At 41.5% G+C, this 114540-nt stretch overlaps 9 protein-coding genes and 1 long non-coding RNA gene across 13 annotated transcripts in view; 2 read left to right on the plus strand and 8 right to left on the minus strand.

Annotated features, from left to right (window-relative positions):
* Positions 1-1627, minus strand: part of LOC118564997 (serine protease inhibitor 2.1-like) — a 2345-nt gene extending 718 nt beyond the window's left edge. The window contains exons 1-4 of the mRNA XM_036144513.1: positions 1522-1627; positions 390-1020; positions 232-302; positions 1-139 (exon numbers count right to left, since the gene is read on the minus strand). The exon at positions 1-139 is cut by the window's left edge and continues 55 nt beyond it. Of these exons, the coding sequence (XP_036000406.1) occupies positions 1-139; positions 232-302; positions 390-1017 (838 nt within the window). The 5' untranslated portion in view covers positions 1018-1020; positions 1522-1627. The remainder of the gene's footprint in view (positions 140-231; positions 303-389; positions 1021-1521) is intronic.
* An 8346-nt stretch (positions 1628-9973) lies between these two features.
* On the minus strand, positions 9974-13032 carry LOC118565009 (dual specificity protein phosphatase 26-like). Its single transcript, XM_036144520.1, has 4 exons — positions 13015-13032; positions 12299-12407; positions 10519-10730; positions 9974-10425 (listed from the first exon to the last, which is right to left on the minus strand). Exons 2-4 carry the CDS (start codon positions 12340-12342, stop codon positions 10229-10231), a joined length of 453 nt encoding a protein of 150 aa, XP_036000413.1. The 5' UTR covers positions 12343-12407; positions 13015-13032; the 3' UTR covers positions 9974-10228.
* An 852-nt stretch (positions 13033-13884) lies between these two features.
* Positions 13885-16219, minus strand: LOC118564996 (serine protease inhibitor 2.1-like). The gene is made up of 6 exons (XM_036144512.1): positions 16121-16219; positions 14988-15618; positions 14830-14900; positions 14544-14737; positions 14322-14463; positions 13885-14232 (listed from the first exon to the last, which is right to left on the minus strand). The coding sequence occupies exons 2-6, from the start codon at positions 15613-15615 to the stop codon at positions 14038-14040; spliced, it is 1230 nt and encodes a 409-aa protein (XP_036000405.1). The 5' UTR covers positions 15616-15618; positions 16121-16219; the 3' UTR covers positions 13885-14037.
* Positions 16220-28181: 11962 nt separating this feature from the next.
* LOC118564995 (serine protease inhibitor 2.1-like) lies at positions 28182-30526 on the minus strand. Its single transcript, XM_036144511.1, has 6 exons — positions 30420-30526; positions 29290-29920; positions 29132-29202; positions 28846-29039; positions 28618-28765; positions 28182-28529 (listed from the first exon to the last, which is right to left on the minus strand). Exons 2-6 carry the CDS (start codon positions 29912-29914, stop codon positions 28335-28337), a joined length of 1233 nt encoding a protein of 410 aa, XP_036000404.1. The 5' UTR covers positions 29915-29920; positions 30420-30526; the 3' UTR covers positions 28182-28334.
* A 15257-nt stretch (positions 30527-45783) lies between these two features.
* Positions 45784-47851, minus strand: LOC118564994 (serine protease inhibitor A3M-like). Its single transcript, XM_036144510.1, has 6 exons — positions 47724-47851; positions 46779-47415; positions 46631-46701; positions 46348-46541; positions 46117-46264; positions 45784-46034 (listed from the first exon to the last, which is right to left on the minus strand). The coding sequence occupies exons 2-6, from the start codon at positions 47407-47409 to the stop codon at positions 45843-45845; spliced, it is 1236 nt and encodes a 411-aa protein (XP_036000403.1). The 5' UTR covers positions 47410-47415; positions 47724-47851; the 3' UTR covers positions 45784-45842.
* Positions 47852-49140: 1289 nt separating this feature from the next.
* LOC118565006 (dual specificity protein phosphatase 26-like) lies at positions 49141-53491 on the minus strand. The gene is made up of 3 exons (XM_036144517.1): positions 52855-53491; positions 49674-49885; positions 49141-49580 (listed from the first exon to the last, which is right to left on the minus strand). Exons 1-3 carry the CDS (start codon positions 53031-53033, stop codon positions 49384-49386), a joined length of 588 nt encoding a protein of 195 aa, XP_036000410.1. The 5' UTR covers positions 53034-53491; the 3' UTR covers positions 49141-49383.
* A 349-nt stretch (positions 53492-53840) lies between these two features.
* On the minus strand, positions 53841-58431 carry bag4 (BCL2 associated athanogene 4). Its single transcript, XM_012854768.3, has 5 exons — positions 58142-58431; positions 57579-57698; positions 57166-57384; positions 56263-56532; positions 53841-55224 (listed from the first exon to the last, which is right to left on the minus strand). Exons 1-5 carry the CDS (start codon positions 58217-58219, stop codon positions 54781-54783), a joined length of 1131 nt encoding a protein of 376 aa, XP_012710222.1. The 5' UTR covers positions 58220-58431; the 3' UTR covers positions 53841-54780.
* A 4538-nt stretch (positions 58432-62969) lies between these two features.
* Positions 62970-67479, plus strand: lsm1 (LSM1, U6 small nuclear RNA associated). Its single transcript, XM_012854767.3, has 4 exons — positions 62970-63156; positions 63284-63352; positions 63495-63610; positions 66920-67479. The coding sequence occupies exons 1-4, from the start codon at positions 63111-63113 to the stop codon at positions 67088-67090; spliced, it is 402 nt and encodes a 133-aa protein (XP_012710221.1). The 5' UTR covers positions 62970-63110; the 3' UTR covers positions 67091-67479.
* A 4412-nt stretch (positions 67480-71891) lies between these two features.
* grk5l (G protein-coupled receptor kinase 5 like) lies at positions 71892-109857 on the plus strand. Of its 2 annotated transcripts, none has more exons than XM_012854765.3 (16): positions 71892-72414; positions 94804-94899; positions 94993-95105; positions 102903-102980; positions 103300-103397; positions 103545-103637; positions 106007-106070; positions 106358-106498; positions 106581-106771; positions 106883-106920; positions 107915-108004; positions 108603-108811; positions 108901-109038; positions 109150-109287; positions 109375-109506; positions 109605-109857. In XM_012854765.3, the coding sequence occupies exons 1-16, from the start codon at positions 72363-72365 to the stop codon at positions 109686-109688; spliced, it is 1755 nt and encodes a 584-aa protein (XP_012710219.1). In that variant the 5' UTR covers positions 71892-72362; the 3' UTR covers positions 109689-109857. The 2 variants fall into 2 exon arrangements, with proteins under 2 accessions (XP_012710219.1, XP_012710220.1); XM_012854766.3 differs by having other exon boundaries at positions 109375-109502.
* On the minus strand, positions 80836-85201 carry LOC105919450. Of its 3 annotated transcripts, none has more exons than XR_002427244.2 (4): positions 85046-85201; positions 81771-81799; positions 81548-81656; positions 80836-81194 (listed from the first exon to the last, which is right to left on the minus strand). It is a non-coding gene; the product is annotated as an uncharacterized LOC105919450 (long non-coding RNA). The 3 variants fall into 3 exon arrangements; XR_001165304.3 differs by having other exon boundaries at positions 81746-81799; XR_004932114.1 differs by having other exon boundaries at positions 81548-81799.
* Positions 109858-114540: the final 4683 nt, after the last annotated feature.

Raw genomic sequence — 114540 nt, forward strand, 5'->3', positions numbered from 1 at the left:
CCAGCACTGCCATATTGTCAGGTAGGAGCAGCAGCATGGAGTATGAGTTGTTGAAAGGCAGGTGGAGGACTGTTGTGTTGATGGCCTGGTCATCATAAGTATTAACATCTTCTTCCATTGTCATCATCTGGACTTGAACCTGGAGAATGAAAGATGGACAGTTAGTTGGTTGGAAAATAAATACAAGATGTCTCATATCTGCTTTGCCTGTTTGGATGTATGACTTTGAACCTCATTGCTTTCGTCCACTCTGAACCTGCCCTCAAAGGTGTACCGAGGATCAAACGGAGTTTCCCATTTACCTGTTCGAGTGAAGACAATCATGTCACCTGAAAAAAATGACTTCACAGTGAAAGAGGAGAGAGATCTCATCGCATGAGACCATTTACCTTTGTAGTAGATGTAGCTGAGGAGATACATGACTGTTCTTGGATCCAGGCTTTCTACCAGCTTGTCTATCTTCCCATTAGTCTTACCCGATACATACTGATTGATGGTATCGGCGCTCTCTGTGGTTTTGACAAAGTCCACATTGAAGCCCTCGGCAGAATAGGACTGCTTCAGGACATCCAGGAACTCAGGGTTTGCCTTGAAGCTGTTGTTCATGAACACGGCGGTGCCTTGGCTGAGGTCCTCATGAGATGCTTTGTTTGCAAGGAGTGTACGAAAGGCCTGGTCTACATCTGTCTGAGCCAGCTGGGAGCTGTTGAAGCCCATCCCTCTGAAAAGCTGCTGGTGAGTCTCCCCCCGGGCCCCCACCATCAGAGCAGCCAAGGCAGCGGAGACGCTAACCGGAGAGAAGAAGATGTTTTTGCCCTCGGAGGATGCATGATCCGCCAACTTCGTGTACAGACGGAATGCAAACTCTTTGTTTGCCGAGGTCACCAGCGACATTTTGTTGTCACTGCCATCTCCAGCGGGGCCTTGGGCCTCCTCGCCGTGCCCTATGTGATGATGGCTTCTTCCTACACAGACCACTGCTGATAAGATCCAGAGAGCCAGGGGTGCATGCATCATGAACTGAAACAAAGGGTTAAAATTGCTGTTTGTTTTGCTTACACAATATGTGCTGTTGGACATAGACCTGGTAAAATCTTAAAACCTACTAATTTGGTTCTACAGGTTCTAGATTAATAGCCTATACAAGTCTTTGTTTGCTCCATAAAAATATATTAGTTTTCCATATAGATAGCCATCTTGATTAAAGTGATTCATTTATTTTCTTCATGTGTCAGATCTGACAAAATTTCACACAATATATAATAAACGGAAAAGCTAAAAACTCAAACTCTTTAAGATCATTTGTACATTTCCTTTGTGACACTTTATGGCATGGATAAATACTAAAAAACAGGCTTTTTTCCCCCCACCATCTCAAAGCAATTGTTTCATTGTAGAGCTGGATTTTAAATGAAAAAGCTAACATGTTCTTAAACTCCACTCATGTTCTGGAAAAACATTTCAACATATACTTTAAACACGAAGAGCATTTGTTTTCTATAAAATGTGTGAACCACTTACCTTTTCCTGGCTGCAACTCAGTTTTCCCTCTTACTACAGGCTGGAGGGGAAAGAGCCTCTGTTTATAGCAACGATCAGGTGAACTTTGATTTTGTTTATTCTCTTTCCAAACTTCTTATTTGTTCTACATTTCAGCTGTGTAACAGTGGACTAGTTGCTACCAATCATGGCATTGCAGTTTGGAAAGGTTTCAATAAAAGCACAAAAAAACAACAAGTGAACAATGCACATTTTACCATATTTTATGGTACAATATAAAATCTCTTAATGCTTATTTGTACCAATGATTGTTAAGGGTTCTTATGAAAATCATGTATCCCTAAAACATTTTGGTTTCGTCCACTTTGACATATATCACAATTCAGATGTTTATACAAAATTATATTTTTTTGCTAGAAAACATGTTGAAATAAGTTGGAAAAATACTTGAATGTCAGGGTTTTTTAAAAAAAAAAATAGTCTTTGGACTGTGGTTAAACTTAAAAAAAACAGTTTAATTGCTCAATTGCGTAACTTTTTTGTTTAACTATTTCCAATTAAATAAGATAAATTGATATTTCTTGAAAAAAATTCTCACAGTTTTACACTTCTTAAAGGGGACATATATTTTTCAGTTCTTCCTTTTCACATTGAAATCATTCATGTGTGGCCTGTATAAAATTGGAACTGCTATGCTTGAAATATTGTAGATGTAGAGAAAAAAAATTGAGCTAATCTAATTTAATGTTCTAAACATAGCTGGGTCTAAAGTACTTTTAAATACAAACTGATAACATTTAAATTTCTCCTTAAACTCCAATAAATATACTAGTCTGTCAATAACAGATCCCCCCATCATCGTTCCTCAGCAGCCATGTGCAGGAGCCATGCACGGGGCCTGGAAGAGACCATGAGCTGAATCTCTCTTCAGCTCTCACTTCTCAGGAGACTGCTACTTTGGCCTCAGATGGGAGGGGAGGGGGGCTCCCACCCTAGCTCTACAGCAGCTCTCTCAGATCACCTTCCTTACTGCTGAGACAAAGGGGAAGGCCTGGACCATGAAGCCCTGGTCGGGCCTGACCGACGCACATCCAGCATCTGGAGAGAACCTCTCATCACCCAGGGAACATGTCCGGGCAAATACAGAGCTAAGTTTGCTGTCTTAACCTCATCACCGGTAGCAGGAGCAAATATCCTGCCTGCCAAAACAGCCTTGTTGTATTTCTCCTCAGCTGGTTCCAGGCAACGCAGAGCTGAAAGCCGGCACAGGAGCAACTTCCCCATGCCGAGGAGAAATTGGCTTAAATCGGACTGCAACGGAGTCAAAGACTGTCTCTAGAACATCAGGTCTCCGACCCCGACTATGTGGTGCTGCAGAGCAAAGGGCTACCGCTAGCCAACAACTTTCCTCCTTCAACGCACCTTCCGTGAATGGCCAAACTGAACAGAACGGAGACGAGACAAAGGACAGGTTTGGGCAGCGAGCTGAGGGTGAAGTGTTAAAGATTGGGTTTACCGGCCTGCTGTTACATGTCTATTGAAAACCCAAAACTACCCCAGTTCGGGATTTGGCCGCAAGTGAGAAGACATAATCAAGGGGTAAAACAGTTTAAATGCATATTTAATTCATAGAAATTAAATATGGAGACAGAGTTTACATTACCAATCAAGATGATTTCACCGCGCGGTCGAGAAGTCTGTCTGAAGAAAGTTTTGGACAAAGACTCTTTTTATCAACTTTAAAACTCAACCTGCTCGCTCAAGGGGAGGAGGACTGACCCCCTCTCCTTCTGACCACCCCCTCGGGGCAATAAAACACCCTGTTATTCTACCCAGAAACAGAGAGGGGAGACACCCCCACTAAGATATATTTTTTAATTCTCAACAGAAGTTAAAAGGTTTATTGGGAAATGTTTTGTAAATTGTTGGACACATGGTGTTTAGAACAAAAGGGCTAACCGGTAGCTCGCGCTAGCCAAACTGCTATTAGCCTTGCTAACATCCGGTTTTGGACATTTCAAAAAGAGTCCATTTTAAAGCATAAAGCGTAACTGTTCTGCTCCGCCATCCTTCGATGGTGCTATGAGCCTTATCCCCGCATTACTATCGAATATTAATGTTGGTAAAGGGCAATTATGATAACTTTATGTTGCAACCTCTTAGCCACCGACTTGCTACCGCGACCCCTAGCGCCCGGAGGTAGAATTGCATAAACAAAGGCAAGCAATTCTGAATTAAAAGATTTTACAGGACAAACCGGTGTTTATGCCGAAAAGTGCATCCCTGCCGAGATATGCATCCCCTGTCGCGGGAGCGCGCCTCGCTCTGTACAGCTGAATATCGACAAAGAAAACGGATTAAAATGTGCGCAACGGAGTTACTTGTTCTTATATTAGTGATATCAAAACGTTTGAATATACCTCTTGTGTGAAAAAAACGGTGTTTATTTGGCAGATTCGTTTACAAAAGTACGGGTGTAATGAACACCATTAAATCTAAAGTTTTTATCTGAGGTACGGCTGATTTATTTGTTGTGGTCTCTTGTCATTCACATACAACAATAAACCGTGAGAGCCGACGTACGTTTTGAAACTGCAAAGCCTTGTCTTAAACGAAAGATCAGACTGCTTCTACAGTAAACAGCACAGCGTTCATAGACCAGTGTGATGCATTCGCGACTGTCAGAAAGCTATGTTGCATTCAGGGGCATGGGACATTTCAAACTTACAAGGAAAGAGGCATAAAACGGAAAAGAACTTAACTCATACAATAATGTATTTTTCCAGAAAATAGCGTGACCTTTCTAACAATACTGAATGCTCTATACTTGTATTTATGATATTGTTTTTGATTATGCACATCTGCTAGCTTTTTATTCTGAAAATTCTATAATATTACAGCAGCAAATTATCAAAGTTCTTCAAAAGCCTGTTTAAAAGTTCCAAATGGGGCTGCAGATCATACAGCAACAATTGCCCTGTCATTGTTTTAACAGGCAGAATTTGCATTTGCTGACATTTATCCTTTAACTAAAGATGGATATACAGTAATAAAGTCATACAAGTGCCAAACCCTCATAGATAGCAGGGGGTGCGTTTTTTGGCAAATGGCTACCGAAAAATGCACCCCCTTGGTATTTAATCTAAAAATTGTCCCAGGATCATGAAATTCATACTGGTAGCTCAGAACACACGTGTAAACATGTTGGAAATGTTAAATCAGCTGCAAGTGTAAATTTAAGTAAAATAGCAGGGGGGTGCGTTTTTTGGCAAAGGGCTGCCGGAAAATGCACCCCCTATGTTTTCAATCTAAAAATTGTCCCTTACTCATGAAATCCATACGGATAGCTCAGAACAAACGAGTAAACATGTTGGAAATGTTAAATCAGCTACAAGTGTAAATTTAAGTAAAATAGCAGGGGGGTGCGTTTTTTGGCAAAGGGCTGCCGAAAAATGCACCCCCTTGGTATTTAATCTAAAAATTGTCCCTTACTCATGAAATTCATACGGATAGCTCAGAACACATGTGTAAACATGTTGGAAATGTTAAATCAGCAATAAGTGTATATTTAGGTAAAATAGCAGGGGGGTGCGTTTTTTGGCAAATGGCTGCCGAAAAATGCAACCCCTATGTTTTTAATCTAAAAATGGTCCCACACACATGAAATTCTCTAAGGTCACTTGTGGAGTACCACAGGGTTCAGTCCTTGGACCAATTCTCTTTACTATATATATGCTTCCGGTTGGCAAAATTATCAGACAGCATGGGATAAATTTTCACTGTTATGCTGATGACACTCAGCTATATTTATCTATAAATCCTGATGAATCCAATCAGTTACTTCGACTGCAGGCATGTCTTGATGACATCAAAAGCTGGATGACTTAAAAAATTTTGCACTTAAATTCTGACAAGACAGAAGTTGTAATCTTTGGACCAGAGTCCTCAAAAAATAAACCTCTTAATCAATCACTTAATCTGGATGGCATTATCTTGGCCTCTGGTAATAAAGTGAAAAATCTTGGTGTTATTTTTGACCAAGACATGTCATTTAAATCCCATATTAAACAGGCTTCCAGAGTTGCCTTTTTTCACCTCTGGAATATCGCCAAAATTAGAAATATTCTGTCCAGGAGCGATGCTGAAAAACTGGTCCATGCATTTGTTACTTCAAGGCTGGACTATTGTAATTCTTTACAACCAGGAAGTCCACAAAATGCAGTTCAAAGCCTTCAGCTGATCCAAAATGCTGCAGCAAGAGTTCTGATGAAAATCAACAAGCAGGATCATATTTCTCTTATTTTAGCTTCCCTTCATTGGCTTCCTGTTAAGTCAAGAATAGAATTTAAAATTCTTCTTCTAACGTATAAAGCCCTTAATAATCAAGCTCCGTCATATATCAGAGCTCTGATTACCCCGTATGTTTCTAACAGAGCACTTTGCTCTGAGACTGCATGGGAGGCAGATCCTTTAGCTATCAGCAGAGCGGTTCTAGACAGGGGCCAACAGGGGCCAGGGCCCCTGTAGAACTGTTCCTGGCCTCTGTTGTGGCCCCTGTAATAAAGACATGATATTAAATTTCTTAGGATGATAAATGCTGACAAAGATACCGAGACTGACTGGTCATTTGGATCAGTTTTATTTTTTACGTTTATGGTTTTACCCAACAATAAAATAACAAAATAATTACAAAATAAATATAAAAAATAACAATAATTAAAAAAATTAGCTGTTTCACATTAAGCTCCTGCCGTATTGATAAAAGCTCAGGGGTCTGCAACCTGCAGTTCCAGAGTCACAATTGCCTTATTGGTTTACTTAATATATTAAACGATGAAACGTTGACCTGTTTAGGCTTTTATTCCCAATCTTTTGTTCTGTGCCCCTGTGAAAAAACACTGGCTCCACCCTGGCCCCCCTGCTAAATTTGATCTAGAACCACCACTGGCTATCAGGCTCCTCTCCTGTGGAACCAACTCCCAGTTTTGGTCCGTGAGGCAGACACCCTGTCTACTTTTAAGACTAATCTTAAAACTTTCTTTTTTGACAAAGCTTATAGTTAGAGTGGCTCATGTTACCCTGAGCTATCTCTGTAGTTGTGCTGCTATAGGCTTAGGCTACTGGAGGACATCAGGGCCTATTTTTCTCACTCTACTGATTTCTACTGTTCTCCAGTTTTGCATTGCATTTAAATAACTGTTGTCATTTCCTCTTATAACTTTTTGTTCTCTCTCCTGGTGTGACGTTCTGTTAACTGTGACATCATCCAGAGAAGACAGAACACCCGCTATTACTATCTAATGTAGAAAAGATTACTGGACCAATGTGTGCTTCTGTGCTTTTTTGTCTCTCTTGTTGTGTCTCTGCTCTTTCTTCTGTAACCCCCAGTTGGTCGAGGCAGATGACCGTTCATACTGAGCCCGGTTCTGCTGGAGGTTTTCCTTCCCGCTAATGGGTGGTTTTTCTTCCCACTGTCGCTTCATGCTTGCTGAGTGTGAGGGATTGCTGCAAAGCCATAGACAACACACACGACTCTCCCTGTAGCGCTACGCTTCTCCAGGACTGAATGCTGCTTGTCGGGACTTTGAATCAATCAACTGGTTCCCTTATATAGGAGATTTTTGACCAATCTGTATAATATGATTAATTTTAACTTTGTAAAGTGCCTCGAGATGACATGTTTCATGAATTGGCGCTATATAAATAAAATTGAATTGAATTGAACATATGTGTAAACATGTAGGAAATGTTAAATCACCTGCAAGTGTATATATAAGTAAAATACCAAGGAGTTGCATTTTCCGGCAGCCCTTTGCCAAAAAACGCACCCCCCTGCAATTTTACTTAAATATACACTTGCAGCTGATTTAACATTTCCAACATGTTTACACATGTGTTCTGAGTTATCCGTATAAATTTCCTGATTCTGGGAAAATTTTTAGATTGAAAACATAGGGGGTGCATTTTCCGGCAGCCCTTTGCCAAAAAACGCACCCCCCTGCTATTTTACTTAAATTTACACTTGTAGCTGATTTAACATTTCCAACATGTTTACACGTGTGTTCTGAGCTACCAGTATGAATTTCATGTGTGAGGGACAAATTTTAGATTGAAAACATAGGGGGTGCATTTTCCGGCAGCCCTTCGCACCCCCCTGCTATTTTACTTAAATTTACACTTGCAGCTGATTTAATATTTCCAACATGTTTACAGCCAAGGCAGCAGAAACACTAACTGGAGAGAACATGCTGTTCTCCCCTTTAGAGGCAGCATGACCTGCCAACTTCCTGTACAGGCGGAAGGCAAACTCTTTGTTCGCCCAGATCACCGGGGAGATTCTGTCGTCGCCGTCGCCATCTGCGAGGGCATCTTGGTCTTCCTCAGCATGATCTGGCTGTTGTTGGCTTCGCTCTGCACAGATCACTGTTGAGAATATCAAAAGAACCACAGGTGGGGCCAACATGGGGACCTAAGAAAAAGGGTTACAAGTGTCTATTTTCACTGAGGTGAACTGTAAAATTTCCTGAAATTCAGGTTTTTAAAAAAAAAAAAAAAAAACTGTCATGTTTGGCTTTAAGTGTTTGGCCCACATGCAGAATTAAACTGGGAGGCAGAGATCAGATTTCTTGATTTTATTGTTGGAGGTGAAGGGGATGACGCTCGAGGCGGACGAGGGCACAACGGATCGGGATCCGAGATAACTGAAAGGGACCACTGAGGAAACGACCTGGGAGACGTAAGCTTACCACCCGGACGCGGCAACCGGACAGAGGGAGGGCAGTTAGGACTCAGCTTGTTGGTGACAGCTTGTTGGTGACAGGTGATCCAGACACCGGGGGGCGTAGGCAGAGGGAGGTCTGAGCAGTGCCGCCGATCCAGAGATCCGGGACAGCAGAGGAAACCAGACAGGCTCGAGGTAGGTGGTGAACTTAGGAGGATGACTCGGTATGAGAGTAATGCTCGGGAGGATCTTTCAGAGGAGACGCGAGCACGCAGGAGGGGACCTGGGAGACACAAAGGGTAACAGTTAGCGCGACGGAGAATATCTTGAGAAGAGAATAATGGCCTGAAGTCATACATCGACTTATAACACTCTGGCGTTCATCTGCTGTCCGCACGCCGTTCTTAAAGCGTGGCGAGATGCTGCTGAACCAATCCCTGGTGTGCGCGCCCCGCCCACCAGTCAACCAAAAACACCTGAGGAGAAAGCAGAGGCAGAGCCAGCAAGCAGCATGGCTCTGCTGACTGAGTCCTGACACACACAAAAAGTGACTGTTCTAGTTGGGGGGGGGGGGGGGGGAGCTTGGTTTAAGAGAGATTTCTGTGCAATATACATATTCAATCCTATCCTCTATCTTTAGAGGATAGTTAAGGCCTCGAAAATACTAGATTACGACATTGTAGGAACTAATTAGCTGCTCAATTGTATAATATCATGAAATGATGGCTCATAAAAAAAGTATCACTCATCTGCAAAAAAAATATCCTATGGAGCAAATTCACTTTGCTATGGAGAATTAAATCCATCCTTAATAAAATTGAACAAAAGGTATATATATCATATAACATACCATAAAAATATAATAATTGTCGGAATCAGTGCTACCACTTTAATCAAAAGTTAAACAATTAGTCTAGATTCTTGCCGGCTCATGTCTCTTAGCCCATCCATCATCTTCTCTGTCTGCCTCTCTTCCTGCCCAAGCATTGAGCGCGCAGACGTCACCCTGTTGTGTTGTCATCCGGTGTATAATTTGGTACACATATGGGGAAGATTATCATATTAAAGGACAAAAAAGAAGGTCTATCCTTTCAAACCTTTTGGTTTAAGTCTCAAAACAAATCTATCAGAATAGGCTTGAAAAAGCCGATGTCAAACTCAAAATTTAAGCATGTACTATTAAAGTCTAAGCACAAACTGGTTCTCTTTGTTTGAAAGATTTATTTTTCATTTGCAGAAAAAAGATTCCCCCTATTAGGAATGTAAATCAGGCATACATTTATACAACCACAAGGGGATCTGTAGTGTTTTTGTTTCATTGCTACCCTTGCACATTGTCAGCGATTCGCCTCAGAGTTCTGGAGAAAACCTAAATGCTAAATTTGCTCTCAGATTCCCCAGTTCACTTTTTTATATCCAAACAAATCTGTAAAAATATTGTTTATAAATTAGGTGTTTATATGCTATTTTAGTCCAAGACATTGCCTATAAAACTGAAAATAATATATTGGCATTTCCTCTGTGACGAAGTGGCGACCTCTCTGGGGTGGACCCTGCCTCTCGCCCAGTGGCCGCTGAAAATAGCCACCAGCCCACCGTGACCCTGCAGGGATATGCGGGTATAGAAAATGGATGGATATCAGCATTTACCATTTTCAATTTTTTCCAAATTCTGAATTCAGTTTTGTTTTTCTTTTGGAGAACATCGACAGAAACGGATCAACCAACAAACACACATCACTTCTGATGAAATATTGACAGCTTGTCTTTATGTTACAGACGTGGGTTGTTACAGAACTTAAAAAGCCTACATATGTAATCACAATGGGTTTCTAAGTTTTCAAAGCTTGTACCTCAGAATATACATATGTAAATAAAATACAAAGGTGTCAATTTATGAACAATAAAAACAATATTGAAAGTCAAAAACATTAAGTCAAAAACAAGAAATAAAACGATTTGAGATGACTGGACTATAATGCTCCTGAGGTCATGGTTTCTCTTGGTTTAGTCATGTTTTCCAAAGAGCTGCTTATACAGTTTGATGAGCTGTCGGAGGAAACCTCGATTTGGGATCACGCCCCGATTGTCCTTCACAGCACAAATAGCCTCTACCAGGGTGAGCTTGTGCTTCAGCATCAGGTAGGCCAGCACCAGGGTGGCAGAGCGGCTGACTCCCACATGACAATGCACCAGAACTTTGCCTGAAAAGCAAAGAGAAATGTGAGATTCAGTCCATTCGTCTGAAACTGACTGCAATGGTTAGGATTTTTTTTTTAACTCTCTGGCAATCTTACCTCCTCTGCTCAGGCCTCTGTGGATAAAATCTGCTGCAGCCTGAAAGTTGATGCTCATGTCATAGCTGCAGGAATCATGTGCCTCTATGCCCATGTAGGTGATGTTCATTCCCTCATATATGTCTGGCTGCCCTCCTCTCCTACTCTGAGCTGCATTCAGGATGTGAGTCAAGCAGTGCTTGGATAGATCAGCCAGGTTTTCTGCACCCTGTCTGAAAATAACAAAAATAAAGCACTTTATATTAACATTTTATAGCTACAGTTCCTTCCATATATGGGGCCATACCATTTGGAAAAGTTTTAGAATTTTTCATGTTACAACTTAAAATTTTGTCTGTATGTAGTGACTCTTCCTGCACTCACACCAGACTCGGTTCACTACTTGTGAAGCTCCCCAAATCGCTTACATGGATTGTGCTTGACAATACTGTTGAGGTAGTGGTTATCCCTGTTGCTGGTGCACTATATTCTTCCACTCAACTTTCTCTGAATACGCTTGGACATAGAACTCTGAACAACCATCTTCTTTATCAATGACCTTTTGTGGACAGGTGGTCACCCGTCTAATCAGCAGTCTCCCCATTGAATGTTTATCATACTGACTGTTGAGGACAATCTTAGTTAATATCTTAGTTGGGGTTGCTGAGGAATGCAGAGTGTTGACTGTCTCTCCCTGTTGTTGGATAGAATAACACATGAAGTTTTATGACAGGTGGGGGAGAAGTCTAGAAGAGTCCCTTTGTTTGAACAGATGGGCCCAACCACCCTCCTCCTGAGCTTAGCTGGAGGAACACTAAGTTTATGAAAAGGATGTCTTGGCAAAACTTACTTTAGACAAAAGCTGCAGTACCAAGGGAATGGACGTAGACGCACTGGTAATGTAAACTTTTGTCTCTTGGAATTCCAATAAATTAAATATGCATATTACAATGTTTTACCTCTGATCAATGTATGACTCATTTATTGTCAAATCTTAAACCAGGGTAACAATGGGCCTTCAGTAGCGAAGCAGGATTAGGCCAGTAATAACTATATTAACATGACCCAGACTGGGAGACCATTTAGATCAGGGGTCACCAACAGTTTTGAAACTGAGAGCTACTTCCTTGGTACTGTGTTGAACGAAGGGGTTCCTGTACTGATCTTTAAACTGGAAGAGTCAGAGCTCACCTTAACATTGTGTAAAATTAATATTTTCCATGCGTTTGTCATTTTTAAATCTATATAAATGCAAGTATGATTAAAAAGTGAAATAGAGTAAAATAACATTTTAGATGCAGCTCACTGGTGGGTGATGCTATTTTTCTAAACAGGCCTGATGGCGCCACGCAGGGTTCTTGGGGGCTGACCCCTGATTTAGAGTAATGGTCTCAAACTCCAGTCCAGGAGGTCTTGTGTCCTCCAACCTTTGGACACATCTCTGCTTCAACACACCTGATTCCAACATCAGCTCAATAGTTGCATGCTAGTGAGGTAGTTTAGCCATTTGATTCAGGTGTGTAGGGCAAGGGACACATCTAATGGTTGCAGGACACCGGCCCTCAAGGACTTGAGTTTGAGACCACTTACATAAAGGCTTAAAATATTTCACTCTGTTATCAATCTTTGTAATAGACAACTTTCACTTTCTGGAATGAGTGACCAAAATGTATTTTTTTTTTTACTTTTCGCAGCATTCGTGTATATATATTTTTAGAACGTGTCCGTGCAAAGCATGTATACTTTTGCAAATGATGTACGTATTTTCAAATGCACCATAAATTAAGCATTAAAAACTTACAGAGTGACTGCCTGGTATGTAAACCATCTGAGGCACGCCTTCATGGCCTGGTGTCATTGGAAACCACTGCTGATAAGATCCAGAGAGCCAGGGGTGCTTGCATCATGAACTGAAACAAAGGGTTAAAAGTGCTATTTGTTTTGCTTACACAATATGTGCTGTTGGACATAGACCTGGTAAAATCTTAAAACCTACTAATTTGGTTGTACAGGTTCTAGATTAATATACAAGTCTTTGTTTGCTCCATAAAAATATATCAGTTTTCTATATAGATAGCCGTCTTTATTAATATATAGCTTCTGTATATATATCTATTCTATCTTATTTTATTTTGTCTGCACCATCGACACCAAGTCAAATTCCTTGTAAGTGCAAACCTGCTTGGCAATAAACTTGATTCTGATTACAGTAATTTATTTTCTTCATGTGTCAGATCTGCACATTTCACACAAAATATAACAAACGGAAAAGCTAAAAACTCTCTCTCTTTAAGATCATTTGTACATTTCCTTTGTGACACTTTATGGCATGGATAAATACTAAAAAAAATTGCTTTTTTTCCACCATCTCAAAGCAATTGTGTCATTGTAGAGCTGGATTTTAAATGAAAAATCTAACGTGTTATTAAAGCTCTACTTATGTTCTAGAAAAACATTTCAACATATACTTTAAACACAAAGAGCATTTGTTTTCTATAAAATGTGTGAACCACTTACATTTTCCTGGCTGCAACTCAGTTTTCCCTCTTACTACAGGCTGGAGGGGAAAGAGCCTCTGTTTATATCAACGATCAGATGAACTTTGATTTTTTTTTATTCTCTTTCCAAACTTCTTATTTGTTCTACATTTCAGCTGTGTAACAGTGGACTAGTTGCTACCAATCATGGTATTGCAGTTTGGAAAGGATTCAATAAAAGCCCAAAAAAACAATACTGCACAATACCTTATTTTAAATGGTATAATATAAAATCTCTTAATATATGAATTCAACCAAAGGTTGAATAAAACTAAACAAAGTTAAATTTCAGTGGATTTTGGTGAGTTTTAGCACTTTGTGCTTTTTTATTGTAAATCAAAGTTTCAGTAGCTGTTGCAAAATTTAACGGCAGGTGAAAAATTTGCATGGATTAGCTACTGCACACTGCTATGCAAGTATACTTTTGGTACATGCCATATTAGACATTACACCACAAGTTTTTTGTGCACACCAGCAGCCTCAGGTATAACCTTACTGAAAAGGGTGCACTTTGTTTTATCATGCACTTCGCTTGCTCATTTTTTTAATCAAGGTCGTACTTTTCCCTTTTTAAATAAAACCAACACATTAAATAATAAAACCTTTTAGAGACTTAGGAGAGCTAAGGCAGGGAGTCTTCATCAGAAAGCAAGGGAAAAGGAAACTGGACCAAAAAGCCGGTCCTTTTACATAACCTACACTAAAACGATCACTAAATAAACTTTGCCTGAAAAAGGGTTTGCCTTGCAAGTCCAGGTAAACGTACACTGTTGAGTTTTTCTGTTGTAAATTTCCCAGTGATCACTATTTATCAAATCTTTTTTAATTCAATCAGACGTCATGCAGACAGTTTGGCTTTGTGTTGCATTTAGGACATTTCTTTATTCAGGAGCAGCAAATACAAATGTTAAGGCATCTCATCTGTGTATGCAGTGAGAACAATACACCACACAAAGTATTTTCTTTGTATTAGTCTGTACTAACAAAGATGGGATCTCTTCCCTCAGAGGTTTGGGTTGACAATCTTGCCTATGAAGAGAATGTTTTCTGGAACTCGCTCAGTGATGATCACCATGAAAGGACGGTTGAACCACAACTGTGGGACATTGCTGGAGGATTGTATTACTATGCCGATACCAGTGGCTGCTGCAGCTGTGGCTCCGGCCTCATCGACGTCCAGTGTGGCTTGGTGCACCACCTTTACAGCACAATCAAAGCAGAGCGGGTCAAACATGTCAAAAGAACATGAGCAAAGACATTTTTTCTTCTCATTTGCTGCCTTTTTACCTTAGAGACAAACAGGCAGTCTGCAATGCCGCTCAGATTTGCACGATCCCCAAACATGTCTGCCATTCCCATTCCAGTCAGCACATCATTCAGCTTGTAGGAGGTCTTGATGGAAAACTTGGGAACAAATATCTTGTACGTCCTAAAAATATTTAAAAAAAAATTTCAGGCACTGATCAATCATGACTTGGGGAATAGGTACTTAATGTAGAATTTCTTTACTCTGACTTCATCCACTTCAACCATTTAGTAACATGTGCGGGGGAGATATTGCGCTCCAGCACTGCCATATTGTCAGGTAAGAGCAGCAGCATGGAGTGTAAGTTGTTGAAAGGCAGATGGAGGACTGTTGTGTTGATGGCCTGGTCATTACAAGTTTTAACATCTTCTTCCATTCTCATCATCTGGACTTGAACCTGGAGAATGAAAGATGGACAGTTAGTTGGTTGGAAAATAAATACAAGATGTCACATATCTGCTCCGCCTGTTTGGATGTATGACTTTGAACCTCATTGCTTTCGTCCACTCTGAACCTGCCCTCAAAGGTGTACCGAGGATCAAACGGAGTTTCCCATTTACCTGTTCGAGTGAAAACAATCATGTCACCTGAAAAAAATGACTTCACAGTGAAAGAGGAGAGAGATCTCATCGCATGAGACCGTTTACCTTTGTAGTAGATGTAGCTGAGGAGATACATGACTGTGCTTGGATCGAGGCTTTCTACCAGCTTGTCTATCTTCCCGTTAGTCTTACCCGATACATACTGATTGATGGTATCGGCGCTCTCTGTGGTTTTGACAAAGTCCACATTGAAGCCCTCGGCAGAATAGGACTGCCTTAGGACATCCAGGAACTCAGGGTTTGCCTTGAAGCTGTTGTTCATGAACACGGCGGTGCCTTGGCTGAGGTCCTCATGAGATGCTTTGTTTGCAAGGAGTGTACGAAAGGCCTGGTCTACATCTGTCTGAGCCAGCTGGGAGCTGTTGAAGCCCATCCCTCTGAAAAGCTGCTGGTGAGTCTCCCCCTGGGCCCCCACCATCAGAGCAGCCAAGGCAGCGGAGACGCTAACCGGAGAGAAGAAGATGTTTTTGCCCTCTGAGGATGCATGATCCGCCAACTTTGTGTACAGACGGAATGCAAACTCTTTGTTTGCCGAGGTCACCAGCGACATTTTGTTGTCACTGCCATCTCCAGCGGGGCCTTGGGCCTCCTCACCGTGCCCTATGTGATGATGGCTTCTTCCTACACAGACCACTGCTGATAAGATCCAGAGAGCCAGGGGTGCATGCATCATGAACTGAAACAAAGGGTCAAAAGTGCTATTTGTTTTGCTTACACAATATGTGTTGTTGCACATAGACCTGGTGAAATCTCAAAACCTACTAATTTGGTTCTACAGGTTCTAGATTAATAGCCTATACAAGTCTTTGTTTGCTCCATAAAAATATATTAGTTTTCCATATAGATAGCCATCTTGATTAAAGTGATTCATTTATTTTCTTCATGTGTCAGATCTGACAAAATTTCACACAATATATAATAAACGGAAAAGCTAAAAACTCAAACTCTTTAAGATCATTTGTACATTTCCTTTGTGACACTTTATGGCATGGATAAATACTAAAAAAACAGGCTTTTTCCCCCCCACCATCTCAAAGCAATTGTTTCATTGTAGAGCTGGATTTTAAATGAAAAAGCTAACATGTTCTTAAACTCCACTCATGTTCTGGAAAAACATTTCAACATATACTTTAAACACGAAGAGCATTTGTTTTCTATAAAATGTGTGAACCACTTACCTTTCTCTGGCTGCAACTCAGTTGACTACAGGCTGGAGGGGAAAGAGCCTCTGTTTATATCAACGATCAGGTGAACTTTGATTTTGTTTATTCTCTTTCCAAACTTCTTATTTGTTCTACATTTCAGCTGTGTAACAGTGGACTAGTTGCTACCAATCATGGTATTGCAGTTTGGAAAGGATTCAATAAAAGCCCAAAAAAACAAGAAAAAGTTAATATCACTGCACAATACCTTATTTTAAATGGTATAATATAAAATCTCTTAATGCTTATTTGTACCTTTGATTGTTAAGGGTTCTTATGAAAATCATGTATCCCTAAAACATTTTGGTTTCATCCACTTTGACACTTATCACAATTCAGATGTTTATATAAAATAATATTTTTTTTGTTAGAAAACATATTGAAATAACATGGAAAATACTTGAATGTCAGTTTAAAAAAAAATAGTGTTTGGACTGTGGTTAAGCTTAAAAAACAGTTTAATTGCTTAATTGCTTAACTTTTTTTAACTATTTCCAGTTAAATAAGATAAGTTAAGATTTCTTGAAAAATTAATTCTCAAAATATTACACATGTTAAAGGGAACATATGCTTCTCAGTTCTTCCTTTTCACATTGAAATCATTCATGTGTGGCCTATATAAAATTGGAACTGGTATACTTGAAATATTGTAGATGTAGAGAAAAAAAGCTATTAAAATGTGACTAATCTAATTTAATGTTCTAAACATAGCTGGGTCTAAAGTACTTTTAAATGACATTTAAATTTCTCATTATACTCCAATAAATATACTAGTCTATCAATAATAGTCCCCCCATCATTTTACCAAAAGAAGATGTGAGAGCCATTGACCTATGATTTCCTGCTAAATTATGATCTTTTCCAGGTTTACAAATTTGAACAATAATTTCTTCCTTCAATTTGTTATGTGTTGTAGTGTTGCTCTAATAGTGTAAAATCTTTTTTCAACAGATCTCAAGGGCAGCGCCTGGGGACCCCGTGTAAAGCGGGGTCCCCAGGCGCTCAGTGTATGTGATGGACGGTCCCCAGTGTATGTGATGGACGGTTGTACTGAAACTGAATTTTCGATTGTAATGCAAATTGCAGTTGAGTAATAAAAATGTATTGATTGATTGATTGATTGATTGATTTGACATTTTAAAAGTTCTAAGCCCCCCCTTAACATGAGAAAATCGTTGTTATTAAATGCTGTAGCGCACATATTCCCTAGTTACTGGGGGGAAATAGGGAGTACCAATATGGCAGCTGGTGGCTTCAAAGCAACTCGTTCTAACAGCGGGTGATTAGCACTCCAGTGTATAATATAGCTCAGTGCCCTTTCCCCACCAAGGCACCCCCAAACAATTGATACATTCCCTATCATTGTTTAAATCAATACAACTCAGCACTATATCTGAATATGGAGCAATGCCAATTGAAATACAAACAGCATGAAAGTACACAATGCCAAAACTCCATCAGAAAAAGACTGAAGTAGCTATTGCTTCCCCCTCTTCAGTTGGTCTCTTCTTGTGCCAATCCTCCAACAGGAAGGCCTAATTTCCAGGAAGTGTGGTAACACCTCCTCCTGCAACACATCAGGTAAATTCACTAAAATAAAATACACAAGATAAATGAAAAACAATTACAAACAAACTGAATGACCACGATGTTATAGTAAATAATCATTAGAAATGCAAAACATAAACAAACCCGCTATAGTATATATTTGCAAACTAAAGACTAAATACAATATGGCTAAATCAAAAAACCAGAATGTTACCAAATGTATATAAACAGACAAATGGTGTTCTCACCCACTTTGTCACATGGAGCATGAATGACAGCAGTGACTCTATCCTGATCTGGTTGAAGACCTTCTTTTGAAATGGTGTGACCCAGGTAGTTTAGTGAAGGTTGGCTGAATTTGCATTTATGCATGTTTAGTTTGAGTCCAGCATCCGTCAAGGCTTGAAGCACTCTCCGTAGATTTTCACCGTGTTCTCTTTGTGTAGAGCCATAGCAGATGACGTCATCCAGGTAAGCTTGTACACCTGGCAAACCTTTAAGGATGATTGACATAATTTTCTGAAATGCTGATGGGGCAGAAGCTAAGCCAAAAGGAACTCTGCAAAAACGAAAAAGTCCATCATGAGTGATAAATGCTGTAATATCACAACTTTCAGGAATCAGAGGCATTTGGTGGTAGGCAGAGGCTAAATCAATCGTGGAAAACACAGTTGCCCCACGTAGATTTGAGAACAGTTCATCCATGTGTGGTAATGGATGGCAATCAGCAACAATGACTTTATTTGGCTCCCTTAAATCAACACACATGCGTGGCTTGCCCCCATCTCTTCTTTGAGTCACGACTATGGGAGAAACCCAAGGAGAAGCATCAATACGTTCAATGATGCCCTTATCCTGAAGATCTTTGAGCTCCTCTGAGACAGCTTGTCTTACTGAAAATGGAAGTCTCCTGAGTTTTTGATGCACTGGAACAGCATTTGGCTGTATATGTACTTTGTGTGTGAAGTTTTTAGCATAGCCAACTTCCTGAACTGACACTTCTGGGACATGTTCTGATACAGTCTCTGATACAGCAGTTTAAACTGCAGGGGCAGGAGGAGTACTAGTAGTAACCACTTTCCGTCCTTCAAGTTTCATTTGTAATGCCTGAAACAAATCTAAGCCAAGAAGAGCAGCGCCTGACTCAACAACAACAACAAGAGTGCCCTTAGCAGAATGACTATCATGAGAAATGGTAGCTTTTAAGCAACCTTTTACGGAAATTTTCTCTTCTGCATAAGTAACAAGAGCAAATGTAGGTTCCGTTAACACACATTCTGAAAAGCAGGTGCGGTAAATGTTCTCCGGGATAATAGACACCGATGAGCCTGTATTCACAATCAGCTCAACATCTTTGCATCGGCCATTAACAGTGACTTGAACTGTGCAGAGGATCTTGTCTTGTACTGCATTGTTCATGTAAAGAACTGTGGGCTCATTAATGACGACTTCACGTACCTCCTTTTGATTCGAACGGCACACTCGTGAAAAATGTCCCACTTTCCCACACTTGTTACATGTCATTTTAGCAGCAGGGCATGAAGGTTTGTTAGCAAGGTGATTGAAAGATCCACAGCGGAAGCAGGAACGGTTACCAGCAGCTTTAGCCATAGCAGGAGCAGGATCCGGTGGCTTCTTCTTCGTGTCCCAGCGGCGGCTTGGCTTTGGTTGCCTTTGTACGGCCCTCACTGGAGCAGAAGCGGCAGCAGCAGTAGCATCAGAAAGGACGTTGGCATCTCTCAATCCACTTTCAATTTGCAACACCAATGTAGTAGCTTTAGCAAGTGTTAAGTCCGGTTCAAGTAATAATCTGTCTCTTATGCGAGTGTTAGCAACACGCTCAATCAGTTGATCACGTAGCATTTGTTCCTCCATGTTCCCAAAATCACATGTAGCAGCCAACTCCCGTAAAGAAGCTAAGAATTGGTTTACCGTCTCATCTGGTCTCTGTGCTTGTTGTCGAAACTTGTGACGTTCAGCAATGATGTTCACCTACGGCACAAAATGTGCTTGTAGGGCAGCAATAGCAGTAGCATACGTGTTTCCAGTGTTCGGCATGGTGTAGAAAAGCCTTTGTCCCTCCTTACCCAGGGCATGAAGTAGAACTGCGCGCTTTCTGGCATCAGACCAGCCATCTCCCGTTGCAGCTATCACCAACATGTAGTAATCAAACATTTTTTGCCATGTTGGAAATGGTATTGCTGGTTCCCCTGGGCATGGCATGAATGGAGCAGGTAAAGGCACAGAATTAGATATCCTCTTCGCCAATGTTGTAGTGTTGCTCTAATAGTGTAAAATAAGCAGTCTCAAACGCAATGGCGTACCGCGAGCGAGCTATTTTTAGAAACGAAACGATGACGTCACATCACGTGGTACGCAGTAGGGCAAGCTTGCATAGTTCGCCGCTGTGTCGCTGTAAAAGAGACGTGCGTTACCCTTGGTTTTACTCGGTAAATGACTGCTTTTTCCAAATCTAAGACCATGGTTTTTAAACATTGTTGCTATGGAACGTGCAACAGCGACTCGAGGTACGCTGATCGGCCGCATATGAAGGATGTTTTCTTCAAGACTGCCAAGGAGAAATGTGTGCGCTGGGTTCACCGGTGCGGTCAGCCTACACAACAGTTCAACCCGGAAAAAGTTACCAAATTCACGTACATATGTAGCAAGCATTTTGTTGGAGGAAAGGGCCCAACCGAAGAACATCCTGACCCAATTCCAGCGACATCAAGTAGTGAACAGGTTAGAGTATTTTGGTGGCCGACATGTTAATGAAGCGCCTGCTACCATGATAGCATATAGGCTATCATGGCAGCAGGCGCTAACTTGATACCCTGCTACCAGGATAGCTTACTCAAAAACATTTCAAATAAGACAAACATTAAACATCGATTCCTGGACGGTGATTACAAACAAAAAAACGGCCGACGACGCCATGACCGCCGCGCAGGAAAAAAAAAAAAAAAACAAAGCTTACCGTTCGATCATCTCGGCCCGTTTTTCCGTTTTTTTTTTTAAGCCCTCGACACTCAAGCCATCGTTTGAGCTGAAGGTTGGTGTGTTCTTTGACAGTGCGACCAGTAATCCGTGTGCCTGGGACATCGTTTTGGGAAAGTTTAACGGCTGCAAAGTCAGTCATATCGCTGTTTCTGTTGTGCGTGTAATAGCTGGTTGCTACGGGCGTTTTCTACCTGTATGCCCTACCTAAGCGGCAAAAGGGGCGTTGCTCTTGAGTCGGTGACGTCACGTGCGCGGTACGCCATTCAGTCCTCTCTCTTTACTTTATCGTCACTTCTTCCTCTTGTCACACATACAGCATAGCTTTCTCACATACATATACAGAGCTCCCCCTACTGTCCTTTTTGTGCAATAACAGAACATAATGGCAATTTTCCTTTCTTTTATAGCCTGCCTTGTTATACAAGTCTAAATATATTTTCTGCAGAGTGACTTCCTCCACAGTTACAACATTTTACAGGATTACTTCCACATTAACCATAAAGATGTTCACTCCCATATCTACCACAACTTTGGTTTGCCCTTGTGTGGCCATATCTTGGACACTTGTAGCATCTGAAAGGCAACTGCTCAGGGAGTATTTATCTTTAAAAAATAAAAATGCTACCCGTTTTTTCTCTATTCCTGAAAGCCCATAGTTGTTTAATGCCAGCAACTTCTCATTTTATTACTTTCTGAAACTCGTCAGCTCTTTCACCCGCAGGAATCCCTAAAGTCACTCCTCAAAATCACTTTTTAGATATACACACAGCACATTTCCCCAGTTTTAATCTCCTTATATTGCTAATGGAACATTTTAGAGTTGATCTTGATGTTTTAGTCTTTACCTTTAGAAACCTGAGTGTCCCAGCTCCATCTTATATTACCAACCTTTTACAACAATATTCCTTTGTCGTAGTTTGAGATTTTCCAGTTAAAGGCTATTAATGCTTCCACAAACTAATTTCAGGACCAGAGAGGATCGGTCTCTTAGAGCTGTGGCCCGTATGCTGCATGCGGAGCCCTTATCTTGTTATGATTCGGACTGAAGACCCAGATACAACCAGAACACAACAGAAAATTACTTAAAAAGATTTATTGTAGAAACTCTGCAGGTATTCGGGATCGGGGAAACCAGAGCCTCTGGAGGGGAGAGAACAGGTTAGTGGCTGTGATGGATGATTCAGTTCAGATTGAAAGTTCAGATTGAAAGCCACTAACCTTCTCTTATATCCTGGTGGGGTGTCTCAGATCCTGAAACTTTGGGTGGTAGAGAGTGGCATTTCACTGGGGCTTGGCAGATATTCGTGGTCAGAGAGGGTCCAGGGTCAGAGCCGGGTGATCAGAAATCCAGAGAATCCAAAACTGAATCCAGGAGCAAAGTCAGGGCACAGAAACAGGTCTAAGATCCAGACGGCACAAAAAAAAAACAGGTCCGACAGGGGCTAGGCAGGCTCAAAAAATCAGGAGGCAAAAACAGGTCAGGATCAGGAAAACAGACAGAGGAAAATGCTGGATGCTTACTAACCAAGGCTTTCAGACAATCTGGCGCTGTCAACTAGTCAGAGGCTTGCTTAAGAAGGCTGGCAAACAGGTGGGGGGAATAAGTGGTAAATGGACTGAGCAGAGGCAGCACAGGAGGGCCAAATGAACAATCAGAGCAGGAGGGAGAGGGAAATGAAATCACAAAACACTAGTTGACAGGCCATAAACATAACAGTACCCCTCCCTCAAGGCCCGGCTCCTGACGGACCTCTAGATTGATCAGGGTGCAGACGATGGAATCCCTGATGAGGGACTTGTCAATAATGAACCTAGCAGGAATCCAAGACCGTTCCTCCGGTCCATATCCTTCCCAATCCACCAGGTAGTGGAACCCACGACCCCTCCTCCTAGAACGGAGGGTACGTCGTACGGTGTAGATAGGTTCCCCATCAAGGAACCGGGTGGGTGGAGGGGGCTCGGAGGAGGGCTCGAAACGAGACCCAACATAGGGCTTGACCCGGGACACATGGAAAGTGGGATGGATCTTCATGGAATGAGGCAACTGTAACCGGAGGGCCACTGGGTTCACCACTTTAGAAATGGGAAAGGGGCCAACAAAACGGGGTGCCATATTACGACACTCCACTCGGAGTGGGAGGTCCTTAGTGGACAGCCAGACTCTTTGACCAACTTGATAAACAGGGGCCGGGACACGACGGCGGTTGGCTGTTCTGGACTGTACCTCTGACATCCTGATTAAGGCCCGTCTAGCTTTCCTCCAGACCCGTTGGCACCTCAAGGCAGCAGCGTGGGCAGAAGGCACCATAGCCTCCCTCTCCTGGATCGAGAACAGTGGTGGCTGGAAACCATAAACAACATAGAACGGTGAGAGGCCAGTGGTACTTGAGGGAAGAGAATTCATTGCGTGTTCAACCCACGACAGACTGTGGGACCACTTGGATGGGTCCAACCCGCACAGGACACGGATCTTGGTCTCCATCTCCTGGTTTGCCCTTTCAGTTTGACCATCAGTTTGTGGGTGGAAGCCGGAGGACAGGCTGATGGAGACACCCAGAACTCTCTCCAGAAACGAGAGACAAACTGGGGACCTCGATCAGACACAATATCGGAGGGGAGCCCATGTAACCGGAACACCTCCCTGGCCAAGATCTCTCCCATCTCCTTGGCCGAGGGGAGCTTCTTCAGGGGGATGAGATGGACCATCTTAGAGAACCTGTCAATAACAGTAAGAATGACAGAAAATCCATTGGAGGGAGGCAACCCAGTAACAAAATCCATAGAGAGATGGGACCAAGGACGTGGCGAGATAGGGAGTGGCCGCAACAGTCCAGAAGGGGAACGGCGAGACGGCTTAGCCTGGCAACACAGAGTGCAGGATGAGACAAAGTCCTTGACATCTTTGATCAGAGATGGCCACCAGAACTGCGCTTGAACCAATTTCAGAGTCTTGACGATACCAGGATGACAAAATAGACGGGAGTTGTGGCAAAACTTGATCACCTTGGCTACTAGGTTCTCAGGAACAAAGAGTCGACCCCTGGGACATGACTCAGGGGTAGGAAGACTTCGGTTGGCATCTCTAACCTCCCTCTCCAATTCCAGTCTGGTGGCTGCTAGTCGCACTGACTCAGGAAGAATAAATTCCTTGGTACCACTGACCTCTGATCCAGAACTCTCCTCAATCCTGGAAAGTGCATCTGGTTTTATGTTCTTCGTCCCTGGTCTGTAAGATAAGGAAAAATTGAAACGGCCAAAAAATAAAGCCCACCTAGCTTGTCTGGGATTTAGCCGTTTAGCAGATTTCAGGTATTCCAAGTTTTTATGGTCAGTCCAGACAATGAACGTTCCTTGGCCCCCTCCAACCAGTGCCGACACTCCTCAAGGGCCAGTTTTATGGCTAGTAGTTCCCGGTCCCCCACATCATAATTGCGTTCAGCGCAGGACAAAGATCTGGAGAAATAAGCACAGGGGTGAAGCCGATTGTCAGAAGCACGTTGGCTAAGAACGGCTCCTACCCCAGTGCTTGATGCATCAACTTATACAATGAACTGTCTTTGAGGATCAGGGGACCGGAGAACTGGGGCTGAAGAAAACAGAGCCTTGAGATGAGAGAAAGCCTTCTCAGCCTGCTCGTTCCAGGAGAACCTGACCTTAACAGACGTCAGAGCATGGAGAGGAGCAGCAATCTTGCTGTAGTCACGAATAAAACGGCGGTAAAAATTGGCAAAACCAAGGAACCTTTGCAACTGTTTGCTGTTTCTGGATGGCCTACTCCTTCAGATCGCAGAGACCTTGGCAGGGTCCATTATGACTTTGCCTGGAGAGATAATGAAACCAAGAAAGGCAGTGCGAGTTGTGTGAAACTCACACTTCTCAGCCTTCACAAACAAATGATTCTGGAGAAGGCGAAGGAGAACCGCCCTGACATGGTGATGGTGTGACTCCAAGTCTGGTGAATAAATGAGAATATCATCCAGGTATACATAAACAAATTGTCCCACCATGTCACGAAGGACATCATTAACTAAGGCCTGGAAGACCGCCGGGGCATTAGCTAAGCCAAAAGGCATGACAAGGTATTCATAATGACCAGTGGGAGTGTTAAATGCGGTCTTCCACTCATCTCCTTCTCGAATACGGACAAGATGGTAGGCATTTCTCAGATCTAGTTTTGTAAAAATCTTAGCATCTTGAATCTGATCAAATGCAGTGTCCATTAAGGGAAGAGGATACCGGTTCTTGACTGTAATTTCGTTAAGACCCCGATAATCTATGCATGGTCTTAAAGAACCGTCCTTCTTGCCCACAAAGAAGAAACCAGCTCCAGCAGGGGAGGAGGAGGGCCGGATAATACCTGCCTTAAGTGACTCCTCTACATAGTTCTTCATGGCCTGGTGTTCAGGGGCGGACAAAGAATAGAGGCGCCCCCTAGGGGGGGATGTTCCAGGTAATAAATCAATGGCACAATCATAGGGCCTGTGGAGAGGGAGAGCAGTGGCTCGAGACTTATTGAAAACCTCCTTTAAATCATGGTAGACTAGGGGAACCTTGGAAAGATCAGGATAGGTCTCTTCAATCTGATTACTGGGAGTGGAGAGGGTAAAAGCTGATGACAAACATGAGGCAGAACAAGAACTTGACCAGCCTAGAATCTCCTTGGCCCTCCAGTCAATATGGGGGTTGTGCTTACGTAGCCATGAAGCTCCCAAAATGACAGGAATGGAAGGAGACTGAATAACTAAGGAGATCTCCTCCTTGTGGTTACCCCCTAGAGCTAGGCCGATGTTCTCTGTTATCTGATGTGACTGATTGAGGTGGTGCCCATCCAGGGCCAAAATATTCTGGGATGCAGGAGCAGGAATGAGTCTGATGTTATGTCTCTTGGCAAAAGACTCATCCATAAACTCTGTGTCGGCTCCAGAGTCAATGAACACGGAGACCTGATGAGAGGCAGAGGAGACTAAAAGGTTAGCAGGGAACATCAGGGTGTTTGAGGAGCTTGAGGACCGGCTTTGACTCAGTAGAACCTCCTCCCCTTCTACTGAGCTTGATCCTTTGAACGGACACCCCACGGCTCTGTGACCCGTTCCTCCACAGTAGAAACAGATTATGCTGCTTTCTACGAATGCGTTCTTCTGCTGATAGCCTCAGTCTACCAAACTGCATGGGTTCGGGTTCACTGGTAGGAGGAGATGAGACAGTTTTAAACTGGGTGTCTGGTTTGGCTCCTGTGGAAAAAATAACTTGCCTCCCCTTATAACTTCTCGCTCTCCTTCTTTCAGAAAGACGCAAGTCAATATGAGCAGCCAAATCCTCCAACTCTTTCAAAGATCTTGGGAAATCTCGAGTAGCAAGCTCATCCTTAATGTCCTCATTTAAACCATGCCAAAATACATCCATTAGTGCTTCATGGTTCCAGGAACTATCAGCTGCCAGAAGATGAAAATCAATGATGTATGCCGTGACTGACCTGGACCCCTGTTGGAGTGAGAGTAAACCTCTGGCGGCTTCTCTGGCTGGGAGAACAGGATCAAATACTCTGATGAGCTCCTTAGCAAAAACAGAATAGGAAAAGGTGCAAGGGGAATCATTCTGCCACTCTGCTGTGCCCCACTGCTTGGCTTTGCCTGAGAGAAGAGAAATTACATAAGCCACTTTTGACCGATCTGTGGGAAACGATGAGGGCTGGAGTTCAAAATGAATTTCACACTGAGTGAGAAAAGCTCTGCACTGATCAGCGTCTCCCCTGAAAACCTCTGGAGGACACAAACTTGGCTCTCTTGTGGTAGCTACTGGAATTGCAGGAGAGCTAACAGGCTGTGGAGAAGCCTGGGTATGACTGGGACTAGACATGTTGCGCAATAAGGAAATTATTTCAGTCATACCTGCATTGAGCCGAGCAATAGAGTCATCTACACCGGCTCGCCACTGTTGTGCTGGTGTTGGGTCCATTATGGCCAGATTGTACTGTTATGATTCGGACTGAGGACCCAGATACAACCAGAACACAACAGAAAATTACTTAAAAAGATTTATTGTAGAAACTCTGCAGGTATTCGGGATCGGGGAAACCAGAGCCTCTGGAGGGGAGAGAACAGGTTAGTGGCTCTGATAGATGATTCAGTTCAGATTGAAAGTTCAGATTGAAAGCCACTAACCTTCTCTTATATCCTGGTGGGGTGTCTCAGATCCTGAAACTCTGGGTGGTAGAGAGTGGCATCTTACTGGGGCTCGGCAGATATTCGTGGTCAGAGAAGGTCCAGGGTCAGAGCCGGGTGATCAGAAATCCAGAGAATCCAAAACTGAATCCAGGAGCAAAGTCAGGGCACAGAAACAGGTCTAAGATCCAGACGGCACAAAAAAAACAGGTCCGACAGGGGCTAGGCAGGCTCAAAAAATCAGGAGGCAAAAACAGGTCAGGATCAGGAAAACAGACAGAGGAAAATGCTGGATGCTTACTAACCAAGGCTTTCAGACAATCTGGCGCTGTCAACTAGTCAGAGGCTTGCTTAAGAAGGCTGGCAAACAGGTGGGGGGAATAAGTGGTAATTGGACTGAGCAGAGGCAGCACAGGAGGGCCAAATGAACAATCAGAGCAGGAGGGAGAGGAAAATGAAATCACAAAACACTAGTTGACAGGCCATAAACATAACATATCTTTACACTGTCTTAACTCTGTTCATTCATTTAAGAAGCAGCTGAAGACCCTTTTGTTCTGTTGGGCTTTTATCTCATTTTTAACTAGTTTTATGCTATGTTGCATTTCTGTTGTTTTAGGTTTTCATCTTTTATTTTGTGTTTTATGTCTATTGTGCAGCACTTTGTTGTTTTTATCCTGTGAAAAGTGCTACATAAATAAAGTTTACTTACTTTCTTACATACATATGTATGTAAATCAGTATACCCAGAAGGCTACAACTTCAACTTTTTTTTTCAGTGGATTTTGGTGAGTTTTAGCACTTTGTGCTGTTTTATTGTAAATCAAAGTTTCTGTAGCTGTTGCAAAATTTAACGGCAGGTGAAAAATTTGCATGGATTAGCTACTGCACACTGCTATGCAAGTATACTTTTGGTACATGCCATATTAGACATTACACCACAAGTTTTTTGTGCACACCAGCAGCCTCAGGTATAACCTTACTGAAAAGGGTGCACTTTGTTTTATCATGCACTTCGCTTGCTCATTTTTTTAATCAAAGTCGTACTTTTCCCTTTTTAAATAAAACCAACACATGAAACAATAAAACCTTTTAGAGAATTAGGAGAGCTAAGGCAGGGAGTCTTTATCAGAAAGCAAGGGAAAAGTTAACTGGACCAAAAAGCCGGTCCTTTTACATAACCTACACTAAAACGATTGCTAAATAAACTTTTGCCTGAAAAAGGGTTTGCCAGGTAAACGTACACTGTTGAGTTTTTCTGTTGTAAATTTCCCAGTGATCACTATTTATCAAATCTTTTTTAATTCAATCAGACGTCATGCAGACAGTTTGGCTTTGTGTTGCATTTAGGACATTTCTTTATTCAGGAGCAGCAAATACAAATGTTAAGGCATCTCATCTGTGTATGCAGTGAGAACAATACACCACACAAAGTATTTTCTTTGTATTAGTCTGTACTAACAAAGATGGGATCTCTTCCCTCAGAGGTTTGGGTTGACAATCTTGCCAATGAAGAGAATGTTTTCTGGAACTCGCTCAGTGATGATCACCATGAAAGGACGGTTGAATCTCAACTCTGGGATGTGGCGGTAGGAAAGTAGCGTTATGCCGATACCGGTGGCTGCTGCAGCTGTGGCTCCGGCCTCATCGACGTCCAGTGTGGCTTGGTGCACCACCTTTACAGCACAATCAAAGCAGAGCGGGTCAAACATGTCAACAGAACACGAGCAAAGACATTTTTTCCCTCATTTACTGCCTTTTTACCTCAGAGACAGCCAGTTTCTGGCCGTCTGCAATGCCGCTCAGATTTGCACGATCCCCAAACATGTCTGCCATTCCCATTCCAGTCAGCACATCATTCAGCTTGTAGGAGGTCTTGATGGAAAACTTGGGAACAAATATCTTGTACGTTCTAAAAATATTTAAAAAAAAATTTCAGGCACTGATCAATCATGACTTGGGGAATAGGTACTTAATGTAGAATTTCTTTACCCTGACTTCATCCACTTCAACCATTTAGTAACATGTGCGGGGGAGATATTGCGCTCCAGCACTGCCATATCATCAGGTAGGAGCAGCAGCATGGAGTATGAGTTGTTGAAAGGCAGGTGGAGGACTGTTGTGTTTATGGCCTGGTCATTATAAGTTTTAACATCTTCTTCCATTCTCATCATCTGGACTTGAACCTGGAGAATGAAAGATGGACAATTAGTTGGTTGGAAAATAAATACAAGATGTCACATATCTGCTTCGCCTGTTTGGATGTATGACTTTGAACCTCATTGCTTTCGTCCACTCTGAACCTGTCCTCAAAGGTCTCCTGAGGATCAAACGGAGTTTCCCATTTACCTGTTCGAGTGAAGACAATCATGTCACCTGAAAAAAATTACTTCACAGTGAAAGAGGAGAGAGATCTCATTGCATGAGACCATTTACCTTTGTAGTAGATGTAGCTGAGGAGATACATGACTGTGCTTGGATCCAGGCTTTCTACCAGCTTGTCTATCTTCCCGTTAGTCTTACCCGATACATACTGATTGATGGTATCGGCGCTCTCTGTGGTTTTGACAAAGTCCACATTGAAGCCCTCGGCAGAATAGGACTGCTTCAGGACATCCAGGAACTCAGGGTTTGCCTTGAAGCGGTTGTCTACGAACACAGCAGTGCCTTGGCTGAGGTCCTCATGAGATGCTTTGTTTCCAAGGAGTGTACGAAAGGCCTGGTCTACATCTGTCTGAGCCAGCTGGGAGCTGCTGAAGCCCATCCCTCTGAAAAGCTGTTGGTGAGTCTCCCCCCGGGCCCCCACCATCAGAGCAGCCAAGGCAGCGGAGACGCTAACCGGAGAGAAGAAGATGTTTTTGCCCTCGGAGGATGCATGATCCGCCAACTTTGTGTACAGACGGAATGCAAACTCTTTGTTTGCCGAGGTCACCAGCGACATTTTGTTGTCACTGCCATCTCCAGCGGGGCCTTGGGCCTCCTCACCGTGCCCTATGTGATGATGGCTTCTTCCTACACAGACCACTGCTGATAAGATCCAGAGAACCAGGGGTGCATGCATCGTGAACTGAAACAAAGGGTCAAAAGTGCTATTTGTTTTGCTTACACAATATGTGTTGTTGCACATAGACCCGGTGAAATCTCAAAACCTACTAAGTTGGTTCTACAGGTTCTAGATTAATAGCCTATACAAGTCTTTGTTTGCTCCATAAAAATATATTAGTTTTCCATATAGATAGCCATCTTGATTAAAGTGATTCATTTATTTTCTTCATGTGTCAGATCTGACAAAATTTCACACAATATATAATAAACGGAAAAGCTAAAAACTCAAACTCTTTAAGATCATTTGTACATTTCCTTTGTGACACTTTATGGCATGGATAAATACTAAAAAACAGGCTCTTTTTCCCACCATCTCAAAGCAATTGTTTCATTGTAGAGCTGGATTTTAAATGAAAAAGCTAACATGTTCTTAAACTCCACTCATGTTCTGGAAAAACATTTCAACATATACTTTAAACACAAAGAGCATTTGTTTTCTGTAAAATGTGTAAACCACTTACCTTTTCCTGGCTACAACTCAGTTTTCCCTCTGACTACAGGCTGGAGGGGAAAGAGCCTCTGTTTATATCAACGATCAGGTGAACTTTGATTTTGTTTATTCTCTTTCCAAACTTCTTATTTGTTCTACATTTCAGCTGTGTAACAGTGGACCAGTCGCTACCAATCATGGCATTGCAGTTTGGAAAGGTTTCAATAAAAGCACAAAAAACAACAAGTGAACAATGCACATTTTAACATATTTTATGGTACAATATAAAATCTCTTAATGCTTATTTGTACCAATGATTGTTAAGGGTTGTTATGAAAATCATGTATCCCTAAAACATTTTGGTTTTGTCCACTTTGACATATATCACAATTCAGATGTTTATACAAAATTATATTTTTTTGCTAGAAAACATGTTGGAATAAGATGGAAAAATACTTGAATGTCAGTTTTTAAAAAAAAAAAAATAGTCTTTGGACTGTGGTTAAACTTAAAAAACAGTTTAATTGCTCAATTGCGTAACTTTTTTGTTTAACTATTTCCAATTAAATAAGATAAATTAATATTTCTTGAAAACAATTCTCACAGTTTTACACTTCTTAAAGGGGACATATATTTTTCAGTTCTTCCTTTTCACATTGAAATCATTCATGTGTGGCCTGTATAAAATTGGAACTGCTATGCTTGAAATATTGTAGATGTAGAGAAAAAAATTGAGCTAATCTAATTTAATGTTCTAAACATAGCTGGGTCTAAAGTACTTTTAAATACAAACTGATAACATTTAAATTTCTCCTTAAACTCCAATAAATATACTAGTCTGTCAATAACAGATCCCCCCCATCATCGTTCCTCAGCAGCCATGTGCAGGAGCCATGCACGGGGCCTGGAAGAGACCATGAGCTGAATCTCTCTTCAGCTCTCACTTCTCAGGAGACTGCTACTTTGGCCTCAGATGGGAGGGGAGGGGGGCTCCCACCCTAGCTCTACAGCAGCTCTCTCAGATCACCTTCCTTACTGCTGAGACAAAGGGGAAGGCCTGGACCATAAAGCCCGGGTCGGGCCTGACCGACGCACATCCAGCATCTGGAGAGAACCTCTCATCACCCGGGGAACATGTCCAGGCAAATACAGAGCTAAGTTTGCTGTCTTAACCTCATCACCGGTAGCAGGAGCAAATATCCTGCCTGCCAAAACAGCCTTGTTGTATTTCTCCTCAGCTGGTTCCAGGCAACGCAGAGCTGAAAGCCGGCACAGGAGCAACTTCCCCATGCCGAGGAGAAATCGGCTTAAATCGGACTGCAACGGAGTCAAAGACTGTCTCTAGAACATCAGGTCTCCGACCCCGGCTATGTGGTGCTGCAGAGCCAAGGGCTACAGCTAGCCAACAACTTTCCTCCTTCAACGCACCTTCCGTGAATGGCCAAACTGAACAGAACGGAGACGAGACAAAGGACAGGTTTGGGCAGCGAGCTGAGGGTGAAGTGTTAAAGATTGGGTTTACCGGCCTGCTGTTACATGTCTATTGAAAACCCAAAACTACCCCAGTTCGGGATTTGGCCGCAAGTGAGAAGACATTAATCAAGAGGTAAAACAGTTTAAATGCATATTTAATTCATAAAAATTAAATATGGAGACAGAGTTTACATTACCAATCAAGATGATTTCACCGCGCGGTCGAGAAGTCTGTCTGAAGAAAGTTTTGGACAAAGACTCTTTTTATCAACTTTAAAACTCAACCTGCTCGCTCAAGGGGAGGAGGACTGACCCCCTCTCCTTCTGACCACCCCCTCGGGGCAATAAAACACCCTGTTATTCTACCCAGAAACAGAGAGGGGAGACACCGCCACTAAGATATATTTTTTAATTCTCAACAGAAGTTAAAAGGTTTATTGGGAAATGTTTTGTAAATTGTTGGACACATGGTGTTTAGAACAAAAGGGCTAACCGGTAGCTCGCGCTAGCCAAACTGCTATTAGCCTTGCTAACATCCGGTTTTGGACATTTCAAAAGGAGTCCATTTTAAAGCATAAAGCGTAACTGTTCTGCTCCGCCATCCTTCGATGGTGCTATGAGCCTTATCCCCGCATTACTATCGAATATCAATGTTGGTAAAGGGCAATTTTGATAACTTTATGTTGCAACCTCTTAGCCACCGACTTGCTACCGCGACCCCTAGCGCCCGGAGGTAGAATTGCATAAACAAAGGCAAGCAATTCTGAATTAAATGATTTTACAGGACAAACTGGTCCTCAGAATATTATTTCATAAAATAATGTTCTGGTTAACTTGTGCTTTGCATTGTGAATGGGTTGAAACGCATGTCAAATGTTGTTCTGAATTAGTTAAGCTAATTTAACCACGATTCACATTGTTTAAGGTGAACTTTGGTTCTTTAACTTAAACAAGTATTATTTCATCAAATAATGTTTTGTTTAACTTGGGCTTTGCATTGTGAATGGATTGAAATACATGCCAAATGTTTTTAACTCCATTCCAGGCTTTTGGAATCAGATCTGCAGTGAACCAGGATTCACTAAAGTATTCTGATGAGGATCAACTACTTTGTTTTGTCTTTTGTTCTTTTTTTCATGTAAATAGTTCCTTAGCTCAGCTTCTTTTATCTTCATTTTGCTTAGTAGTTTAGTTAAGTTTTACTAGTAGCGAGGATTTGTTAATCGAAATATTGTGTTCAGATAAACAGCATTACATAGTGATCTCTGGATGTTCATTTTATTTCTGTTATTAAATTATTGGACTTGAAAAGAAGTTGTCACTCCTTTATTCTATGTGTGCAGGTTTTGCGGTTAAAAAATCGCTAGTGCTCGAATTCATCCCTTTCAACCATTGTCTTGATATCAGCTTAAGAGCTGATCATCACCAGACAATCCTTAACAGACAGAAAGTTATTTAATAAAAATTAAATAACATTAAACAGTGTATAACTGCACAACATGGAGTATTTTATCTTTAAAAAAAAAAGTGCTACCCACTTTTTCTCTATTCCTGAAAGCCCGTAGTTGTCTATTGCCAGCAACTTATCATTTTACTTTCTAAAACTCGACCGCATTTTCCCCCACAGGAATCCCTAAAATCACTCCCCAAAAATCACTTTTTTACAAATAAGCAAACTTCCATAACAAAACTTTAGCTAATGCTACATCTCAAAGCTCTTTCTGTAATCCAGTTGACAAACTAATAGGACGTATTCCAACCATATCCGGCTCCTCATTAAATCTAAGAAGGACTTTGAAATCTTCCAACATTATTTTTTATTTCAGTTCTTTTTTCCTCATCGTCAAAAGCCCATCTCTCACACGCTGTTCCGTCATTAAACTTTTACTTTCCTCCTCCTCTCTTATTATCACTACATCCATATTGTCATGATTTGTTTTTGGATGAACCCGGACACAGCACGCTGTCACGGCACTTTCCTCTGACCTGCAGGGGCGGTTCCTTCTGCAGGCAGAGGCGGGTCTTACTAATTGGAGCCACTTGGGCTCACTATATAAGTTGGGCTCCTCTAACACTCTCTCTGCTCCTCCAGGTACTCACTTTGTTGGTTGTTTTAGTTTGGTTTTGGTTAACACTCAGACACATTCTCACATACATATTCACCCACTCATACACTGCACACAGTAAACATTCTTATATACTCACATCTCATCCCTGTTTTATTTATTTAAAGTTACTTATAGGTTACAATAAACTATTGATGGGCCTAAACCGTTTTGTCTCCCCTCCTTTTTGTCATGGGCACTGAGCGGGCCTGTGACAACGCACACAGAGTAAATTTTAAGAGAGTGTATTGCCAGGGATGGATGGTGATGACATGTAGAACCAGAGTCTGTTCACAGGCGGAGATGAAGGATGCAGGGGCTGGCTGACAGGTTCAGAGCGGAGACCAAGACGGGAGGACAGGGGCAGACAGGCATGATGTGAGTGATGGAAGACTTGTAGCGGATCCACAGCACGGCAGAGACCCTACAGCACGGCAGAGACCCTACAGCACGGCAGAGACCCCACAGCACGGCAGAGACCCACACTGGTTTGGCAGGATGAATACTTCCAGATCAGAGTAACGACATAATTAAGCCAGGCAGGGTGAATACTTGCAGGTCTGAGTTCTTGACAGGGTAGTTGCACCGATGAGGCTGGAATAAACAATGGCAGGCTGAGGTTTAAGAGATGCAGGGTTCCAGCGGCAAGCAGGTAACACACAGGTATACAGGCAAGAAGTAAGGGTTGTTTGATGATGGACCGGCAGAGGAGTGACAGCAGAGTGAGTAGTAAGTAGGTAGGCTGGCAGGTGAAGTGAGTCTGGCTAATTAGTGGCTGGCAGGTGTGACTAACTGCAGCGGGGGTGAAGGGAAGGCTGAGTGGGAGTGGTAGGAGGAAACTGAACTAACCATAACAAAAGCCAGAACCTAACTAAACCCAGACAGAAGAAAGAACTGAAAAATAGTAAATAAAAACCCAAATCAAAACTGAACTCTGACACATATATTCATCCTCTGAAACCCAGTCGTTACTAGCCAACTCTTTCACAATCTACAATATACGAAAAATGAAACTGCCTTTAAAATTAAAAATATTCTTCTCACTATTTTAGTGGTTAGCCACCTCTTCTCCAGCAGTCAGTGAAAAGGCTTCCAAATTGGAAGATGTCAAGTTGTCCTAAGATTATTCCCTGGGGGCCTGAGCACCTTTTTAAAGGTTCTGGAAGGGTTCAATTATTGATTGAGGACAGGGAACTTAAACAGTGCACTTTAAGGTTTAATAAAATGGATTTAAATTGTGAATTGAAATGCGTTTTTAGATATTTCTAAGAGTCAGATAATATTTGTTAAATAAAGTATTGGATGCTTAGTCGGTTTGTAGATGTTTGTTAGCTCACATATGTTCTTTGTTTTCCTCGTTTCAATGCAGGTCTTTTAACCCGGGGGTGTGGTAGATCGCAAAAGACTGCCAGTGAAGATCCTTGGGAGTTGCTGCTGAAACCTTTTTTTCCTGTTTGTGTACCTGTTAAATGATGGTGGACAAACTCCTGATTGGTCTGCACCTTGTCTCTGCCTCAAGCCTCCTGCTTAAACCAGCCGCTGAGGGCCATTCGAGCAATTAGACAACTGCAACTCCTTTTAATTAGGGTTGGGAAATTTTCACCTGCAGTCAGTGCAGAACTAATGCTTCACGTCTTTTAGCAGGTACAAGAAGGCATGACCTCATTATCCCAGTTTTAGCAGATTTATATTTGGTGCCTGTTCACTTTGGTATTGATTTTAAGAGCCTTTAAGAGCTATCAATAAATAACATTCATAGTTTCACTAATAGCTTTCCCTGTTTGGAGAAAGATTTATTCTGGCTGAACAAAGAGCTGTCTTTCCCAGATTTCCCCTGGTTAGGTTTCAAAAGGTTCAAAAGTGTGATTTTAGTCAACTTGGGTTGAGAAAAAAATTACTTCAACATTTGCCATTCGCCAAGTCTATTAAAGTGTGTCAGACAATGCATTATTTACTGGCCTTTTAAAGGGTTTATTGATCTGCTGCTGTCTTTATCACTTGTGAAATAATAATATCTCCACCCTATTGCTAGGGCCTTTTTTTATTCAAAGTTATGTTACTACAGGAAGAGTCTGAGTAAACTTATTCTATTAGTTTCCGCATCTCCTTACCTGTTCCTTATGATTATCATCAGTGTCCTTTTCAGGGTTCTGTGTATCCGTGCTCTCTAACTCTGCTCCACAGGTGGCTGCAGTTGACGGGTGGACGTGGCCCGCACCTATGGCTCAATGGGAACCTTCGTCTCTGGCTTAAAAGGAGTGCACAGACAGCTGGAAGACGCCAGAGTGTTACCTCGTTGTGGTATGCCTAGGCCACAGATCGGTCTCCCAAACCTCGTACCTGTGAGTTTTTGGAAACGTTGTTTTTGGACTAATCCTGTCTCCTGTCTTCTCCAGTTTGTCGTGTTTGGATTTACTCACCTGTGTCTCCGTGCTCTGAGGACCAGTCATCCGAATCCCCGCCGCTCAGATTTTGCTCTGGCATCTCCACTCATACCCCCTTGGTGGTACCAAGCCGGACATGAGAACCCCTTCCTGGATTCACCTGGTTCGTCTGACACACTCCGGTTCTTCCAGCTCCTCCTCCTGCCTGCTGCCGCAGTGGTACTGTTCGGGCCCCCCACCTGTATTTCATGTGCCAGCCCTCCTGTCACTCAGCCATCACCTCCCATCAGAGAGTTACAATTACAGAGTCCCTTTTTCACTCATCCCCCCCGGACAGGTCTTTCCATCCAAACGGTAAGCGGCGCAGCTTCTGGAGATTTTCCTCTGGTTTGATCCTCCGTAATATATCCTCTTTCTTCCCGCAGTCGTTCCAGCTCTGATGTTCCGACCTCGCCTGTAGCACACTTATCCTTTGTTGAGCCTAAAATAAACATCTTAAAACTGTTCCTGTTTCCGTCTGTCTGCATGTGGGCCAAACACCTAAAAACCATGAGAGTCCTATAATTACTTTTGCATTGCCTTGCAAGACTATTTACCCCTCAACCTTTTTCAAACTTTGTCATGTTGAACCTGTTGAGGAAAATAAATATCTTAGTTGTATTCCTATGGAAGAGCTAATGGCAGGGGATAGGTAGTTTGGCTTGACCTTTTGCAGAGAAGAAAAGTCTCTTTGTTTTAAGAACAGATCACCCTCCTCCCAAGCATGGGAGGGACGCAGCCTTTAAAAGATGTATTCAGACTAGGAAAAGTTAGACAGAGATCTTTTGCATCGCCATGAGGTAGCAGGTCAGCTTGTAATGAATATAACTAAATGGTAATGTAAACTTCTGTCTCTGTTGGGAATTCCTAATGAATTAAATATGCATATTACAATGTTTACCTCTGATCAATGAGTTCTCATTTACTGTCAAATCTTAAACCGGGGTAATAATGGGCCTTCAAAGCTAAGCAGGTTTAGGCCAGTACATTTAAATTAACAATTTGTTGCGCGTGACCCCGGATTTGACAGTAAGTGGAGGAACCTTTTAAATTTGGGCATGAAGAAGTAATCTTTTACAGCACCACAGGGTCAACCCGAAAAGGTTAGGAGATTTTTGATTCTCCTTCGGCAAAATGTTAGATGTTTAGGCTAAATTTAAGTGATGCTGTGGATGAGAAGCTGTCTTCTCAAAATATCAGAGGTTGAACAGAGCAACTAGTGTGAGAGGATTGAATGGAGTTTATGTTGAAACCGAGAAAGGACTTTTTGAATTGAGAAAGCTTCCGGGAGAGGAAGCGAAACGTCTTCAACTACGGAAAACAAGTCCAGTTGCTTTTTACTTTTTTTGGACTTACCAGTGGTACACATCTATAGATTGGACAAATCTGTTAGGTTATTTCTCATTAGCTGAAAATATTGAGATTTTTCTATTGTACATGTAACAGTTACCAGCTACGACATACCAGACTTTCACCAGCATTTGTTATCTTACCAGGTATTTTTAATCAGGTTATATAAGATGTTTTATATGTCCTTTGTCCAGAAACACCACCCTGACTCGGTATGTTAATGACTTGGAACATTCAGCATTCTCACAAAGCCGAATTGCTGTGTGCAACTGAGACTGTAGTCTCAGTCATCAGTCAATTTAGGTACACTGATCTTACGCAACCTTTGAAGGACCACTTGCAGATACATGGTATGATAACATTTAAAAATATTTTGATTTGGATTCAGGATACAAGGAAGTGTTTTTCCTACTTCAACAAAGATAAGCCTTTGCAGTTAAATTGCCTCCCCTTGACGACCATATACTGTTCCCGGTTGATGTTTTTGCAACAAAATTAGTTTTGTTTCAAGGAGGGAATGAGAGAGCATAAGTAAATATTGGATAAAATAGAAAAACAGAGGGCAACATAATGCAGATAAGTTTGATTCTAAGTTAGTTCTATTGAAGGCCCTGTTAAAGTAGTAGTTTAAAAAGATGCTTGTTGTGTCATGCAGGATAGTTAAGGATTGAAAGCCGCATATATAGTGTTGGAATAACAGTGCATTTCAAATGATGTTAAAGGGTCGATCCAGGAATTTTTTGACAAGAGGATGGTATCTATTGAAGGAAAATGGAGAGAGGAATTGATTGCAGGAAGAGCGAAGCTGCTGTAAAATGACCTGATGGAGAATTGTGTTTACTTCAGGAATAAAACAGGGACTTTTTCCGCAGCACACGGGGTAGGGTTAAAGGAAACATCACCAGAGCAGCTTTCGGGTCAGACTCCCTGACTAAGAGGGGCTTTCGACTACCGCCCACCCGTGCCATCTGGCAACGGGGCAGCTCGAAGCGCCAATTGCCACTCATGAAGAGGCAGCAGGATTCTTATTTTGTTTTGTTTTTTTATTTTTTAATAAAAAGATTAACACACAGCTGTGTGGAGATCGCGGTTGGGACAAATTACTATATAACTCATTATTTTTAAGAAGAAGACATCTAAGTGACACAAGACGACATCATGACATCAATTGAATACATTGTGTAAAAAAAAGAGAATTTTGTAATCACTGAATTTGTGTTATTAGTTCCATATTCCTAAGATGTTAAATACTTAGTACTGTTAGGATCTTGGTTATGCATTGCATGATAATTTGTTCTTTATTCTGTGGTTTGATTGGATTGTAGTACTTTCACAGGTTATAGTAATTTCTAAAAAGACATCTTTGTTAATCTGGTCATTATAATGGTAGAGCTTACATTTAATAGGAATTTTTTTTCAGTTTGGGAAATAAGACCGCCCCTTCAGATATTAGATTAACAGTTTCTTGGTAGTTGCACAAATATAATAGATATAATATCTAACGGATAAAGGTGCTTACTTTTATTGGTTCTAGTTTGTTTTAGGTTTTAGATAGGCTCAGCTTTTTAGTTTATGAGTTGGGATATTTTATTTTTAAGGAAAATATTTGAACTTTATTTGGTTTAATAATAGGTATAGTATTTCATTTTGGTTGTAGGTTTCTGTATGGTTTCACTATTCGCCTACAGAGGGGACAGTGGATTAGGAAATTCCATTTTATCATTTATACTTTGTTTGAGGGTTCCAAGACATTAAATTAGTACTAGCTCAGTTATTGGTTTGATCTGTTGGATCAAAACAGAGGGAATTGTTGAAGAAAATAAATATCTTAGTTATATTCGTATGGAAGAGCTAAAGGAATGCAGGGTTGTTGACTGTCTTTTGCAGAGAAGAACAACCTCTTTGTTTTAAGAACAGATCATCCTCCTCCCAAGCATGGGAGGGACACAGCCTTTAAAAGATGTATTCAGACTAGGAAAAGTTAGATCTTTTGCATCACCATGAGGTAGCTGGTCAGTTTGTAATGAATACAACAAAATGGTAATGTAAACTTCTGTCTCCGTTGGGAATTCCTAATGAAATAAATATGCATATTACAATGTTTATGTTATGTTAGGGCCTCCTGAAAAAGTCCAGCACAAAGTAGTGTACAAGCGTGAAGTGGAAGAAACTGATACAACAACTTTCAATTAAATTCAATTCAATTTTATTTATATAGCGCCAATTCATGAAACATGTCATCTCGAGGAACTTTACAAAGTCAAAATCAATCATATTGATTGGTCAAAAATTTCCTATATAAGGGAACCAGTTGATTGCTTCAAAGTCCTGACAAGCAGCATTCACTCCTGGGGAAGTGTAGAGCTACAGGGAGAGTCATCTGCATTGTCCATGGCTTTGCAGCAATCCCTCATACTGAGCAAGCATGAAGCGACAGTGGAAAGAAAAACCACCCATTAGCGGAAAGGAAAAACCTCCAGCAGAACCAGGCTCAGTATGAACGGTCATCTGCCTCGACCGACTGGGGGTTACAGAAGACAGAGCAGAGACACAACAAGACAGACAAAAAGCACAGAAGCACACAACCCTCCAATCCATTACCTTTTGTTTATTCTTTATCAGGTATAGGAGGGAAACCGAGACATCCCTCTCCCCAGTGCCATCTCAAGCTCATCCATGTGGATCCCAAGGCATTTCCAAGCCAGAAGGGATATTTAGTTCCGAGTTCTGGTTCGTACCGCGCCTCTTGCCCGGTGGACACTGGAGATAGGCACCAGCAACCCCCGCGACCCCATGAGGGATTAAGCGGGTCAGAAAATGGATGGAGTTCTGGTTCTTCTCTTTGCCCCCTCCTATAGGGAGGATATGCCCAGAAAACCTCCAAAAGGAGGATTCCTGCTTCCTTTTTGATGTGAAGTAAAAACTCTGCTTCAAGCTACCTCTCGAATTATGCTGCACCTCAGTCTACCTCCAAGAATGACCCTATTGACTCTGTAACGTAAGGTCACTGCAGCTGTTTCTATCTGGAGTTCATTCCACTGGTCACGATTAGAGCTGTGCATAAAAATCGATACAAAGATTAATATCGATTTTTTTAAAAATGATTTAAAACCGATATTCTGGCTTTCAATATCAATATACCTCCCAACACCTAGGGGGCGCTATTGCAGCCTAACCTTCATCCCTAAAATCAGACGTTTGGGCACGTTTTTGGTTTCTGTGATACATTAAATGTATTCAACCAAATGCACTTTGTTTTCCTGTTAATATATCAGTGTTCAATAAATTGAACATAAATATAATATTTGGCTGGTTTTGTTGATTGAATGACTTTGAGCATTTGAAAGTAATAAATATCGATATTGGAGTCAAATCAAATCAAGGTGAGCTATATCGTGAATCGTATTGTATCGAGAGCTATGTATCGAAAATCGTATCGAATCGGCTCATCCTAGATGATACCCAGCCCTAGTCACGATCCATATCTCATGATCACCAGACATGATGTGAACATGGACAGAGCGCTAAATTTCAGAAGGTCCAAAAACATGCCAGAGTGGCCACCATAGATGCCTGATTGGACACTTTGTTTAAACATGTTACATTTGAAAAAAAAGTGGTTGAACAAAACTAGGGCTGGGCAAGTTAACGCGTTAATTTTGCATTAATTCATTAGACTATTAACAGCGATATTTATTTTATCGCGCATTAACGCATGTTGCTCAGATGCTCTCAGTCAGTGTCAGTCAGCATGCGCGCTGACTGCAGCGCGCTGTGTCACAGCAGCACTTTCCCGCTCCCCCTCCCCTCTCGTACATGGCTCAGCGGCGCCAGCCAATCAGCACGCAGGCTCAGCCTGGCCCGCCCACTCAGCTCTCACACAAACGCAACACACAAACAGCTGAGAGAGACCGCAGCAGCAGAAAAACATGAACAGGGGAAGTAGCAACGTTTGGCTTTATTTTAATACCGTAAATGAAATCAAGCTGTATGTTTTGTAAAAAGCCGGTTAATTTCAGTGGAAACACAACAAATTTATCTAAGCAAGTGAAAAAACATGAGCAAGAAAACGTCGAGCCACAGAAACGGAGAGAGGAGACGAAACTTCTGTCATTGCCCCGACAGACCCACAGACGTCACTGACTGAGGCGTTTCAGTCCTCCATGGAACATCCAGGTAGATCAGTGTTCATCTTCAGCAGCAGTTCATGTTAACTTTCAAAGTAGATATTATCTATCATATGTTACTGGAGCCCACACAGAAAATGTAATTAAGACCTTGAAGAACCCAGTACATATATTAAAAAGTGTTATTTAAGATAAAATAACATTAGCTAATCCTTTTTTTATCCCACGACGGGGAAATGTATAGGATTAAAGCAACAGGCAGGTGCACACAACACAGACAAAATTACATAAGGCTTGAAATATATAAGAGGTGGATTAGCGAAAAAACACTGAACATAACATTATTAGGGCTGGGCAACGATTAAAATATTTAATCGCGATTAATCGCCCTGATTAATCGCGATTAATCGCGATTAATCGCATTGTATTTACAAACTCCAAGAATGAATTCAAAAGTAGTGTAAAGAGCACTTTTATTTTAATGTTCTGCTGCCATATGAACAAAAGTGTTGTAACATTTGTAGCACTTATTTTATACTGGATATTTTCAACCCATCTATTGAATTTAGTGCACTACTTGATCTTTTCTTCATAAGAGAACAGCAAGCACTGCAGCCAAAATATGGCCTTTTTTGACCTGCTGTATATTAGCCAGTCCCTAAGCTTGATGTATCATGAAACTGTTGACCTTTTGGGTTTTGTGGTTTTTATTTTATTATTACAATTAAATAATAATAATAATAATAATAATGTTATGTTCAGTGTTTTTTTCGCTAATCCACCTCTTATATATTTCAATCCTTATGTAATTTTGTCTGTGTTGTGTGCACCTGCCTGTTGCTTTAATCCTATAAATTTCCCCGTCGTGGGATAAAAAAGGATTAGCTAATGTTATCTTATCTTAAATAACACTTTTTAATATATGTACTGGGTTCTTTCAAGGTCTTAATTACATGTTATCTGTGGGCTCCAGTAACATCCATCCATCCATCCATCCATCCACTGATCTACCTGGATGTTCCCTGGAGGACTGAAACGCCTCAGTCAGAGACGTCTGTGGGTCTGTCGGGGCAATGAGAGAAGTTTCGTCTCCTCTCTCCGTTTCTGGGGCTCGACGTTTTCATGTTTTTTCACGTGTTTAGATAAATTTGTTGTGTTTCCACTGAAATGAACCGGCTTTTTACAAAACATACAGCTTGATTTCATTTACGGTATTAAAATAAAGCCAAACGGTGCTACTTCCTCTGTTCATGTTTTTTCGCTGCTGCGGTCTCTCTCAGCCATAGACATAATATAAGAGTAGACGCGTCGTTGGGCGGGTTCTGCCTATGCTGCGATGCGTCAGAGCGTCCGCCATCTTAAATGTGGCAAATCTGCAGTTACTCAGTCACTTAAACAGTATCAGAGGGACTTTAATCTCTGAATATACTTTGTATTCATAGTATTTTTTTTGTAATATTACAAGTTTATTTTCGTATCCCTTTAGCTTCATTCTCCTGAATTTATTCTCCTAAAGAATAAAAATATTTAAAATAATCTAACCTGGCCCTATTACTCCAGGAGTAAAATAATTCTGCAAACTATGTGTATTCTGGAAATGTTCCCCCTTAATTCTCATGATATGACGTTTTTATCATAACATTATCACTTTTGTGTTTGTTTGTTTATTTTTACTTTATTGACCTAGGACTTTTTTCTCTCATTTTATTAATTTTACCTCTTTAATACTCACCCAAAAAGTCTGTTCCTAAAGGTTCACATGTGACGCGGTTTTATGAAATAATGAAGACAACAATGTTTAGATTTAACAAATCGATTCTCAGAACATATACACACACAAATATAAATATATAAATATATATATATATATATATATATATATATATATATATATATATATATATATATATATGTGTGTGTGTGTGTGTGTGTGTGTGTGTGTATTTATTGCAGCACCGAATGAGGCATCTTCTCTGATTCACGTTCACAATACCAGAACTGAACTTTTTTCTGCCACATACAATATGGCGGTGACGTTGACGTGCGAACCTGCGCCCTACGACGCGTCTACGTATATGATGTCTGTGCTCTCAGCTGTTTGTTTGTTAAGTTTGTGTGAGAGCTGAGTGGGCGGGCCAGGCTGAGCCTGCGTGCTGATTGGCTGACGCCGCTGAGCCATGTACGAGAGGGGAGGGGAAGCGGGAGAGTGCTGCCGTGACAGCGCGCTGCAGTCAGCGTGTCTGCTGACTGACACTGACTGAAAGCATGTGAGCAACATGCGTTAATGCGCGATAAAATAAATATCGCCGTTAATAGTGTAATGAATTAACGCGAAATTAACGCGTTAACTTGCCCAGCCCTAAACATTATTGTTATTATTATTATTATTTAATTGTAATAATAAAATAAAAACCACAAAACACAAAAGGTCAACAGTTTCATGATACATCAAGCTTAGGGACTGGCTAATATACAGCAGGTCAAAAAAGGCCATATTTTGGCTGCAATGCTTGCTGTTCTCTTATGAAGAAAAGATCAACTAGTGCACTAAATTCAATAGATGGGTTGAAAATATCCAGTATAAAATAAGTGCTACAAATGTTACACTTTTGTTCATATGGCAGCAGAACATTAAAATAAAAGTGCTCTTTACACTACTTTTGAATTCATTCTTTTGCTAAGCTGCAGTGGAGGCTGAATTATTTTAATGGAAACTACGTCTGTAGTGCAGCTATTCAAATTAGTTAATATTTTACACATTTGCCCAGATCCAACTAAGACTTCAAGGTTACAAATAACTATAAGAGACTGAGCCCAAAGAGTGGAGTAGTTTAGGAAAACCCATGGATGCAATAAGACTGTAACTTACTTAATTTTCTGAAACTAAAAGACACTTATGCACAGACTGCCAAAATGTTCAGGATAATAATCTCTCCAGATTCAGCCAAGTTCTAAAGCCTACCAATGAAATCTTAAATTTTTCATATGATTTCATTTTATAAATATTTTGAACATGTTTGCCTTTGGAAATTTTGCTATTGTATTATAACTCAGGAAGTTTCAACCAGCAGCATTTTTATCCAACTTGCAAATACAACAGAACATTTTTGACTGCTTGGCTGGCATTTTATAGCTAGGTCTGCACAATACATTGCAGTGTTCTCTCTATGTCACACTAAGCAGTATCCATATCCCACGACAGCTTGGACTGACATCAGTATTAAGAAGTATTTAAATATGCATTGTAGGCCTTCAAAGTCTACATCGGGGGCGATTCTAGGATATGACCTTTAGGGGTGCTCAGCCCCCAGTGTTACACTGCAAAAATAGAACTAAAAACAAGGAAAATTTTCTTGAAATGAATGTATGTACCCTTGATTTGAGCAGGTAAATAAGATCATTTGCCAATGGAATAAGATTCATGCACTTAAAATAGGAACAATTCATCTCCATCATCTTATTTCAAGTGCAGTATATCTAATTATCTTATTTTAAGATAATTAGATATACTGCATCGTCTTGGGTCGGTTTGCTATGACAAATTCAGAACATTTCCAGTTTAAAAATTATATCAAACTATTATCAAACTATTCACTAGTATTGCACGTTTCCCCAACATCATGCTGCCCCAGTTTCCATGATTTTGTATTAGAATAAAGCATTCTAATTTATTTATTTTTAAAAAAGCAAAGATTTCCAATATTGGCTGTCCATTACTACCAAGTAGCATTGATTAGTCTGTTAAAAATCTTAAGTCAACTTTGCATGAAGCCATCACATGTTCAAGTTTTTAAGTAAGGCTTAACATTTTCAGAACTCCAAAGTGACAACCAATTAATTTTAACACTTGCTTTTAGTCCTGCAATTCTCTAAATAATGACAAGATAAAAAGCGATTCCAATAAACAATGGTTATAGCAAGATGTCCCAAATTAAGTTTTTATTAAATGTGCAATGACACAGCTGCGATTCCTTCCTCAGAGGTTCGGGTTTACGATCTTGCCCATGAAGAAAATGTTTGTCTGGCACTTGATGATCATCACCATGAAAGGACGGTTGAACTTCAGCTCTGGGGTTTGGGAGAGGGAGTAGACCATGATACCGACACCAGTAGCAGCTGCAGCAGTGGCTCCGGCCTCATCAACGTCCAGGGTCGCTTGGTGTACAACCTTTACAGCACAATGAAAGCAAAGTGAAAAGCTGTTCATCCCAATAAAAAGGAAAATGTTCTCTTCCTCTCCCACTCTTTACCTCAGACACAAGCAGTTTCTGTCCGTCTGCAATGCCGCTGAGATCAGCGCGATCCCCAAACATGTCTGCCATTCCCATTTCAGTCAGCACGTCATTCAGCTTGTAGGAGGTCTTGATGGAAAACTTGGGAAGAAAGATCCTGTACTTCCTTTTTTTTTTGGAAAATAGGAAATAGAAATGTTATTTTAAGCACTGATCTGAAAGGAACAGATAAGTGTAGATTCCCCTAACCTTGCTTTCATACGTTCCAGCCATTCAGTGACATGAGCAGGACTGATGTCGTTCTCCAGTGTGTCCATGTGATCAGGCAACAACAGCAACATGGAGTAGGAGTTGTTGAAGGGAAGGTGGAGGACAGATGTGGCAATGGCCTGGTCGTAATAAGTGTCCACAACGTCTTCCATTCTCATCATCTGGACTGGAACCTGATGAAGGAGAACTTTAATTGGTTAACTGGACACTAAACAGAAATGATGCATCATTGAGCTGCCCTACAGGGAAGGAGGATTTGAACCTCATTGATTTCATCCATTCTGAACACATCTGGCTTGGTCTGCTTTGGGTCAAATTGGGTTTCCCAGTTTCCTGTTTGAAAACAGACACATTTGCATACATAGTTCACATATTAAAGCCAAAATAAAGCAACCATTTGCAAGACCTACCTTTGAAGTAGATGTAGCTGAGGAGATACATGACCGTGCTTGAATCCAGGCTTTCAACCAGTTTATTTATCTTTCTGTTGGTTTTACCCGATACATACCCGTTGATGGTATCGGCGCTCTCTGTAGGTTTGGTGAAGTCAACATTGAAGCTGTCGGCATAATAGAACTGCTTCAGGACATGCATAAACTCAGCTTTTGGCTGAAAAAGGTTGTCCACAAACACAGCGGTGCCTTGGCTGATGTCCTCATGAGACGCCATATTTCCAATGAACGTGCGAAAGGCCTGGTCTACATCCGTCTGAGCCAGCTGGGAGCTGTTGAAACCCAGACCAGTGAAAAGCTGCTGGTGGGTTTCCCCCCGCGCCCCCACAGAGAGAGCAGCCAAGGCAGCAGAAACACTAACTGGAGAGAACATGATGTTCTCTCCTTTAGAGGCAGCATGACCTGCCAACTTCCTGTACAGACGGAAGGCAAACTCTTTGTTCGCCCAGATCACCGGGGAGATTCTGTCGTCGCTGTCGCCATCTGCGAGGGCATCTTGGTCTTCCTCACCATGATCCAGCTGTTGTTGGCTTCGCTCTGCACAGATCACTGTTGAGAATATCAAAAGAACCACAGGTGGGGCCAACATGGCGACCTAAGAAAAAGGGTTACAAGTGTGTATTTTCACTGAGGTGAACGGTAACATTTTCTTAAAATCAGGTATAAAAAAAAACAAACAAAAAGCTTGGTTTAAGAGAGATTTCTGTGTGATATACACATTCAAGGATAGACCAACAATAGCATTGCAGCACTTAGTGCTATAGCAGCTAAATGAGCGGTAATTTAACTTTCCACAGTGCTGGGTCTCAACCCTAAAGAAACCATTTTCTCACATACACACATAATTACATTCTTTTTTTTCTTTTTTTTTCACACAATGCAAATCTCTAAACCACTACTTACTAACAGCAACTAAATCCTTTGAAGACCAAGTCTACTTCCCTGCAGAGATCTGCTCTTTAAAGAGGAAAATCTGACTCAGGTGTGTTAATCAAGGCTGCAGCTGCAATTTTTTTGCTCGCTATCTTTAGAACATGTGTGTAGAGGAGGGTTAAGGCCTCGAAAACACTAGATTACAACCCTCGAGTTATGGGCGGGTTCCCGGCCCATTACTGGTGACTGCTTCGCGGGGCCTGGCCCCCTGGGGCTCAGCCGGGGCCCTCACCGCAGGGGCGCGGCGCCCATGGCCGGGACCACTTCAGCGTAGCTGGCAGCCGGCGGAGCCCACGGGCTCGCCCCCGCGGCTCCTGGGGGCTTCGGCATTGCGGTGGCTGGGGGATTTCCTCGGGGTTGTCTCTCCTCTTTCCTTGGGGGGGGGTTGCAGATTTCCTGTGTTGGCCCCTCTTGGGGGCCCTGCTTTGGGAGTCCGGGGTTATGGGTCCTCTGGCGCCTGCCTCGGTGCTCGGCGAAGGCAGGCCTTTGGTTCTTCATAACCACTATTGAGCAATTTGCTTCTGGATAAATTTCACCTAAACTAGTGCACTCTCACAAACTCCCACAGGTGCAGGGTTCCAGGTTCTAAGTGTTCACTTATATACAGAAAGCCTGTAATTTATTTATTTATTTTTCACTTTCTTTTATCAGGTATCACTTTACACATGTCAGCTTAAATAATACATATGATTTAGCAATGGTATCAAGGAGTTACTCTATTGTATCTGTTACACTATGTCTGTTGGTTGTGCTGTTCTTTTTACATCTCTCTTTTCAGGTGAAGAAGCAGATGAAAGACGTTTTATCTTTCTTTCACCTCTTCTCTTTTCTTTTTCTTCTTGTTCTTCCTTTACTCTCCTACCAAAAAAAATAATAAATCCTATGGAACAAATTCAGTTTGCCACGGAGAATTAAATCCATCTTTAATATAAATAAACAAAAGTTATATATCATACTATATATCATAAAAATATATTAATTGTCGGAATCAGTGCTACCACTTTAATCAAGCAATTCACTTTAGAGTTCTGGAGAAAACCTAAATGCCAAATTTGCTCTCAGATTCTGCAGTTCACTTTTTTATATCCAAACAAATCTGCAAGACATTGCCTATAAAACTGAAAATAATATATTGGCATTTCCTCTGTGACGAAGTGGCGACCTCTCTGGGGTGGACCCTGCCTCTCGCCCAGTGGCCGCTGAAGATAGCCACCAGCCCACCGTGACCCTGCAGGGATATGCGGGTATAGAAAATGGATGGATATCAGCATTTACTTTTTTTTTTTTTTTTTTTTCCAAATTCTAAATATACGCAAACAGTTTTGTTTTTCTTTTGGAGAACATCGACAGAAACGGATCAACCAACAAACACACATCACTTCTGATGAAATATTGACAGCTTGTCTTTATGTTACAGACGTGGGTTGTTACAGAGATTAAAAAGCCTCCATAAGTAATCACAATGGGTTTCTAAGTTTTCAAAGCTTGTACCTCAGAATATACATATGTAAATAAAATACAAAGGTGTCAATTTAAGAACAATAAAGCAATATTGAAAGTCAAAAACAAGAAATAAAATGATTTGAGATGACTGGACTATAATGCTCCTGAGGTCATGGTTTCTCTTGGTTTAGTCATGTTTTCCAAAGAGCTGCTTATCCAGTTTGATGAGCTGTCGGAGGAAACCTCGATTTGGGATCACGCCCCGATTGTCCTTCACAGCACAAATAGCCTCTACCAGGGTGAGCTTGTGCTTCAGCATCAGGTAGGCCAGCACCAGGGTGGCAGAGCGGCTGACTCCCACATGACAATGCACCAGAACTTTGCCTGAAAAGCAAAGAGAAATGTGAGATTCAGTCCATTCGTCTGAAACTGACTGCAATGGTTAGGATTTTTTTTTTAACTCTCTGGCAATCTTACCTCCTCTGCTCAGGCCTCTGTGGATAAAATCTGCTGCAGCCTGAAAGTTGATGCTCATGTCATAGCTGCAGGAATCATGTGCCTCTATGCCCATGTAGGTGATGTTCATTCCCTCATATATGTCTGGCTGCCCTCCTCCCCTACTCTGAGCTGCATTCAGGATGTGAGTGAAGCAGTGCTTGGATAGATCAGCCAAGTTTTCTGCACTCTGTCTAAAACAACAAAACAAAAAGAAAGCACTTTATATTAACATTTTATAGCTACAGTTCCTTCCATATATGCAGTGTTGGGCACGTTACTTTGAAAAAGTAATTAGTTATAGTTACTTCTCCCAAAAAGTAACTGAGCTACTAACTGAGTTACTCCACTATAAAAGTAAATAGTTACCAGTAAAAGTAACTATTGCGTGTTTTTTTTCTGTTTCTGGCTTTTTTATTTTATTTTTTTTTACAACTTTTTTGCTGCTCTGTCCTTTCAATGCACCCCCACACACACACACACACACACACATACTCCCCCTTTTGTGTTGAACAGTGAAGTGTGGTGAAAGCAGCTTTAATTCTCCATCACATAACTTTCATATCACGCATGCATTGACTTTTTCAACAATTTTCTCTTGCGGTTTTCAGCAGCAACGGCATTGTTTCTTATGGTTTAATATTGTCCATATGCCTTCTTTCAAGATTTCTAATTCTACTCGCAGTACATGCGCACTTCCAAGCTTATTCCCTGGCATTACCAGGGTGAATCACGTTCACTTGCGTTCCAGTTGTCCGGCTTTTTTTCATGCTCACGTTCAATGGTTGATTGGGCGCTGTGTTTAGTTGCCTGACTAATATCATCTGTTCTGAAATCGGACATGCTGAGTATGACAAAGGGAGGAAGAACTGATCAGAGTTGCAGCTTTCTACTCAGGGTAGATCAGCCGTTTTTTCTGAAACGACGCTCAGAACAAAGACGCACAGCGCAACCTGCCCAACCTTAAAGGCGTCTGCCCAACCCATCAATCAGCGGTGCGCTCCGATCAGCACCTGGCGCTCACTGAGCCGGGCCGTGGTACACCATCACACCAGAGTTGCAAAATGGTTAAAAAAAAACTGGGTTTATTATTATATTGTTTACAGTTCAGCTTGGATTGTATTTACTGCGCAGCATAGCTTTGCTGTGCGCGCTGAATCCTAATGCTGTGTGCGAATGCCCACGCGCACAGTTTAGAGGGAACAGAAACAGTTTGGCGCGTCAGTCAGTTCGAAACAGTTCCTGTATCGGTCACTTAGCGCATACGCGCATCGACACAGGTTTTGCTCTACGAGCTCGACGCATGCGCCGACGCATTGGTGTTGCCGGACCCATCACTACTGAGAGGTTATCGTATCCTCCCTTCTCTAATGACAACATGCGCACGAGTCCTATCATGAAGGGAAAAAAAAAAAAAGTTAATTGTGCAACTTCAGTAACGTGCAGTAACGGGGTGTCGGCAATGATAACGGCGTTATATTGACAGTCAAAGTAATTAGTTAGATTACTCGTTACTGAATAAAGTAATGGCGTTTGTAACGCCATTTATTTCAACGCCGTTATTCCCATCACTGCATATATGGGGCCATTCCGTTCAGAAAAGTTTTAGAATTTTTCATGTTACAACTTTAATCTGGGGCAGCCACTAGCCTTCAGACGTCGCCTAATTCGAAAGCAGCCTAATTTGATCTCTAAAGGCCTCAGAGGTTTGTTCGAGGACATTAGTGATCAAACAGCCTCGTGAAGATCAGGAAACACTGTATTGAATGTTTAGCATACTGACCCAGACTGGGAGACCATTTAGATCAGGGGTCACAAACAGTTTTGAAACTGAGAGCTACTTCATTGGTACTGTGTCATACGAAGGGCTACGAGAGATCAAAAGTTAGCAAACAGCTTCAGCTAGGAAACACTGATCAGGCCCGAAATCTGAGTGTAGTGATGGACTCAGACCTTAACCTCCAAAAGCATCTAAAGACATTTAGAAGGTCAGCTTTCTATCACCTGAAGAACATTTCCAGGATTAAAGGACTCATGTCTCAGCAGGATCTAGAAAAACTAATCCATACGTTTATTTTTAGTCGAATAGATTACTGCAACGGTGTTTTCACAGGTCTACCTAAAAAGTGGATCAGACAGCTGCAGCTGATCCAGAACACTGCTGCCCGTGTCCTTACTAAGACTAAGAAAGTAGAGCACATCACCCCAGTTCTAAAGTCCATACACTTGCTCCCTGTAAATCTGAGAATAGACTTTAAAATACTTCTGTTTTTAATATTTCCTTTTAGTTTCTATTTTCCCATGTTCTATTTTGTTTCTACATTCTATTCCTACTTGCTTTCATTGTTTTATTTTCCTATATTTTAATCATGTAAAGCACTTTGCATTGTCTCTGTACTGAAATGTGCTATACAAATAAATTTGCCTTGCCAGTACTAACCTTTGAACTGGAAGAGTCAGAGCACACCTTAACGTTGTGTAAAAATATACATTTTATATGCGTTTTCAATTCTACTTGCATTTATATAGATTTAAAAATGACAAAGTAGTTTAGCCATTTGATTCAGGTGTGTAGGGCAAAGAACACATCTAATGGTTGCAGGACACCGGTCCTCAAGGACTTGAGTTTGAGACCACTCACATAAAGGCTTCAAATATTTCACTCTGTAATCAATCTTTGTAATGGACAACTTTCACTTTCAGGAATGAGTTGTTTTATATATATATATATATATATATATATATATATATATATATATATATATATATATATATATAAAAAAAAACATTTTTGAGAACATATTGGTGCAAAGTATGTATACTTTTGCAAATGATGTACGTATTTTCAAATGCACCATAAATTAAGCATGAAATACTTACAGAGTGACTGCCTGGTATGTAGACCATCTGAGGCACGCCTTTATGGCCTGGTGTCATTGGAAACTCACATAGCAGAGTTGTAGTTTTCTCAGGTGTCCGTTGGTAAGGGCAGCTCGACAACTCTCATGTTACTTATTTCCTTTTTAAAATTGATTTATGATCCATTTGTTTCACACTCATACTTGATCTAAAACATGTTTTCATAGACTTTCGGAAAGAAAGGTTTGTTCATGCAGTGCTCAAAGCAATTTACTGCAAGAGAAAAAGATGAAGAGGTTCTTACTGGTCACCGACGTAAAGCCTCGGCCACACCTCGTCTGCGTGACTGATGATGGCTTTGCCCGTAAACAGGAGCCTTTCCAGCTCAAACACTGCCAAACCGGGGGAACTCAGATCAATTTCCACTTTCAGACGTGGTCGCTCATCATTCCAGGAAGCAGGAAGTTTGGATGCATATGACATCGCTTCTTCCTCCCAATTCAGCAAGACTTCAGATGTGGAAAAAGTGGCCTTTTTAAATCCAAAACCATCACAGAAGCTTAATATCACTGGTTTTAGTCTCCAGACTCCTCTGATTTACTCACAACACTGCATCTCTAAGTGTTGTGAGGACATTTGACCCCTGCATTAAATCTAGGCTGCATGCCTCGGGCCTTCGGGGGTGTGCGTTATGCTTTAGAATTAAAATAGCAGCCTATTTAAAGATGGGAACGCTGGGCAAAAGAGAGCAGCCTCAGGGCAAGTTTCCACTTGATGGAAAAAGGACAGTTCTGTTCTTTTTATATTAGACAGAATAATTGCTGCTCTCAGCAAGGAAAATAAATGAATGTAGCACAAACAATGTGTTTAACTGCAATAAAATTCAATACTAACAGTGAAGTTAAAAAAAAATGTGTATGTGTGGGGGGTGGGGGGGTTACTTGCTTTTTTCTGAAACATAACAGCGTCCAACAAGCAAAGCTTTCCATCTTGTGTTGGAAACATGCACTACAACTGAAACAAAAATCAAACAATGCAAGAATCGTTTTCCATGCAAACCTTTTGGTTGTTTTTAATATTTTCCTTCTGATCATGTGTAAAAATCACCATACCAAATATGGCACTTATTTTCTTTTTCAAACCAACAAGTACGTGTGAAATGGAAGAAGAGAAAAAAAAAAAAAAATAGATCTACCCATAAAACAAAAGACCGTGACCTGTGGTGCTCATCTGCGGCTCAAACGAGAATTTGAGCCCCGAGACAAACGGTGAACAAACTCCCAACATAACCGCTGTGCATACTTGTGTATTTAACACTGTCTTTAAGCAGAAACCTTCACTGAAAACGTTAAAGCTTCATATTTTACTTTTTACAGGTGTACAAAAAGTGCGAGAGGGGAAAAAAAAAAAAAAAAAAAAAAAAAAAAAAAAGAAATCCACTTTTAAAACGAAACGTCAACATTGTCCTTAGCTTCTAGAACAAAATACACTGCGTTCACATACAGGCCTGAATTAAAGTCTCCACTTTAGCGGGCGGAGTGACGAGGACGTCGATCTTTAGGGGCTTTTCACTAATCTGCTACAGTAGGGCTGAATAATAGGCTGTGTGAGTGTCTGACACTACAGTGCATGCAAGGCTGAGAGCATAAGAGAAACACTGCACCGACGGCTGCAGAGACGTGGAGAGGGATTGTGACCATGAGCAACCGAGTGCATAACCAAAGCCGTCACGGGAAGAGGACAGAAGCGTGACCGTGCAAATGTTCCAATAACCAGCTGAGGAAGCGTCGTTCCAAGGAGGGCCAGATGGAAACGGAACAGAAGTGCAGAGGATACCCTTGAGACGCGTGTCATGATTCAATAAACACAAACAGCTGCCGCTTGGCAGGAGCCTGTACCGCGCTGGTGAAGGCATGAAGATGTGATGAGCCAGAGTGTCGGGATGTGTAGCGAGCTCAGTCACTCACGGAGGCTGAAAGTCACTTATGATGTACAAGTTTTAGGTCTACTGCCAGCACAAACCCTCCTTACAGGTTGTTTTAAACTTTAGATCGGAGGCGCGGCCTTTCCTGGGGTCTAATGTCATTCATCTCATCTAGGCTTCGGCATTTTGTTAGGAAACATCGTTACGGCTCTGCAGAGGGAGGCTGAACCCTCAGTTCGTCCATGGAAGATCTGAGCAAAGAAAACAAGAATAAGTGATGGACGGGGCAGACAAATACAGTCCACTTCAGAAAGCCTTCTTCTCCAGCTGGTCCAGAATGGCCTGAATTCTCTGCACCGCCTCTTTGCGGGCTTGTCGGACGTTCTCCTGTCCCTGAGTCTCCACGGAGTCCAGCACCAGCAGCTCTTTGGTCAGCAGTTCCTCCAGACACCGGTAACTCTTGTCTGTTTTCCTCCCCACAAACTCATCGACGTCTTCCTGGTGAAGCTGAACCCTGGCCATCACCTGCTGGACCTTGGCGAGCCCCGGATTGTCGCTGAGGGGCTGAGGTCCGGCCTGAGCAGCTGCTGGCTGGGGCTCGGCTGGAGAAGGGTTAGGATCACTTCGCCCGGCTTTGCTGTAAATCTGGGGAGGTGAACTTATTTCAGCAGGCTTTCCGTTGGGGGGGTTTGGGGATGGCGCTGGCCTGGGTTTAGGTCCCACCTGAGGGGTCCGCTGGTGCTGTTGGTCCTACAATACAGTACACACAGAGTGCATTCAAGGTTAACTCTCGCATTTATAGCAACAATTAAAACATCTTAAGTATTCACACCGCTTTCACGTTGCAACTGCAAACCTCAATGTATTTTGTAGGGGATTTTACGCGACCAATTGACATCAAACAGCATCAAATAATTATGCATCGCTTTCTAAATCCTTTTACAAATGAAATCCTGAAAAGGCTGATGTGCATTTGTGTTCGCCCACCGGAGTCAATGTTTTGTAGAACCACATTTTGCAGCAGATAACAGAGGCACATCTAGAATCTAGGGTATGCTTTTAGCAGCTTTACACATCATGGAACTAAAACCTTAAAAATTTGGCCAAAGACAGTCAGTTGAACATGGTTCTGAACATTGCACTATTCTAAAACCTTAACATGCTTTGATCTGTACCATTCAATTATACCTCCATGTTTAGAAGGTCAACCCTAACGCCACTCCCAAGTATATTTCAGTGCCTAGCTGGAGAGGATAGCCCTGTACTTAGCTCCATCCACCTTACGATCGATTTCCTCTTGCCACTTTTGCGTAAAGGCCAGATTTGTGGATGATTGAACAGCTCCTCCATGAAATATTCAAACGTTTGTGGTATCTATTTTTTTTTCCTTTTCTACAACCCAACCTTTGTTGAAAAGTCATTAACGTTGATGTCTGACCCGTCTGCTGCGTTTCTTGGTCATCGTGGTGCCGTTTGTTCAATACCATTCTCAAACAAACCTGAGGATTGGTAATATGAAGTAGAGGGGGGTAGGGGGGTTGAATACAAATGCACACGGCTATTTTTAGATGTTTATTAGTAATAAAATCTTGAAAACCTCCGAACCATCTTGCATTTGCTTTACAAATATGCTGTTCTTCGTGTTGATCTACCTCAATAGGAAAAACCCGATGAGAGACATTCATGTTTGCCGTTGCAGTGTGACAAAACGAGCAGCAATGCTCCTGCAAGGCACTGTATGCACCTGGGGGAAAAAAAATAAAAATTACCTGCAGCAGATAACCTTACCTTGGGCTGATAGGGTGGCGGAGCACCAGTTCCAGTTCCTGGCCATGCTGGAGGATGTGCAGGACGCACAGGATTTCCATAGTGGTTTTGTGAAGGCTGCTGCCCTGGGTGCCACTGCTGCTGTGAGGGAGCATATGGACCCGTGTGGCCCCAGGCATCAGCCTGAGGGTTGGGATGAAGAGGCTGTCCAGAGGGATACGGGGGATTTGGAGGCACAGCATGTCCACCTTCACTGTAGTGAGTGTATGGTCCAGATGGGTAACCAGGACCCTGAGAGAAAAACCAACACCGCATTGATTTTAAGCATCGTTTCAGTGTTGCCTGGATGGAGACATTTCTATTACAAGCAGTATGACTAAGTATGGAATTTCCTTGGAGGAGAAAAATCAAATCAAGCGTCACTTCCTACCGGCATCCCTACAACATTCTACAGAGCTGTTGTAAGGAGAGAGAAGACGTAGTACATCTGCAGTGTGATAAACAAGAGGGCCCTGCAGAAGATCGGGGCAACAGCTGGGTAAGTCACTGGAGCGTCCCCGCTCTCTACCCAGGATCTGTTTCAAAGCCACTGCAGGAACACTGCACTGGTCTTTGTCAGAGACTCCTCACACACAGTGCGCGGGCTTTTAAAGTGCTGCCTTCAGGGAAACTTTGAAAACAGAGCCACAAAGACTGCAATACAGATTTACGCCTCAAGCTGTTAAATAAAGTTGCACTGCAAGATTACACGCTTCATGTTTTTAGCTCTTTTTCTGTTTTATCTAACATGTGTATCTGTTGTAAGCCCAGGAGAAACGCCGTCTCATTTTGTCTCCCAGTACTGAAGCATATAAAAAAAGAAAAAAAAAAAAAAAAAAAACATTTTGATTTAAATAGTGCATTTCATTTGAAACGTTATCTCACCCCTTGACAGTGCGGGCCAGAGTAATGATGCTGGTGCTGAGCGTGCGGTTGCCCCGTCGGCCCGGCGCTCTGCTCAGCCGGACAGCCTTGGCTAGGATAGGAGCTTCTCTGAGGGTCAGCACAGTAGAAAGGGTTGGATGGATGAAAACCGCCTGCTGGATACTGGTTTTGTGCAGCGTTGTAGACTCCATGGCCATTTGGATAGCCTCCGGGCATCACCTTCGACCAAAGCCAAGAAAAGCTTTACTATTTATTTGAAGAAATGTGCAGATTCATGTAGATGATGTTTAAAAAAATAAAATAAAAAAAGGGGGGGGGGGGCATTCAAGTGAGACGTAACAACAAGATAGGTAGATTAACTCCCACTTGTTTGGACCAACAGGGGACAGGTTATGTTGCGTAATGAGCTGTACCTGTGGACTGTACTGTGGCTGAACATCTGACCCCGAGGAATAAGTGTTTGCATAGTGTCCAGTGGAGTGAGGCTGTGGATACCAGTAGTGTGAAGGGTAACCTGGATACTGGGGAGCATCCTGCAAACACAACCACATGAGGAAAAGTCAGCGCTTTAATTAACAACCAGGCTGCCCATCCGTAATCAAACAACATCCAGTGCCAGGAATTCAGTGGCTGCGCCTGCTGTGAACCTGTTTAGGACAAACCCAGAATACGACGCAGCTAATTGCACACTTTATCAGCGTGCTCACTTTTTAAACTAGATGTAATCCTATAAATATGCATACTGTGTCCAGAAAAAAACAACAACGCAGAAACCAGAGCAGGAGCTTTACAAATGAGGTAGTTGTAATTATTACATAATGCAAGCTAGCTCAGTTAGCCGTGCAGCTAACACACAGCTCTAAGCCACTAAGGTACGAGTCCTGCTCCAGTTCCTCATATCTTGGGGGGTATTTAGCGCATTACATCTCGGTTTCTATACCAGAAGCGGCTATTTAACCCGTCTCCAATCACTCACCATTGCGTTATTCCAGTTTCCTTGGTTATTTCCCGAGTTACAAGTCGAGGGCCAGTCAGGTTTCAGATTTGACTGCATTTGATGGTGATGCGTCAGCTACGCGCGTTCCCCGGCAGCCGTCCCCTCATCTGTCATTGTAAAACAAAACAAACAAAAAAAGACCTTTATTTAGTGCAGCAAAGGTTATTTAAGCAGTCAGCATTCCCAGACAGGTTTCTTTCTTCACAGAAGTACAGCTCGTCAGACTTAAGTCAGGAAGCGATAGGTTCAGGCGGAGCTACAGGAAATACTTGCCTGTCTCTTTAAAACAAAGAGAGCAACAAACTGTCGAGATGTCTCACTCAAACGCGTTTTTATGGCACAGAGTGGTCGGCCCCAGCAAATGTGTTCGTACTGCAAAATCAAAAAAGTAATATCTTCGATATAATACGACCATGTTGTGTCTATATGAGACATAGTCATATTATTTCATTTGTGCAATGACTGATCAGTATTTTTGAACCCAGTGATATAAACTATAAAGTTTAAACGATCTTTGGTGCGTCAAACAGCCAATGTGCGTCAACAGACGTCATAAAGAAATGATAAAAGTCTGGTCGACTGAGGCTCACTATAATGAAACTAAGTAATACTGATAATGCATTTAATTTATTTTAGGATGCATTTAAAAAGTTTGATATGTGCTACTCCAGAACACTAAGTGTTAAACTTTTTATTTTCATGGAAATAGTACTGATAAGAAGGCCACTTTTCATTACACACAAAACCCTGACCCTAAACTAGAGAAACATCCTATTTTTTGATTGATAGGGTTAAATATGATGCTAGTCCACCCTTTGCATCTTCAGCTTTTCCCAAGGTTCTGGAGTGTGTTTATAGGAATTTCTGACCATCTCTCCAGACGTGCATTTGTGAGGTCAGACATTGATGTTGAACAAAATGGCCCTGTGCACAGTTACTCACTCTTCAAAGTTGCAAGGATAAAATTGTCCAGTATTTATTTGTATGCTGAAGTGTTGTGTTTCTTTCACTACAACTCTGCGGTGGATACAGGCGGGGCCGCGGGGTTGCGCACACCCCCTTTTGGAGACCAAAATTCTTTTTTTAGAGCCTGAAATTTTAAACATCTTTCATAGAATTAAGATTATTAGCCATTATCTGTCATCTAGAACGCGCTGACGCCGGCGCTGCGGTCGAAGCTGCGGATATCTCGCGAGACCTGAGCGTTGTAATAATGCGGCGTTATTACAACGTGATGCGATTAGTCAGTGATACCGCAATATGGTGTCGAAGCGATCACAAGGAGATGGTGAAACAAGAGACGATTTAAGGCCAAAAAAACAATCTCTCTTAAAATTCTGGTCCAATCAAACAGAAGGGTAAGTAGAAACCAACTCGATCACTTTATAGTTTAAATAAACTATAAAGTGATCACAAATTTATATGATAATTTTAGATTCAAGAAGATTGACAATTTGTATCCAGTCAAAAAACTGACTGAAACCCATCCGGCCGACGACAGGCAAATTAAAGAAGAACCCTAAGGTACCCTTTGAAAAATCCTGGATCCGCCCCTGACAACTAAACTTCTTCTTCTTCTTCTTGAGTTTATTGGCAAACAACTTTCCGGTGTGCATTACCGCCGCCAACTGGTGAGGAGTATGGGTCAAAATGGCCATACTCCTAAAGATACTTATATGACAACTAAACTGACAAACTCAACTCCTGAAGAACAGCCCACATGATCCCATTGCCGTCACATTGTACACATAAAAGATCTATATATATATATATATATACATATATACACATACATACATATATACACATACATACATACATACATACACATACATACATACATACATACACACACACACACACACACAACCATGCAAATAACAATCCTAAAAACAAAGGAAGTGGAAATAAGAAAAATGTTTCCCGATGGAATGGTAGCTGTAAAAATGCTATAAAAGAAAATAATAAAGCATTTAAACAGGTTAAAACTTATCATACAATGGAAAAGCTTGTATTCTATAAAAGGAAAACGATAAAACCGGCAAAGTTAGAATATTGGAGAAAACACTGTTCACTCAAAGGAAGGCAAACAAAGTTATGAGATTTTTGGTAATGGTTCACAAGATGAATGGCCTTAGTAGGCCAAAGTTATTAGCTCAAACATTGGACTTTTTGGACTCTGATACAAATCCTATCAGACCCCAAAGACTGTTTGCATGCTTTAAGCATCTCAGGAATTGTGTTGCTCAGTGCAATCAACTTATTTATAAATTAAACAAAACCTGTGTGGAAATGTCATGTCTTGTCTTTGCGTGTTCTATGTAATCTGTGTGCATCGTCTTGCTCAAAATAAATTTCACTATGGTCACACACGGTGACTGTAGGATTTATTTCTCTATTTTTGTTTTGTTTTGTTTTGATTATTTATTTGGTTATTTGTTGCATTTTTGTTTGAAAGTAGTAGTTTAGAATACAATTATTTCTTAGTAAATTGTTTAATTAGTTAATTAATTTTTGTTTGGGTGTGTCTTGTGTATAAATACATGGACTTTAGGTAGCTCAGGAGGAAAATGGGTGGGCTTATGGGTTTTTTTACCAGTCTTCCAGTGCTGCAGTCTACCAGTCCTTTCAGGAAACCAGGGCAGGAGAGGCGGCAAATAGTTTTTTCAGTTTGTACCATGTTTATTTTTTGCTGAAGAAACCTGGAATAAACTCACGGAACTGCATTTTGACGTATTTTGAGAAATTTTTGTACTGCGTAAAATCGGAAACCCACTTTTCATCAAGTGACTATTTGATTTACATTTATTTTTTTCTTTGTTTAATTTTAATTTTTTTCATAGACAAGTAGTCACTACATCAACGATAAAGATTCTTGATTCTTGGTTGGTTAAAACACTGTTTTATGTTATGAACTTCCAGAGTTTTTTTAGAGACTTAAGGAATAACATCCAAACATAGAGAAAAACCTTACACTGAAGAGCAAATCGATCTACCTTTCAGCTCGTTTGATTTACAAAGAGCTCCTAATAGCACCAAACAACTGTCCCCTCAAAAGGACAGAATTTGCTACGATGTGTTAAGCATGAGTGAAAATTATTTTGAAACTATTTTCACTGCGTTTAATTTCATCTGAGATGATGGTGGAATTCTACAATCATTGAAAAATTCAGTGATAAATACAATATCAAAACCAAGTAGAGATCCCTCGGACACATCAAACTATAGAACTGTTGCGTTAACTTCACAATTAGGAAAAACAATGGAGCGAATCATTTCTGTAAGACGATATTATTATTTAGAATTTAATTAACTTTTTTTTTTTTTACCACCAAATCAAAGTGGATTGTGAAAAGGTATAAATACAATGTATTTGCTTTTATGGAACCTGAAATAAGAAAGTACAAGCTAATAAAGACTTTATCAATACAGGTTTTTATGTATTGATAGAGCTTGTTATGCACCCATCCTAATAGTATCTAAACAACAATAATATCTATCAGAACTATATAAGTACAAGAAGGGAAAGAATATTTTATATATATATATATATATATATATATATATATATATATATATATATATATATATATATATATATATATATATATATATATATATAAATAACAAGGGTAAAATGCAAAGTGCAATCCCTGAAGGTAAATCATAGTCCAACAAAGGGGTTTTAAATCATTAACAAAATGTTAACTGTTTTTTTTTTTCTGCTATTAAATATTTATCAATACCTTTATATACTACTTTTGATTATGGCTATATTGGATATATGGCAGCAGCAGAAACCAATTTAAAACTTATTGAGGTGGAACAATCAAAAGATCATATTTGGTAAGTATTTAGAACATTGCCAGTAGCAGCATAAGTTGATATGGGAGAAATGCTATTGCGAATTAGAAGACAAAAACAACTACTGGTATTTGGGTCAGTGTTAATGAACTCGATCAGGTCAGATCCGGTAAAAAAATAAAAATATTACAGGAATGTTGGAAGCACAGCAAAACCAACATATATAGATTTGGTTGGATTAGCAATTTGCAGAATTATACAGATCTTTTTACCAAGAAATTCCACCTTGGCTCTTTATTAACCCATCAGTAGATCTATTATTGCATAAATGAATCAAAAATAAGAAAAAGCATGTTCCAGAGTGGGATAATTTTTATTTTTTTTAACTTTTATTGTTTGCGAATAGCTCGAAAGACCCAGAATCAGGGCTGTATCTGATAGCTTCTTGAATAGCAGAACATAAGCTGATAGCATATCACCTTTATTGAGCATGAAACTGAATAACCAAACAAGGAAATATAATTATTTTTTTTGGATGTATCATGTTCTGTACAAACCTGACATGAAAAAAGTCACAGAAGCATTTGTTTAGATTCCAGCACATGTGGGAGAGGAGGGAGATGAAAGTCATTATTGCCAATCAGTCAGTCTTCACACATTCAATTTAAAAAGGCCGAATGCAGGAGGTGTTATGTGATTATTGAAAATTGCCCAAATCTGTACACCATGCTTTAACAGAGTGCAAATGAACCAGACCTGAGACAGCTCAAAGACAACGGCCCTGAATAAACTAAATAGTAGTTACACAATTGAAAATCAATTTAATCAAAATAAAAGCTCAAGTCATGCCATAATAATAAATATAAATAATAAAAAAAATATATATTTGAAAGAATCTGCCTCGTTTTCTAATCTGGTTATTTTTTTCTGTTAATTTCCTATACGTCCTCCAGTCCAGGTGGCGGCGGTAATGCGCCGTTACTGTTTGTGTGCCAACCGAAATAAATCACCAGAAGAGGAAAAGAAATAGTAGAAGAAGAAGAAAAAAAAACTTCCTGCACAGGTGTTAAAAGGCAACATATTTCAAATATTAATGGCTTGACGCTAAATAAATGTGCCGATAGTGAACCGATTGAAGCTCAAGATGAACTACGTACCAGGGACGGCGAGCCTGATAGACGACATCGACAGTAAGCTGGAAGCATCAGCTGCTCCTTCATGTGCACAGAAGATTTAGTGCTGAGACTTTAAAGATCGGTGCACTCTGTAGATGACATGTGTAATTTAACGTGCTTGTGTTTGATTGTCCTCCTGCAGAAAAGCACCTGGTGCTGCTCCGAGATGGCAGAACTCTGATTGGTTACCTCAGAAGCATCGATCAGTTCGGTACAGTTCCTCTCGAATCAGCTCCACCTTATGTTTTACACTGAAGGAGCGAGTCAAATCAGTACAATTTGTACAATTGCTAGATGTTATTTATTTTTTTTCCTCCCCAGTGTCTGACACGTTTCCTGCTTCTGTTTCTCAGCTAATTTGGTGTTTCACCAGACGGTGGAGCGCATCCACGTGGGGAAGAAGTTTGGAGACATCCCGAGAGGAATTTTCATCGTGAGAGGGGAGAACGTGGTTCTGCTTGGGGAGATGGTGAGTACTGCCACCCTCACGTTGCCTTCACGTGTTATTGGGATATAAAAATGGAGTTCAACAGCGCTGATTGCTGTTGCAATACGAACCACACCAAACATGCTGCTTCTCGTTTTTACACAAGACCAGTGGAGGGGATGAGGATGCACTAACATCAGTTTATTTTAGTTTATTCCTGTAGCCAATATATAAAATGGAAAATAAATTATGGCTACTTTTTAATATTCTGTCTTCTCAGCTGTGAGATAATCCATTTATTTTAATGTACGTTTAAAATCTTAAGACTCGATAATGTTTGATATCTAAAAATTATCCGTCTCTTCAAACATATATTTTTCTTTCTCCTGACAGATCAGCAAATGAGGTTTACAGCTGATTAAACATGTTTAACACATATGTTTAACCCCAGAACTTTTTCACGTGTCTAAATTCCAGTTTGGACCTAAATTTTAGGGTCAGGTTTTGTTTAGAGATTGTATTTTTACACTAATTGCATTGAACTTGTCCTCAACATAATCTGTGAAAAAACACTAATTTTGGCATACAGAATTGGGTATATGTATGAGAGAGATGTCCCCCCCCCCCCCCCCCCCCCAAAATATACATGTCCTATGTGGCAGGGTAGCATTCAGAATAGTTTTGAGTGCCAAGGATAAGCCCAACAGATTTTCTTTCGCAAGTGGAGCATTACTGCTTTTGCTATAATGCTCCACTTGATATAAATGTAAATAAAATACTTTATTAGACATAATTTTTTATTAGACATTATTTATCACAGAGACAAAAAAAAAAACGCATATATAACAAAATCATTAAAAAAATTAACAATATTATTTAATACAGGATGCATTTAGTGGCAGCCGCAGCTAAATATGTTTATCAGGATCCAAACACCTGTAGGTAACACTGCAGGTGTGTGTGAGTGTGCTTATATATGTGTGATTTCTTCATTATAAGATGCTCCATAGGGCTTGAAAAGGCGCAATGCATTGTGGGATGCGGTCACCATTTTCCGGGGCCAAGGCTTTTGTTTACATTGCTGATTTGGATGTTGTGCTATGAGAGATGGACAAAAAGTGCTTTAAAAATAGCCCGTACTGAAGAGAGAAGCGATGGACTGCACCAAGACAAACTAGACCCTGATCTGAAGGTTCGTTATCTCAAAAAAATCTCTAGGATCAGTGGGGTTGATCCATATGAGCATGATAACTGGACAAAGGATTTATATGACCCGCTTTCGCCACCCACCACCATACTCAGAAGCTGAGCTTTTATATCGACAATGAATCCAGAAATGTTATATCTTTAAGGGCTTATGGACAAAGCAACTTTAGGTTGGTCCATGATTTGTCTTAAATGAAACTTTGTCATTCCAGAGCTACGTAAACATCACACCATCACCTCACAGTGCTCCTTATCCACTCCGGTGTCTGCTGGATACATTAGTTTAAATGCTTTTTTAATCCTGGCATCCACTCTGCATTTACGTTGAACATATTTAGGGGATTATTGATTAATTTATCTATGAAGCAGGGAATTTTCAAAGGATCTTCAACTTTGTTTGCTACCCTCAGCTGGCTAGACCAGGGCTAGCAGCCTGCTAAAGCTCAGTCTAAAACAGCATACCAAGCTTTGATTCTAACTTACCAGTCTGGAAATGACACGCGTATGGAGATATGACATTGAAAGAGAGGAATGGTCACCTCACAGCTGCTATGCAGAGTCCATTCAGCATCTCTTTAATTATGAGATTTGAGCTCCTTAGCTTTGATTTCACATTGGGAAAACTAAAAAATCGCCCCCACAATACAACCAAAATACTCTTACCTGTTCACTACTTGATGTCGCTGGAATTGGGTCAGGATGTTCTTCGGTTGTGCCCTTTCCTCCAACAAAATGCTTGCTACATATGTAGGTGAATTTGGTAACTTTTTCCGGGTTGAACTGTTGTGTAGGCCGACCGCACCGGTGTACCAAGCACACATTTCTCCTTGGCAGTCTTGAAGAAAACATCCTTCATATGCGGCCGATCAGCGTACCTCGAGTCGCTGTTGCACGTTCCATAGCAACAATTTTTAAAAACGTGGTTTTAGATTTAGAAAAAGCAGTCATTTACCGAGTAAAACCAAGGGTAACGCACGTCTCTTTTACAGTGACACAGCGGCGGACTATGCATGTTTGCCCTACTGCTTACCACGTGATGTGACGTCATTGTGACGTTACGTTTCTAAAAATAGCTCGCTCGCGGTACGCCATTGTTTGTGTTGAGTGGGTGTATGTGAACAAGTTTTTATTTTTTTATTTTATGTTTTTTTTTTTTTTTTTTTTTTTTCCCCAATGATGTACAGTGGTAAGAACAGTAGAAAGCATGTAACACTCTTGATCCAAGAGCAGCAAAAAAAGGTGAGCTCGGCTCTAGAAGGTTGCAGCTCCCCCAGGCGACAGACGCAAGGCTCCACCCTAGAGTAGCTATGCGCCCCACACAGCGCTAGGTGGCCAGTGAAGCACAGAAGTAGCGGACCCCGACCCAAAGGGGCCACGACTGACACAAATTTAACCTTCTTCCATGGCTATTTGAGTCCCCAGACCCAAAGCCTAGAAAAAGAACAGCAAAAAACATGTGGGTGCGCTGAAGAGAAGAGAATAAGAAAGAGGACCCAGGACTCTGGTGATCTAAAGGATTTTGCAAAAAGGAAAAGTCAAGATTTGTCAATGTGCTCCAACTGGCCTGGGTTATGTGTTGAAGGTTAACCTAACCTGCCACCAGGGTGTTGTACAAAGTATGAACAGCAGAGGGTGCCAAAGAGAGGGTGTATCTGCTCATAAGTAAACCTACTAAATAAAAAAAAAATGTTTTAAAGTGTTTGGTGTGAGATTATGCTACTGCAATGAAGAAGTGTGTTTTTTTTTGTTATTGTTGTTTTTTTAGGATTTGTAGATTTATTTAGTCAGTAAATTTGGAGGTTATTTTATATTGTCGTCCAATTTAATGTAATTTTATTACAGGCGGGATAAAGAGTATGGGATAAGGAATAAACATGATCGTTGCTTTGAGTTTGGGTTTTCACTGATTACTTCCCCACTTAGTGTTTTAGTTTTGCTTTGTTAGTCATGTATTCCTCATTATCACTTCATTTCTTCATTACTGATAAACAGATGAGTGTTGATGATGCTGGTTTGTGCCTTGGGTGAAACACTGGACAGGGAGCCGTCACGAGACCGCATTCAGAGAAGCAGAGAACGCAACGTGTAGATCTTTGGCACAATTCAAACATGCGTCTGTAACATGGTGTTCATGTCCCCCTGCAGGATGTGGATAAGCCCTGTGACACCATCCTGCAGCAGGTCTCCATTGAAGAGATCCTGGAGGAGCAGCGGCTGCAGCAGCAAGCCAAGCAGGAGACGGAGAAAGTCAAGATGCAGGTCCTGAAGGACCGAGGCCTTTCCATTCCCAAAGCAGATAACTTGGACGAGTACTAAAACAGCCTCTTTTTTTTTTTTTTTTTTTGTCCTTTCTCTGCTTGTATGGGACTGATGCCTTGTATGTTTGATCCGAGGGTATTTTGTGTTCTGTGAGCAAAATGATCACGATGGCTCTAGTTACAGTGCTGGTCAATTTGAAGAGGAAAAAGAGTGATCGGTTGTTCTGTTTGGAAAGATCCTGGCAGCAAAGTAGAAAAAAAAAATGTTTTTTCCAAATTACTGTTGGTAGTTTTGAGTTTACAAAAGCACTTTGTATTTTTGTCACAACGTGGTGAGCTTTTATGTTTGAGGCTGTCTGTGAACAACGAGCACTACTTTCTCAAATAAATGATTAGTTTGTCATTATGGGAGCTTGTTGAACAAATATAGAACCACATCTGATCATTGACAGTAGTTGATGTGTGTTTATTGGTGTAAAAGCAGTTTATTTTCAGAATAACCCATCCTGTGTGATGATGGCATTACAAACTACACGTACCCATCATCGCTGCAGAGTGACCTCCAACACAGGAGTTTGCTGGTCTACAAGCAAAAGACATCACTCACTATGGCAACTGGATTAAGGCATATCAGCGGATCAGACAGGCTGTGTCCTGTTGTAGGCATCATGGCGCGTCCGGACAGATCGATCCTATCTGCCTTCATCAGTCAATAATCAGTCTGTTATTGTTTGGACGGATGATGATCGCGTAATGGAGCTGCTTTGAGGGAGACTTATTTGCATGACGCCCACTATTAAACTAATTGTTGCTGCCGCCACATGGATTTGTCCTCTTCCGCTGTTTAAAGCCATTAGAGTAACTTTTTTCAATGTATTGGGGGACAGCAGTATATGAGAAAGAGGTTTCCTGAGAGCAAATTCCAAGCAAATTAATTTCCTCTGGACTACAGAACAAAAAGTTGAAAAAATTAATTTAAAAAATCTGGATAAACTGGCAGGTTTCTGCAACATCCAGTTCATAGGACGAACCACTTACAAATCGTCTCCTAATGATGCATAAATTGATCTGTATCCAAAGATCAATGCTTCAGATTTGGGTGATGGTTTGGTTTTATGTTACCACCTGAAATAAAATTATTTCTATGGTAGTTTTCTTTTAAAAACAAGAATGTAAAAATGATGTATGATGTATTTAATCATCTTTGCCCATTTCTGCAAAATACTGCTAAACCAGTACTTGAAAAGTCTATTTTCCTCTAATGTCCTCACCTAAATAATCTCCTTGCCAGGTCTGTGCACAGCCAGGCTCGTGGCTTGTCCTGTAGACGGACCGTCCCATCAGGTCCACTGATCTGGAGCTCTGCAGCTCATCCAGAGTTACCGTAGGTCTCTTGGCGTTGTGCGTTGGGGATCTGAAACTCTGGCGTTTTGTCGTCCAACTTTTACAGCCGTCCCTAGTGCAGTGTAAATGAATCAAGTGGCTGAATCAGCTCCTCCGTATGCAGCCAAGGTCTACAGAGTCCTGCTAATGATTTGATTTATGTGTTGAAGCAGACACATCTAAAAACTAGGACAAGGTCTGGAGTTTGACTCCCCCGATTTAGTTGGACAACAGTGTCTTAAAAGGTTTAGTAGCTCTGCCCATAATCCTTAAATTTTAAGCTATGCTTACTTTTAGTGTCCTTAACCATTGTTAAACTTTACCAAGTCTGCCTGAACCGCCTGTCTTGTTCCTTCATCTTCATGATGCTGCTTATTTCTCTATTGTTGGCTAACAAGTCTCAAAAGGCCTTTGAAGGACTTTTGGTTTCATATTAAGATTAAATTACACACAGGTGGACTCTGTTTAGCAGACGGGACCTCTGAAGGCAGTTGCCTGCCTTGTGTTCATTTAACACCCATAATCCCTCCCCAAAAAAAATACATTAAAAATTGTATTAAAGAGAACAAATGCAAATAACTGGAAGGTGGAGTAATATTTTTGCAAGAACTGTACATTGGTCATGTATTAAGGCAGAACACAAGGAAAAAGTCCCAAGTCTTATTTATTTTACAGATTATTTCCATTACATCTCCATACAGCTGGCTTCAAAGCCCCTTTCCTATAAAGATGGTGCTAAATACCGAGCTTGACATGGGACGCCAACAAAGGAAGTAGCATAAGTGCAATCAAAGTGATGGCTAAAAGCCTCTGGTTCCAAATCATTCCTGGATGCTCTCAGAAATTACATTTACAAAGATCAATACATGTTTCCAACAAATCAATATTAGAGGAAAACTCACTTGCAATCATTGAGCCGTTTGTCATTTTACATAATTCATCATGCAGAAAACAAAAGTAGAAGATAGCTATATGGCTCTACGTTAGACTACAAATACAACTAGTTTTGGTCATTTGGTTCTCCAACTCCACACCGGCATCCAAACGTTTCACATCTCCGCAGAAGGCAAGACAGAAATGTCCAACAAAGAACTCAAGGCTTCCTGTTGTCAATGGATAAATTAGTTTTATTTGCTTAGCCACAGATTCTTCAGGCTCTCGCTGACGGTCTGTCTCCACTCTCTTTAATGTTTAGATTCTGAGGAAGAGAAAACTTGGTTGCAATTATAGATTTAATGTTGGTAGAAAACCCAACTGACCACATGGGGTCAGAGTTCAGCGTTTTAGGAGCAGATAGACTATTTTGTCATGGTCTGAAAAACAGGTTTAAAAAAGTCGGGAGAAATCTTTAATCTGCTCAGGAAGGGTTTGGGGTTAAAGAAAGTAGCCACTTTACCTTTTATTTCTAGATTCATGGATGTCAGGATTCCATTTTTTAAAGGCCCAATAACATACAATGTACAGTTAAGTTACATAAGTCATACCTGTGACAGATTTGTTTAAAGTAATCTTTTAATTTTTACCAACACGTTTCTTCAGACTGAACGTAATGCATTGAAATAAAATGCACTTGAGAACAACATGCAACAACACGACATTTGAGCAGGCGGAGGCAGGCTTGGGGTCTTTTTCACAGCCTTGATCTCCGATTGCCATCCAGACTTTAAGGCCTGGAAGAGGGGTGGGCCCCCTAGGTCTGGGGGTCAGATCGGGCTGGCACTTCTGCTAACCCCGAAAACAGGGTGTGGGGCTCGTGTATGGAGGGCAGGTTGTGGGGGAGGCAGCGCCTCCGGGTACATGGGGTGGGCTCTGGTTGTGGGGGTCGGGGCATGGGTGTAGTTCAGGTATGCCAGATTTGGGGTGGGAGTACAGGATGTGTGGGGTGAGTGTGTCCACTGCGTCCCTTTTTTATTTTATGTATTTATTTGTGTGTGGTTAAGAGCGTTTGCATTGGGGGGGGGGGGGCACTGGGGTGGGAATGTGTGAATGTGACTGTGTACCTAGTTTTGTGTTTGTCTTTTTTGTCAGGTTAGGTTTTGGGCTGCCCCTTTGCCTTGGGCATCTCAGGTGTCCAAAGTGGAAGTAGCAGAGTAAGCTTATTAAAGGTTTGATTGGCATCGTTAATAAAGATGCGTTTTCTCATAATGTCCCTTTAGCTAAATGAGTCATTGGAAATTATGCTTTCAATTATAGCAGAAAAGTGATCAGGTTGGACATGTCAGAGTTAAACCAAAATTTCTCATATATCACACAGGTCTTTTGCACGTCTGTCAACGTGAAAGATGAATAATTAAACACAATCAATACATATCACCGATAGGATGCCATTAAAACCATTATCAAAGTTTGATTTGGACTTAGTAGGCCTGTAAACATTCAAGAACACGGTGGTGAGGTTTGTGCTGACTAACTCCTGGCGGCTGCTTTGCGGGCTACTGGGGGTTTCCTGGGGCTCTTCTCTACTCTTCCCTGGGATGGGGGAAGCTATCCCTGTATTTGTCCTTCTTGGGTCCCTTTGCTCTGGGGGCCCTTTCAGGCATCTGGGATTCTGGTCGTTGCCTCGGTGCTCTGGGGGCAGCAGATCTTTGGCTCCCCACAACCACTATTGAGCATTTTTCTTATAGATAAACCTTACATACACAAGTGCACTCTCACAAACACCTACAGCTGCTTTAGACTTAATGATACAGTCGTATTCAATAAATTAGAATGAGGGCTCAAATGCACACAACTGCGACTCACTGGATATTTTCACTCTTTCTGCCCATCCTCTGAATAGGCAGAAAAAAAGAAGAGCAGAAAATATTTAGATTTTCAGATTTTATTCCCTACTTCATTGTTTTATTTCCTTCCTTCCTTCCTTCCTTCCTTCCTTCCTTCCTTCCTTCCTTCCTTCCTTCCTTCCTTCCTTCCTTCCTTCCTTCCTTCCTTCCTTCCTTCCTTCCTTCCTTCCTTCCTTCCTTCCTTCCTTCCTTCCTTCTTTCCTTCCTTCCTTCCTTCCTTCCTTCCTTCCTTCCTTCCTTCCTTCCTTCCTTCCTTCCTTCCTTTTCTCCTTGTGTTGCTTGTTGAGATAACTTGTAAAACCTTTCCATTTCAGAAATGTCTAACACACACTTATTCTTGTATTCTGTATTTGAAAAATAACCACCAAATACTCAGAAGTTTGGTGAATTGAGTCTGGAAATGCATGACATTTTTACATTAAAGATAGATATGTTATGGCTACCAAATAAAATGTTTATAATATATGAGATTCAACATTTGCATTGAGTTACTGCAACAAGTGCATTTCTGATGCCATCTCAATATATTAAAATGCATTTTATGACTGAATGACTTTTTAAATGTATTAAACTAAATTGGACTCATGGATGTCAGGATTCCATTTTTTTTTTGGACGTGCTCTTATTTTGGTGCGCAGTTGTGGTGGCTGTAACAACCACAGCTTGACGCTGACAGAGAGGCCCAGCCTACCCTGGTTACGCACCAACCGGGGAGGGGGCGAGCTGATGTCCTCTCTGGTGCACTCAGCCAACCTCCGCCGTTGTAAAGCTGGTGTTACCCTGGTACATCGGCGTAAAGGATCCGCCGAGATAAACCCCGATTCGCTTGCACCGAGATCCTCCAAGTTGATCATTTTCCGGTTCGGACACATTTCACACCCGTATTACGCATGGAATGGTTTTGGGGGGACTGGAGTAGAAATGCAGCGCCGCACGTCCAGCCCACAACAAGAACCATGCCCAACTTACACTGCAAGCAAATCTATGACATCCTGTTTTACCGTTTACGACTTTGATATGAGAGAAATCTGCTCGGATCTCGACGAGGAGTGAAGGAAACAGTCCCGCCGCACCGGCTGAAGGACGCCGTTTTTCGCTGCAGAAGCTCCAGCAACCGAACAACCCCCCCGCCCGCGCTCAGCCTCTAGGATTTTCCTCATTTTGATGGAGCTGGAGAACATAGTAGCCAACACTGTACTGCTAAAAGCGAGAGAGGGTAAGTTGAATCCCTTAGCTGGGCGCAAATAGCAGGCAGGCCCCGGCATTGTGACATTTTGCGCTCAGTATGCAGAAAAGGTGGGATTGATCGCAGAGATGACGGCAGCCTGCGGATTGTAGGCTCAGGTAAACCCTACAGATGCAACAGAGAGAGAGAGAGGGGGGGGGGGGGTGATTATGCAATACATAACAGACAACAGCAGCACACAATCATGATATGCTCTTCCTGCGAGCAAATACAACCTGTAATCATCCTCACAGGTTAATTTATTCCCACTGATTTTGACAGATCTTGTGCGCCCCCCTACCTCCAAAGAGGCGGATGGGGGGGGGGGGGGGGGGGGTCGCCTCCCACATCCGCTTTCGCTGTCTGTGCAAAAGAAAGCGCTCTTTCGCAACGTTTCTGTGCGACGCAGCGCGCATTATTGAGGCAGGCCAAATAACTCCTTTCTGCACAGGGAATACATGACTGGAGGCTGGCGGCTGTGCGTTTGGATGGCGATCTGGTGACGTGACTGGTGTTGAAATCTATGCAAGGGGCCCGCAAAGAGAGGCTCTGGCTGTCAGAGTGGAAAGAGTCAAATGTCTGAGAAGGCCACATGCAGTTTAAATGTGGTCTGAGTGATAGCAGGGTCCACTGTGTCCTCCTTCGGAGAGGAAGGCCTGACTCTCAACCTGGAGTGTGAATTTATTAGGAATTGGTCTCAGTCTGTTGCTCGCTTTGCGTTTATAGCTTTATCGAGATCCATTTCCTCATGTCCAGATGCCTGTCTTTAGCTGATTTTATTCCCCTTCCCCTTTGTTTACTGGGATTAATTTGCTGTAAGATCACATACATGGAAATGTGAAATATTGTAATATTAATACGCCACCTGCAGTTTGTCGGATTGAAAATATTGCAAAGACAATATAAAATAATGCAATTATGTTTTTCCCCCCAGATTGTTAATTTTATTTTTGATGCTGTGGCTTTTTTCATTAACTATGTAATGGTGTGAAATAACATACTTTGACACAACAGGTCAGTAACTTGAGCTCAACTTCAAATGTTTTCCACTTTAGAAGAAGAATTTAGAGGTTTCACCATCTGCAAAATGTTAGAAATTCAGGGACGACATCTGTAAAAATTGTCTTCCAAGTCACCTTACCTCCTCAGTGTTTCCACATTTTGTCACATCACAAACACAAACTATAATGTTTTTTTTACTTGCGAGGCATGGGGGGGGGGGTCATATGTCCTGTTGGATACAACAATGCCAAGTGGCGTGTAATTGTGAGGTTAAAGGAAAAGGATATAGGGTTTTCAGAATTTTTTGCACAGTCCCACATAAACACGTAGAAGAAGGAACCGTTTGGCCTACATGCAAAAATGCCCCTCGCCCTGAACACAACACCCCCACGGTGAAACATGGTGGTGGCAGCGTCATGCTATGGGGCTGCTGTTTCCACCAAGGACAGGGGGAGCTCAGATTTGATGAGAACATTGATATAGTTAAATACAGGGCCGCACTGGAGAGACAACCCGGCTGTAAAAGACCTCATAATAGAGGTTTGCCTTCCCGCAGAACATACAGCCAGAGCTACAATGAAATGGTTTCGATCAAAGCATGAATGAGAGTTAAAATGGCCCAGTCAAACACAAGACATGAAATCAGTTGGAAAACTTTGTTTTTTGGACGGTGGACATCATTTAATAGAGACACAACCACTGCCTGGGCTCAGAAACCTCTGAAATCAGCTGGGAATTAACAAAGCTTGTCCAAGGAAAATCAAGACTATGATCCATGCTGAAATGATCATTCATAACGTGGCTCTGTTGATTTAAGATGGACGGAGGCAAAGGAAGTAATGGACGCAGCCATTCTTGTGCCTAACAGACGAATGGCCCATTCAGCTTGTTATATGGACACAGTTTGAAAGTTGGCATCTGTATGAGGTCACATGGGACTGGATATCCAGTGATTGCTCTGGTTTGGAGCCACTTGCTGCTGTTAGATTTCTTGAGGAAGCTCTTCTTTGTTTTGTGGAGGAAAATCTAAAAAAAACAAATAAATTGGGTGTTTTACAACAGCGTAAACGTGCCTTGTAGAGAAACATATCCTGCTTAATTCTTTTTTAGCGTTTAACCAGCTTTGTAGATCTAGACACTGAATGTTTTGCACGTATTTCTTTGCGAAACGTCTCGACTGTAGTCAGTTTTCATGCCTTGCCACAGGTTCTCAACTAGACGTCAGTCTGGCTGTTCTACCACACAATATGCTTTGATCTAAGCCCTTCCATTGTAGCAGTGACTGTACGCTTTGTGCTTTCTCGAGGCAAGGTGCACCTCCGCCTCTAACCTGTTTTCTGACAGGATTTACCCTGCATGGAGCTGCATCCATCCTCCTAATAACCCTAACCCACGACCTATTCCCTGCTGAAGCAAAGCTTCCCCACACCACCATGCTACCACCACAACGTTTCAATATTGGTGTTGCGTGGTGTGATAAATTTACAACACACATGACGTTTTACAGCCAAAAATGTGTTTTATTTCAGGGCATCGAAGGAGGCTAAAGTCAAATGCACGCATCACTTTAACATGTGAAAACCACACAGCCTCTGTTTTTGCTTTCATTTCACAGATACAGACTGCAGTGTGTTAGTCTATCCAAAAAAGCTCAAATTACATACTTTGAAGTCTGTGTGTTTAAAAAAAAAAAAAATCATTATGATTTTTGTCCCGTCTGGCAACTTACTCAGTCAGCAGAATATGTCTGCAAGCCTTCCCTTTGCCTCAACAGATTTTTGAAATCTGTTATAATGTGACACGATGTGACAAAATTCAAGGGGAACGACTGCTGCAAAGCTTACCAAATAAAACGTTCTCTCTATATTTAAAGTCTGAGGTGCCCGTTTTCACAATGCGCCTACACAAGTTTGGTCGCAGGCAACACGTGGTTTCATTTGACAACGGTCTCAGTCGGGCTGTTTAGTGACGCAGGAAAACTTTTTAGCAGCTTTTCCTCCTACGATTATCACTTTAAAAAAAAAAAAAAATACTTTCAGATAATGGCGTTATTAGCAGCGCTGGCAGAGAGTCCTTTGGAGGCATTGAAGAAGTTATAAAACGATTAACTAGGAGGATGACACGCTGTCAGAAGCACATTTGCGCACGGATCAGACTGCGTGTTCATTTTATGGCAGCAGAGCACAACTGGGCCATGTGAATCAAGCCTCGTGAATTAATAAGAGCAGTTAATGACCCGTGGCAGACATTTCTTGTCCCAGCTGCTCTGTCAGGGATCACTCATCCGCTGTCTGTGAACTGGAGGAGAAAATAACGAGGCGATATTTGAAGTTTCTGAGCAGCTTTATCAACGTCTCTGTGTACTTTTAGCGGATCGCCGTGAGACTGCCTGGACAGATTTGCAGCCGTGGCCTCGCTGAAACATGTCGCAGGTTGTTGCGAGTCCATTACTGGTCAAATCGTTTACCAGCGAGAATCATTAGAGGTTTTGTATTACACGACCCAGTGCCAGGGCTCTGCAGATCCCCTGTGTGCCGTTAGCGTCTCCTCATGTGAAAGCATGACAGAGGTTCACCTCGGCCTCCGGACCAGCAACAGGCCAAATGGATCAAATGAAGGCTGTTTATTCTCGTTTTGCTTATGCGACATCATCTCGGGCTGGAGCTGAAGGGGTCCTTTCCCAAAAGCTCTCAGCTACGCACAACAGGAAGGCCCAGTTTACACTGCAGCCTCGGCTTGTTTATGCCAGCCTCCTCACACATCCCGAATCAGTAAAACAGTGTGAGTGACAGCTATGCACAGAATTAAAAAGCTTCTGATATACCCAGCAGAACAGGCGGTCCATCAACCAAATGTTGCTCGTGGGATCTGCAGTGCTGTGAAAAATGACCCCCCCCCCCTTACAGATTTCTTCTATTTTTGTCTTTTTTTTCCTGTGCATTTGAGTCTCACAGATCATTAAACTAATTTTTTTATGTCAGAGAAAGCTAACCTGAGTTCATGTAAAAAAGTGTTCAAATGATGATTTCCTTTATAAGTGGGAAAAAAGCTTTCCAAAGCAACCAGGCCCTGTGTGGAGCCATAATTGTCTTTTGTGTTGAATGAATTGATTATATTTAACCGCACTGCTTTGGTTCAGTTCCACTCCCCACACCCATGCTTGATTATCGCCAGACCTGTAGAATATGAAAATCCCTCTGAACAGAACCTGTCCAACAACATGAAGTGAGCTAAGCGATCTCAAAAAGCAGCGCATCATGCCCTGATCTAAAGAAATTCAAGAACCATTGGGGGAAAAATTTTTTTTATGTCATCCCAGAAAGGGTTAGAAAGCCATGTCCAAGGTTTTGGGACTCCAAGCAACCAGGGTTAGAGACATTATTCACAAATAAAGAGAAAACATGAAACCGTGTCAAACATTCCCAGCAGTCGTCATCCCTACCAAAATTACTCCAAGAGCATATTTGCAATCCATCTAGGATGTCACAAAATAAAGCGGATCAACACGCGACCCAGTGCAGGCCTCTCTGCGCTCCGTTTGGGTCAGTCTTCACAGCATTTCAGAAAAAGAGCGTCATACTAACATTAATAATCGGTAGCGTGACGGCCTGAAGCCGCCGCAGGACCTCGAGTCCTCCAGAAAATCGAGAATGAGAATCTCCACGCGGCAGTTTGTGATCACCGCATCAGTTCTCCGCCCCGAATGGTTTCGTCTGATATGAACACGTATCTGATGATCTGGGGTGACTAGATGATAACAACCAGATAAATCTGTGAGGAAGCAAAGGTGTTTCCGTCACAGCACTGTCCTCTGTCATCATCGGTGTTTATTTTTATCGCTGCATGGGTAGCAAACGCCGCTTTGACCACGTCGAGCCACCTTGTTCGGCGATCACTGCCTTGCATAAAGCTGAATTGTGTTAAACAGCATCAGTATGATGCAGCCCATAAGCTGTCTAATCAAATTGATCGTTACATAACGGACTAAGTGGGCTACAGCCACTGCAGCTCCATCCTGGTGTCCAGTCTCTGCGGAAGATACTTTACGGATGACGAGGGTAAACGCAGCGGAACCAAACGGGCCTGTCTCCAGCGTGGTCATCCCACGATCATCTGACCGCGCACGGCTCTGATCACCGTGTCCGAGCAGCAGGAGACGCAGATGTTCTCGTCGTTAGCGCTCTTGAGTTTTGTCAGCTGAGGGGGAAGAGAACATAAGTTCCTGCCGGCCTTAACGTGGAGGGTTTCTTTTCTCGCTCTCTCTTTTTTTTTTTTCATTAACATCTCTACGGTTGTTGCTCCTCAGCCTTCATGGCCGACGTGTAGTCAGAGTGAGGTTTAAATACCAGGGTATGCTTTAGATTAATGCGTCCGTGTGCTAAGAGAAGAGGGGCGTGGGGATGAATTCCTTTGTTTAAATGTAACCTGAACTTAGCCACTGTGACGCGAGCAAAAATCAGTGCTGTGGACCCTAAACCTGGTGTGTGTGCGTGTGAGAGAGAGAGAGAAAGAAAGAAAGAGAGAGAGAGAGAGAGAGGCACTGCTTGCCTGCCACCCCATTCACAACTCTCGCTGGCAGCAGCCGTAGATTCCAGACCAGGAGAACGAACGTCATTGGCTGTCCAAGTGAATGAGAGTAAGGGGGAAAAACTGCACTGCTGCATTCAGATTCCTTTCCTGAATTGCTGTAACAGATCTGGGGTTATTAAGTTTAGCCAAGTGGACTGAATGCTACTCCGCCGCCTGTGGGGCTTTCATCATTTTGGGCTGTTGTTTTTGAACGTTGTCGTCGCTCTGCAACAATAAAAAAGGATCTCCGCAGATCCTGTTAATTGAAACTGAAACCAGCGCCGATGGAACTGGAAGTCTAATCGAGACCAAAAATGAAATGCAAACACAATTGATTACCAGGAAGTTAATTAACTAGATGGTTGCAGAAGAAAATAACTTGATGGGATTATAGGAAAATAAACACGATGGATGATTTTACTTAAAGTGTAATGACTCACACTGGGCTTGGCTGGGTGTACAGACTGTGAGCGATACACGTTTTATGGTTTCTTGTAGAAAAACTAACTTGGTTTGCAGAAGCTGAATCGGAAGGATCTGAACAGAGAACACGTGCAGGATTATCTTCTACAGTGCCTTGTGATAGTATTTGCAAGGCAAAAATATTTGCAAGCCTGCACTTTTTTTTATCTTTTATGACGTCGCACCTACACACGTGTATGGGGGGTAGTTATATGTGAGAACAACACAAAGTCCTTCACTTTTTAGAAGAAAAAATATTTTTTTTGTACAGATCAAAATCTGAAAGGTGCGGTGTGCATTTCTATTCAGATTCCCCTGGACAGCTTCAGTTACATTTGCGAGTCTTTGGTTGTGTGTCTCTACCATCTTTGCACATCTACAGACTGAACATGTTGAACATTTGTTTACTGCAAAATTTCTTTAACTCATGATGGACAAATACGTCTTGAAACACACTGAGTTGGATTAAGGTCTGGACTTTGACTAGGTAATTTTATCATAAGGATATGCTTTAATCCAGACCATTCCACTGTATTTCTACAGCATGACGTTTTTACCATGGGGATGGTGCATTCAAGGTCAGGTGGGGTTAGTGTTCTGTCATACTTACTGTTTTGCATGTGGGCCATAAAGTTCAGTGTCTGTCAAATCTGACCACTGCACAATTTCTATGTCTTTAAGTAAACTGCAAATGGGATTTTCTTAGGGGTTTATTTCAACAATGACAATTTTTTTTCAGTCTGTCACGAAGGCCAGCTTTGTGGAGAGTTTTCCTCTGAGCAGATTTATCTACATGAGCTGTGGATCTTTGCAGCTCCTCCAGAGCTGTCACGGCCCTGAATAGAAACCACAGTTTTGTAATTTTTATTAGGGAACATTTTTCTTCTTCCACTTGCACAGCTTTGTTTTGGTCTCCCACATTAAACCCCGCTAACATTCTTTAAGGTTTGTGGCTGGCATGCAAAAAGGCTGTTTTTGCAAGTCACTGTAAACAGGACCAGTCTTGTCCCAAAATGATTGTGCTGTGTGTTATACACAGTGCAGTCAATCTGGCAGCCCTGTTCGTCCCTTGCCTCTGTCACGTCCTTAATGCAGCTATGAGCAAAGACAGCCGGCAGACACACATGAGGAAAGCAAGCACGCCTAGTCTGAAATGCCACACAGGTGGACTCTATGTTGATGACTGTTAAAGGCGATTAGTTGCACTGGAATTTATTCAGGGGTATCAGAAACAGAGAGCAAGAACAAATCCTTGATTTAAAAGGAATTTTATCATTAAAAGAAAATTGCACCCCTTCACCTTTGCGCGTTACTTTCTGTTGGCCGGCCAAATAAATCACCTTTAAAATACACCAGAGTTTGGGGTTGTAACGAGACAAAAATGTGTAAAAACCTCAAGAGGAATGAGCACTCTTGCAAATCACCATAAACAAGTGTCATCTCATAATTCTCAAAAGAGGCCAAAGTGTCGGCCTATGATTTCAGATCCAAAATTAGTTGGTTTTGAATTAAGGACGACGCTATCATGCCTCAACCTACTTGAGGGGATGTCCAGATTAGTGCAAACACTGCAGCTAACTGATTAGTTACTCTGAGGAGGTATGTGCAAGACAACAGTCATGAGGCTTGTGTTCATGTGCTCTGAAGAGTATCTTTGAACTACTGCAGAGAAGGGGGTGGGCTGGTGGGTGGGTGGGTGGCTGAGGAGCTGTTGCTTCATCATGTGAGGCCGCAGCAAGTCCTAGCAAGCCGAGTGCGCTTGCTTTTGTTATACTAACAGAAAGGCAGCGAAACGAGCCGGGGACACCCGCTGGCACTTGGTGCATTTAAGGCTGTGGCGTTGATCTTCAGTGGGCTGCCTGATCCTCCACCTGCCTGCTGATGGTAATATGAGTATGAATTACACACAATAGGCTTCTTGTTTGTGTTGCCGCACACAGTTTCTCCACTGGCTATACACAAATAAACAAAAAAAGTAAATTGGGCCTAAACAAGGGTGCAAAAATATAAGTAATGTGCCTGTTGCTCCACAGGAACGGCAAAACAAAAATAAAAATAAAAAACCTCATATAGAGAGTTAAACGTCACTAAAAGGCGATTCATTCCTACACCCCTGATTGGATTCTTCATCTTTCTCAAAGGAGGTTTTTTTAGGTTAATTAATAAAGTTGTAGTTCTTTATGGCTTTCAGATCCACACAACCATGTCAGGACTGAATTATGTTACCTACTGAATTGCTTTAGAAGCGTTTATGATCCCCATGTGATCATTTTATGACTTAATATAACTCAAATTGCCAGGTAGTTTGATTCAGAAATCCTCGCATACCATGTTGTGAGCAAATATACCATCAGCGGAGACATGTTAGGGGATGATTTTTATATGATGGAGGAAGAGTATCAACCCTTAGTTAGAGTGAATGTATTTAGGATGGGCACAGCAATTGTTTTTGTTTTGTTTTTTTGCAAAGTTATAGATGCTTCACCTCTTCGGCTCTCCTAATCTCCAGGATCTCTAATCGCTCCTTTTGCCCTAGAGTAAAAATATGATGATTCAATTCAATTCAGTTTAAAATGATTAATCCCAAAGGGAAATGAAATACTGGCGTAACTCCTGGGGGTTTCTTCAACGAGTTGTAGATGGTGATGGCTGCAGGCAGGAAGGATCTCCTTTACCGGTCTGTCTTACAGCGGATCTGGAGAAGGTGATTTCACAGAGGCCCATTTCCCACAGCGCCGCTTCAAAATAGAAAAGGCAAGTGAACGTGTTAAGAAACATGTCAATCACATGTACGCTAAACCTGCTGATACTCTATGTACAGTCAGAGCAACAATTAACTAGTTTTAAACAATTAGAAATGTATCAAACAAGATGAGACATAGACCTACGTTTATCTTTTAACACGCAGGATGCACAGAGAGGTAAAAACTAAGTACAAATGAGCCTCATCTGAATGCATATTCAAATATCTTGAATATGACCATATGTAGATTTTTTTCCTACTAAAACTCTCCTCTTATTATTGTTCTGCAGCAGTAATCCATGATTTATTTTTTTTTAAAAAGTGAATCCTCTGTATCTGAGGCCTTACCTGAGTTACAGATGCTATGAAGCAGTGAAGAAGCCAAGGCATCTACATCTCCATCGACAACGCGCCACAAGGCTCGCTGTGTTTTGAGTAGGAGTGTGACTCATTTTTTCTTGAGTGGAGAAAAAAAAAATCTGTTCTCTGGCTCCTACTAGCTCTATTGTTATTGCCACTTCTACCCACACATACAGTATACGTAACTCATCTGGATGCAACAAGTTCACACCTGTTCTCCGGGGGTTGTGGAGTGGCATTCTGGGAAGTATAGGAGATAATTAAAAGGAGAAGTGGACAGGGTGGGCTTCCAAAGAAGCGTCAGTGCAGAACAATCCCAATATTATCACAGCTTGTCGCTGAGGTAGACGAAGAATGCCCGCGCCAACCCCACTGAAATGTTTTTTTTGAACCATTGTTGGGCTACAGGTGATCACTTACTCTGCACTTTCTCATTTCTTCTTCCCTGCGTGCCTCTCTACTGACATATCCCAGTAATGGAGCAGGCCATGAATATTTGATGTGCCCTAATCAAATAATCAATACGCTACGTTTTCAACCTCCTGAATGATGGACAAAATGCTTGACCGTGCATAACGTCTGACAGTAAATGTCCTGCTAATACACGAGGAGATCTGATTTCATCTGTTTCATCTATTTAGTTTTGAAGCAAAGAGCTGGCATGTTAGAAAGTAGAAGGCATACAGGCCCATTTAATAAATTAGAATATTATTGAAAAGTGTATTTATTCCATCACTAGGTGAAGCACATTGTAGAGATTGATTACATGCAGACTGGTGTCTTTAACCCCTTATTTCTGTTAATTATGACGATTTTCCACTCACAGCTGCACTCGATACTCGTAAGTATCAAGTTGGCGCCCGTGTTGCTTCTAGACGTAACCTTAATTCTCTGTGGCATAAATTCGACAAGGAGTGAATAACATTTCTCGGAGCATCACACAGCTGCTGTAGATTCATCCACTGCACATCGATGCAAAATTCTGACGCACTGAACCAGACATTTATTTGCAGACTCTTCATTTGCTTTTAACAAAATGCAACCTCATGTTTTAACTCCATAAAACGTTCTACATAGTTAACCTCTCAGATCAGCCTCTGACGCTGCTTTTAGCCTTTTTTAATAGACAGAATCCAGAGTGTCCCTAGTGAATGGGAAATGTCAGATGCCCTTGTGTCCAGTGCCGGATCTCCGCAGGGTTGTGTGCTGTCTGCTCTCCTCTTTATATTATATACTGACAGCTGCAGAAGGCCCAACCAGCAAACGCACTTTGTTAAATTCTCTGACGACACTGTTGTCGTGTCTCTTCTCCAGGACAATGACAAAGGGCATGGCCCAGCATGGTCCTTTGTCGCATGGTGCATTGACAACGATTTGGACCTAAACATCTCTAAAACTAAAGAACTTGTTGTAGACTTTAGGCAAGGAGGTAACCAGCATAAAGCCAGTGCCATCAATGGTGAAGAAGTGAAAATCAAGTTCAAGAACTAGAAATATTTGGTAACTGTGTTTGACGACAAGTTGAAATTTGACGTAAACACTGATATTATTACAAATTAGGACAGCAGCGAGTTTACCTGCTGCGCAGACTCCACTCCTTTGGTGTTAATGAGAAGATTCTTAGAGTTTGCTATTGCTCCTTCGCCAAAATTCTTCTCACTTTTTCTTTTGTCTGCTGGTTTGTCTTTTTATCCATGAGAGACAAAAGCAACTGGAGCAACATTATTAAAGTGTGCTCTGGCATTATCGGTGTTCATCAAAGAGATCTGGCCTCACTCTGGGATAGTCGGGCCACTAAGAAGGCTGGTCAGATCATAGACTTGGATCAGAGGCCAGGTTTGGCAGCATGTTTTAGTTGAATCACAATCAGAATCAAGTTTATTGCCAAGCAGGTTTGCACTTACAAGGAATTAGACTTGGTGTTGATGGTGCAGACAAAATAATGCCCTGATGTTGGCATTATTACATTATCAAAACTACTCTAAATCTGTATTATCTTTAGCAATTAGGTTCTTAAACTTGAATTAAGTGTATTTCTGACCATTGTGTGTGAAAGGTTGTAGCACATACTTGTCTTCTTGTTTTTTCTGTGTGTGTCTGGCTGGGTTGCTACAATGAACGGCCCTGCAAGGGATTAATACCGTTTTTCTGATTCTGATTCAGGCATTGTTTTCCCAATCTGTTATCGTTCAGTTTTGGTTAGCTTTCATGAGCCTCAGCATCATTTTCTCAGCTGACAAGAGTGGCACCTGGCGTGCATTCCTGCTGCTCTAGCCCCTTTGCTTGAAGGCTGGATGTGTTGTGTGATCAGAGATTGGTTTTAATGAGTGATTATTGATCTACTGTTGCCTTTATATTATTTTAAACTATTCACACCTTCATCTGACCTCTGATACACTGCAAAAAGGGAACTAAAACTAAGTAAAATTGTCTTGAAATGAGTGTATTTGTCCTTGATTTGAGCAGGCAAATAAGATGATCTGACAATGGAATGAGTATTTTTACCCCTAAAATAAGATAATTAGATATACTGCACTTGAAATAAGATGATGGAGATGAGTTGCTCCTATTTTAAGTGCAACCACCTTATTCCATTGGCAGATCATCTTATTTACCTGCTCAGATCAAGGACAAATACACTCATTTCTAGAAAAATTGACTTACTTTTAGTTCCCTTTTTGCAGTGTATCAGCAGGGCATTCTTGTCCACAAAGCTTATCTCTTTTTTAAATAGTCTCTAAATCAAGAAGATGATTGTGTATGAAAATCTCACCACATCAGCTGGTTCTGAAATACCCAGACAATGCTATGTTCAAGACGCTCGAGTCTTTTTCTCTTCCTCATTCTTTATTCTTTTCGGTTTAAAACTGGCCAGAGCTACTGCCACCTGATTTGCTATTTGTGGTATTGAGCAATCGGACAGCGGTACCTAATAAAGAGGGATTACTCAGACTAACTCTGGGTGTAGGTATTCCTCCTAGTGCTTAAAGTTGAGCATCTAACATTCCTAAAACACAGTAAACACCCCAATCTTATTTCAGGCCCACTGTAAACTTTTAGCAACATTTAGAAAAGACGAAAGCAAACCATAGCTGAGTAAGAGCGAACTGCACAAGATAAACAGAAAAGTGAAGGAACAACTTTTAAAAAATCTACTCTTCCCCCAAGGAGTTTCATGTAAGGACACAAGAGGTTCCCAACGTTTTGTTTTTTTAATCATTATTTCCTTCTTTCGGGGGATGTTCCCGTTGCAGGGACAAAAGGACATGAAATAACAACAAAGGAATGACACGAACAAGAAACACTGTCATGAAATGTGTGTGTGTGTGGGGGGGGGGGGGGGGGGGGACAAAAAGAGAAGAGGGAAACAACTTGAGTAGAACACATGATCAGTTTAACCTTTATTAGGGAGGAGCCCTGTGCCGTTCTTAGGAAAACTGTATTTCCCCCCCCTCAGGTTGATAAGTCAACCCCGTCTTTACTCACTTAATGGGGGCTTTCCTGAGCGCTGGCATGAAACTGGAACAAAAATTAAAGATCTTCCTCTGGGATGACAGAGCGGCACCATCCACAGTGCGAAAACATTAGTGAAGGTGAACGAACAGCACAACCCCTCGTTAGAGTGAAGAAGCAGCCTATTAAGGCTGGCCCCGTGTGGACTATGCTCAGTCGTCCTGGGCCTTTATGGTTGAGCAAACAGTGTGTATTACCCAGCATGCCCTGAGCTGTGTGTTTGGTGTGTGTGTGTGGTCTTTTGATCGGACAACCCCATGGGTTATATAATATCTGTATATTCCATGCCTCCCCACCCCCACCCTAACATTCCAGATTTAGTATATTTATAGTGCAGGAAACTGGGGGCACCTGACTGTTCCCAGACAGGAAATGTACCCAGCCTTCTCCATGCTTTCATGACATATTTTCAGTCCTCGCATGCAAGATTTCTCCCACAGCTTCTTCCGGCTTAGCGACGCAGAGGCGACGGTCACTGCCTTCCCAGCGCGGAGATCGCAAACTGGTTTGACCACCCCGGCTTTCTGTTAACACGCTGCCACCGCTGCTGCCCTTGAGCTGACCACTATTTTTAGCTCCGGTGTTTACAAGGACATAAGGGCAGCATAATAGACACAGCTGTGTAGTTTATCATAAAGCTTTGAGCAAATATCACATCTGAGGGGCAATATGCTACTCGCTGTCTGAATCACGCTCCAGCCCATGAGCGTCTTTCATCCTAACCGCGGCCATGTTGCTGGAGTCGAGTTAGACGTAGTTGTCCTTTTAATTCTGGGGAAAACAGCTGTGTGCTAGCATCCATACAGCTGATACCATCTCCTCTTTATTGTGCATGACTGATTTTGAGTTTACGACCTCCTCACTAAGTGGATTACCATATGCCCCCCCCCCCCCACCCCCACCCTTCCCCTGCAGCTGCTAAAAAGAATGGTCTGGTGTGACCAGGTAAGCGTTGGACGTCGCGGACGTTCGCTTGGACTTCGTCCGCAGATGCTGCCGTCACATCACCCCGTTGTTATGGATCCTAATGAGGAATACGTGGACAGAGAGGCCCTTTGAGGACATTAATAATGAGGACCCTGGGCAGAGGCAGCAGAATGACATCATGCTGGAACAGGTCAACAAAGAGCGTCTTCCTGCTAAAGTCCTCCCCTTCTGCTCCGGTCTGGCCAATGTTTCCCTGCAGCTTCCTGTGGCACAGAGACCACACGCACTCAGAGGACTTTACAAAACAAACTCCTCAATAACCCGGTTTTGACAAGTACGGTCACATACCCAGAACTTGTTTGTTTGGGATATTATTTAACCGATGAATAAAAACCTGAGCATGATTGTAAAATTATCTGAACAAATGAAAGACCTGAAAAGTGGCGTGTTTGTTTGTAATCAGCCCACCTGGCTTTGTAGAAGCTCTGTGCGCTGAAGTTAAAGTAGGGCTGGACGATATAGAAAAAAAGCATATCAAGAAAATTTAAATCTTATTGACCGATATTGATAATTATCAACAAATTTAAAACATATATTTTAAGTGCAGCCCTGGCCATTTTATGCTGTTGCTTAGCGACCTATTTTTAGATACAGAACACACAAACACTGAATTCAAACACAACCCTTTATTCAACCAACTTTGTACCAAAACTGCAAGTTTTTAAAAAAGAAAAAAAGAGCGCGTGCTCTTTGAGCTCTTTGAAGGGGGCGGAGCTTGGTTCCTGGGTTTGTGTTTGTGATTGGTTGGGAGGATGTAATGGCTGTAATATTCATCTATATGGCTAGAATGCAAAAGGGAGGAAAACCGTTATTTTATTGAACTTTTTATTGATCCTTTTTTTTAATCATCGATCTACGTCTATCGATCGATATATATCGTTATTGAATTATCGCCCAGCTCTAAGTTAAAGCCATAGGACCTATGGGCTACTCCTCATTCCACTGTAGTTCTGGCAGCTAAATGTCGTTGTCTTGCTGGAGGGTGAACCTTTGCTTCATTCTTAATTAATTTGCAGCCTCTAGCATGTTTTCTTGTGGTATTATCCATTATTTCCTTATAGCATCTAGGATGCAGCAGTCTGTCACTGAGCTCTGCAACAGCTCCATGCATGGGCTGAGAGACATTGTCCATCAGTAATGTGATCTTTCTTGCACTCCTTTTGTCCACCGCCACCTGCACCGGGTCCAGGGGTCATCCCATGTTTTCTAGCCTCTGAGGCCTTTTAGAGATGTATTTACTCTGAGACTGGCTCTGTAAAGCAACAGAGGCTGGGTGGTAACACTGGTAAATTAGTCTTAGCTAATAAATGGGCTGGGCGTGTGCAGATGGGTTTAAATATTTATAATAAAGTGGTTATAAGGTATCATCTTTATTCATTCCTGGCAGGAAAACTTACACTCATGAAATGTTACATCGCCCATTCTGAAAGGTGTGATTTATTATCGCACAGTTTCCTCTCCCAACTACCAGCAGCAGGTTGATATTTAACGCATTGTCGTCAAGAAGTTTCTTGCGATAAAGCTAAACAGTGTTCAGAATCTCTCCGCAGATCCCTGCCACGCTGAAGGAGGAGGTTGTTCAGTGCCGGTGTTTTTCACTGGTGTATTTTCCTCTCATGCTTTGCATCTACAAGAACACCTGCCTTTTACCTGCAGCTCCGATGCAAACGCATTTCTGAGAAACGCACAGTTGGACGCTGTGGGAGGGAGGAAGAAGAACGAGAGAGAGAGGGAGAGAGAGAACAAAGACGTTTGAATCAGTGTCTGGTTGCTGGTAGGCCTCACTGTTGTCAGCACCTCTCTGACCACCAGAGAATGACTCAACCACGACGCCGACATTTAACAGCTTAGACAGAGGAGGTGATATGAGAAGAAGCGAAAGTTGGATCATTACAAAAGGGATGATCAGTTGTTTGTGAACAAATGAGGGTCAGCGCAGGCAGGAGATGAGTGCGAAGCTACCAGAAATCGTTCTCACTTTTTGCACAGCGTGGGCGCAGTGGAGAGTAGTTCATGAAGTATTCACAGCGCTCCGCTCTGCCGTTTGCCCGTGCTTTTACATCGCATTCTGCTGCAGCTGTTACTCTATGCGGGGTTCACCGCGCGCCTCTCAGGATGCGGTTTCCTCTGGCTGTCCAAAGCAGGTCTAACTTCACGCTCGGGGCGATGATATAAGTGCAGGTGGGCGTGGCTAAGGTTAACAGCCTCCGACCCTTTTATGTGTCAACGCTTTAGGAACATAACCTCACAGCTAAGCAGTTGTTTTTGAACGTGCGGACGGATCGGGCCCTGCAGGACGGTCCGTCTTGGTTAAATCGAGCGTGAGGACATTGCTGCAGAAAGGTCACGGTAACGACACGCAGATGTTTGGGATGCCGGTAACCCCCCTCTGGTGTTGTGCCAGACGGATGTCGGTCCCACTGTGACCTTGTTTTTTTTTTTTTTTTTTGCTACACTCGACGTGCCTCGGTGATGTCAGCGCTGCCGATGCAGAAACATAAATAAAGGGCGGCGACCTCTCTGTGTGTATGGAACAAATTAGGCCGACAAGTTCCTGTGTGCAGGGAGTCCACAGAGCGGTGCATATTTCAGCTCAAGTGTAAGTGACAGGCCATGAGAGAGCAAAACGGCTTAATAAAGGAGGAAATAAACAGAGCGCCGAGGACAGGATGGTTTATAGACTTTCATGCTTTTAAGTAGCCTGGTTTTGTTAACAGGGCCTCAGAGTTCCCGACAGCCTTTACATTGAAAAAAACATATAGATGTTTTAATTTCTTTTTTAAATTCATATATCTTTCAGGTTCTTCTTTTTTTTTTTTTGTTATTGTTGTTGATATAACAAACCTTTTTCTAAACTTCCTCCAAGGTCTAATTTCTCATTTCCTGTCAGCATTTTTTCCCCTTCATCAGCCAGATATTTAGCAGGGATACAACTAGAATGAGCCACACCATGGTTTTACTGTATAGCATTAACAGAGAAACATTTAAAACCCAAAATTATTGAATCATCTATTTTTTTAATAATGGCTAATATAATATCACATAGGTGATTAGACATGTGATAATGTTATATACAGTTAGCCTCAAAGTTACTCATACCCCTGGCAAATTTTATTTTTTGTTCAATCAGAAAGTTTTTTTTCTGATTGTAAAATGACCCAGGAAACCCTAAAAATATAAGGAGTATAATTTTTGGAGAAAAAAGTGATTTTTTTCCCTTTTTTAGAATAGAGTTGTTCTTCTCCGTGGTGACTCCATGCATGCTCACTATGAGGGATTGCTGTACAGTTGGTGACTAAATGCAATCGGTTCATTTTCCTCAGATAGAAAACTTTTTCCAATTAGCATCATAAGCTGAACCAGACTTCATTGTATTAAAACCAGGAATAAGCTGGAATGGATGTTATTGAACTTGAATCTGCCTATATGATGTAAAATACCTTGTTATTTTATAAAGTGGCCCATTGAAAGTTATTTACATTCTTTTTAACAATTAGGCAAACAGTCTTTATTGTTATTACAGCAATCAAACCCTTCGTATAGTTTCTGACCAGCTTCTTGCATGTTTCCACTGGTATTTTGACAATTTAGCTTTGGTGATGAGCTCCAAATGTTTGAGGCTGGAAGGCCTCCGTGCCATCACCCTTATGTTTTAGCTTGCTCCACAGATTTTGTTTATGAGATTGGTCATATATATATATATATATATATATATATATATATATATATATATATATATATATATATATGACCAATCTCATATAAACGTATTTGTGAAACTGTTTGTATGATATAACATCGCCTTAGTGAGACTAAGGACCAGAGGGACCAGTTTTCTCTGGTTGTGTAGAGCACAGACTAACGCAGTTGTTTTTTATGCTTCTCGCGCAAAATACAACACCTTTTTCTAGTTTTTGATAGACAATATTAGCTATGACTTTTTATATCTATGGCATACTTTGATGCCAGTCGCCTTTCCAAGCCTGGATACAGCAAATGCAAATCACGTTGATTCAAACCATTTGAGCTTCAAAAGAAGGTCGATTTCTTTCCGTCTTTATGTTTTGCCTTTGACGCAATGTGCAAATGCATAATATTTGCATGTTTGCAGGAGTGGTTGGATTCATTTTCATACAGATAGAGGTCATTTTTGTCTAGGAGGAAAAAAAAGAGGCCTGAACTTGTTTGAATCAGCTGAACAGATATTATGTCAGTAGGATATGTTAATAGACTGTCACGTAGTAATATAATGTAGGGCCCTTAAGTAAGAGGTAAATATACGTTTTATTAACTTTGTTAATTTACAAATGTATTTCAATTCATTATTTCATGCTAATTTTCCATAAATCCGACATGCACTACGTCATGCTGGTGCCTGTGAGCGAAAGCATATGTAAAGCAAAATTTAGGCCGTGATGTATGGATACGGGACCTAAAATGACTAAAGCACCTGGCCGTTGATATGGTGAAACCACAATCTTTAACTGTAATCAAGAGGATGTTCAACTGTCTAGAAAAACACATCGCGCTGAGCTAAAAGGAAACATATGTTGACGGGTTTACCTCAAGAGTTAAGATGCGAGTAAAGCTGTTGGCATGGAGTTTCTAATCTCTTGTCAGATCTTTCGCTTTGTTGCTGTTTTTCTCTGAATTCAAGCTGGAGCTGCAGTCGTCATCAGTTCTTCTCTGCTATTGACAATACACACAGACTTAACCTCCTTCTACTATGTGGTCAGAGATGTGAAAAGGAGTTAAGCCACTGGTCTACAGGCACAGGAAAAACATCCTCTTGCAGTTCTGGCGTTTGCACATCAGGACATAATCGTCATCCAGCTCATCTTGTATTCACCAGGTCCTACAAGTCTAAAAGTGATTTAAATCTGATCTCAAGGGCATACAAATGCAGCACCATTATTTACTACATATAGATGAAGATGTGTGTTAAAAACTAAGCACACCAAATGATTTATTAGCTGATAGAATAACTTTTAACATCAATAACTTGAAGTATTTGTTTTGTGAAAGACTTTATCAGTCACTCGCATTGCATGGATGCCTGACCAGATCTTTTTAGTTCATTGAGGGCGTTGTGCATTAATTAATGCTCTTAGTTAAAGAGCTTAAAAGTGGGTCTAGAATATTTTGGTAAGGTGCCCCTCATCCTGTGGTGGTGCAAATTACCCCATCCTCAGTGTTTGACAGTTTAATGTGTTTATACTGATACAAGGTGTTTATCTTTTCTCCAAACATGTCCCCATGCTTTACGTCCGAACATTTCCACTTTGGTCGGATATGTCCAAGAGAAATTATTCAAGAAGTCCAGTGGTTCATTCAGATGCAACTTTGCGAACGTAAATCATGCTGCGACGGTCTTTCTCCTGACAAACCTCCAAACAAGCCCAACTTCTGTTTTTTTTTTAGAGTCGAATTCTGATTCTAAATTGTTTTATCTTGAGCTCAACCTTTAACCTGCTAACTGAGGCTTACGAAGTGTAAGTTGGAGCTCTTTCTTTCTTTTTTTATCATGTCTCAAAGCGTCACATAATCTGAACTTGGGGTGAATTTGATGGGGCCTCTACTCCTGGAGATGTTTCGATGTCTAAACAATAAACTTCATTGATTTTGGAAGTGGCCTTATATCCCTCCCCAGATTAAAAATAGTATCTGTAAAGTTATTATTGTCGTGCTTTCGTTATCGTGTTAACACACACCTCTGTATACTCCGGACCAGCCAGTAGGCAAAGTGACTAATTTATAGAGGTAGTCACATTTGCCCATGCTTAATTTATCAATAAATGTCACAGCCTTTCAATTTTGGTTTAATTCTTGCTTAATAAATAACATCATGGTGACCAGATCTTTTTTCTATTATGCCCTGATAGGTAACACCTCAGATCTGAAAGATGTTGTACTAAATAGAGTTGTAGTTTCCTGTCCATAAAGCTGTAAACAACATAGAACGAGGGTTGGCGAGCCTGAAGCATTGAATTAGGCCGATCCCGGGCTGCCGTAACTTGGTCGCAAAATATAAAGATGACAGCAACCTTGAACACATTGTGAAAGAAAAAGCTTTGTTCGGACGGGAGAGGTAAAGTGGGAGAAGCATTAATGGGAAGATGAGGAGAAGGCAGTGGAGAAGATGAATAAATAAACAAGTTCAGGGTGCAGCGAGAGGGAAAGAAAACAGGACGCGGACAGAAAAAGGAGGAACTGCGTTATTTGTGGTTGTCTCAGCATTGTGTACACTTTGAATGCTTGGGTGGAACCCAGTGTTTAGTACAATTATTTAACACGCCGCTGACCTGTGGCAGGAAATCTGTGCCGTTTGGCGGACCCTTTCATCCGTAGATGCCTGACAGTAGCACAGGCACATTCATTTTAGTGGCCCCCGGTGGGGAATGACCTTCTCCATTCACTGTACTGCTGTGTGTGTTTTGGCTGACATTATGTTTTAATAAAAGAGATTAAAATGCTTTACCACCGAAAAGCATGCTGACATTTAGTCGTCCTGCATACCTTTACTCATTAACTCCTTTCAGAGAACAACTGGGGCTTGAATAAGGAAGTGTGCCGTTTCTAAACGTAGCGTGTTTGGTCTACCGTAATGTTGATGAGGAGCAGATGCTGGAGGTTAATGATTGTCTCAGGGGATATTTTGACTTCGGTTATTAAGACATTCTTGCTTCATGTTTGCTCACGATGATACGGCTGTTCTGTGGCTCTAGGTTCCGCTGCTGTGAGGTTTGGGTATGAAAAGAAAAGTTTTCTGAACTTAAGATTGTGACAAGGATCCTTGCAAGCCAGCACACTCTTTTTTTTTTCTTTTTCTTTTTTGTAAACTAAACAAGACACAGAAACAGTAAAAATGGTCAATTATAGAATCCGTTATCCCTTTTTCTGGAGAAAAAAAAAATGTTTTAGCTAAGATGCTCACCTTTTTCTTGTATTTTAAGGTGTAAAGCAGCTTATTTAAGCAGTATTAAATAAAGGACATTGCTAAGATACTCCTATAACTCATTGGACTCCTTTATGTTTCAGGATACGACCATTAACTGTTTAACAGCAAATTGGAATGAAAAAGATAGTTGGCTTTACAAAGATACAACTTAAAATTGTGCCATGCATTCGTATTTAGGATCCCTATAGCATGATGCTGCCACCACCATGTTTCAAGGTGGGGATGGTGTGTTCAGCGTGATGCGCAGTTTTAGGCTTTTGACACACATGGAGTTTTTAACAAAGGTTTAAAAGTTCCCTTTTTCATCTCATCCAACCAGAGTATCTTCCTCCACGCGTTTTGTTCTGTCCTTTACATAGCTATTGGCCAACTGCAAACAGGACTTCTTATGACTTTCTATTAAAAAGGGCTTTCTTCCTGCCATTATTTCTGAGATTTTAAACTTCTACTGACTTCATTCTATCTATGGACAACAAGATTGCTGCATACACACTACTGTATTTTCACTTGGCTATGCACTGCTTTGAGTTGGTCTGTCGCACCACATCCCAATAAAATGCTCTTGACGTTCTGGTTTTTTTTTGTCGGTATTGTGACTTTTTTTTTCTTTCTTCATAACATTTCTTCATAACATTTCTTCATAAAACAGTCTGGCATCAATCTGTTTTTAGCCTTTCTAGGGCAATGCTTGGTAGAACCACCTACTGTTACCATGTTCCTGCTGGTCCCCACAGCATGATGCTGCCACCACCGTGTTTTGTTGTGGGGAGGGTATGCTCCGAGTGATGCGCTGTATCTGCCCCCACCCCACCCCATCCCTCACCCCCACTAATTCAAATAACAATACATTATGGTTTGAATGTCCCAAAATGATTTGCCAGGCACTGTAAAGATGTCACAGATAATCAAAATTCCATGAAGTAAAGTGTGTTTGTTTTAGATCGTCCAGTACAGTGTTGGGGGGTAAACAGATGCATTTCAGGCAGCTGGAATGGAAAGGATGAGGCACGAATGCTGCAGGATTGATGGGAAAACCGCTGAAGCTTTCGCTCACAGGCTCCAGCATGACGTAGTGCATCTCAGATTCCTGAGTTATTACTTAAAGATGTCTGCTTGTCGTTTCCTCTCTTGCTTTCAAGCACTCGCTGCCTATCACACTGGGTAAACCGGGGGCAGCGAATGGGGAAAATCCCTGTCAGTTCATTTGGAGCAGTTGCGGAGACATAAAAATGAAAGAAGACATATTTCACTGCAAATTGTGTTTTATTCTATTACGGCGACATTAAGCAAGACAAATATGATTTTGACAGGGTCTGAAAATAGCACGTGAAAGCAGACAAACAGGAAAAGCACATTGGTTTATTGGATTAGATGTGCGAAGGCTGAGGGTGTTGGAATCCATTCAGGCTGAGTCCTGAGTTCTTGTGGGAGCGGAGCTGGTCAGGACCGACTTTCTGTCTGAGCGAACGCAAACACGCACATTCCCTCACACTCAACACACACGCTGCTCCACTTCTCCACTCAGAAGCTTGTGAGTTCGGAGGAAAGTCGACGGAGAAATTTACAGAGGAAGTGAGACGTAATCTATGAATTAAATATATGCTCTGGGACTATGATTTCATTCAGGGGAAAGCCCATTCACTACCACCCCCTCCCTCCCTCCTTTCTCCTACTTCTGTTAGACATTAGTCCTCGCTCTTTTTCCCCACTGGTTAATGTACTTTAGACAACTTCATCAAGTCCTGCCATTTTTACATCTTTATTACTTCTGTTTGTGTCGCCACAGGTGGAGGTGGAAAACGGAAAGGCAGGAGCAAAAAATGGAAGGAGATCCTTCGCTTTCCCCACATAAGCCAGTGCGCTGAACTGGGAAAAACCATCGGTAGGTGTTTGTGCCCTCTCCTCACCTCAGGAGGGTGTGTTTCGGCTGTTGGTGCTAAGTTGTTTGCTTTTTTTTTTTTTTAAACTTTTGAAGACAGGGATTATGCCAGCATCTGTGACAAGCAGCCTATTGGACGGCTTCTCTTTCGTCTTTACTGTGAGACCAAACCCAACTTGCAACGATGCATCCAGCTGCTAGATGCAACGGTACGCATAAGCACACCCATTTAATTGACTTTTTTTCCCCACTCTAGGTTTTCCTTTATTTATTTATATGGAAAAGGGAGAATTTGGTAGTCCATATTTAAACAGTCTGAATATTAAGGTTGTCAACCTTGCCTAAACTTTACTATTATTCCCCTTCACGTATTCCTATTTTTAATGTGAGTTTTTGTCTTTTTTTGCTTTTGTTCTTTTTTTCTGTAAAGCACTTACAATTACCTTGGGTGTGAACAATGCTACACTAATAAACATGCCATCCACAGCCTCAATCTAAGGGTGTTTTGATTTAAAAAAAAAAAAAAACATGTCAGAAAATACCTTTACTCTGTTTTCTATCTCAAAATGTGCAGTAAGGAGATTTCTGTTTACTTACTCCAGAATAATCTAATCTGAGCATTTAGATTTTTAAATGTTGATGATAAAATATAGTGCAGAGCAGGGATCAGCAACATGGTTCCCGCAGGCACCAGGTAGCCCCCATGGACCACATGTGGTGCCCTCAAGCCTGTTCTAAAAAATAGCACAACCCTTCAGTGAACTGCATTTAAAATGCTATTTCATTCAGTTGCTCTTCCTTTTTAATCATACTTGTATTTACATAGATTTATAAATGACAAAAGCATTAAAAACATATTTATATTACGTAAAGTTAAGGTGAGCTTGGACTCTTGTAGTTCAACGGTCAGTACTGGTAGCCCTTCGTGTGACACAGTACCAATAAAGTAGCTCTCAGTTTCATAAAGGTTGGTGATCCCTGGTGTAGTCTTAAAAAAAGTAACACTCAATGCTCAATTTAAATTTTTCAAATGAACCACGTTGCTCAAATCAAAGACTGGTACTGTGTCCAGGTTGGACTCCTCCATGTTTTGCATTTATTTGAAAGGCTTCAGTTCAATTTGTTTATTCTTAGGCTAAAAAAAAAAAACCTATGGAAACATTACATTTTTTGTGTGTGTTTTGACTCGTAAAAAAGGCTTCCTGAATCTCTATCTATTTAAGAGAATTTCTTTTCAGTACACAAGTATTAGCATCAGGTTTGATCACTGTCAATATTTAGGATTATGAAGGAGAGTTGCACAACTGCAGTGCCTATTCCTAAAAAAAAAGAAAAAAAACAATAGAAAAGGCCAGTGTCTTTAGCAGCCAGTTTGTTCTCCCCACTGGCTTTAAGATTCTTGTCTATAATTCAGGCGTTGGTATCAAATATTTGGAGCATTCAGTGCAGCAGATCACCGTCTGGGTTCTGCTGCTGTTCCCCATTGAGCCTGTTATTCTCTTTCCCATGTGAGCCCTTCTTACTCCAACTGGCAAGGCCAACTCCTCGTTCTCTATAAACAAACCAGGATATGGTTCAAGAAACATATGATTAAAAATGGCTTTAAGTAATCCCACGACTCCAGGTTTTATTTCACAAAAAACAAACAAAAACAAAACAAAAAAACTCTAGAAGAAAGACAAGTATTTCAGCCTCCTACTGTAGTTTTTTATTTTTTATTACAACGTGGGTTTAAAAATACCATCTAATTTTCTGCTTTTACATTTTATTTATTGTGTTGTATCAGACTGTTTTGACAGTGGTGAATTTCTTGTTCTTTAGTTATTTAAATCTGAGTGACAGAGAACACCGTTTTCCCAAGGAAAGTTAATTTAATTTAAGATTAACTTAATAAAAAATAAATGCTAATTAGACAAATGCTCAACTGTGTATTCTTAGATCAATGTGTTCACTTGATTTGGCAAGCTACAACCTTAAAAAGGACCACTGCAATGTGACCAAGTGTTGCTGTTGTGGTATTAGAGCAGCAACTCAAGAACTACTTCCTTTCTTTCTTCAAAATAAGAGTCCCAACATATATCCCCATTTATTTGGAGGTCTGTGATAATTAGTGTTGCGCCGATGCCATTTTTTTGGCCCTGATACCGATACCTGATACCTGGCTGTCCAGTATTGGCCGATACCGATACCATCTGTTTGAAATTGATGTGTGTGTGTATATATGAAGAACTGCATACTACTTAGGGTAGTAGAACTTTTTATTACCTACCTGGAATGGGTGACAATAGTTGAATAAACTTTTGGCTCTCAAAGGCTAAAATAGTGCAACATTCGTGAAATTATAACATGTATAATAGTAATACAACAGTAAGACAGTAAAATTACAATAATCTCTTTTAAACCCTAAGTTTTGGCTCTCAAAGGCTAAAATAGTGCAACATTCGTGAAATTATAACACGTATAACAGTAGTGCAACAGTAAGACAGTAAAATGACATTAATAATTGAATAATCTCTTTTAAACCCTGAGTTTTGGCTCTCAAATGCCAAAATAATGCAACTTTCATGAACTTATATAACATGTATAACACTAGTCGGGAGAGAGAAGGCTGCGTTCAAGTGACGTACAAACATCAAAATGGTATCGGTGCCTTTTTGTTGGTACTCGCTGATACCGATACCACCATTTTACTGCTGGATCGGGGCCCCGTCCGATACTGGTATCGGTATCGGTGCAACACTAGTGATAATAGCTTTAAACTAAAACAGAAACTGAATCATGCTTCGCAAGACAGACTTTACCTTAATCAGAAATAATGCCCCCATTTTCATATCACAAGATGTGGCTGCACCCCTATCAGTTAGTGATTACACAGCGATAGTGCTGCTGTTGTGGGAATTAGTGGTCTCCTTTTATGTGTCCAAACAGTAATAGAGCTCTAGAAGCTCCAGTAGACCTCTAATGCTTTATCCGCTGTTTTAAGTCTGCCATCGAGTCTGAAAGCTGATGGAGTCTGAAATATCTTCCTGCAGCCACGTCTGGGTAGAGTCCGGTGCAGCATTTGTCCTGAGAAAGGTCCAAATGGCTCCCACATGCAGACACAGATTAGTATGTGGAGACCTTTATTGCCATTATGTGCTTATCAGCATTTTGCTCTAAGTCTTTTCTGTGTACCGGGAATCTCATATTTCACAGAATGATGAAGGAAACAAATCATTAAAACTTATTCCTCAACACTCTCCCCTCTGAAGCTAAACTCCTATCCACCATGTTTCCTCCTCAACCCATTAGGGATCTGGCGGTCCTATTTTGAACATTCGATGAACTTTGGAGAGTTCAGTCAGCTGCTTCTGCTTTTGTAAACAACTTTCCTGTTGACATGGTTACTCGTCATATCAGGTTCCCCAGACATAAAACCCATTGGATACAACTAAGGCAGCACAGAATCCATAAAAATAAAAGGCATCCTTTGTTAAAACGTTTCTACTTAAAGGTAAGCATACAAGGAATTTGTTACTGAATCCGATGGTGGAGAAAGGAGCATATTTAGTAAACTACGTGAATATGATGTAAGTTAGAAATTAAATACTGCCGCAAAATTGCTACAAATAACAGTGTTTTTATTAGAAATATTAAATTAAGTTAAACTAGGGTGAGCATTTGGATTGACATTAATTGGGTTTGAACTGGACCTGTTTGTCTTGTAGTGCTTTAAGAAGAAAACAGTTGAGAGTATTTGCTGTTTAACCAAACAGAACTGAAAATATAGCCTAATGGTAAAGACTATGTGTTCCTCTACTAAGTTCAGAGAAGATGAGGCTTTTCAACTCAACGCTACATGCAAAATATAATGTTACAGCTGCCAGATTTGTGAATGATTCACATTGTTCGCCCCTTCACGCCGACAGCGATACTGTTTTAGGTGTTCTATCAACCTGTAGAGACCTATTTTCCTCAAAATATCATCATTTTGGTCCTGTTGTACAATATTTTAATATTTGTTGGTTAAAAAAAATATTTACTGGGTAAAATTAAGAAACCAGTGTGGCACATTGACCCACTGCAGTCCGTCACAATGAACTAGCCATATCTGTTCTGTTTATATGCTCTGCTAAAAAGTTAAACCACTACAAAATCAAATCCAAATACATTTACATAACAAGTAAATGTTACACAGATCAAGATGGGCACATTGCAGCCTGACACACTGCTAGTCAGATAGGAGGTTAATCGCTAACATTTACTGCAGGCTAGTATAGTTTTCTTTACAATCAAGGGTGTTAAGCTCTACATGCCTAATGTCTCAAACATGCAGCCTTCCTCTCTTTCTTGGGGAAATGATTTAAAAGGTTATGATAAATTATAGTGTTGAGTTTTGATCAGAGGGTTAATATTGCTTTGCTATGAAAATCCACCCATCCAGCGCCTGTACCCGCTTATCCGTGCAGAAGCTCCAGCAGTCATTGGGCGAGAGGCGGACTACACCCAGGACAGGTCTGCAGTCCATCGCAGGGCTACTTCTATAAGAATAACAAATGTAGCTCTTCTCATGTATAGTCCCCCTGAAATGTTTTCTTACTAAAGGAGTTGTTGTGTCGGTTTAAATGACTGTATATTGACTCTGTGTTGCCTGCGATTAAAAATCAAACTTAATTTGCATTCATTTAGTTAGTGGAGGAAAAGTATAGAAAGTGAGTTAAAGGTTCTGTTGTGGACCTGTTTCCCTCCCAAATGCCCCGGGAACCTTTTAGGCATCCATAGCTATATGAAGTCTTCATGAAATACCAAGACATTACAAATAAAAATAGTCTCTCTTTAATCTGTCAAAAAAACAAGCTTTTAGTACATAGCCACAACAGCAGGGGTACCGCTATATACGGATGATTTTATAGAATATGGCTATTATGTTACATAGTAACCAGATTTAGACAACAATGTCCTTATTTGATACAAGCGTACAAGTATGGATGTCAAGCAAGTGTAAGCATTAGCCACTCAAATCTTGTATTAGCTTGTAAAAGGCAAAGTTAGATTCAGCTTAAATATCTAAAAAATAAAGATGGCATGGATTTTTTTTTTCAGCCGATAAAATCCATACTTGATGGCTATCTATAAATTTGCATTCTGTTTTGATGTACATGCTAGCTGATGTGTGAAATCAAAGACTTGTTTTCAGAAAAACCCTACTGAAAATGCGATTACCTCTAATTTTGTTGTTTACCCTATAAAGTCTGTAAATGTTAGCTCGACGTTAGCACTTGGTTTTGATTTACAACGAGCTGCGGTTTGAAGCCGAAGAGCGGCGTTCGTTGTTTTGTTGTAAAGCTCTCTTTATTCAAACTGCTTGTGAGCATCTCTGCAAAGGGCAGCAAAGGGAAACAGTTATCTGAGCGGAAGGAAAGAAAAGCAGCGCCACGCGTCAGTCATCAGACCAACTGTTTCAGTGAACTGTCCTGATTGCGCCGCGGTCTATAATACGCTTCGGCAGCGCTTCGATCACTCAAGCAGGCAGATCTCCTGGACGTTTACCCAGGTTGCCCCACACCCCACACACGTTCCCTTTTCTCACTCTGCGTCTAGACTAAATATCTCCCACATGACACATTTAAGTCTTTATCTATCAACAGTCGCCATATCTTTGTGGGGCATGTGACAGCACAGAAAGGACAGCATTGTTTCCCAATCCCAGAACACCCCACCACCTCTCCCTCCCTTGCTCTGCCTTCCTTTAACCACCCACTCCTGAAAGCGACCACCTCTACGAGAGGGAAACCACTTACACGCACTCATCCCAAACACACGCCGCAGCTAATTCTGCACTCAGCCCATGTGACCAGCGCTGACGCCTCGCTCATTGCTGGGTATTATTTAGCGGCACTCAATAAGCCAGGTCTGAGTGCGGCTCCAGCCGAGCAGATCCTCGCACGTCGGGTGATTAAATTACACCCCCCCCCCCCCCCCCCCACACGTGTGAGCTGTGTGCAGTTGTGAGGTTTGCTTGAGATGTTACGCAATTTTCAGTCGCCAAGCATTTTCAGAAGATCTTAGAAATGATGTTGGCAATTAGCGGGAAAACGAAGACGAGGAGGGGAAAGCCTGCATGCTCAGTTTCAGGAGAGAACGCGTGCGTTTGGTGCTTGGAACTGAGGAGGGGAATGCACTTGGGGGCATCCGGAGAATCCGCCTGCATCACAGGAGGGTGTATGTGTGTACGGGTTTGTGTGTTGGAACCCCACCGCTTCCAAAAAGCCAAAGGGGCGTCTCCTTTCCCCTTTGGCTGACCCCCCCACCGGCAAAGGGTGGGAGTCAGATCGCCGTTTTGTTGTTTGCGTGCTTGTGAGAATATCTCGGTGTGTGCGTGTGTGGGCATTATCAGTGAAACTTCTGATAACAAAGACTCTGTCAACAAGCACTATTCTCTTTGTTTGAATCATTTTCCAAAATGTTTCTTTGCACGCAATACATATTTTCCTCTGTATTTTTTTTTTTGTCAGTTGCTTTGTGGTTTTTCAATCGATTTCAGTCACTTAAGCGGTTGGGTTTTGCGTGCATTTAGTGTGCGGGCACGACTGTGTGTGTGTGTGTGTGTGTGTGTGTGTGTGTGTGTGTGTGTGTGTGTGTGTGTGTGTGTGTGTGTGTGTGTGTGTTGTAGTGGAAATCTGGTGACGCTGGTGTGACATACTGTGACACTCCAGGACCTCAAGGAATCCCACCGTGTTTACTGTGGGATTGCCAGGCAACGCGGACCCATGCTGGAAAAAGCCCAGCTAGTAGAAGGAGGGTGTGTGTGTGTGTGTGTGTGTGTGGGGGGGGGGGGGGGGGGGGCATCTTGCATCACGAACATCGGGTTGCTTACCGTGTCCCTTCGTAGAAATGAAAAGTACTGGCTGGGAAACACATCAGAGCACTTTCATGTTGCTGCCTTCGAGAAAATGTCCAGCGCATCGAGCAGTCAATAACCCGTTTGTCTCAGCGCCGGCTTATGTTGAGCACCAAGCAGAAAGCGGTGTGTGTGTGTGTGTGTGTTTATGTGAACACGACTGTGAGACCTACTGATGCAGACTCAGAGGTCTTTTTCACAGACAGACAGCATTTGCTTTATGCAGGATTCCTGTATTTTAAATTTTTTTTAATGTAAAACATCCATACATTTCCAGACTGAAATTGATGTATTTTCCAGACAGTTTGTTTGATATTAGAATATGAAACACAAACATTCACAATTAATTTATGGCTGATATTTCTACAGTGAGCAGGCTTTACATATGGCAGGGGGAGGTGTGTGTGTGTTGGGGGGGAGTGGGGGGGGGCAGCACACAAGGAAGGAGGAAGGATGCAAAGACGGAAAAGTGGAAGGAAACTAGAAAGGAATCGAGGCAGGGCACAATTGTATAGCACTGTGCATTAAACTTTCACATTATATTCCAATAGCATATATTTATGTTTGTGGTTATAATGTGACAAAATGTGGTAAAGTTCAGGGGGTATGAATACTTTTGCAAGCCAAGGTATGGATTAGAGAAAATGAACAGTAAAATTGAACCTGTGCACCCATTGTTTGTTCTTAAATGCTTTGAAATTGTTTGACATCTGATCACCCCAACATTAAAAAAATAACAATTCAGGTAAATTATTTAAAGAACTAAATTACATCACGCCGACAACAAATAGACTTCCGAGGGTACGGTGTTAGTTTGTCGTCTTTAGTTAAGTTAGTGTCATGTTTGTTTTTTTACACACAAAATGCCACAAAAATGAACTACTAATGTACTGTGACGGCTCTTCAGAAGTCCCACAGACATGTTTTATGTTTTTTTTTTTACTGTCTGGGAAAAAGTTAAGTAATATATGAACCGATCTGGTCCACATTTTTTATATGAGAGCCATGCTGGTTTAAAATTTGACCTCTCAGCACGGAAAAAAAAAAGTTATTACAGAGAGTAGCACAAGTCAGGACCAGGATACTGATATTAATACCGCCATTTGGATTTTTTTTTTTCTTTTAGGAAGACTATGAGGTTACACCTGATGAGAACAGAAAAAGCAGGGCGGAGCAGATCATCAAAACCTTTCTTTCAAAACAAGTAAGTTTCCCTATCTGGTATTTTCATACCTCAGAACCCTTTGAAGTTAATGCTTTATTGCAAAAGCGAAACTCCTGACCTTTGACCGAGGTTAATATAACAGTCTTGAGAAAACAATGAACTTTGTCGCAGAGATAATCTCCAAAGATGTCATTATTTAATGTGTTAATCTACCAGAAACTATATACTGAAAATGCAGGAATGCATGTCATTCACGGTTTCCCCTTTTTCTTTAAGTGGACATACATTGGGAGGGGATGGATTTGCGTGTGTTTTTGTGCATACTTGTGACTGTGTGTGTTTACATGTGTTGACGTAGTCACCTCAGCGAGTAGACATAGCGGAGGCTTTTGCAGAGCAATGCAGAGAGAACCTAGAGCTCAGTCCTTGTAAGGAGATCTTCGGCGAGTGCCGCAAGTGAGTCGCCATTCGTTCACTCTCACCTGTTTCTCACATGACTAGATTTCTTTCTACAGTTTCACGTTTTTTTTTTATTTTAGGCCACGTCATGTAATCAGAGGAAAGAGTTTTGACTGTGACTTTTGCTTTTGTCTTTTGCACCAGGGCGGTCCATGAGCACCTGAGTGGAGCTCCATTTTCCGACTATCAGAACACCATGTATTTTGACCGCTTCCTTCAGTGGAAGATGCTTGAGAGGTTTGTTGAAGTTTTGTTTCATCGCCTTGTGGAAAATAAATCCAAATGCTGAATAAAATGAAATCAGATCAATGTTCATTTTTAAAGGCCATGCAGAAAGCCAACTGTAAAGGTTCTGCAACAGTAAGGCGACTCACTCAACTTCTGTGCAGAATTTGGCTTGCTCAAGGTTGTGCAAATGAAGCTGTTGCATTGTTTACTTTAAGTCATATTTTATTTACAGGTTGTTGTGTAGTTTTTATGTATTTTTACAAAATATTGTTCATCTTTAGGAGTAGAGGTATGGTGTGAAATGCCAAAACATATACTGTCTCCAGCACCCTCTACAATTTGTTGAAACACCTGGTGCAGATATGAAACAAATACCTTAGAATAAATAATAAAGTAAATGAATTAATTAAATTTGGCAGCAGTATAATTTTGCACTGAAAGTTTGAACAAAATCCAGCCTTTAGTTTAGTCAGCGGGAGAACATGTATTTGTGATGCTGTGGGGTAATTTCTCTTCCAAAGAGCCCGAGAACTTGGCATTAAAACGCTGGGACATTTTAAATAAAATCTGGAAGCCTTCATCTAATACAGGTTTTAAAAAGTATCAACAAAAAGGGTTTCAATGTATGTTGCGGATATGAATTTGTTCAAAACACATTTGTTAAAACTTCCCAGTTTTCTTTACAATCTTCAAACATTTCAAGGAGTTTATGAGGCTGTGAAATCTACTACGACTCCCAGGCTACGTGGAAGAGAAATGAGCCCAGAGCATCACTTCTCCACCACTATATTAATTACTCTCATTGCCCCCATAACAAGTTAAAGTGCACACATACAATGTTTAAAATGTTGCTAAATGTTTCAGCGTGAGCTTCTGCTTCTGCAATACAAGATGGATGTGTTTGAAAGCCGTTGATATGTCTTTATCTGGGACGCTAATAATCTGAAGGGGGCTCTTTGTTCACATTTGTTAAGTGATGTTTTTAATGATATTATAGAAAGCAAACCTATTAATGCCGAAAAACAAGTGAAATATCTCCTCCGCCACATTTGTCATGTGGTTGATTCTGAGGAAAACCTGTATTTGTTAGATTCTTATTAATCTAAAACCGATTTAATCCTGCGTGTTTTAGACGTGTCGCTGCTCCGCCACACCTGAATCAAATCATGGCATGATCGCCAGGAGCCATTAAGGGCTGCGGCCACTGAGCTATATAATACACTGGAGTGCTGATTTTGCCGAAAAACTGAAGTCACTGGCCGCCATCTTGCTACTCCCTACTCTCACAGAATTCCATAGGATTTGGTTGCAACAACAAGCAGTTTTCTGGCTGTGTGAAAACGTTTCATAGGTAATTCTACACTCAGTGGATGTACTAACACTATCAACTACTAGGAAATTAGGTGCTGAAATATTTTACATGTTATTCATATTAAATATATATATATGTATATATAAGTATGTGTATATGTATATATATGTATACACATATGTAAATATATGTTTTTGTATATTGTTAGTTATATATTTATAAATGTTAAATATATATATTTAAATGAATAAAATGCTAACATATTTCAGCACATGACTTTCTCATTACTTGATAGTACATAACATAAAACTATAAAGTCTTAAGTCTTAAGCCTCCCCTGAACATGAGAAAATCCTCGTTATTCGATGCTGTAGCGCACATATTCCCTAGTCACTGGGGGGAAATAGGGAGTACCAATATGGCGGCTGGTGGCTTCAAAGCGACTCGTTCAAACAGCGGGTGATTAGCACTCCAGTGTATAATATAGCTCAGTGGCTGCGGCGGCCCTGTTAATCACCCATTTATTTGAGCCACCTGTGTGGAGGCAGGGACACACCTAAAACATGCGGGGCAGGGGTTCCCGAGGACCAGGATTGAAAACCCCTGTTGTAAATGATATCACAGGTTTGCTTTATTAAATACAGCGGAGAGTTTCCTTTAAATGCGTTTCATTTTTTATGTAGCTTTTGAAACCATATTTTGTGTATGAAGCATCATTCTTCATAAATATCCCCTAGATTACATAAGTGGAGCCCCCATCCTATATGTGTCAATGATTCTTTACGTTAGGACGCGATTTCAATTCAAGACAGTCTCTCATTATCCAGCAAAGAAGATATTTTATGCAAAACAATTAGCGAGGTCAGTTTGAAGTATAGGCAGCAGGCTTTCAAGGCAGCATTGATTGTATCTGTGTCTGGAAAGTGAAATTGCACTCAAGAAGCCCCACCCCTCTGTACAGGAAACCGAGGCAGGATGGTATTGAGTTCTGCAGATAATATCTCTGTCTTGATCGATACCACATAACCATCTATTAATGGATTTCGCTGTATCTGTGTTCTATCAGGCAACCAATCACTAAAGACACATTCAGACAGTACCGGGTGCTGGGAAAGGGTGGATTTGGAGAGGTAAGAGAAGCGGTTGGGTTCTAGATCCACACCAGTGGTCCCTCAACCCTGGTCCTCAGGGACCCCTGTCCAGCATGTTTTCGACATGTCACCTGACTCACCTGCATGCCATCAAGTCCCGCAGAAGCCTCTCACTCATCCACTCGCTTAATCCAGGTGTGTGGGAGCAAGGAGACGGCAAAAACATGCAGGACAGGGTTCTCTGAGGGCCAGGGTGGGGAACCACTGACCTAAACTATTTGGACCTTCCTGTAACACGCTGGCTATATTTTTGTCCTTCTACCCAGGTGTGTGCGTGCCAGGTCAGAGCAACAGGAAAGATGTACGCCTGCAAGAAGCTGGAGAAGAAGAGGATCAAGAAGAGGAAAGGAGAGTCCATGGCTCTGAACGAGAAGCAGATTTTGGAGAAAGTCAACAGTCGGTTTGTTGTGAGTAAAACTTGCTGAGTGTGCAATTTTGGCGCATCTGTTCTAGCACAGTTTCATGAAACACATTGTTTCATGTCCTTAGGTGAGTTTGGCATACGCGTATGAGACCAAAGACGCCCTGTGTCTGGTGCTGACCATCATGAACGGGGGCGACCTGAAGTTTCACATCTACAACATGGGCACGCCAGGCTTCGACAAAGACAGGGTCCAGTTTTACGCCGCTCAGATCTGCTGCGGGCTCGAGCATTTGCACAGGGAATCCATCGTCTACAGGTAGCCCTGGCATCGAGTGTGCCATCGAGCAACACCATTCCTCCAGTCTTTGTGTGAAAATTGACGATGGATGATTTTTTTTTTTTTCACGAAATTATTTCTTATTTTTAGGGATTTGAAACCAGAAAACATCTTATTAGATGATAATGGTAAGTTTTCTAATCAGATTTCTGATTATAATATATAAGGCGATTTAAAATTATAAATACCCTGAACTTATATAGTGTGTACTTACACTAACTATGGGCAAAAATGTCATATTGCTTTGGGGCTTTTAGGGATGTGCTGCACAGAAAACCTCTGTTCATTTTAAAAACAAGAATTAGGTGCACAAGTTTGAATTTACTGTGGCTTGTCTCTGATCTACGCAGATCCAACTTACAAGCTCAAATATAGACGTACTGCCCTATAAAAGTTTGTGAAATGTCCCTCAGCAAGTGGCAGAGCAACCACCTACCGTCAAAAAGATATAATTCTAGATAAATATTTGACCAGATCTCAACAGAACTGATATGGTTTATTCATAATTCCCACATTTTCATTAAGGTTAAGATCAGGAACGTTCCAGAAGTTTAAAATACTGGCTTGTTGTAATCAGGGGCAAAACCAGTTCTGATGTGTGTTCGGGATGCTGTTGGAAAATTCAACTGTGTCCCAGTTTCAGCAATTCAGCTGTTGGTTTACATTTAAGTTCAGTAATTCAGAGCTAGTCCTCCGCTTTCTTATTTTATAAACTTTTTGCAAGGCACTGGTACTATGTGTGATATCTGAGCCTGTATGTACAATTTTAATCAGGTGTAGATTAGAGACAGTCCTGAATTAATTTAATCCTGTAGATTAAATCTTTGTTTTTAAAATTCAATAAAGTTTTTTGCCATAAAAACTCATCCCACCCTCGGAAAAGAACGACTGAATAGCATAATTTAAAGCCCCAAACTAATATGACTATCCTGCTACAATTGATGGATGAAAATTTTTCACCAGAGCTGTAAGAAAGTTTTTATTTTCATTCAAACATGCTAATTCCTCATTATGAATTGTACTGTTGTTAGAATTAGCTTGTATTTCTTGGTTTTAGTAACGAATAAAGGTATGGGGCTCCTGTCCACATAACCGGCTGATGTACCTGCTATTTTGCCTCAGGACACATTCGGATTTCTGACCTGGGGCTGGCCATCAAAGTGCCTGAAGGAGAATTCATCAGAGGCAGGGTGGGGACAGTAGGCTACATGGGTAAGAAATAACTTTGCGAAAGACACACTGCTAAAATAAACTGTTCCGATTTAACCAGTCAAATCTCTGTGTGACTAGCTAAAATAGGTTAATTATATTCTCACAATTTTTTTGTAGGCCTATACTTGCTCAGATAGATTAGGTAGGATCTAATTTGTTATTAAGTTCATTTTGTTAGAAAAAAACTAAATTAAAATGGTTTGTGATTTGGCATAAACTATTACTTAGATAGTAATAAACTTTTGTAAAATCCATTCTACCAAGGTTGAATATGACGTTTCCATGACAACCACAGCTAAGTTGTGCTGTTCCTTGGCAACGAGTTCTCATGCTAACCAGTTTGACTTAAACATTCGGCAAAATACGGCTAAATGATGTAAAATGACCTGGCATAGAAACTTTCTCAACCACAATTACGGTCAAATCATCACTGAGCATTAGATTTAAAAACCAGCATGCTTGATTAGCATTTAACTGATATTTTGGCTAATATTTAAAACCACAGTGCAAAATCCTTTTCTTATGGTGCATTGGAACAAGTTATTCGACCATGCCAAGCTGTTTTTTTTTTAATTTTATTTTCTCTCCTTCCCTCCAGCTCCAGAGGTGATCAACAATGAAAAATATGCCATGAGTCCCGACTGGTGGGGGCTGGGCTGCCTCGTTTACGAGATGACGGCGGGAAGATCGCCCTTCCGTGCACGGAAAGAGCGAGTGAAGCGAGAGGAAGTGGAGAGAAGGGTGCAGGAGGAAGAGGAGGAGTACAACGACAAGTTTACAGAGGACGCAAAGGCAATCTGCAGAATGGTGAGGCTGGGTGGAAAGCTGTGTGTGCAGGGATATAAATAAATGATAAATAACCCGACTAACTCATCTCTTCACTTCTGCCATGCCAGCTGCTCACCAAAGACCCCAAGCAGAGGCTGGGGTGTAACGCAGATGGAGGAGCGGGCATCAAGGCCCACTCGTTCTTCAAAAGCATCAATTTCAAGAGGATGGAGGCCGGAATAGTAGCCCCTCCCTTTATGCCTGATGTGAGTGCTGTGCGCAGAAACGATCGATGATAAATGCTCTATTCAAATGTACTTGCGTGCTAATTTTCCTCTGAACCCTATTTGCCTCCGCCGGTCATTGCCCTCTCCCAGCCTCGGGCCGTGTACTGTAAGGATGTTTTGGACATTGAGCAATTCTCCACTGTCAAGGGAGTAAATTTGGACCAAACTGACAACGACTTCTACTCCAAATTTGCTACAGGCAGTGTTGCCATCCCATGGCAGAACGAGGCAAGCGAGACATCTCCAATGAATTTTGAGATCAGTAAATGGTGCCACTCCTCATGTTTTGACTTCTTCTACTGCCTCCTTTTTTAGATGATAGAAACGGAGTGTTTCAGAGATCTGAATGTGTTTGGGCCTCAAGGGACGAGGCCTCCGGATCTGGACTGGAATCAGCCGCCGGAGCCACCCAGACGTAGCCTGCTGGACAGGATCTTCAGGAGGCATGTAAGCGGATGCGAGCACGCGTCTGCCGGAGGACCCAGACGGGCACGGTCAAATTAACCCACGCGCCCCTTTCTGTCTCTCTCCCCTGTTCTCCACAGCACCCAGATGTGTCCATCTCCAACAGCCGTGTGCAGTCTTCCAGTGTAAACTCTGTGGACTCCATGTCCAACTCTGCCCCCTAGCGGCACAGTGACAGTGTGGGAGCTACTTAACCCGCAGACGCACTCACAAGAAGGGAAGGAGCTCGGGAGGGCTTTCCTGTTGCTGATTAGTCCGCAGCTGAAGGCCTGAGCAGCAGCTGGAGACAGCCTGTCTGAAAGCCTAAATGGTCAGCCCATGGGCAGGGTTAGGGAGGGGAGGGCACAGGGGGGTGGGGGTGGGGGTGGGGGGGGGGGGGGGTGTAGTGACCAGGCCCTGAGATCCTGGGCATTAGTAGTAGGACACTCGATGTTGTGGAGATGTTTGGAAATATTCAGACAAACCTTACTTTCCCTCAGGATTGTTGGACTACAGAACAGAGCCACTGTTGTTCTTGAACCAGAAAAGGAAAGAAAACAAGCTGATATTCAGGGGATTCACTGTATAATAAAGACAACCACAGGGAATAATGTTCGGGTGGGGGTGGGGGGGGGGGGACTTGGTGAACTTTGTTTTTCAAAGACAAAAAAAAAAAGGTTATTTTCTTTTTTTTTTCCCCCCCCTGTCATTTCAGTCTTGTAATTTCTGGCCTGTATCTTGTACCTATATCTCTCTCATCTCTCTGCTTCCCCCTTACGTGTCTCCATCTGCACAACTCTTAACTTATTCTTTCTCCATACTTCACCTTCCAGACCTCAGATCACTCCTAAACATTCAGAACACGTCACCTCAAGCAACCTCAACACACGATGTACATTGCCTTCGCGTACACTCAGGCCAAAGATTGCAGTTCTAGTTTTGTGATACTGTCGTCATGTTGAATTGTTGGGTTTTTTTTGAAGGTTTTTAGCTGTCGTGTAGAGCTACAGAAGGATCAGAATGCGTGATCCCTTTTATAGACTTTTCTTTCGATATGAGCCTGCAGACATATCATACAGCTTGGAGCACACACACACACACATACACGCATACAGCTGCAGTGCCTTCCAAAACTATCCATGCCTCTTGAACTTCTTCCCATTTTTTTTTTTCACGTTACAACCGCAAGCTTCTGTGGGTTCATCCGGGAGTATGTACTGTGGTTTTCAGCTTGATTTGTAACTAAATCTAAAAAGTGTGGCATGCATTTGTATTCAGTCCTCTAGTAAATATTTTATTGAACCACCTTTTGCTGCTATTGCAGTTGTAATTTTCTTGGTGGATGTCTCTACCAGCTTTTTCCACATCAACAGCCTGACAGGTTTGCTCGTTCTTCAAAGCTCATTCAGGTGTCTGTGAATATTTTTGCTTAAGATTGATAAATGGATTCAGGCCTTGAACACATGCACATGTTTTGATGTGAGCCATTCTATGTTTAGGGTCCTTGTCCTGCTGGAACATGACACTCCGCCGCTGGTCTCAAGTCCTTTGCAGCCTCTAACTAGTTTGTTTGGGGGGTGTCAGACATGCTCTGTATTTAGCTCAATTGATCTTTTCATCAACTCTGACCAGCCTCGTTGTTCCAGTAGAAGAAAAGCATCCACACAACATAAAGCGGCCCATGCCATTCGTCAGTGTGCGGATGGTGTCTTCAGGCTTATGTGCAGTGTTAGTTTTCCACCACACATGGTGTTTTGCATGTAGGCCACAGTTATAGATTTTGTTTTCATCTGACCAGCGCACCTTCTGCATGTTTGCTGGGTCTCATGAATGGCTGGACACAAACTTCAAATGGGGCCATTGTCTGTCGACATGTTGTCCCACCTGGGCTGTTGATCTCTGCAGCTCCTCCAAAGTCACTGCAGGCTTCCTGCCTGCTCCTCTTATTATCCTCTCGGCCTGCCGGTTTATTGGGACCCTTGCTGTGTCTTTCTACGTTTGCAGTTGTGCCGCACTCTGTCCATCTGAGGTTGATGGATTGAACAGTTCTCCTTGAGCTGTTGGGACATCATTTTATAACCTAAAGCTGCTTAAACATCTTCACAGTTTAATCTTTTCTCGTGTGTTTCTTTACTAATGTTCTCTAACAAACCTCAAAGGCCTTCACAAAACAGCTGCATTTATACTGAGATTACATTTTAAAAGGGTGGAATCTTTTTACCAATTACTGCATTTTTTTTTTTTTTTTTTAGCAAAAGTACAGGGGGCTGAATACAAATGCATGCCAAACCTTTCAGGTTTTTATCTGTAAAAAAAAAAGAAATAAAAATAAAAGCATGTATCATTTTTCTTCCACTTTTAAAGAATGTGCTAATTTGTGTTCTGTCACGCAGAATCCCACAGTAACGTTTGCGATTGGAACGTGACGGACATGAATAATTTTGCAGGGCACTGTTGATGAACACACTCAGCATTGTGAGAATCGTGTTGTGTTTTCATTGCATGGACAAGTTTAAGTATGGACAGCTGTATCCCTTTTTCGCTTCTGCATACCTCATTCCACCGACTCCGCCATCTTATATCCACACACGGACGTTTCCCTTGGTTTACGTGTCACTTTATATTGGCATAATGTGGAGTGTGAGAACTAATTAATATGCTGTACAGAAACAGATATCTCTCTTTTTTTTTTCTTGCTTTTTTTTTCTTTTGTTAGTTATCTGCACAGTCCCCATGGAGTGGCGAGGAACACATGCACTCAGCATGACTTACAAGTTGCACAATTGAAAATAACGTCATGCTGTTTTGTTACCAAATGAAAATGCTTTACCTCTGATCATTAAGGCACATTCTTGTACTGATACTGTCTCATGCCGCTTGTTTTTCTACACCCGAGACTTAAAAGTGTTCTTCTTGTTCTCCCTATGCCTTTTCCATGTAACCGATACTGCTGCATAGCCATTGCTGTCTCATGTACAGATTTTTTTCTTTTTTTTTTTATTATAGTTTGCTCGTTTATACTCAACCCCTAGTGCATTCTTCAAAATGCCTCACGAATCTAAAGGGTCTTCCTCTTGTTTTGTTGTGTCCAACTGTTACCTGAAGACACAGGTTACCCTATCTGAATCTCCTTTATTCAGCCCAGCTCCTCGGCATCAGAGCTGGGGAGGAGGAGAGGAAGGCACCAGAGAATCTCCACACTGAGAAGTGGCCTTCTCGCAGCAACGCAGCCAACTAAAGGGACGAAGAGCACTGGCTCTTCTGCTTGTTTTTAAGAATGTGGTGTATTCCCCCCCGTTTTAAGCTGGTGAAAGCTGTTCCATGCAGTAATTTGAATTGTCCTTAAAGATCTCACACAAGCCTGTTTTTTTTTTCCTCTTCCCTCTGCGTTCTTGACGCGTAAAAGAAAAAAAAAATCTGAATCAGACTGAAGTGCCTCCTTGTTAGCATGATTTCCAGACAATGCCCACACAGACATCAGCACTTTGTTTATTATCTGACTGTCATGCTCTGTTTGCTTCGCTGGGGAACACAAATACACATAGACTTACACAGTTTGTTGGAGGGGAAGGGACGGAGGAGTAGAAGACGTGGGGAGTCCATGAGGGAATTTTCCTTCTTAATGTGATGTACAGCGAAGTGCTGAGTGCATGTGAAAGCCAAACCCACTGTGTCAATCAAGTCCTAATAAACTCTGTATTATAGTTTGAATACTCAACTTTTTATCTGACTCTTTATTTTCCCTGAACTCTCTGTTGATGTGACCGTGAGTCCACATTCAAGCATATCCACGTGTTTTCAGACATTGACCTAATTTCCCTTTTTTATGACTGTCGCACATGTGGAGAGATGCGGTAGCGACCCTGGGGTCGCCGTACGTCATCATGTCCTATTAAACACAGCGTCAGTAAAAGGAATTATTTTTAAGAAGTAAGTATGGTAATAGTTTTTTTTATTTTTTTTTTTATTTCAAAATGAGGCTGATAAAGATGGTGTCTGCTGCTTTGATCCCTTTGGTTTCAAAGCCAAAGATGAAAATTATAAAACAATACTTTTAGCTTAGACTGACTTTTTTTTGTGATACTTGATACAAAAAATGTAGAATGTTGCAAAACAAACTTCAAGCAACCTTGATCCTACACCAAACTTTCCTATAGATTCTTTTAATTTTTTTGCATCTTTGTTATCAGTTAACTAGATACAGTCACATGAACAAATTAGGAGACCCTACGACAGCCTGTGTGTTTCTATACTTTATATAGACAGATTAAAATTAAATTAAAAAAAATCCAAACTGACGAAAAGCTTGAACTTTCCTGTAAAATGAACATAATGCCATATCTTTTATTTGTTTTCAGAAGTTCCGTTTTTTTTTTCGTTACACCAATTTATTTCTGGCTGAAATCCTACACACGTTCATCAAATCAGCTCCACATGATAAAAAACATTTATTTTAGTGGGCTGCTGACTGTTGAAGTTTGAGTAAACACCGTGGGTAAACCGTGGGAGTTTCAGGTGAAAGATACCCCTGAATGTCCTACAATGGAGGACATTTAAAGCAATTGCCTATACGCCCAGGTGTGCCTGGCAGAGGAAGTTTGTACTAAATGCAATCAAAAGTCTCCAAATACACTGAAATGTCATCATACTGTTGATGTGACATCACACAGCTGTACAATCAGAAAGAGACTGCACAGGTTTTACTTTCATGGGAGTTGTGCTCTCAAAGAAAAACACAAAGGCCACAAGTACGTTTGCTAGAGAACACCTACACAAATAGCAGTACTTATGGAATAATGTTCCTTGGCCAGATGAGTTACAAAATAAGTTTTTGGAGACCAGAGTAGAGGACATGTCTGACATATACTAATTACAGCGATCCAGGAAAATATACTCCTACCGACCATTAAGCAGGGGATCCACTGCAGGTGACCGGTTCACCATCACAGATGTTCCCTTCAGACGGTGGTGGATGAAAATGTGAGGCTACCTGTAAAAAAATGAAAGTTGACGCAGAACTGGAACCTGAAACATAAC

Source organism: Fundulus heteroclitus, chromosome 12 (genome assembly GCF_011125445.2).
Source record: "Fundulus heteroclitus isolate FHET01 chromosome 12, MU-UCD_Fhet_4.1, whole genome shotgun sequence".
Taxonomy (NCBI): domain Eukaryota; kingdom Metazoa; phylum Chordata; class Actinopteri; order Cyprinodontiformes; family Fundulidae; genus Fundulus; species Fundulus heteroclitus.

Bases quoted from the DNA above. Each gene is read 5' to 3' on its own strand.
- LOC118565009 (XM_036144520.1), bottom strand. From the start codon at position 12,342: ATGAAGGCGTGCCTCAGATGGTTTACATACCAGGCAGTCACTCT. The intron at 10,731-12,298 runs GTAAGTTTTTAA...TGTTATTTTCAG, and splicing joins ACATACCAGGCAGTCACTCT to ACAGGGTGCAGAAAACCTGG. The intron at 10,426-10,518 runs GTAAGATTGCCA...TTTGCTTTTCAG, and splicing joins CAGAGGCCTGAGCAGAGGAG to GCAAAGTTCTGGTGCATTGT.
- LOC118564996 (XM_036144512.1), bottom strand. From the start codon at position 15,615: ATGATGCATGCACCCCTGGCTCTCTGGATCTTATCAGCAGTGGTCTGT. The intron at 14,901-14,987 runs GTAAACGGTCTC...TCACTCGAACAG, and splicing joins CAGCTACATCTACTACAAAG to GTAAATGGGAAACTCCGTTT. The intron at 14,464-14,543 runs GTAAAGAAATTC...AAATATTTTTAG, and splicing joins TTGAAGTGGATGAAGTCAGA to GACGTACAAGATATTTGTTC.
- LOC118564995 (XM_036144511.1), bottom strand. From the start codon at position 29,914: ATGCATGCACCCCTGGTTCTCTGGATCTTATCAGCAGTGGTCTGTGTA. The intron at 29,040-29,131 runs GTTCAAAGTCAT...TTCATTCTCCAG, and splicing joins GAGTGGACGAAAGCAATGAG to GTTCAAGTCCAGATGATGAG. The intron at 28,766-28,845 runs GTAAAGAAATTC...AAATATTTTTAG, and splicing joins TTGAAGTGGATGAAGTCAGG to AACGTACAAGATATTTGTTC.
- LOC118564994 (XM_036144510.1), bottom strand. From the start codon at position 47,409: ATGTTGGCCCCACCTGTGGTTCTTTTGATATTCTCAACAGTGATCTGT. The intron at 46,542-46,630 runs GTTCAAATCCTC...CTCCTTCATCAG, and splicing joins GAATGGATGAAATCAATGAG to GTTCCAGTCCAGATGATGAG. The intron at 46,035-46,116 runs GTAAAGAGTGGG...TGTGCTGTAAAG, and splicing joins AGAAACTGCTTGTGTCTGAG to GTTGTACACCAAGCGACCCT.
- LOC118565006 (XM_036144517.1), bottom strand. From the start codon at position 53,033: ATGTCATATGCATCCAAACTTCCTGCTTCCTGGAATGATGAGCGACCA. The intron at 49,886-52,854 runs GTAAGAACCTCT...TTGTTGTTTTAG, and splicing joins AGGCTTTACGTCGGTGACCA to ACAGAGTGCAGAAAACTTGG. The intron at 49,581-49,673 runs GTAAGATTGCCA...TTTGCTTTTCAG, and splicing joins CAGAGGCCTGAGCAGAGGAG to GCAAAGTTCTGGTGCATTGT.
- bag4 (XM_012854768.3), bottom strand. From the start codon at position 58,219: ATGCAGTCAAATCTGAAACCTGACTGGCCCTCGACTTGTAACTCGGGA. The intron at 57,699-58,141 runs GTGAGTGATTGG...TTGTGTTTGCAG, and splicing joins GAAACTGGAATAACGCAATG to GATGCTCCCCAGTATCCAGG. The intron at 57,385-57,578 runs GTACAGCTCATT...CTTTGGTCGAAG, and splicing joins AGCCACAGTACAGTCCACAG to GTGATGCCCGGAGGCTATCC.
- lsm1 (XM_012854767.3), top strand. From the start codon at position 63,111: ATGAACTACGTACCAGGGACGGCGAGCCTGATAGACGACATCGACA. The intron at 63,353-63,494 runs GTACAGTTCCTC...TCTGTTTCTCAG, and splicing joins CAGAAGCATCGATCAGTTCG to CTAATTTGGTGTTTCACCAG. The intron at 63,611-66,919 runs GTGAGTACTGCC...GTCCCCCTGCAG, and splicing joins TGGTTCTGCTTGGGGAGATG to GATGTGGATAAGCCCTGTGA.
- grk5l (XM_012854765.3), top strand. From the start codon at position 72,363: ATGGAGCTGGAGAACATAGTAGCCAACACTGTACTGCTAAAAGCGAGA. The intron at 95,106-102,902 runs GTACGCATAAGC...TTTTTCTTTTAG, and splicing joins TCCAGCTGCTAGATGCAACG to GAAGACTATGAGGTTACACC. The intron at 109,039-109,149 runs GTGAGTGCTGTG...GCCCTCTCCCAG, and splicing joins CCCCTCCCTTTATGCCTGAT to CCTCGGGCCGTGTACTGTAA.